The sequence below is a fragment of the Babylonia areolata genome, chromosome 1 (assembly GCF_041734735.1).
Source record: "Babylonia areolata isolate BAREFJ2019XMU chromosome 1, ASM4173473v1, whole genome shotgun sequence".
Classification (NCBI taxonomy): domain Eukaryota; kingdom Metazoa; phylum Mollusca; class Gastropoda; order Neogastropoda; family Buccinidae; genus Babylonia; species Babylonia areolata.
Window position 1 is genome coordinate 36,359,271 of NC_134876.1, and position 144,179 is coordinate 36,503,449.

Here is a 144,179-nt window from a genome sequence, read left to right on the forward strand (position 1 = left end):
ATCCAATGAGGGTTTGCACATATGCTGCAATATCTCTCTTTGCGTGTGCCTCTGCATGTCTGCTCTGTCTGTCTGCCTCTGTGTGTGTGTGTGTTTGTCTCTGTCTGTGTGTCTGTTTTTTTGTTTAATGCCAGCATGTATCCTTCAATATGCCAGTGTGTATATAACCAGTCGTGTGTTGTACCTCGAGTTTCTGCTTATGAATACCATATGTCTTTTTACATTTAGGCATGCACGCGTGTTCGTGTTCGTGTGCGTGTTTGTGTATGTATGTGTGTGCGCGCGCGTGTGCCGGCGGCGTGTCAATGTGTTCATCTGTGTGTGTGTGTGCCAGTGCGCGCGCGCGCGTGCCAGTGCGTGCGTGTGTTTGTAAGGGGGCCGGTACGGGGGCGGGGTAGGGGGTCGTGCGAGTGGGTGCCTGCATATGCACGCACGTGTAGGTATATAGAAACACAATTGAGGCCGGCAGATAGCTGGAGAATAAACAGATAAAACTGATAGTTCGTTTTATTGAAGGTCAGTGAACGATCGAGTATGCAGCTCAGTGTTGATGTCAGCGGAATCTGACAGCTCAACTACTTTACATTTTGTGCAGTATCGCCTGGAAACCTGAAACTGATTTTTTTTTTAATTTTTTTTTTTTAAACTATCTGTCTTTTTAATAGGGGGTTGTCCTAGGTCCCGTTATTTGATTTCGCGCCACATGCAGCTCCTGTGTCGGATGTCATCATGCGATGTCGGATGAGAGCTTTGCTGGTGACACTCAACTTAACACAAGACTAGTGCAGAAGAAAGGAAAGAAGATCACACGACTGAAATCGTGAATATAATGGGGAAATGCCAAGTGGATAAAAGAGAACTGACAAACCCAATCAGGTTGGGAAAACACGGGGGGAACAGACCTAGAATGTTCAGTGAAAGTGACTGTGACCACAGAAAGTAGAAAAAGAGAAATCATGAAAAAGCAACAATGACAAATCAGGGAATCGGTGACCCTAGGAAAAGGGTGTACATAAACAATGACATGACGCCAACAGAAAGACAAAAATTCAAGGATCTATTGACAGAAGAAAAAGAAAGATTGGCCTAAGAGAAGGATTTAATTATCAGAAACGGCCAGATAGTCAAAAAAGACCAAAGTTGGGGACCAGACATTGTCTGACAAGGTGAAGGAAAAACAGACTAAGACAGACGATGAGTGACTGCAACCCAACAATGCAAAAACAGACTAAATAATTTTAAAGACTAAGTTTTCCTGTGATTGTATTCTCTTATATACGAATGTAGACAGCCTCTCCAATAAAATAGTGGAACTTAGGAGTGGGTGAAATAAAACCACATGTTATTGGATTCACAGAAACAATCAAAAAAACAAAACAAAACAGAACAACAGATTCAATATTAAAGAGCACTATAATATTCCAAATTATGATATATTTACTAATACCAATGAAAAGAGAGGTGTGGCCCTGTATGTACACAAATCCTTAAAGCCCAAGAATGTCCTACATTAACAAATTTTACTTTAGAAGAAAATGTATGGTGCAAATTTGAAAGTGTGAATGATGAGAGGGTTTTTAATTGGGTGTATATACAAAAGTCCACATTCATCAGAACAAAACACAGAAAGATTATCTGAACTCTTAAAGTCAAAAGAAATAACAAAATTTAACAAAGTATGTATTATGGGAGATTTTAATTATCCAGCTATACAGTGGGATGGTACTTGGACAGGCCCTTCAGACAATAAATTTATTGAATGTTTACGTGATGCATTCCTGATACAAAAGGTGTCAAAACCAATAAGAACTAAACCAGGTCAAAAACCCAGTATTGTGGATCTGGTAATAGTAAATGAAAACATTTTAGTAACTGATAACAAGCACCTAAATCCCCTGGGAAAGAGTGACCATATGTAGGTTTTTCAGTTCCACATTTCATTGGTGAAGGAAAAAGCACAAAAAAGTATAAATTTGATTTAAAAAAACGGAAACTATAATGGAATGAGAGAATGGTAAATAAAATGGACTGGGCATCAATGGATTGGGATGGAAAAAACGTGAACCAGAGTTGGAATGACTTAAAGACTATACTACACAAAACTATGAATATATATATACCAAAAGTGTCAAATAGACAGCAGAAAAAAATCAAACCCTCATGGATGAAAATAATGAGAATCATCAGAAAGACATATAAATTGTATAAGCGTCACTCCTATTTATGCTACATCAAAGAAAGGAATAAATGTGCAAAATCATTTAAAAAACAACAACAAAAAACCAAAAAAAAACAAACTAAGAACGATTGTGAAAGAAATTTAGCCAAAAAATGTACGCAAAGTCCCAAAATATTTTGGAAATATATGCAAGAAAAAACGAAACTTAGTACAGGAATAGGGGTACTGAAAAAAGAAGATGGTAGCTTAGCAGAAAACGATATAGAAAAAGTAGAAACACTTAATAAATTCTTTGCAAATGTGTATACTAAGGAGACCTTGACAAATTTACCCATCCTTGGAGAAATCTCCAGGTCGGCAAATGTTAATATCTGTGATTTAAGAGTCACTCATTCGCTGTAGAAAAGAAGCTGCATGCCTTAGACCCCTACACAGCTCAAGGACCAGACAAAATACCCTCAAGAATATTAAAAGAATTGAGCAGAGTCAGCTCTTCCTTTGAGTATGATTTATAATAAATCACTTGAATCTGACTGCCTATCTAAAGAATGGAAGATGGCTGAGGTAACAGCAATATATAAAAAAGGGTCAAAACATGAACCAGGAAACTACAGAGCAATGAGCTTGACTTGTATGTAAAATCTTGGAGTCTTTTATCAGGGATGCTATAGTATCACATATGACAACAAACAATCTGTATGCAGATTGTCAACATGGTTTTTGACAGAGGAGATCATGTACAACACAGCCCCTAGAAGTAACTGATGATCTCACAAAAATGATAGGTATGGGTAAACCTATAGACATAATTTATTTAGACTTTAGAAAAGCATTTGAGTCTGTACCACATCAAAGACTTTTATTAAAATTAGCTTCATATGGTATTACTGGAAGCATACTGAACTGGACAAAAAAACTTCTTGTCAGAAAGAACACAGGTAGTTAGAACTGGAGAAAAAATATCAACAAATGAAAATGTTGTTAGTGGTATACCACAAGGTAGCATACTTGGCCATGTGCTTTTTACAATATACATAAATGACCTCCCTGAAAGTATAGAAAGCAAATGCAAAATATTTGCAGATGATACCAAACTTTACGGCAATGCACAAAATAATACTACACTACAAAAGGACTTGTATAAGCTACAGGACTGGACAATAAACATATTTGACATACATATACAGAATATAATAAATAAAGCCAACCAGATGACAGGAATAATTAAGAGAACACTTATCTATTCAGATAAAGATATATATTTCTTAAACTGTATAAAGCATTGTTAGATCACAAGTAGAATATGGTAATATTGTGTGGCACCCATACCTCAAAAGGCAATCTATAGCTATAGAAAGGGTACAAAGAAGAGCAACTTAGTAAAAGAATGCAATCTATGAGCTATCAACAGAGACTAATATACTTAAATCTGCATTCATTAAAGGGTAGAAGGCTAAATTGCTATAATGAAGTCAATGTGAAAAATATTTTTAGAATGTCAGATTATGAAAATTTGTAAAGAGCACTGTAAGGAAAAATTCATTAGCAAATAGAATTGCACAAATATGGAATGCACTATTGAAACTAAACTTGCAGAAAATACTGTGTTCAAAAATCTCCTTGACATGAATATAAATTAAAAGAAAAATTTATTGACTTTGATGAGTTAATTACAGTACATATAAAAGAAAACATGTGTATCCCACAAATCAAAGGAGACAAATATTGAAGGGGACATAAAAAAAAGGCCATGAGGCCTAGGCAGTCAAATGACAGTCCCTACACTTCCTTCCTTCCGTAGAGTGATCACAGTCAATACCTGACTATTCTATCACTGACTAAAAGGGGGTCTACAGAAGATATATTTAGGTCTACATAGAGTGGATAGGTTTCCTAGCCAAAAAAATAACAAAAAGGAAATTTTCTATCTAAAATTACGTTTAAATAACATACTTACCGTGACCCAACTAGTGCAGACTCCGGCAGGGGTCTGACATTCCTGTCCTGTGCAAACTACAATCCGCCTATGTGGAGAAAATGAAAGCAACTACGGCCAATAACCTCCTGGAAGTAGGTAACCTCCCCTTTGTCCCGCTAGCTAGCGCCCTCTTTTGACGGCAATATGCCATCACCAGCGCAGCGAGCAGGGAGAACAGGAAGCGGGGAGGACGGGAGGGTCTTAAATTTGGGTCACGGTAAGTATGTTATTTAAACGTAATTTTAGATAGAAAATTTCCTTTTGATTACACATACTTAACCGTGACCCAACTAGTGCAGAATAGCGTGACAAGGTGGAGGGCTTGCCTGTTCTACTGTCTGTGTGATGCGATGGTCTGTTGTGCAACTACCACCGAAGCGATGCCTCTTGAGCCATCATCCCACAGGCGTGCAACATCTCTCAGGTAGAAGTCGATGAAGGCGGCAGGGTTTTTCCAGTAGGCAGCATCCATGATGTCTTGCAGCCGTGTTGAGTGCGCTAAGGCAAGAGAAGAGGACCATGCTCTGACTTCATGTGCTCTGGCTGAGGAGGCATCAAGTTTCAATCCTACGTTTGCATACGCGCCTTTAATCGCATTGACTATCCATCGAGACAGAGACGTCTTGCTAATGTCACGCGGATGGTCCAGATTCCAGCTAATGATGAGGTGTCGTTTGGACGATCGGAGGGGACGCGACCTTTTAAGGTATATGCGCAGGGCCCTGACTGGGCAGAGGAATCTGTCCTCGTCGTCATGGGCCAGTACAGAGGAGAGCGGTTTGATGAAAAGAATGGGAGAGGGTGTACTGGGGAACGTGAGTGAGGTGGAGAAGGTCGGGGAACCATGGCTGTGCTGGCCAGTGTGGCGTGATGAAAAACAAGGTGGCACTCTCCAGCCTTGCCTTTCTGAGGACTTTTCCCATGATGGGAAGTGGGGGGAAGGCGTACCCCGAAAGGTTGGACCAGCTGATCGATAGGGCGTCTATGGCCCAGGTCTGGGACTGGGGAGACGTATGTTGGGATGTGGAAGTTGAATCTTGTGGCGAAGAGATCCACCTGTAGTTTGTGCCAATGGTCCCAGATCAGCTGAAGAGTTGAGTGTGACAGGGTCCACTCCGTTTGGAGCACGGCGTGGGATCTGCTGAGGTAATCTGCCAGAATGTTGAGCTTGCCTGGGACATGTCGTGCTGTCAGGTGGATGCTGTGCTCCTGACACCAGAGGAGGGCTGTCTCCGCGCTGGTTCCTGACAAGGTTCAGGTGGTGCTGGAAGAGGGCCCTGCTCTCCGCAAGGATCAACTAGTCGTCTAGATAGACCCTCAGGCATATGCCCTTGCTCCTGAGAGCTAGGCATAGTTCCCTGACCACCCTGGTGAAGACCCAGGGGGCTGGCGCAAGGCCAAATGGAAGTGCTCTGAACTGGAAGGACTTGCCGTCCCATGAGAAGCAGAGCCATTTGCGGTCCCCTGGGTGAATCAAGATATGGAAGCATGCGTCTGTGAGGTCTATGGAGACTGCCCAGTCGCCTTGTCTGATGGAGTCCCTGATTGATGCGGGTGTTTCCATGCGGAATGGTTTGTACGTTTAGAAGGGAAAGGTCTAGGACCGGCCACCATCCGCCGGAGGCTTTGGGGACTATGAAGATGCGGCCGAAGAAGCCTGGTGACAGAGCAGGAGCTTCCTCTATGACTTCTTTGTGGAGAAGAGAAATGATTTTGTCCCGCAGGGCTGAGTGGGCTGAGTCGCCCTGTGTGTGTGTGGGGGGGGAGGGGGGGGGCCTGGGGGGGGGGGGGGAGGAGGAGAGAGGGTGAGAGGTGCCTTGGAGGAGAGCCAAGGTAGGCGAAACCCCGACCCTATCACCCGGAGGACTCACTCGCATGCTGTAAGGGACAGCCACGCTGGCATGTGCCTGGAAAGGCTGCCTGCCGGCTGCTGGTGCACGAGTCGGGGGCGAAGTGCGGGGGTGAGTCATTGGGGGTGGGCCGGTCTGGAGTTGGCTGTCGGCCTGTGTGGAGACAGAACTGCATACTGCTGACGCCTGTACGCCCTGGGTTGCCCCCTGGCGTTAGAGAGGGAAGGCTGATGTGAACGTGGCCTGAAGGCGGCCACATTGCTCCGCATGAAGGAATATGGCTGATGCCGCGGAGCGTGCCGCAAGTGTGCTGAAGTGCGGAGAGGGCTGGCGCCAAGAGCAAGGTCCCTACACAGGTCTGTGTGCCGTTTTATGGCCGCCGTGGGAAATCCATGACTGAAGAGGGAACCGTCGGTGGGGGTAAGTGCTCTGAGGGAAGCGTGTTCTGGTGGAGAGCGCACGCATGTGGACTGGTCAAGCACAGCATCCCTCCTGGCCAAAATTATATTCATGCAGGCCTGTGCTTGTATGCCCGCAGAACGTACGATAAGCTGGCTGATCTGCTGGATGAAAGGTGAGAGAACTGTAACGTCAAGGCCTGCTGGTTGTTCAGTGGGGGCTTCCATGAGGGCAGCAGCAAGGCCCGCAAGGAAGCTTTCCATGGCAGAGGTCGATTCCAAAGAAGATCTGAGGGCTTCCTCCAGGTCCATGAGGAATTTGTCATGTACTGTTACTCTGCGACTGTCACGCAAGTTTTGCGGGAGGAGTAGGAGGTCCTCATGAGAAAGAGGAAGTGGTTTTTGAGAGATAGGGCCCAGAGCTAAAAGTGGAGGTTTTGAAGTGGATCGGGGCAGAGTTTTCAGGAATTTCCCCCGGCCCATTGCAGCTGGGAAGTTTGGAACTGAGTCAGAGGGGACATCGGTGATGGGTTGGCCCCAGATGCATGCCAATGTGTTCTGCAGTGCCTCGACTACCATGGTCGATTGAGTAAGAGCATAGTGAGGGGCATGGGAGGATCTCTGGATGCCCATAATCTCCATAGCACCACATGTTATAGGCGAGTCCGGTGCGCGAATGGTCTGTACCCTATCTGGAGAGTAGGAAGCAAGGAGGGCAAGTGCTTCTTGAAAGGAAACCAGGTGATGATCTTCCCCAGGTGGTTCCTCTGTATCAGTGTCCCCTTCAGAAAATGTCTCTCCTGTGGCATAGGATGATGGGTCAGGCTGTGTGCTGGGCACGTGACCAGGCTGCTGGGAGGTGGTCGTGGAGGGTGGAAGCGGATTTGCTGCAGCAGAAGAGTGAGCAGTGGTAGATGGTGTGTCACCCGGAAGCAGAGTGGTGCATAACTGATGCAGCAAGTTGACAATGAGTTGCTGGTTGTTTGACTGAGCAGCTTGCTGATCCGCCTTTAGTGAGTGGCTGTATGGCAGATGGTGTCATCACCGCATAGCTTGAAGGTGAAGGGTGGTGTCAGAGCAAGGGAAGTAACTGCCGTGGTGACCGGAAAGGGCGCCGAAGCAGGAGTTGTCTCCCTTGGATCGGCTGCTCGAGACAAGGGGGAGGACGCACATGTATGGGCGAGCGTGTCCCCTAGTGGTCCACCTTCCTCCCTGCACATGGGGAGGGCATCCCTAAGCACCTTGGTCGCTATAGGATCCGAGACGGAAGAGGCATGCCGCGTGGGGGGCGCGTGAGCCGATGTCACGGCCACCGCCACGGACGCATTGCACATAGGGCCCTGTCTAGCGTGCAGATCCAAAGCCAGTGTGTGTTGATTTCCCAAAGGGATTGGGGCACATTCCATTGTTGATATAGCGGGAGTTGGCAAAGAGATAGAGGAGATCGACTCGGGCACTGCAACTGGCAGGACCGAGAAAACGCGGATCGCGTCGAGTCCGTTCACGGATGAAAAAGAATATTGTCAATGGCACCACTGACCCAAGTATGGGGTAACGAACCCCTAGAAGTCGGCGGAGGAGACGTCGGAGGCAGTGGGGGCCTGGAGTCGACCGGAGGTAGAGGAGGAAGTGGAGGCTGCGGGTTGGTGTTGTTGTTTAGGGAGCCCAAAGTAGAGGGCCCAGAGTGTCCGCGAATCGATTGCGATCGTGCCTTAATTTTAGCCCGATCGCCCAATTGAGCTACATAATCATGCGATCCGTTTGAAGGCATAAGTAGACAAACAACAAGGACGCCAAAGAATCGATAGACAGATAGAAAATACGAAAAAACTTAGCCGTATGCAGTGTACAGGAACAGGTGTCGCTACTACTATTCGCTTTTCGCCCAGCCACAAGCAACTGGACTAGCCGGCCCCCAGCTCCACCAAGTGTGGAAGCTGGAGAAGAAAAAAAAAAGGAAAAAAAGGATATCTTCTGGTATTTATAGCCTGGAAGACCATCGACACAAAGGTGTTGACTGAACTGACTTCTACGGCTCTCTGGGGCAAGGCGTTCCAATCCCGGATGGTGAGTCCATGCTTACATGATTATGCTTGATTTTATAAAGAATGGTCAGTCTGGCTGTTTGGCGGCGTTGTTGCAGGGAGGACCATCCAAGGTCTCAGTAGCACTGCTGATGCACTTGAGGTGTTTGGTAGCATCTCAGCTCAAATCGGGCTGCTCGTCTCTGGACTGCCTCGAGGAGATCAATGTCCTTTGTTGGAAGGGATCCCAAACTGATGATGAATACTCCAGGATGGGACGGACAAATGTCTTGTACGCTAGTTCCCTGATGGTCTGGGAACTAATTTTCAAGCCTAAGGTCTTGTTTGCCTTGGAGCAGATGTTCTCAATATGCTTTCTCCAGCTCAGGTCTTTCTTTATCGTCACTCCTAGATATTTAGTGGAGTCTACCTTCTGTAGTGTTTGTCCGTGGAGCATATATTCATGCTCTTTTGGGTTCCTGCTTTTGGTCACGATAAAGGTGTTGCATTTGCCAGGATGGAAAACCATGTCCCAGCTCTTCTCCCACTCGGCGAGTTTGTTGAGGTCTTGTTGTAGCTGGGCATGGTCCTGGGGTGCTGCTATTACTTTGTAAACTAAAGTGTCGTCCACAAACAGCCTTGCTTTCAATAATAAATTCTCAGGCAGGTCTTTAATATAAACTAGGAAGAGGCATGGTCCCAGTACTGATCCTTGGGGTACTCCAGAACGCACATCTGTGTAACTGGAGCCGACTCCATTCACTACCACTGCTTGCCTCTGGTTTCTGAGGAAAATCCGTGATCCACTCTTTGGTCTGTCCATGAACTCTGTAGTGATGGAGTTTATGCAGGAGTAGGCTGTGGTTGACTTTGTCAAACGCCTTAGCAAAGTCAATGATAAGGATGTTTGTCTGTCTTCCCTGCTCTGTGCATTCCAGGAGCTTGTCAATAAATTCCAGGAGCTGGGTCTCACAAGATTTTCTCTTCTGGAAGCCATGCTGTTCTTGTAGTATTCCATGTCGTTCTAGATGTTGCATTATTGCACTGGTGATAATGTGCTCCATGATCTTACAGGGTATGCTAGTTTGGGATACTGGGCGGTACTACTACTACCACTACTTTATCAGTTGGCTTCCATAGTTGAAATTGATGCACTGGTGACTCAAACATGGGAGTGCATTGCTGACCTAAAGGACTGGATGACTTTCAACAGGCTGCAACGAAACAATGTTAAGACTGAATTGCCTGTCCAAAATAGTTTCAACAACATCCTTTCCTGACTCTGTTCTGCTTGATCAAGAACACACGTTTCCCTTTCTCCTTCTGTTTGCATAATGCAGTCTTGGTGTAATCCTAGACCAGTCTCTTTCCTTCCAACAGCACATTTCGAATATCTGCTGGCAAACTTGCCTATCTGGAACTGCCAGCGAGGAGTTAGTTCTACCGATGATCCGCCACTATCTGTCAGCTGATGCAACCAAGACACTTGTATACACTTTGGCTCTCTCAAGATTTGATTATTGCAATTCTCTTTTGGCTGGCCTTCAAAAATATCTGTTAGACATGCTTCGATGAATTCATAATAATGCCAGTGCCAGGCTCATTTGCAGAGCTTCTAAATTTGACCATGTTTCTCCTCTCCTTAAGTCTCTCCACTGGTTGCCCATTTCTGATCAAATAAGACTATAAGCCATCCACACTGGCCCAACTATCGAATTTCTGAACTCCTCCATACCTATGCCATCTCGCCAGCTCCATCCTCCGCTTCTCCCCCTATCCTCAAATTATGTGAAAGTACAGCTTCATCACTGTCAGTCATGGTCACTCACTCGAAAATAATGTCTGACTGGATAGATGGAATGAAGCAAGTGTCAAATGTTCCATCACTTTCAAGTTCATATGAATCAAAAGGCAAGGTAAATCCAACTCTTACTGTTATACCCACAACCATCTACACAGCTTGCAAAGTTGAGTTAATCTGCTGACTGGGATCACGGTCTTCACCTGACAAAGTGTCTGACAACTTTTTTGCATGAGGCAAATCCTATTTCCATGTGTGCTCTGAATGGTCCAGTTAGCAAATTATTATTGAGAAGAAAGGGGTCTTCCATGGTGGTATGCTCATTTAAATAGTATGTTTATAATCCAGTCATATTAAACTAATCGTTAAGAGTCTTATTATGTTCACTGTAACTAACTCCGATGAAGGAAAAATTGAAACAGAAGGACGTCAGTGGATGCATTATAGGCACTATGCCAACACTTTGAGCACGATGTCAGCTGACATTAGCAATGAACGGGCTAAAGTTAGTCCTTCAGTTGACCAGGCAGTTAACTGGCTTTTTTTCTTTTTTTTTTTTTTTTAACTTGTAGATGATTTTCTCACTGTGTTTTACAGCAAGTATTTCATCATATGACATGCTAAAGTCTCTCTCTCTCTATATATATAAAGGGTTTAACATAGGTGTTGCTCTAAACCTGTTTGTCATTTTGGGAAAGAAAAAAGTTTGTGTGGGGAAGCACTGTCCTGTGGTGTGTGCTTCAGTAATAATAATTTGCAACTGCACTGCCATATCACACTTTCTGGTCAAAATTACATTACATGACCAGGACCGGTTTTACACGTAACTATTCGACATCAAAACATGCAATGTTTAAAAACAGAGACTGAGATAGCTTCAGCCATGTCTAAGAGTAACATAAAAGTAAAACTGTTTCAGTCATTTAAAAATGCAATTCTATTCCCAGGAATCTGAGTGTTGTTTTCATGATGAAGATGGAAGATGGATTCATTGAAGAGTCATAGCTCCCTACCTGTCTCACACAGATGTTTGAAATAAAATTTCAAACCCTGACATCTGATCAATCTTTCTGCTTAAAGGGAGACTGAAAATCAAACATTCATATAGAAAAATATCTTTATTTAACAATGCACATTTTCATTTTTCAAAATAAAAGAAAGGAAAACAACACATATTTATGTACAAGATCAGTCTACCCTTCTCAAAGACACAAACATGTATTACCGGGTACTTTATCTATACGAAAGTCAAAATGTGGAAAATTAAAATTCATATGCATGCAGCAAAACAGTCACTCTCCAAAACAACAACATAAAAAATCATTATGATGAACAACTAAAAAATAATACACATGGATTAAATATGTATATTGCATTGAATGAAAACCCTTGTTCGTTATATGATCCATAAATAAACACACAAACATTTAAAAGCAGCAAAAAAGTTTCAAGTTATATCATCTGTTGAAGTGATCATGTGTACACATTCAAAGTCCCAGTTCATTTGGGAACAATAACACAGCAGACTATACAGCCAAAAAGTAAAACTCAAATATCTGACCACAGAAGAGTCTATTTTCATTTCGTTATGGAGTACATTACCAGTTCTGGCAGTTGTTAGTTTTTCAGTCTGATAAATCTTACATGCACAGTTACTTAATGATGAAGTTAGCATGTAGTTGTCACATGGCATATTTTTTGGTCCATTCCTGTCCCTGCTTCTTATACTTTGCTTGGTCTGTCTTGTAAAGTCTGGCTATTTCCGGTACTAATGGATCATCTGGATTTGGTTCTGTCAAAAGCGACGAGATGGACAACAGAACTGAAAAAGAAGAAGAGAAAACAAGAAATTAAATACAAAATTATTCACGTACCATAGAAGTTAGAAGCATATCACTCAAGCAGAGTAAGGTTTGACATACAATCAAGTAGTATAAGGGATGGGGGTTCTATATGTAACGGATTTAAGCGCCCATAAGGCGCAACAACGCCTTAAACCATAAAAACGAAAAACCCGCGCGATCGGCTTAAAAATGTGTATGGAGAGCCAAATCACTAGATAAAAAAATGATGGTTAAATATGTGTATGGAGAGCCAAATGGTCATGGGGGTTCTGGTTCATAAGAGAGGAGGTATCAAGTGAGTCAACCGTTCACATATGAACGTTTGACCTAGTTAGCATTTTGGATGGTTTACCATCTTGAATATCAAATAGATTTTTCTTTCCGTTAAACAACTGAGTTTTGTGTTTCGATTTTATGTCTGTTTTCATTGCACTGAATTTTTCAACTTCAGCCAGAATGAGACTAAATTCTTTACAAGAGCGCAAAAAAAATCAGATCTACCTCAAAAGTAATCTACCCTTTCCTGCAAGCATTTTTCCAACTTCCATTTTATAAGTACCCCAAGATTTTTTTTTTTTTGGCTACCAAATTTCGGCAACTTTTTTTTTTGGGACGCGATCTTCGAATTTCCCCCAGATCTTTCTCTGTATATACTCTTCTTTCTATTTCTTTTTCTAGTGCTTTCTTCCACAGTCTAGAAGGAATACAAGGGAAAGCAGGATTCTGGAAAGAGAGTTTCCATGTCTGGGTTTCTTCTACTGGAATACCTAGAGCGCAAAAAAAAAAATCAGATCTACCTGAAAAATGAAATGAAATTATGGTGCTTAGAGCCTCGCCGACCACTAAGGCCATCTCAAGGCTATCGCCGCGTCAATTACTACTACAAGGCTAAAAAAAAACAACCAATTAAAACGAGTCACCACTTCAAACTTTCCACTCCAAAGTTAAAAAAAAACTTCCATAGTTTAAAACCTTCAAATCTGGTTAAAAAGGTTCACTTCTTTTAAGAAGTCCATCAGCGCCCACGGAGGGACATCACGAAACAAAGTCTTCAAAGAAACCGCCGTGTAATGTCTGCGTCTAACGTCATGCAGATCCCAACAGTCAAGGAGCACGTGTTTCACGGTGAGAGGCTCGTCACAGGGAACGCATCGAGGGGCCTCCTCCCCCTTCAACAAGTAAGAATGAGTAAAAAAAAGTGTGCCCCGTACGCAGTCTGCACAGCACAGATTCCTCCTTTCTGTTCTTCACCCCCGAAGGGAGGGTCTCCCCCAGGTCCGGACGGATCTGGAAGAGCTTGTTGTCCATCTGGGTGTTCCACTTCTCTTGCCAAAGATCCTTAACGTAAGTATTGACCTTCCGCTTCATGTCTGTATAGGGTACCAAGGATCTGGACAATTCTTTCTTTACAGCGTTCCTGGCCAGCAGGTCCGCCCTTTCGTTACCACGAATGCCAACATGTCCGGGAACCCAGGCCAACACAACCTCGTATCCTTTCTTCGTTGTGAGAGTAAAAGTTTCATAAAATTCCAGCAGTTTGGGATGAGTGATATTCCTGCAGGCGATCGCCTCCAGGGCTGATAAGGAGTCGGAAAAGATCATGAATCTCTTCTGTTTGGAAGAGAGAACCATTTTTAACCCCAGGACCAGTGCGGTCAGTTCCGCGGTGTATACCGAGCTGTCAGACAGGATGTGTTCCGTTGAGGGCCGGTCAGGAAAGGCGGGACAGAACGCAGATGCGGCGACTCCGTCCTCTGACTTGGAACCGTCAGTGAAGATGCCCTGAAAAGTGGGGAATTTGTGGCACAGTTCCGAAAAGTAGGTTCTGTAGGCCAGAGAACTGGTGGTGTCCTTACGGTACGAGGCCAGATCGAATCGGATCTCAGGTGTTGTAAAGGTCCACGGGGGGCTGTCAGGGAACTTAGAGAAATCTGAGATGCCACCGACATCCAGATCGGCATTTTCCAAGTGCGGCTGAATGCGGAGTCCGAGAGGAGGTATGCAGTTTGGGTTGTCTGTAAATTTCTTATCGAAAGGGTTGTTGAATACAGCGTCGTAAGCAGGGTTTGTAGGTTCCGAAAACAATTTCAAATAATAGTTCAGGGTCAGCTTCAGTCTGCGGTTGGAAAGAGGCGGTTCCCCCGCCTCTGCGTACAGGCTGTGCACAGGGGTGGTGCGGAAAGCACCTAAGCTGAGACAGAGCCCTTGGTGGTGTACAGGGTCCAACAGTTTCAGGTAGGACGGTCTGGCCGAGCCGTATACAACACTTCCATAATCCAGTTTGGACCGGACCAGGGCTCTGTAGAGGTGCAAGAGAGTCCTCTTATCAGCACCCCAGTTCGTGTGTGCCACAACTCGGATGATGTTCAGGGCTTTTAGGCAAGATATTTTCAGCTGTTTAATGTGGCTGAGAAAATTCAGCTTCTGATCGAAGACGACCCCTAGAAATCTGGCTTCCTTGACCGCCGGGATGGTGGATGTTCCCAGACGGATTTCAGGGTCCTGATAGAATTGGCGAAAATTATGAAAGTGGATGCATTCAGTTTTGGAGGACGAAAATGTGAAGCCATTCTCCTCTGCCCAACACTGGATTTTGTTGACGCAGAGCTGAAGCCGTCGCTGGATGCTGGCGTACGTGCTGCCGGTTGCATATAAAGCAAAATCATCCACGAACAGCGAGCTGTCCGATCCTTTCTGAACGGATTGAACGATGTCATTAATTTTGATGCTGAACAGAGCCGACGACAGGATGCTCCCCTGCGGGACACCCAGCTCCTGCTCGTGAATGTCGGACAGGGTGGTGCCGACTCTCACCTGGAATTGTCTGTCTTGTAAAAAATTGTGGATAAACTGAGGCAGGTGTCCTCGGAAGCCGAGCTTGTGCAAGTCGGAAAGAATACCAAATTTCCACGTGGTATCGTAAGCTTTCTCCAGGTCAAAAAATATGGCCACCACATGTTGTTTGTTGACGAAAGCATTTCTTATCGTGGTTTCCAGACGAACCAGATGGTCAACGGTAGAGCGATGCTTGCGGAAACCGCACTGTTCCTTTGCCAGAAGGCCGTCGGTCTCTAGTTTCCACATCAGTCTACCGTTGACCATCTTCTCCATCAGTTTGCAGACGCAGCTGGTCAGTGCAATTGGGCGGTAGTTGGAGGGGTTCGAGGGGTCTTTTCCCGGTTTCGGCAGTGGGATTATGAGGGCTTTCCGCCAGGAGGGTGGAAAGAAGCCTGTGACCCAGATGTGGTTATAAACTTTAAGCAGGGTGTCCAGACAGGTTTGGGGAAGGTGCTTTAGGAGTTTATAATGGACTTCGTCCATTCCTGGACAGGAATCCGTACAGGTCTGAAGGGCAGATTTAAGTTCGTTCATTGTGAAAGGAAGGTTGTAATTCTCTGTGTTGTCGGAAAAGAAGTTACATGGTGTTTTTTCTGACAGGTTTTTGGTTTTAAGAAAGCGAGCAGATTTGTTAGCAGATCTCGAGTTCTGTTCTATTGTGGAGGCAAGCAAATTGGCAACTGCTTTCTTCTCTGTGACCAGAGCGTCTGAAAGTTTAAGATGGTGGAAGGTCGGGCATGCGTTTTTGCCCTTAATTCTTTTTAAAACCCTCCACACTTTCTTCTTGGGTGTGTTGGAGGTTAAGGAAGAGCAGAAATCTCTCCAAGACTTCCTCTGGCTCTTTTTAAAAACATACCTGGCTTTCGCCCTCAGCTGTTGATGGGTTCGAACGCTATCGGACTCCGGTCTCCGAAAGACGCGTCGCTGCGCTCTCTTCCGAGACTTGCGGGCCTCCCGACATTGCGCGTTGAACCAGGGCGTTCTAGGGACCTGAGGCTTGGAGGTAGACGATGGGACTGCTGCTTTGGCGCAATCTAAAACGATCCGAGTCAGAGCGTCAGCAGGGTCCTTGCTTTTCAATACTGTTTCTTCCTGCAGCTCCGCTCTTATCTTGGTGGTAAAAAAACTCCAGTCTGCTTTGTCGTAGTGCAGGCGGTCAGGCAGAGAGTCACCTTCTCCATCTGTGGGGCGGAGGACGACAGGAAAGTGGTCACTCCCGTGCAGATCGTCGTGCACTTTCCACTCGTAGTCCAGGACCAACGATGGATCGCAGACCGACAGATCTAAACACGAGAGCTTTCCAGAGGGCAGATGAAGGTAAGTGGGAGACTTGTCGTTAAGACAGCACAAGTCCATGTCAGAGAGAAGGTTTTCTAAGAGAAGACCTCGGGCTGATGTCATCTCACTTCCCCAGAGCGGGGAGTGTCCGTTGAAGTCGCCCAACAGTAAAAACGGACGTGGGAGCTGGTCGACCAGGTTCATGAGGTCCTGCCTCAGAACACGGACGGAAGGGGGAAGGTAGAGAGAGCAGACAGTGATGGTTTTCTCGAGCGTGACTCTGACTGCCACCGCCTGTAAAGGGGTGCTTAAAAGAACTGTACTGTATAAAAGAGACTTTCGAATAAAAAGAGCGACACCTCCCGTCAACCCCTCTTGCTTCGGTTGAGCGGGTTTAAAAACGGAGTTAAAACCAGAGAGAGATAAAACCTTGCCATCTCTTTGCAGAGTCTCCTGCAGTGCCAGCACTGAAGGTTTCAAAGCACGACAAAGCAGCTGGAGTTCCTGGAAGTTGGCATAGAATCCCCGGATATTCCAGTGGATCACTGCCATTAAAAAGGTTTTTTTTAAAAAAAAATAAAGCAGCAGCCTATTCCATCGCTACCCCCTGCTCCTCCACTTGCGGTGGCTCAAGGTCCGCCAGGATGGAATATTTGTTCTTTGACATAAATTTTTCGGGTTCCGACCGGGTCGGAATATCCACCACCTCGGCCCCTCCCGATCCCGCCGTGGCCGCAGCCCTCCCCTCCTTGAGTTTTGGAGGTGCGGGGGGCTTCCGGCCACTTCCGCCAGCCCGAGGGCCAGGCAGACGAGAGGCGGGGCGAGGGGGGCCGGGGGGTGGGGTGGGGCGGGAGGCGGACAACGTGCCTCCGCCCGAGGCTTTTCTCTCCCGCCCAGCAGCCCCTGAGGACTGCCGCGCAGGATGGGAAGGGGTGGACACAGCGCCTCCACCCAAGGCCAACGGTTCCGACGAGGCGGTTAAGTCGTCCGTCTGCGTTCCTGTGGAACGTCTACCTCAAAGTAATCTACCTTTTCCCCCAAGCATTTTTCCAATCTCCAACTTCCATTTGAACATATGAAATCTACTACTGTATAGCATGGAGACAAACGTATCTACAACTTTCGAAAGAATTGGACTACGTGCCGAGAAGGCGATAGCAACACATATATTGCTAGAAAATACATACAACAGCAACTTGGTGCCAGATATATCCAAGGTAGACTATCTAGCCAACAACAATGGCAGAACACATATACAAAGTCTAGAAGGTCCTCCAACCTTTGTAGACGACCTATACGTATTCGGATATCTACAACAGAAAGATTGTGTAGTATCGAAAGGCAAAGTACTATGTACCACCGGAGACACTTCTTCGGCAAAAAATATAGTATCTAGAATATATTCCAACCTATCGGACCTAGTGGAATACAAACACGTACATATTGCCATTGTGCACACATTGTCTATATCTGCAAAGAACAGTACAATATCTAGAACTATAGATAGAATAGAAAGAGAAACGAATTCCAAGGCAAAAGAGAACTGGAAACAACAACATCCAAATACACCAATATATGCTCTATTTGTAGCAAAACTCGATGTATCCGAACTATCTATCGAACATCTACACAAAATTCTCCCAACATTCGAGGAGAGACTAGTAGCAAACGGATATGGTATCTATTCCATAGACTACACCAGAGATTTCTCCGGGACTCTAGACAGACAAGCACTAGTGGAATACCTAGCAGAAGAACACAACTTCTGAGAACAAGGCACATTTGTAGAAGCCATACAAGATTCCCAGCCTACAATACTCGACAACACACACTCTGTAGGAAACCACGTATGTACATGGATATCCGAACACAATGGCTATACAACGAGAACCAAACTATACAACAAAATAGTATCCAATTTCGAAGCAGGAGAAATACGAGAACAATTCGGCGGACATCTAGCAGACTACGTAGACTGTGCAAACGAACATCTTCGAAAAACCTTCCACCATCCAGATGTGCAATCTAGAGGCTGTACTAGAATAGAAGTATCGTTGTATGCATGCAGAGATAGAACACCAGAAACAGCAAACGAACTTGTAGACGATGTATTGGAATTCGTTTCTCCTGCAAACAATCCACTATTTGTAGTACAACCAGCAAAACAACAATGGAACAATCTTGCAAAAGAACTCGACAGATGCTTTGTTCTAGCCGATAGACCACAATCTGCAATATATGTCTGTTGGTATGCACATACAAGAACAAAAAGAATGGCAGGTGTGCGAATACGACCAACACAAAATACTGTAGACGACGACAAACTATGGAATACTGCAATTCTATGGGCTATGGGAGACTTTGGCTTTCGCAACTGTCCTATATTCTAAACCGAAATACTATGTGCAGACAAATACAGTGGAATACATCTTTCCAAACTACAATGCTATACAAAAGACAAAAACTCGAAAACAATACTTGTAGCGTGCAATAGACCTTGCCAACTACATCCAGACGTAGAACCTCCTACAATGCTTCTTCCACCTACAAACACAATAGAATGGGAGTGGAGACCAAAGAAAACACATACAATAGGAGTAGAACAACCTATCTACAAACTGCACAAAATAGAGAAAATTGCAGAACAGAAACAAATATCTCTACTATCTAGTATAGACCGAGAAAAGAAACTTGCACAGATTGGAGAAGAACAATGCGCAGAAGAATGGAGACAAAGTGCGATAGACAAACTGGAAAACTACCACAAAGAACATACCAATACAATAGAACAACGAGAAAGAGAAATAGAACAAATATACGAGGAAATGGAAAGAAACGAAAGAGACCAATACAACTCGTTGCAAATAGAAAAACTAGTAGAAAGAACTTTCTTGGGCAAAATAGAGCATATATCCAAAATTTCCAACAAAGGTATATGGAGCGTTCTAGGATATCGACAACAAGATGGGAAAGACCATTGTAGAGTCGTAGTTGCAAAAGACGATGGAGAACCAATTTCCATATGGGCAAATACTGGACTACGAAAAATTCTACATGCAACAAAGAAATTCGTAGAATGCAAGAAAGATAGATACAATAGAGAACTGTGTTGGTTTCCAAAAGAGCGTATATTCGAAGAAGACGATCTATACAAGCAAAAACGTATACAACTACTATTTCGAGTTCTACCTCCAAAGAAATTCGTACCAAATGGCAGCGACAAAGAAATAGAATGGTTTCCAGTGGAACCTACATCTGTACCAGACGGAATAGAACTCCCATCTCTTGTAGAAATAGCACTAGAAAAAGAACTGGAGAAGAAGGAAATAGAGACCAAATCGACCCTAGGTAGTACAAGTCTACCACTTTGTACAGAGTGGAAAAAAATACTAGAAATAGAACCAGGACAATATATTTGTAGAAAGTATGCTGTAGGCGAATATCGCAAAAAAGAGAAGTATATCTTGTACATTGTTCCAACAGACAACAATGGTATTCCATCTACAGACATAGAAATGCCAGTACACAGCTATTTTCTCGAAAAAGAGATAGAACGGTATGGCGGCAGAGAAATGCTGGAAAAGACGAAACAACCAATGTTGTGTAGAGTAGGAGGAGAGAAGACAAATCCACAAAAAAAGAAAGATAGACTATTCTATATAGTAGCATCTATCGAAGAAAACTAGAATATACGGCCACACTGGTAGCAGAGATATGGTTCGCCACAATAGGCAACAGCGAGAAGTTTCTTTCGAGGACATTCTCCCAATATACGAGGAACAGGATCTGTATGTGTTTTTGCTAGTTCTACTACCTTTCTATCCATATCGGCTGGAGAGAATTGTATACTGTCTGTATACTCTTTTTTTGCTTTCGAAAACTCTTCGAAGTCGAATCTTGGAGAACAAGGTAGATCGAATACTATTGGCATTGTCCTATATATACAATATACAAATAGAAAAATATACTACATCCACGAATTGCACACAATAGACTCTATGCTATCCTATTCCATTTCGAAAGGGTTTCTAGACTTTGTTGGAATTTGTTTTGGGATTGTTTCTTTGGCAATATCTCCAGATGTCTTCTTTGGGAGATGGACAAATTGTCGATCTTCTTCGGGTATGTTCCAAACACCATTTTTCTTTGTAGCTTTCCATGTTTTGTACAATATAGAACCAACTGCAAGTGCAATTGGTAGAATATAGCATGCAGTGTTGTATACACAAACGCTATTTTGTATCTGTTCCAACAAAGATTTGGACTCTTCTGCTACGTCTTCGTGTATCTGTTCTACAATGTTGTCTTCTTCGTCTACATCGAGAAGAGATAGAATATCCAACACTACATTGTTGTTGTCTTTTTGCTGGCTAGAGAGTTCTACAGTGCGTCTTTCCAACCTCTGTAGTGTTTGTAGTAGAGTACGTTGCAGTACAGCTATTTCGCTGTTTTGTTGTGTACTTTCTTCCACAGGTTGTGTACGATCTTCCAGCTGCTCTTTTTCGTCTATCGACGAATTCTTTGCCAGGGTCTCCCTTTGCAACAATCCCTCCTCTTCGCGTTTCCTCACATTTCTCCAAATTCTGTACACTCTACTAGTACCAATACCAAACTTTTCTGCTGCATCTACTGCAGAAAGTTGGCCTCTTGTGTTTTCTATTTCTCGAACTTCTACAGGAGACAAATATTTTTTTGGTGCCATATACAACAAAAAGTGGTATTTCTCTATATAGAAAAAATAGAAAATCCACAATTTCCACAAAAACAGCAAAGAGTGCTACAAAAAGTAGAAAATTGCAAAATATTGCTAAGCAATTCTCAGCAAATTCTCAGCAAATTCTTCTCAGCAATGCTCAGCAAATTCTCAGCAATGCTCAGCAAATTCTCAGCAATGCTCAGTAGCTTCTCAGCAATTCTAGCAAGGGGGAATCCCCCTTTGGGAACAAAGCCAAAGAGCTATAGCAATATTTAGATATCCTAGATATTGTACTGTTCTTTGCAGATATAGACAATGTGTGCACAATGGCAATATGTACGTGTTTGTATTCCACTAGGTCCGATAGGTTGGAATATATTCTAGATACTATATTTTTTGCCGAAGAAGTGTCTCCGGTGGTACATAGTACTTTGCCTTTCGATACTACACAATCTTTCTGTTGTAGATATCCGAATACGTATAGGTCGTCTACAAAGGTTGGAGGACCTTCTAGACTTTGTATATGTGTTCTGCCATTGTTGTTGGCTAGATAGTCTACCTTGGATATATCTGGCACCAAGTTGCTGTTGTATGTATTTTCTAGCAATATATGTGTTGCTATCGCCTTCTCGGCACGTAGTCCAATTCTTTCGAAAGTTGTAGATACGTTTGTCTCCATGCTATACAGTAGTAGATTTCATATGTTCAAATGGAAGTTGGAGATTGGAAAAATGCTTGGGGGAAAAGGTAGATTACTTTGAGGTAGATCTGATTTTTTTTTGCGCTCTAGGTATTCCAGTAGAAGAAACCCAGACATGGAAACTCTCTTTCCAGAATCCTGCTTTCCCTTGTATTCCTTCTAGACTGTGGAAGAAAGCACTAGAAAAAGAAATAGAAAGAAGAGTATATACAGAGAAAGATCTGGGGGAAATTCGAAGATCGCGTCCCCCCAAAAAAAGTTGCCGAAATTTGGTAGCCAAAAAAAAATAAAATCTTGGGGTACTTATAAAATGGAAGTTGGAAAAATGCTTGCGGGAAAAGGTAGATTACTTTTGAGGTAGATCTGATTTTTTTTGCGCTCTTGTAAGTAGTCTGTTAAAGTTCTTAATATAAGTATAATGTTGTCCACCATTTTCATTTTCTATAATAAGAAGTTTAATACGCTCCATGTTGGCGGGTTGTTTTGATATTCTTGCACGTTCAATCGTTTTATTTTTTAAATAGTATACATTAATAGCAATATTATTTTGAGTCTCAATCTTTGTAATTTGTTTTATAGGTGTAGGAAAGTCAATATTTTCAAAATTTAACCCATCATCAGAAGGATAGGCAGAAGTTAAATTAGAATTCGTTTTTGTTGGAAACTTGTGTGCACGTAAACAATGTCTTATACATTGATCATCTTATTTTTAATATTAATCACAGCTCTTTTATTTTTTAACCACTGTGGTGATTCAATAAAGGATCCTGGAGATGTAATAGAAACTCTATTCACCCATAAACTAAAGATTCTTTTAATGAACCATCCTGAACCTTCATTTGTAAAATTTTCTATTTTTAACAAAATATGTTTTATTTGTTTTTCAATATCTTGATCATCAACAACATCAATAATACTTTGATATTCCGATCGAAATACAGCTACAGTAGTATCATCATTTTTAATTTGAGCAAACTCCACCGTTAAAACAATATTTTGTTTGGTCAGTGGAATAGCTCTTTGGTTAATAGTGTCCACTTTACTCATCATAAACGAAAGCGGATCTATTTCATTTGGAAGAGCCGCAAGTTTATAATTTTTAATAATACTACCAAACTCCTCCGTGGATTCAGCTTTATGTTGTAGTTTACGTATATTTTTAATAAGTTCATCTTTTTTCATTCTACTAAAACCACGAATTTTGAACTTTCGTGCAATATCTTTAAGCGTAGCATTGGTCTCCCCCTCCAAAGCATCAAACCCCAGTGCTTTAATCAACTCAGTTTTATTCATAGATTCATGATCAGGAATCTCTTTTTTAGAAGCAAGATCACGGTAATACTTTTCAGAATATCGTTGCGCCATTTTTACTCTCAATATGTTCTATATATAATCTTTTCTCTAATAGGATTTCACAAGCTGATCAATCTCTGAATCCAATGATAACTCCACCAAAGGGTGGAATATACCCTCTAGAATAGGCTTCAAAAGGGTCAATTTCATCATCATCATCAGAAGCATAATCCTCATCCTCAGAGTCGCTTGAATGTTCTCCACAATCGGGTATAGGATCAATCTTTTTCTCCACGGGAGGAGGCTTCTCTTTTTTATACTTACATGTACAACAAATAGCATACTTCGTGCGTACATAAAGGTTGTATTTTAAACAAAGTACTGGAAGTGGCATTCCTTTTCTATGGCATTTAATATGATCTTTGCAATAGAGTCCCATGCAAGGTCGGCCGCATACTCCACTTGTTTTAACTTTGGGGTACTCGCAAATGTTATGCGGAAAAGGCATTTTTTCTATATTTACAATATAATGTATTTCTCTAAAAGGGTGATCACAAGCTGTGCGCGCGGGTGGGAAGATCTGCGAGGCAGGCTGGGCGGGACCACACTCTTAGCTATTGATCCCGTCCCACACACGCCGAGCGGTCGCTAGCTTGCCAGCACGCACACACACACACACGCGGGGAACGGGGCGACCGTTTCGCTCTCCATACACATATTTAAGGATCGCGCGTACTCAAACTAACTAGGTCAACCGTTCATATGTGAACGGTTGACCCACTTGATACCATCCAAAAAGCTAACTAGGTCAAACGTTCATATGTGAACGGTTGACCCACTTGATACCTCCTCTCTTTAAGGAGTCTTATGAACCAGAACCCCCATGACCATTTGGCTCTCCATACACATATTTAACCATCATTTTTCTTATCTACTGATTTGGCTCTCCATACACCTTTTTAAGCCGAAAAAAACGATCGCGCGGGTTTTTCGTTTTTATGGTTTAAGGCGTTGTTGCGCCTTATGGGCGCTTAAATCCGTTACATATAGAACCCCCATCCCTTATACTACTCAATCATGTATCATTTATCTGCACCAATTTGCCCGACAGTTTTACAACTGTTTTAGTAAAAGACAAGGGACAGCTCTGTGGCAATAATGATAAAAAAAAAAAAGATAAAAAAAAGAAAAGAAAAAACACACAAAAACTTGAGACCAGGTCTGAAGAAGTAACACTATATCAAACAATACAATTTCATGCATTACCAAACAAAAGTATACCAATCAATAATATTCAATACAAAACATGAGCAATACATTACTGTCTGTTCTGTAGTTTCATCCTTTTCCACTGATCCCCCCAGAACTGACAGTTCTAACAAAATATTTGTCTCTACCTGGAAAAAAGACAGATGCGAAAGGAATAAATTTTATCACTCACAGTAAAGATAAGAAGGAATCAATCATTATCACTGTAAAATGACCCAACAAAGATAAGAAATAAGTAATCATTACTTTAAAGTCAGTGACTTAGCAAAAGATAAAGAATCAACAATTATCACTTTGAAGTGACTCAGCAAAGCTAAGGAATCAATAATTGCCACTTTAACCTTCGCTGGCTATCATGGGTCGTACACGACCCAGAAGGGTACAAAAACGCAAATATCTCAGCTAATTCTTAATATTTTTCTATGAAATTTCAGAAATGCTTCTTTACCTAAAAGGCCAACTTTTGCCAAAAAATGAAAAAAAATCATGAATTAGTTAATGAGTAATTAAAGGTGGCATTTTAGCCTTCACTGGCTATCGTGGGTCATACACAACCCAGAAGGGTACAAAAACGCAAATGTCTCAGCCAATTCTTAGTATTTTTCTACGAAATTTCAGAAATGCTTCCTACACCTAAAAGGCCAACTTTTGCCAAAAAATGAAAAAAATTAATTAATTAGTTAATGAGTAATTAAAGGTGGCGTTTACTGTTATATTTATATTTTTTGTATTCTCTAAACTTGGCACTTTGACCTCTTATTCTGACACAACAACAAGAGGAGTCATTATTATCATTTTTTGTTCAAACAGGAACTTCTTTTTCTAAGCATGGAATTTTTTTGAATTTTTGTTTGCAAACGTTTTGGTGCAGATAGTAAACAAGGGAAATTACTCTGTAATTAATGCTAGGGGACTTAATTTATCACAAGAGATCTTGTTCTTTTTTAATTGCTATTCAATAGTATGTTTAAAGCAAATTGTCATACTCTGGCATACATTCTATAGATTCACACAGCTAACCATAAGTCACTATTGTTTAATTGTAAAACTGACAAGTTCTATCATTTGTTTACTAATGAAGTGTTTTGTTCTTAAGAGCAGAAATGTGTACTTTTTTTCTCCCTGTCAAGCCCATCATGATTTTTAAAAATCTAAGAATGCCCCTCAGTTCATCAGTCATCCAGGGAGCAGACAGTCAGTCAGTAACAAGGCAAGTGGAGAGAGGGGCATGCTTATCCAGTATCTGAATGAGGCCAGTGTTGTATGTTGTCAGAGGAGTTGAGCTTGAGTCAATTCCATCCATGAAGGATTTGATGTCAGCCTGGAATACCTCAAGGTTAATCATCTTTGTGTTCTGTGATGTAGCAAAACGTTTTGGTCGCTTCTGTCTCCTAAAAGGGATGTCATAAAAAATTGCCATGTGATCAGCAAGAGCCAAGTCTATGACCTTAAACTGAGGTGTGTGTGTGTGTGTGTGAATGTTCTCTTGAACCACAAGCCAGTCGAGAGTGTGACCATGTTTATGGGTTGGTTCACATATTAGCTGTTTTAACCCTTGGTCGTGAAGTAGAGTATGCAACCGTACGCAATCTCCCTGATGCTTTTAGTAATTATTTTAATGACAAAATTGTAAACATCCGACAAGAACTGGATGCTAGCCCACCAGAGGACTGATTTCATGATTTTAAAGGAAATTTAATGACATGTTTTAGACCTGTCTCTGAAAAAGCTGTAAGAGATTTTATTCTTAAATCTCCAAGTAAGAACTGTGACCTTGATCCATTGCCCACTAACCTTTTGAAATTATGTCTTGATGACCTTCTCCCCTTGTTCACCAGAATCATTAATCATTCTCTAGAGTCAGGCATTGTTGATTGTCTTAACCCTTTCACTGCCAGGAAAATAAAATTTAAGTGAAATCTATTTGCCAGGGGGTTTTTTTCCTCAAAAAACGGGTATAAATTTTCCAAAAATTCTGTGCTCTTTGTTATTGGAGAAAGATCCATAAAAGTATATATTTTCTGAAAGGTAAATGAATAAAGAATACAAAACACATGCTGTTTTCCCATTTTATATATTTTTAGTGACATGCTGTTGTTTTGAAATCAGTGTTTTGTTTTTTGTCACATGTTCAACTTGTTCATTACAAACATTAGTCATGTAATTTGCACAAAAAATATCATATTTTCTGGACAAATGGATATCTGGAAACACAAAATCATACTAGGACAACAACAATATATATATATACATATATATATACATATATACATATATATATATATATATATATATAATATATATATATATATTAAGAGATGATACACAATGCACTGTGACTTCTCCAAGTGACAATATGGATGTGAGGCCACGCCCCCTCAGTCTCCACCCCCCTCCTCTTCACCCCTCTCACACAGTCACTTGATCCAGTTCTCATCTGACCGCGTTGGCTGAGTGCCAAGAATATCGCTCACATTGTGTCCTGCTAATAATTTGGTCATGTTCTGTCATCTGCTAACATCTGTACAGCCAGCATCATTCACTGATAGTCACATCTTAGCCACTCTCTTGATTGCTCCCTTTATTTTCTATCAAATCATCCTATAAATATTCATCACTGTCTTCTTCGAATTTACGCTTCAATTCTTTCTGAGCATCAGCTAAAGAAAGCAATCTTGGTTGATTTAGTTCGTCACGATCGCATGTCTTGAGCACGGCGTCAGTTCGACATTTTGTTGAGCAAGCGAGGAGAGAAGTCAGGCAAACACTGGGACAGTGACCCAACCAAAACGTTCAAATAAAAGACTGCTTCATGACGTAGATGGGGTTTCTAGCTATGAATAGAATCTAGAAATATTCCCCAGGCTAAAGCTACCACTATTTTTGTCAACGAAGTGAATGCAAACCAGGGAAAAGTCAGAATATTTTGATGACGAGTTATCTCGTCATTGTGGCAGCGAAGCATACATGCTTGCCATGACGAGTTATCTCGTTATATAGGCAGCCTAAGGGTTAAATTGGCCATTGTCACCCCTCTTTTGAAAAAACACAATTTGGACACAAATCAGCTAAAGAACTATAGACCTGTCTCTAATCTTTCTTTCTTTTCTAAAATCATTGAAAAAGTTGTGTTACATCAGCTCCAGGAACATCTTGATAAAAACGGCCTGCTTGAAACTTGTCAGTCTATTGGAAAAACCATAGCACAGAAACAGCCCTTCTTTCGGTCACAGATAGTCTCCTCTCAAACACAGACAAAAGACATACATCTGTAGTGGCATTTTTAGATCTGTCAGCGGCATTTGATACAACTGACCACCAAATTCTTATCAATCGTCTTAGCACTACCTTTGGCATTAAATCTACGGTTTTCTTCATATCTTCAAATCGTCAACTCAAGGTTAAAGTAAAACATAGCACATCTAAAGTTATTCCTCTTGTGTTTGGTGTCCCTCAGGGATCAGTCTTAGGGCCTATCTTGTTCACTTTGTACACTCAACCTTTGTCTGACATCTTCAAAAGGCACTCATTTGGTTACCATAAATATGCAGATGACACAGAATTACAAAAAGCCGCTCCACCATCTGATTTTAAAACAGTCATTACTGAATTGGAAGTTTGTGTAGCTGATATAAAAACATGGATGGACAAAAACAAGCTAAAGCTCAATAAAGACAAAACTGAACTCTTAACCGTTGGAGACCTAACTTGTCTTAAGGCAGCAGAAAAGGACCCAGTTACGTTTGGCCCTGCTCTAGTAGCATTTCAAACATAAGCCAAATACCTGGGTGTATATCTCGATCAAACCTCGACTATGAACGACCAAATTTCATTCTTGTGTCGCTCATGTAATTTTCATCTCTGAAGGCTAGCCTCAGTCAGACCCTACATAAAAGAGAAAAATATGGCCCAGTTGGTTTCCTCTTTTGTCCTGTCCAGACTGGATTACTGCAGTTCCACTCTTGCAGATTACAGAAAATTCAGAATAATGCTGCATGACTGGTTCTCGCCAAAAAGAAATCTGATCAAGTTACACTTCTGCTGAATTGGTTACAGTGGCTTCCAACTGAGTCCCGCATTCACTATAAGTTAGCAACACTCGCCTTCAAACATTTCGACAAGTCTCTTCCATTGTATCTCTCCTCTGTATTGGAAACATATGAACCACACAGAACATTAAGATCCAGTTCTGAAAAGCTGCTTAAAGTTCCAAGGACTATCTGAAATGTGCTGGAAATAGGTCTTTCAGAGCCCAGGTTCCCCAAGTGTGGAACTCTGTACCTTAATCTCTTAGGAATTCCTTTGATCTACATTCCTTTAAGTCAGATCTGAAAAAATACCTTTTCTGTAAGCATTTTTGTTCTGGGCAGAACGGTTAAACCAAGGTATGCTTGTTGGCAAGTATCTTTGTGCTAGTATTTTTGTAGTCCTGTTTTAATGCATTGTGTATTTTATGTTAGTTTCGGTCTTAGATGTGATGTCATTTTTTCTATCTGGTTATTTTTAGTGTGTGTGTGTGTGTGTGTGTGTGTGTGTGTGTGTGCGCGTGTGCGCGCGTGCGTGCGCGCGCGCGCATGTGTTTGTGCGGTTACAGTGCTCTGGTACGCGTGTGTAAGTGTGTAGGCATGTTAGTATGTCCGAACAGAATTCTATGTTAGAAAATAAGAAATATTTTAATGCTTATGCAATTTTGTTTTTAGTGCAGTTGATATTTAATGTCAGTGCGTGTGTGTGTGTGTCTGTAAGGGAGGGACATACATATATATATATATATATATATATATATATACACACACATGTGTGTGTGTGTGTGTGTGTGCGTGTGTGTGTTCTATGAAATGTATTTTGTTTTAATCTAAGCCTTATGTACTTCATAGCTTTTATAATCTTTAGTGTGCTTTTGCATTCATATGAACACACTGGATGTTTCCCATTGTCAGATAGCGGCTGATATGTTTTTGTTTTTTTAACCCTTTGAGCCCTGACCACTGGTTTACCGGTGGTGGGGAGGGGTGTCATAATGCCTGGCCACCGGCTGAGCAGTGTCGTGTTTTGCTATTGGTTGACTTATATTGAAGAGCCAATAAAAAAAACTGCAATATTCCGATGCCAGCGAACACAGTACCAACATTGCCGTGCCCCCTCACTGTGTTTTGTGCACGTGCTTTGGATAAAAAAGACCACCACTCAAGGTCTAGTGGAGGGGAAGAAAATATCGGTGGCTGAGCTGTCATTCAAACCAGTGTGCTCAGATTCTCTCACTTCCTAGGCAGACGCGTGACCTCTAGGCCATCACTCCACCATAATAGGCCTAGTATGTACAAGCTGAAAATGATATAGTATTTGACACCAATCTGACCAGTTTTAAACTTTCCCTGTCTTCATTATGACTTTCTGACTTCAATAAATCATTACAAAAACTCTTATCAAATAAGAAATACTATACTATACTATACTAAAATCCAGTTAGTATCTACTTTTGATTCATTTTTTGTTTGTTATGAGCATGCTTGATCCTATTACAGGAATGTTTGAGATAGTTATATCTCTGCCACGTTTCCTCTTCCCATTGCCCCTCCAGCCCCCACGCACACATACGCACACGCACAGATCTCAATATCTGTACAGTTCTTGCTTTTGCCTTTGTCACAAGTTCTGAAACAGCCTGTGTTCGAGACAGTTTGGTCGTAAAGTTAAATCTCAAGTACTTATAGCTGTTGACTACCTCTGTTCTGTTGTTTCCATACCAACATTGTTCAGCTTCCCCAAGAAACCCTCCTTTTCTGAAAACAATTATCTCGGTCTTACTCAAGTTCACAGTCACTGAGGATCTCTCTGCAAATTCTCTGAGTATGTTGATTTGGGACTGGAGCCCATGCACACAGTTTGAAGTCGACACATCATCAGCAAAAAGCAAACTTAGAATTTATATAATACTGGAAGGAGAATGAGAGAGAGAGAGAGAGAGAGAGAGAGAGAGACAGAGAGACAGAGAGAGAGACAGAGACAGAGAGATTATCAAATAAGAAATAAGCAGTTTCTCTTGATAAGACAAAGACATACAATTCATCTCATACACTATTATAAGTGGTCAGATATCATCTGTGATAACGTATTTTTTGTCTTACCTTTAGAAATGGTGAGTGCTGGTGACCACTGAGACCGGAGTATGTCAAGACAGATGTTGCCATTGCTGTTTATGTTTGGATGATAGATTTTTGTTGTGAAGGCCACCTGTGAGCAACAAACTGTAAGCTCATTGCTCCAAAACATACAAAACAAAAAAAACAACAGCAACAAAATATTGTATGAAATGGAACTTTTTCATTTCTACAAATGTAGGATGCATATTGCTACACAGTATATACCCAGTGCTCAATGTGTTGGTGGTTTTTGCAAATGTCATGATCACATCTACAGGCACCACAAAATCTGGTTCAACGTTTCTCTAAAAATACATCCTTCACATGCACGGGCATGCATGTAGCTCGAAACATGCACAGAAAATGCTGCTTCTGAAATGCATACAATATTTTGCATGCCTTTTTTTGTTTGTTTGTTTTTGTTTTTGCATGCATATGTATAGTTCAGGTTTGGTTCAAGACACTAGGGGTCATTTGAAGTAACTGAACTGTTCACTTAAAAAATAACAGGTCATTTTCAAAATTAATGGAACAGGAAAAACAACCCCATATTCCCGCCCCCAGCACCCACATTGGGCCACCCTACACCACCAAAATATGGAATTGATTTTGCACTTTGTCCATTGCAATTGCCGATTTGTCAAATGGTTTATACAGTGTGTCTGTGGCAGTATGTAGAGACTATGGACAAATGTCTGCTGTGTAGTGATGAACATAGAAAATACAACAGTCATTGCTAAACTTTATTTTGCAATGCTGAAACACTAATTTATGCTGATTGCTCTGGATAAAAAATGTTCACAATATGGTCCAGTTAATGCAAAGGAAATAGTAGAAACTAGAGCAAAGCAGTAAAGCTGGAAAACACCAGATCTACAGTGTAACTGTCACTTGCATTAGTCTAATACCATTGTTTTCGGCAAGCGCTGGTGTCACACTCAATACGACTGACGGTGGAGGTGTGGCTCAAAAGGATTAAAAGATTAATGAGTGATGCATCGTTTTGTTGAATGACTGCGCATGTGAAAATGATGCAAAGGTGTTTTCAAAATGACATTTCAAAATCTTTTGTGATGAACTTGTGTTTTATTTACAATTGTGGTGAAGTTACCAAACACAAAGGCCTGTTTCCGCACACTGACCAGTGCCGGGAGTTGATCCAAACTTGATCATAGTAACATCCCATAAGGACTTAAGCTTTATTAATCATTCATTTAGATCAATTGTTGTTTGGCACAGTCAGTCAGAATTGTAACAGCAAACAGTGGTAACTGTAAGGAGTCTGTCTGCAGTAAGCAAGTATTAATTACTGATGTTAATCGATGGTTCTTCTCTCAGCAGGTAAACAGATCAATGCAGGCAGGGACTCATGTGTTTGTTTCGTGCTCATTTATTTTGTTTTGTGCAGGTTTGACGTGTCAAAGCGATACGATCCCGAGCACCAGCCCATGCTGTATTATTTATAAACAAGAGCATGCAGGATACAGTAGATTTAGTGCAACTGTAAATGCAAGTATGCATGAGAGTGTAGACATTATTTTCAATGCATGAGAGTGTAGACATTATTTTCAATGGGTATCCCGATTGTCAGACACCCCAGCATAATGTGTTTCAGGCTCAATATATTCTTTTAACGTCACAGGGGAAACAACATCATCATTTCCAACAATTCTAACATCAAAATCAACCTTGCAATAAAAAAAACAACAACATCATTATCAAGCCTGAACCGGCATTGAACATGTGCGCCACCATGGACTTTTATCATTAATATCAAGTTTAACACTTCAAACAAATATGTGCTCCAGTTCACATCATTTTCTCCAAGTTAAAGTCTCGTTTTCTTCAGTAAGAAATGTCTGTGGAAACCTGTCTATGTTTCACTCTAGATGTTGACTTATTGTGCATCTTCTGTAAGATACAAAGGAAGAGCAACTTAACTGCAGGAACACTTTGTACGGTGAAGAACTGTGATCGAGTCTGTGTGGTCATGGGACCACAATCCAAAAAGATGTGTCATGTAATACATTCTAATTTTACACAGACAACATGCACACATACACATATTAATTAGAAAATTTTGTGAGTGGCCTGAGGGAATGTCTGGATACATTCAGATGATTTCCTATCTCTGCAGCTGCCTTCACCTCTACACTCCATCTTGCTCACTACGATCGGTGTGGATCCACTCGTTTACGCATACCCAGATTCAAACACTTGACTGTTGGCCGCCGTTCTTTCTCTGTCTCTGGACCTTGCAATTTGAATGAACTTCCTCTTTCGCTTCGTCAAGTCTCCACACTCAGCTCTTTCAAGTCTGGCCTTAAAGCCCACCTCTTCCCAAAAGTCTCCCTTCCCTACCTCTTCCTTGTCTTCAGTTTCTCCAGTTTTAGAGTTATGCATGTGTGTGAATGACTGGTGCGAAAAGCGCTTTGATTTGTCTCTGCACAAGATTCAGTGCTATATAAATACCATTATTATTATTATCATTATATTTGTAATTGAATGTATCTCACCGTCTCTTCACAATCACCCATCCTCATTTCACCATCTCACCATCATTCCTATCAATAAATATTTGTTTAAAAAAAATTGATCGGGTTCCGAGTATACCTCAGCCTGAAATGGAACTAGGGGAAGTGTATCATACACACATCCACCCCATACATCCCCCTAAGTGTGACATCTTGCCTCTGTGGAAATCCAAATCTTCAAAGTTGCAAAATGTCTGCAGGCATACTGTATGGGCCTGTTTAATTCCCTTACTGTGTTTACACAGAAAGAAAATCAAATGCACTTTAAATATGTTATCCATGTCAGTGCATGTAAGCTGGGTTATGGAAACACAGACATACCCAAGAAATGAAGTATGACTGTTAAAATGAAGAAATGAAAATAGTCATGTATGCAAAGTGCAATTGTAGGTGTCTTGATCAGATCCCAATTTTACTCAAAAGGGCCACACAAGGCATAACATCAACAAAGTAAACACATAAGATGCCTATAAATGCTAAAGAAATGTCCCAGATTCCGATTTCAGACGGTTGGTTTGTAGAATAGAAAAGATTGCAACTGTTAAACACTCACTTGACCTTTCTCCACAACGCAGCTTCTTTTAGCAGTATGTTCCATAATGCAGACGATGATTTCTTAAGTCAAAATGTTCTCCATGTATTGAAGCCATCCTCAATCGAAGAGACTGGCGGGAAAGTAAAAAAAAAAAGAGAGATAAACTGGCACTATATTCCACTACAGTTTACAATACACAGGCACCAATGCCTTTGTGCAGACGCAGCTCGTTTCATTTCTCAGCTCAGTACAAGTTTTGATTTTTTTTTTTTTTTTTTTTTTTTAACAATGTTCATCTGCTTGATGTCAAACTGCAGATGTTCAAAAGTAATAATCATTTTTTTTTTTTTTTTATAAAATAAATCGCGACTGGTTTGAAGGAGAATAAGGAAAATCTGCAAAAGCTCTTTCAGCATGACCAATTCTATGAAAAATTAATGAGTCAAGCGACTGACTGGCTGCCACACGGATAGGTCTTTTCAAAGCTGTACAAGTGTAATGACTGAAAACTGACATCATGTATATGAAGTATATAACAGAAAGAGAGTGAGAATCTGAAATGCAGACAAAGAAAGGGAAAAAAACAACAACCAAAAAACAGGCTGATCAGAAATACTGAGTTCACCCATACATGCTAAATTAATAAATCAAACCACTGCCACATCATCATTCCCAAGTTTTCTGTCAACATTATGCCCTACCTTTGGTGGTTTAAATGGGTAGTCTGTTGGAAAGTGAATGGTCAAGAAAAACACTCCTCCTTGGTATGGACTGTCAGGCTGCAAAAGTCAACAGATGAGAAACAGAAGAAGGGAAAGTAAGATGGAAAGGACATGGTTATAAACAAAAATGACTCAAAATATATTACATTTATTTGCTTTCGCCTTCTACTTTTCCCAAAACCCTTACTCCAAAACTGAAGTGTAAATAAGAACATTGATAATAATGGTGTAAAAATCTCAGGTCCATATCCAAAGCATCACATTACCATCCCCATCATCAAATTATTTTTTTCAAATTTTGAAATATGTGGCCTTTTATTCCTAACTCTTCACTTTATTTCTCACAAAGTGATACAGTACTACAAAGGGGACACTCAGTTTCAGTTTCAAGGAGGCATAACTAATCCATATATGCTACACCACATTTGCTTAGGAGATGCCTGACCAGCAACATAACTCAATGTGCTTAGTCAGGCCTTGAGGAAAAAACAGAACAAAAAAAAAAAGAAAAAAAAAAGAAGTAAGTATTAGGTATAATAAAAAAAAAAAAAAAAAAAAAAGAATAAATGACAGGTGGAAATCATACCTGGATCCTGGAATGTCTGGTGTTATGAATGTAAACCATCCCTTGCACGTGCGCCCACAGTCGTTCATGAACGGGCATGCAAGCGTGCTTACATGTGTGCGTGCGTGCGTGCATATGTGTGTGTGTGTGCATGTATGTGTGAGTGAGAAAGAGAGAGAGGGAAGGCGTGTTTGATTTATTGTGAACAGTTAACTGGAACACAACGTTTTCTGTAAGACTGTGCAGAAGAGATGAGAAGATGCATTTTTTTCAGTATATTCATGTGTTAAACATATTATTGAAATCTGAACACTTTCACTTTTTTTTCTCAGTTAAAATGCTATGTGATCACAACTTGGCTTGAGGGAGATCCGTATCATGCTTGTGCTCATCTGTTGCTGAGCTATTTTTGTTTGTTTGTTAACTTGATTTGTCTTTATATTGCATATTGCTGAAATTGTCCACTTTGTCTTCATTCTTACTAGATATTAAAAATAGCTTAATATGAATGCACTTTCTTACGATATCTTCTTCACCCTTAAGAGAGATTACACTCCAAATGAACACAATCCAATGCCCTGTTTTCCTGTTCTCCATTCTACAGAGTGTTGTCACCTAATGGCTGTTGACATCAGTGTCTACAGGGCCGGGGTTGGTTTCTTCTATTCCGTTGCTAGGGCCTCGAGTTGCATTGTACTCACCGATATACGAATAGTATTACCTTGTATTATTTTAGCATGTTTTAGGAGTAAAAATCGTGTAAGTTTAGCTATTTTTGTGCACTTTTTTGCTGATACATATACTTTAATCATTAACAGAGAAGCCTATATCAATGTATGATCAGAACCAGTGGTAAAGACTGTAACAGTTGTTGTGACATTGCCAGATACATAGTTTTCTTCTTCTTCATGTTTTTGATATTAGCAGGTGACATTGAACTTAACCCAGGACCAGCTGTAGGTGGAGAGCTCCGTGCCATACATATCAATGTTCAAAGTCTAAGAAATAAGATTGACATTCTAGACATGGAATTAAGCAATTGTGATGTGATTAATGTTTCCGAAACATGGCTTTCGGATGCCGTTTGTAACAACGACATACTACTGACTAATTTTCACCCACCTTTCAGATGTGACCGGCCAAATGACCCTCACGGTGGTGTTGCAATTTATGTAAAACAATCTCTATATTGTAAAGTACGCCACGACCTCTCAGTACCTGACTTAGAAGCTGTGTGGATAAAAACAAAACTTGATCAGACAAGTTTACTTATTGGGTCTTTTTATCGTCCTCCTAATTCACCAGTAAATTATTGGCAATTAATTTGTGATAGTATTAATAAAGCAAACAGTACATCAAGTAAGTTCGTAATATTTGGAGATTTTAATACTGACTTCTTGAACAGACCATCACAGCACTTCCTTGACATATTAAACCTATATGACTTGCATCAATTGACCAACCAACCTACACGGGTGACTGAAACTACCAGTACTTGTTTAGATTTGATAATAACCCAAAGTCCACAAATCATCCAATCTGTTGATGTCTTATCCCCCATCTGTAGTGACCACAGTGTTCTTGTGTTTCTATAAAGAATTCATTTACTGGAAAAACTTCATTTAAGAGGACTATCTATAACTACAAGAAGTTAGATGTGGAAAAATTACAACGTTTACTATTAGGGATTAATTGGAATATTGTATTGTCCAAGGAAACTCTAGATGAAAGTGCAGAACTGTTTAGTGAAATTTTACTTGATATAGCTACATCATGCATGCCTTTCAAGCAGGTTAAAATCTGCTCTGGTAATACACTATGGATGACCGATGAAATTCTATTCCTAACTGAACAACGTAAAGACCTCCACAAGAAAGCAAAAAGAAGCAATTTGCCAGGAGACTGGCAAAGTTTCCGTCAGTTTAGGAATTTTGTAGTATCAAAAGTTAGAAATAGGAAAATCGAATACTTAGAAGAATTGAATAAAAAGGCTTCTGATCCTTCACAATTTGGTAACAAAAATTGGTGGCACTTGGTTAAGTCGTTTATGAGTAAGAAGGGTGTCGATTCAGATGAAATACCACCGTTATTATTTAACGATAAGATGTACTACACAAATAAAGATAAAGCTAACATATTTAATGCATATTTTGTTAAACAGTCTATGACAGAATCTAGCTATAGTACTCTTCCAGTCATCCCTCAGTTAGAAACTGAAATATCTGAATTAAGTTTAACAGTCCCAGAAGTGATTGAGGTATTACAAACATTAAACAAAAACAAAGCAGCTGGGCCAGATCTTATACATAACAGATTACTCACTGCATCTGCCCACATTATATCTGAACCACTAACCAAACTATTTAATAAATGTTTGGATCAAGGCAGGTTTCCACTGCTTTGGAAAATAGCACATGTGACACCTTTACATAAAAAAGATGAAAGGGAGCTGTGCTCAAATTACTGTCCCATCTCATTATTAAGCTGTGTACTGTGTAGGTAAAGTACTAGAAAAATGTATTCACAGACACGTATATCACTATCTTACAATAAATAGTATCATTACACATGCACAATCTGGATTTATTCCTGGTGATTCAACTGTTAACCAATTAATAAATATTTATGATGATTTATGTGGTGCTTATGACCAAGGTATCCCGACTCAAGTTGTATATTTTGATATTTCAAAGGCTTTTGATCGGGTGTGGCACGCGGGTCTTTTATTAAAGTTAAACGCCATTGGTATACGTGGCAAATTACTAGACTTCTTTCAAGACTATCTGTCACAACGATTCCAGACTGTAGTGTTAAGGGGTGAAAAATCAGATTTACAGTTAGTACCGGCAGGTGTTCCACAGCGATCTGTACTGGGCCCTCTGCTTTTTCTAGTATATATAAATGACATAATTACAGATAATGAATCTGTTATAAAACTTTTTGCTGATGACACTAGTTTATATTTAGCATTTTCAGATCCACATATTAGAGCAGAAATAATTACCTCTGATTTGGAGAGAATTGTGGATTGGGCAAATAGATGGAAAGTAAAATTCAATGAAGGAAAAACAGATCTGCTAAATATAATCCGTGTTAACCAACAAGCCTTACCCTTGGTATTCAATGAGAACATCCTTCAAAATGTCAGTACGCATAAACACCTTGGCGTCATTTTACAAGATGATTGTAAATGGGGGGAACATATCAACATATTAACAGTATTGCCAATAAGGTAAGAATGTTGATTTCTTGCTTGAAATATTACAAATATAAATTAAACAGAAAAGCATTAGAGACCATGTATAAATCATTTATTTTACCTCATTTTGATTACGCAGATATACTGTGGGATAATTGCAGTGATGCTCAGTCAAACATGTTAGAATCACTTCATTTAGAAGCTATAAGAATCATAGGAGCAGTAAAAGGAACAAGTCATACAAAACTGCATGAAGAGTCAGGTTTATGTTCTTTAAAGGAACGTAGACAAAGACACAAACTAATACAATATCACAAAATGGTGGATGGTAACTGTCCAAACTACTTGTCTGACCTCACACACCCTCTAGTTTCAGCTAATAATCCTTACCACAGACGAAGACCACTTGAGAGAGCTGTGCCACATTGTAAAACCAACTTATACTCTGATTCATTTATTCCATCTACAACCAAACTATGGAACAGTGTCCCTGATAACATAAAATGTAGTGATTCTTTAAGCCTGTTAAAAAGATATCTTTCCTCTAGTGACACAGCCGTCCCCCCACATTATTACATTGGTAACAGAGAAGAACAAATTCATCATTGCAGACTTCGCTTAAATATGAGTAATCTTAACCAAGATTTGTTTGATTGTCATCTTCGACTGTATACAAATTGTTCTTGTGGATATCCTGCAGAGACAGTTGAACACTTTCTTTTACACTGCCCAAATTACAACAATATAAGAGAGAATACAACTGCTACTCTCCCTGCAAATAGTACAAACTTAAATACTTTATTACGAGGACCAAGTTATTAGTTCCCTTTAGAATGAACACATATTCTTGACTGTACAAGACTTTATTGGACAATCAAAAAGATTCAAGTCTTAAAAGATTCACAATGAAATATTCTCTGCAGTTATAGTGAACAGTTATTTTGACGAATGGCCCCGGATTCACTCTGTAATCTCTCTCTCTCTCCCATTACATTACTCCTTAGGTGATGTTCACTTTCCAGTGTGTTATTATTGTTGCTACTATGTTAGTATTAGTATTATCATTAATATTTTTTATTGTTGTTGTTGTCAGTGGTAGTTGCGGTAATAGTAGTTTGGTTTGGTTTTTTTTGTTTTTGTTGTTGTTGTTTTTCTTGTTTTGTCTTGCACTTCAACCTTCTTTTCATTGTCAAATAATGTATTTTCACCATTGCGTTTGTGTATTGCTTGTTGCATATGAACGAGCACGATTAAACTCATGCTTGTTGTTGCTCAAGTCTTCTTAATTGAACGCTGTATTGCACCTTGTTTCTTGATATTAAAAAATGTTTAAACCACAGGTTCGATGGTCAAATAATAGCAGGTTTCTGGAGTTCGACTGCCGTTGCACCTGGTGGGTTAAGGGTGGAGATTTTTCCAATCTCCCAGGTCAATATATGTGCAGATCTGCTAGTTCCTGACCCCCTTTGTGTGTATACGCATACAGAAGATCAAATGTGCTCGTTAAAGATCCTGTAATCCACTTGTTCGCTTGGTGGGTTATAAAGACAAGAACATACCCATCATGTACACCATCAAAAGTGAATGGCGGGGTAAAAAAACAAACAAACCCAAACTAAACGGTCTTACATGTAAAATGTATTATCTCTGTGTGAGTGTGTGTGTGCATGTATACGTGACTGGAACCTGGTTGAATGACACAAGAAAGAAATGAATTATTGATGAGCGCCCAATGGCAGCTGTCAGTCAATTCTACCCAGGTAGGCAGTCTGCTGTGCAACTGAATCTGTAAGGTGTTAAGAGCTTGGTCTCTGACTGAGGGAAGGTGCTCTATAAATATCCATACAATCATCATCATCAAAATAATGATAACAATAAAAAGTAAGTACACTAAAGTATAGGGCAGGGGAAGATAAGTAGAAGGCAAAAGACTGAAATGAAAATATGAAAGACAAGAGAGGCAAGGCCTTCAAGACTCACTTGTGATACACTTTAAAAAAAAAAATCTAATCGTTAAAATGTGTTCTGTATTTGTTATTATAAAGCTTCGCATTAAAAAAAAAAAAAAGAAGTCCTAACCAGATTCGAAATAAGTCCCCTAGCATTAATTACAGAGTAATTTCCCTTTTTCACTATCTGCACCAAAACATTTGCAAAATAAATAAAACTTCCATGCTTAGCAAAAGAAGTTCCTGTTTGAACAAAAAATGATAATAATGATTGCTCTTGTTGTTGGGTCAGAATATCAGATCAAAGTGCCAAGTTTAGAGAATACAAAAAATATAAATATAACAGCAAATGCAGTTTGCATATAATTAGGTTTCATTTTTTATTTTTTTGTGCCCATCCCAGAGGTGCAATATTGTTTTAAGCAAGATGACTGGAAAGAACTGAATTTTTCCTATTTTTATGCCTAATTTGGTGTCAACTGACAAAGTATTTGCAGAGAAAATGTCAATGTTAAAGTTTACCACGGACACACAGACCCACACACATACACAGACAACTGAACACCAGGTTAAAACATAGACTCACTTTGTTTACACAAGCGAGTCAAAAATGGGCCACGCTCAGTGAATCCATAGCGTGCACACCATCACATGTGCACACACCAACCCAAGCATGAAAATGCGATCTTACAAACATGCACACAAACACACAGAGGCGCAACAGATATTAGGGGACACTCACTCAGCCCAGCTTATCAGCTATGCGTATCATCCTGTGGATGTTGAACCTAGACACAACCGAACATCACAGGAGTGACTTAGTGCATGACCTCTGGTGGGTGGTCTTTGCAGTCTGTCATTTAATGGTGTTCCTGTGGAACAATGGCCTTGGGACTGAGTCTGAATCTGGCTTGATAAGATTCTGTGTCAGAAAGTTTAGTGATGAAATGAAAGGACAAAAACATCACCACAAATAATAATCCAACTATGTCTGAGCAACACTGTGAAGCAGAAAATGCATATCAGTGATTTTATTATTGTCTATACATTTTTTTTTCTCCTGGATTCTCCCGTCGTGTCCAATGGATGAGTAGGCAGGCAGGTCAACTGTTGATATGGGTCCTCATGTGGAAATGAAGAACAATTCTTGAGGCACAAGGTCGTTCACAGACGCTGCATGGAATGGAGTCTTGCAAGGATGGGCCCCGTTTTCTCCATTCCTCTTTTCCTGGATGACAGCTGCTCTGTTGCACTCAAATGTCTTTGTGCCCTGGGTAAACTGTTGCTTCCACTGTATTTTTACAAGGGCGACATCTTCCCAGGAAGCAAGGTTGATGTTGCAGCTTCTAAGGTTGGCCTTCAAGGTGTCTTTATAGGGGGTGCACGTAGAGGTAGTACCTCTAGAGGGGGGGCTTGTGGTTCATCCTCTATTGGTCCCCACCGGCACCCAGCTCTCTCCTATGGGTCCTAGAAGCTGCTAGCATGCGGCAGCACCCAAGCCCTGGGCAACAGCTTTGACAGGCTGGCTAAACTAGGTGAGGGTAGCCAACGGGTCTCAAACCCTCGTTGAGTTAGGGCTTGTCTACCCAAGCATGTGAAAACTGGATCCGGCGGACTCTGCGGAAGAAACCTTCATGGTTCAACGGAGAGGAAGGCAGTTGCAGCAGAGCACTGTGGAGTGCTGAGAGCAGGATGAGGCACATAGGACATCCTGGTCATCCACTGCATCCGTTTCCATCTCCAGTCGTCCTGACCTCGTCTTGCCACTAGATACAGACGGTCTCGGACAAGAGAGTGAAGTCGACGGTGTGCAACTCCTCCTCACTATAAACAAAGTCATCGCGCAAGTCATCAGTCATGCTTCATCCCATACAATCATTTTCCCCAAGCCCTGTGGCAACAGGCGAGCGACAAAGCGACAAGTGTGGGTACACTGGCAGTCGTAGCCGCGGACCTGCACACAGGCGACTCAGGCCATAGGGTCGTTTTTCACCGACTGGAGCAGTGGTGGAGATTGGCAGCCCCTTGAGCGACTGAGCAGCCCTCTTCAGGACAGCACTGCTCACCTCCATGGCATGAGGAAGGGGCTAGAAAAGGTGCCCTAAATATTGCTTGCTCCACACCACCCTAGTCAGCATACCGCAGCTGATGGGGACCCTACTCAAGCGGTCGACACACAAAGGAAAAAAAGAAGAAAACAAGGAGCACCCCATTGACCATTGCCACATGGAACGTGCATACGCTTCTGGACAAAGGTGACTCAGACAGACCACAGAGATGCACAGCACTCACTGCGAGTGAACTAGCCAGGTACAAAATCGACATCGCTGCCTTAAGTGAGACCAGACTGGCAGAAGGCGGCGAACTCTGTGAGCGAGGCGCAGGCTACACCTTCTTTTGGAGTGGTCGCGGACCTGAAGAGAGATGTGAGGCTGGAGCTGGCTTTGCAGTGAAGACAACCTTCGTTGGCAAGCTGGCTGGCCCCCTGGAAGGAGTGAACGATCGCCTGATGACGATGAAACTCCCTTTATGCAATGGGAAGAAGTTTACCACCATTGTCAGCACCTACGCGCCCACCATGACCAACCCGGATGAGATCAAGGACAAGTTCTACGAGGACCTGAACGCTGTCATTACCACTGTTCCCAACGCAGACAAGCTCATCATTCTTGGTGACTTTAACACGAGAGTTGGCTGTGACAGCACCTCCTGGGAAGGCATGATTGGGAAGCATGGGGTTGGCAACTGTAACAGCAATGGTCAACTACTTCTCCAGACATGTGCCGAGCAATACCTTCTTATCACAAATACTGTCTTCTGCCTTCCTACCCGTAACAGGATGTCATGGATGCATCCTTGCTCTGGGCATTGGCATCTCATCAACTTTGTCATCGTCAGGAAGAGGGACAGGCAGGACGCACGAGTCATGAGGGCCATGTGTGGCGCCGAGTGCTGGACAGACCACCGCCTTATCGTCTCCAAACTCAACCTCTGCATCCAGCCAAAGAGACGGCCTCAGGGCATGAAAGCACCCAAACGCCTGAATGTCAACAAGCTGGAGCTAGGAACATCAAGCAGAGCTTTGCTGACACCCTGGAGGAACGCCTTGAGTCCACCGTGCTGGACAACCAGAATGTGGAGGCAGCATGGGGTGCACTGCATGAGACGGTGTACAACACTGCCATGGAGTGCCTGGGGCCTTCTGCCAGGAAGCACAAAGACTGGTTTGATGAGAACTGCACTGAGATCAAGCAGCTGCTGGAAGACAAACGCCAAGCCTACAGAGCCCACATTGAAGATCCCAAGTCACAGTCAAAGAAAGAAATACTGAAGAGCGCACGCAGCACCATCCAGCTGAAGCTGCGGCAGATGCAGGATTCCTGGTTGAGCAACAAAGCTGATGAGATCCTGGGCTTTGCAGACAGGAACGACATGAAGAACTTCTATAATGGCCTGAAAGAAGTCTACGGTACCACCACCTCCGGATCTGCTCCACTCCTCAGTGCTGATGGTTCTACCCTAATCACTGACAAGGATGGGATCCTTGAGAGATGGGCTGAACACTTTGACAGCGTACTGAACCGCCCTTCCACCATCAATGATGAAGCCATCAACTGACTCCCCGAGGTGCCAGTCAGTGAGTCGTTGGATGTCATTCCAACTTTGGAGGAGACCCAGAATTTGAGAAAGCTATCCGTCTGCTATCCAATGGCTATCCCTGGCTCAGACTCCATTCCAGCTGAGGTCTACAAAGAAGGTGGTATGGCGCTGACTGAGAAGCTTCATCAGCTGTTCCAGCTCATCTGGCAGCATGAGGCAGTTCCACAGGACTTCAAAGACGCTTCCATCATACACCTGTACAAGCACAAAGGAAATCGTCAGGCCTGTGACAACCATCGTGGAATATCCCTGCTGTCCGTCGCAGGCAAGACTCTGGCCAGAGTGCTACTCAACCGTCTCATAGCGCACCTTGAGCAAGGTCTCCTAACAGAGAGCCAGTGTGGCTTCCGGAAAGAATGCAGGACTATCAACATGGTGTTTGCTGCCAGGCAGCTCCAGAAGTGTCAGGAACAGAACGCCGACCTTTACTCCACCTATGTTGATCTGACCAAGGCCTTTGATACTGTTAGCAGAGATGGCCTTTGGAGAATCCCGGCGAAGTACGGATGTCCCAGAAAGTTCATCACCATCATACGGCAACTACACGATGGGATGCTGGCCTGAGTCCAAGACAACAGAGAGGCTTCAGAACCATTCCCTGTCTCCAACGGAGTCAAGCAAGGGTGTGTTCTTGCCCCCACCCTGTTCAGTTTGTTTTCAGCCATGCTGACAGATGCCTTCAGAGACGCTGACGTAGGCATTGGCATCAGGTAACGCACAGATGGCTCACTCTTCAAACTCAGGAGGCTTAAGCAAAAACCAAGGTGAGGACAGACACTGTCAACGACTTCCTGTTTGCTAATGACTGCACTCTCAACGCTGCCTCCGAAGCTGACATGCAACACAGCGTCAACAAGTTCTCTGCTGCCTGTGACAACCTTGGCCTCACAATCAGCACAAAGAAGACTGAGGTGATGCACCAGCCAGCTCCAGGAAAGCCTTACGTTGAACCAAACATCTTCATCAACGGGCAACGACTGAACACAGTGGACAAGTTCACATACCTGGGCAGTACACTCTCTTGCACAGTTGTCATGGATGATGAGGTGAATGCCAGACTCGTCAAAGCCAGCGCTGCCTTCAGTAGACTCCATAAGAATGTTTGGAACAGGAGAGGCATCACCCTGGAGACGAAGCTCAAAGTATACAAGGCCATGGTTCTCACCATGGACGGTCTACAAACACCAAGCCACGCCAGAAAGCTGAACCACTTCCACACCACCAGCCTCAGAAAACTTCTCAGCATAAAGTGGCAAGAGAAGATCCCTGACACAGAGGTGCTCACTCATGCAAACTTGCCCAGCATCTACACCATCTTGATGCAGGCCCAGCTGCGCTGGGCAGGCCATGTAGTTCACATGCCAGAGCACCGGCTCCCCAAGAAACTGCTGTACGGCAAACTCCAACATGGCAAGCGCTCCCATGGAGGCCAAAAGAAGCGCTTCAAAGACACTCTGAAAGCTTCTCTGAAGGCCTTCAACATCAACCATGACACATGGGAGCTGAATGCAATGGACAGACCAAAGTGGCGTTCAGCTGTCCACAAAGGTGCCAAATCCTGTGAGGCCAACAGAATCACTGCAGCAGAGCAACACAGACAGACCAGGAAAAGCAGTGCCAGCAAGTCCCAGACAGCTGCTACCATCCCCTGTCCACACTGCGTCAGAACCTTCTGGGCGAGGATTGGCCTGACCAGTCATCTGCGCACCCACAGAGCCCAACCCACCCACCCCCAGGATGACTAAATGGTCCTCGTCGATCCCGACGGACGAACCACCACCATATCTCTTGAGAGGCCTTCCTTGGTTATGCTGTCCTTCCTTCAGTTATCCATAGAGCAGCACCTTCAGAATTCTGCTGTCCTCCATATGGACAACATGTCCTGTCCACTGGAGCTGGCTTGTGATGAAAATACACTCAATGCTGGGTAGGCCACATTTCTTCAGGACCTGTCAGTTGGACATTCTGTCTTGCCATTTGATGCTGCAGATCTTGCACAAGCATTGTTGATGGAAAGTGAGTTGTTGGATGTGTTGGCGGTATATGGTCCAAGTCTCACAACAGTATAGGAGAACATTGAAAGCCACAGCTCTATACATATTATAATGATAACAGTAAACACTGACATGAAATTGTGAACATCTTACTCAATAATGATAATTCAAATATGTTTCATTTCTTTTCAGAATAGTAACAATAAATAACAGCAAACACTACACTCACATAAAATGGAAATAAACAATTGTTAATATTACTTACAGGCCCCATGATTGTGGCTTGCCAATGAAACACTGAAACAGATCATTCAGCATGTACATAATCTAAAAGCATCAACTGTCAAAGAATATAATTATTCTTAAAAATCAAATGTAATAAAAAGTATTCACATCATAACTTAGTAACAATCAGTGTGGACCATCTTAAATACTAAAACATTTGGTGCTTCTGGCATGTCAATATTTCTTGTTCATGAGAAATGTGAAAACTCCACACACACAAACACATACACATACACACACAATCTGCATAAATGCCAACACTTGGTAACTTTCTCACTCTCTCCCAAAGAAGTCCCACGTTGCCACTGTCAAAAACAGAGAATGAGAGACTCACAGAAAAAATAAATCAACTGCTTTAGATAACAAAATAAAGTGGTCATATATCTCCAAGCATGAAAACAATCCTGTTACAATATGCACTTTAATTCAACACTGACATGGGAAAAAAGATATGCAACTTACTGTCCTCTCCAACTGGTCCTGCTGAACATGTTGGAGGTGGATCTCGACCTAGGTCTTGCAGTTCCTGCACACATAAAATGGTAAAGAGTAAACATGCCAAATTCATAATCACCATCTCTTCTGAAATTATATTGTTTGTCTACTGGCTCTATCTATCTTTTTTTCTTTTTTTGGGGTGGTGGTGGTGGTGGTGGTGGTGGTGTTTTTTTTGTTGTTGTTTTTTTGGGGGGTAGGGTGGGGTAGTGGGGGTCAAAGCCACTTATAACGAAGACAGATGTAATGAATGCCAGATACAATGTAGCAAAAGTTGATCCATGCAAAAATCCTTCTTTACATGACTAAAAATACGGAGTTGGATGTAATGAAATGCAGCTTATAAAAAAATTGTTTTCGGGGCCCCAGAGGGTGATCATGCTGTTTATAATGAAGACGCCATCATCAGTGAATCATATCTACAGCCCCATGAAGAGTTTAAGCCAGATATAGCGAAGTGGTTACTTTTGTGTTCAGGAACCATTTCTTTGAAATGTTTGGTTAGCTCACTGCATGTGCATATTGCTTCATACAATCACTGCCTATTCTAGGGAGATGAAGGAGTGTCCGCACAGGTTCATGAAATGCAGAGCTTTCTATGCATTGCTCTAAATAGAAATTACACATTTTTACATGTGTCTGACTATCTGCAAACCTCTGAGCTTGTTTCATTTTCTTACACAACTTCACATACATGAAGGTAGATTGAAAGTTCAAAGAACTTTATTTATTTATTTATTTATTTATTTTTTTTAACTGTATGTCTGTTGTATAGCAAACGTCAACTCTGTAATTCATAAGCAATAAAATCATATTCTAATATCCTGTAAAGCGAGTGCCTGTGATTGTAGAAACAGAGTGGTGGGCTCACGTGGGGTCAAAGGTTCAACAACTGCAGATACAGGCGGGATGCTACAGGGACAAGGGTGGGGTAAAGGGGAAGGAGGGTGTTAGGCTTTGATTTCATAGGCCATTTCATCATGGCATCTGTACTTCTAAAGTGAAAATTTTAAATCATTCAAGAAGTTGACAGAAAAGTTGATGGAGAAAAGTAAAAAAAAAAAAAAAAAAAAAAAATCATTTTCTTTTTCAAGACCTTTTTCAGACACTATTTAGATTTGGTTATTGTGATTTCTTTCCAAGCTGTGACAGGCACAAAATGCTCTCCAGTATGGCAGTTTTAAGTTTATATTTCCATACCAGTGCACACTCTGACAGTGTGAAACAGAAAACAAACAAAATCCCCTCCTTTCCCTCTCCCTACCTCAAATTGAGACGCTGTGCCATTCTAACAATCTTTTCTTCTGAAGTGAATTCATTCATGTGTTTTAAGCATCTAAGCCTTCAAATTGCAATACATGCCCATGTGATCTCTTTACATTAATTTACAGCCATATTTTGGAAGAATGTTTTAAAAATATTTTTATTTAAGTATATAACAGCATAGGAGAGAGGGAGAGAGAGAATGTGAATGCAAATATTTTAATTGCATATAGGCTACAGGCATCATTACAATTGCACTGAGTTTGGTGGGGATGAGGACAAAGTAGTGGTGACAATATCTTCATTGTACACTCCAATATACAGCATTTAGTTACATACAACAAATAGTCCCCGGGTAGATTATAAGTTGCAACATATTCACTGCTACCAGTAATCGAAGCTAATGCACTAATCAATCTTTAATGCTTTTTGCTGGATCTTAACTGAATGGAAGATATGTTTTGCTACTGATCGAGACATCTGTTTGTACATGTATACCATTCAAAAGAGTGTCCATACGAACATTAATAAATGAACCTAGGAATTTTCTTCTTAAATCAGCATGCAATGGGCAAGCATTGATAAGATGGTATTCATCCTTGTTAACATTTTTTCAAAGTGGACAAAATCTTGCCTCGGGCTTCTCACAAAACCTCTCAGTTATTGTTTTTAGGTGGCAACACACCAAGTCTTGTTTGTGTCAGAGCTACTCTGAGACAATAAATGTTTACATGCTTGAAATAATTCCCATGTCCGAAACCATCTTGTATGGCTCTATACAAATCATATCTTTCCTTTTCCATAACAGACGCTGTCCATTCTTGTAAATACATGTCAATCAGACGTTGCTTGAACTGGGACAGAAATAACTTGATATTGTCAGTTCCTTGTTTCAGCCACACTTCATAAAATCCTGTTTTAGCTAGAATTTCTCTGATCCCTGTAACCCAACATTTTTTACCCTTCGCATCCAGGTTTGATAACATAAGATATGCCTGCTTAGGTTTTCTGTTTTCATTCAGTTCTAGCAACCAAAACCAATATCTTACAGTTTTAAAATATGAATCAATGTAAAGGGGATATCATCTTAACTCTGAATATAGGTTCGTTGGGTGATCTGAGAGGTACACTTAAGTATCTTTTGTAGGCAACTAGATGTACTTTTCAATATTTTCTAAACTTTGTAAACCCTATATTTTGCTTGAGTACATTAAAATTGGTTGAATTTTTTAATCAAAGATTTTGAAAAATACTTCTAGAGTCATTTCTTTGCAGTTCCCAAACGCACAACGTATAAGATAAAGTGCTTTTTTGTTCTCGCTTTTGTCACCAAATGGCTAGTTCCAATATTTCCACTGATCATAGCTGTAAATGTAAATCCAAGATAGCAGTGGCTGTTCAAAACTTCTAATTGTTCTCCATCGTAAAACCTTTTTTCTTTTGATCCGAGATATCCGCCCTTACTAAATACCATTATTCTAGTTTCATCCTTATTTAGTTATTAACATTTAGTCTTAACCTATTACAACATATTTTAAGAGAATTTAGTTGGGCTTGTAGGCCACCTGGTGAAGTTGAAATAAGTGCTACATCATCAGCAAAAAGTAAAATGAATATTTCAATGCACATAGATAATAACTGCACACTGTGAATTCCAATGCTACTGATATGGCTGGCTAGCTGATTGATAAAAAGTGAATAGAGAGTGTGACTTAATCCACACCTTTGTCTTACACCTACAGGGCAGTCGAAAAATTCTGAATATCCTCCATCAGAGCTAACGCATGAAACAAGAGACTCATACATGGACTTCAGGCAACAAAAGAATTTTCCCTTTATCCCTTCATTATGTAGAACTTGTAACAGTTTGTTATGGTGAACCGAATCAAAATTTTTTTAATCAATAAAAGCCACATAAAGCTTATGGCCTTTACAACTTAAAGATTTCTGAACTACTGAATACAAGTTGAAGATCTGATCCACTGCAGAATAATTTTGTCGGAATCCCGTTTGGTTTTTAACAATAACATTGTTTTCCTCCAACCATAAGTATAATATCTGATTCAAAATTAATGTAAAACATTTACAGTAGTATTGATAAGTGAAACACCTCTATAATTATTGGGATCATCCGCATTACCTTTTTAAAGAACTGGAACCACAATAGCTTTGGACTACTCATTTGGATAAACACCACTGTCAAGTATTTTATTGAACAACAATGTAAGAAAGTTAACAACAATTTGTCCACCTGCTTTCAACATCTCCCTGACAATGCCATCTGTACCACTTGCTTTACAACGTTTGATTTTCTTTATTGCCTTTTCAACTTCTTGGTATGTAATTACTTGGTTTAAAATATGATCTTCATCTTCGTCGACACTACTATCTGGCTTTGTTTCACTATCTGAACACCTTTCATTATTACTAAAGAGCGTTAGGAAATGCTCAAACCATTTCTGCGTTGTTATGTTCTTGCTAGTCACTGATTTACTTTTTAATCCTAGCTTTTTCACATCATCCCACAATAAAGCTGATGTATTAATATTTTGACTTAACTTTTCTGCTGTTTGGCGCTGGAATTCTTGCTTTTTTCTTTTTAGTAGTTTCTTATACATTTTCCTACTTTCTACAAACTGCAATCGTCTCTCTTGACAAGTGCACTGTTCACAAACTTTATTACCACTACCTCGAACTTAAATGATCTTTTGTTCTGACACGAACCGTGTTCTACCCTTTTATGTCTCTGATAATCACACAATAATCTTCGACATTCTTTCTTAGCCTGCCTTCACTCTTCATCAAACCATTCAGACACCGTGGCCCACCTCTCTGGGAACACTCTTTTCTTCATACACTTACCAGCCCTAGTTAAAAACTGAGTAAACAATGTTAATGCTGTGTTAACATCTTTATCGATTTGTTCTGTTGCTTCCTTCAGTGCTGCCAGACCTTCTTCATCAAAAAGTTGGTCTTTATATGCAGATTCTTTTTCTTTATCCCAAACTGATTTTTCAGTTAGATAGCGGAATTTGATGCACTGGTGACTCGAACACAGGAGTGCATTGCTGGCCTAAAGGACTGGATGACTCTCAACAAACTGCAACTAAATGATAATAAGACTGAATTTATGATAACCTGTCAAAAGAAGTTTCGTTAACATCCTTCCTTTCCTGACTCTGTTCTGATCAACAGCACACCTGTTTCACTTTCTCCTTCTGTTCGCAGTCTTGGTGTAATCCTAGACCAGTCCTTCTGTTTGCAGTCTTGGTGTAATCCTAGACCAGTCTCTTTCCTTCCAACAGCACATTTCGAATATCTGTAAAGTTGCCTATTTGGAACTGCGTAGAATCAGCTCTATCCGCCACTACCTCTCAACTGATGCAACCACGACACTTGTATGCTCTCTGGTTCTCTCAAGATTGGATTACTGCAACTCTCTTTTGGCCGGCCTTCCCAAATATCTGTTAGACAGACTCCAACGAATTCAGAATAACGCTGCCAGACTCATTTGCAGAGGTTCTAAATTTGACCATGTTTCTCCTCTCCTTCAGTCTCTCCACTGGTTGCCTGTTTCTGATCGAATAGACTATAAGCTATCCACTCTGACCTTCTCTGCAGTCAACGGATCTGGCCCCAAGTATCTTTCTGAACTCCTCCATATCTATACCCCGTCTCGCCAGCTCCGTTCTTCCTCTGATACTCGACTTCTCAGGATACCTCACGTCAGAAGATCTATGGGCACAGATCGTTTTCTTTTCAATTGCCAAAGACGTGGAACAAGCTCCCTGATAACCTCCATCATTCTGATTCCCTTGCATCTTTTAAATCTCGTCTCAAAACTCACCTTTTCCCTCAGCAGTAAGTTCAATTGTGGCAGGTCCACTTCCTTTGTGTTAGCTGTGCTTGACTATGTGTGTATACATATGTATGTGTACATAACTACATGCATGTATATGAATGTGTATTGTGTGTGCGTGTGTTTATGTAAGTTTGTGCCTGCCTATGTGTGTGTATGTGTTAGAGTAGCTGTTAGATACACATGTATGTTAAAATGTGTGTGTGTGTGTGTGTGTGTGTGTGTGTGTGTGTGTGTGTGTGTGGTCACATTTTGGTGTGTGTATGTAACATAGATGTAATATTTTACGTTAACAAAGCGTTTTTGTAAAGCACCTAGAGCAGATTTCTGGATAGCGTGCTTTATAATTGTAAGTATCCATTATTATTATTATTAGATTTTGTTGACACTTAAAATCATTCTGTTGCCTTTCAGTGGTCCGTAACTTTGTATGCAATATCATTTGTACAGGTAAGTGATCCGAGTCTACTAATTCTTTTATTGTTAATTCTATATTTATAAAATGCGAGTATAAGCTACATGACATAAAAAAAAATAGTCAATAACACTTGAACCATTCTGAGATACATAAGTACACCTGGAGTCACAGTTCAAGTTTAACAGACCATTTACAATGAGAGAATCTGTGGTTTTACACAGTTCAATTAACTTATCTCCAAACAAGTTGGTTTCTAAGTTTTCAGACTTCCTTGCATATGTGTATGTATCAGCAGAAATGTGCACACTCATTTGCTCAAAATCATCATCAATGTCTTCATAATTTCTATTCGCAGTTCTAGCATTAAATCTCCAGTGAGCAAAATGAGAAAGTCACCATGGTTTTTATGCAAGGACATGATACATTCCTCAATCACCTCTATACCAAAACCATATTTTGTGTGTTTCCAAAAGGCAGAATCATATGGCTGCACATATGCTGAAATAAACATAACATCAATATTGCACCACAACATTTCTTTTGGCAATTTCAACACAACCACATCATCTTGTTCAGCTCCTGTATAAGAAATGAAGCTGGATATGTCTTCTTTAACATGAACTATAACCCCACCTGAATACCTTCCCTGTTTTGAAATCTTTTTCACTTTGAAAATAAAGTAATCATGATTTTTAAAGGCTGTCAAATCAAAATCATCATGAATAAAGGTTTCTGTCATTGTAATGAAGTCATGGTTCGCCACAAAACCAACAAAATGGTGATCAGATAGTTTGCCAGCCCATTATAATTCAAGAAAGATTTGCAAACATGTCTTGATCACAACATTTACACCCCTCAATATCCAATAAAACAGTCTCAGCATATTTTTCAGTACTCATGTTACTTGAAACACCCTCTTGAAAGCACTTTCTAACATCTGATGGTTCCCACAGAGAATTTGGGAGATGCTATTTGTCTCCCTCTGTCCCTATCTCTGCTATGGCATCTGCTCCCAACCATTGCCCTCTTGAACGCCTCCTTGATGCCAGCATGGCTACAGGAACGTTGTGTCGTAGACCCCTTATGTGTTGTCATCCCAGCTGTTCTCTGCTCCTTCCCTTTTGACTTTCCTTGGAATGTGAGCGCCTCTCTGACACCTCATCACTGACAGCATCCCCCCCCCCCACCCCCCCAAACACTCCCCCTTCATCTCGGCCTGTCCATCAACAGTGTCCAGTGGAGACTGTTCTCCAGCACAAACCTCACTTTGGATGATGCTCGCCACAGCCGTATCAGACTGCTTGGTGGGTATAGCAGCTCTGTCCACTGATCCTGCAGATGCTGTAGGTCTGTCTGATGCCTCCTTGCTGACCTCCACCTGAACTGCCGGTTCCTGTATTTTGTCTCCAGGAGGGATGTCTTCCTGCTGATGTAGCAATGTCTGCTGGTGTACTTCAGCAGTGTCAGCTGGAAAGAGTCTATGATCAGATCCTTCTGGTTTGATCTGATCTTCATCATCAGCGGCAGAAAGCGAGCCTGCCTCCAACTCAAGAGTTGAAATCTGAGAGTTGTTCTCCGTGAACTTGTTCCTCAGCTTCCTTCCCCACACTGACCTGGTCGCTGGACTTGCCACATACATGAGTCTTCTGTTCCCTGAGTGTACCACTAGTGCTGACTCATCCTTTGTCTCTGTGCCCTTCCTTTGTTCTACCACTCCTTGTCTCATGGTTTCTTCATCAGAGGATAAAGATTGTCTTGGTCGTGGCTGTTTTTGCTCCCCTGCTTTAATGATGAATCTTCTGTGTTCATCTCTTGGTAGAACACTATGGACAAAACTCATCCTGTTGTGCCTGTTCCAGCCTGAAGTGTTGGGTGCAGAACGTTGTTCCCAGTGAGTTGGCTTTCTTGAAGAGTGGTAGCCACCATAAGAGGAACCGAGTTCAGGACGCCCATCTTGGACCGCCCAGCTGTAAGTCTTAAGTTCTGGCACAACACGGAACTCTTCAGTTCTTCTTCCATCCCCTCGCACATCCATGGTCTCCTGCTTCCAGCTCTTCCTGTTCCTGTCGTGATAGTTGTCTGTCTTACAGGAACTGGCTTCAGTCCAAACATCCTGATAGCGTTGCCCACTTCTTTCTTGGTTGTCAAAACGTCTCTGCTCAGAGCCCTGTACTGGAAATCAGCTGTGGCCAAATCTTTGCTGCTTCTCTTCCACTTGCAGTTTCCCCTTCCAGTAGTATGCCCTCTTTCCCTGCTTGCTGTGAAAATCCACCATCCCTCGCTGCCTGGTAGTGAGTTCTGTGGCGATCCTGATGTTGTCCACTCGTAGTACTTCCCTCATTCCCTGATCTTGTAGAATGTCCATTTTGTCGGACCACGTGTGCATCTGCACTACTATAGGTCATGGACTGTCTGCAGAATCACGCCACTCCCCAACACAGAACGCCCGGTTGATGTCTCTGTGACTCCAGTTCCTTTCATTGGTTTAGAATATTGAAAATGACACTGATTGTTGGAAAAGAGTTTGTACCTTCTGGAACTCCTAAAAACCTAAGTTGCAACATTTGAATTGAGGTTCACTTCGTTAAGGTCAACCAGTTGTTCCAGTTTGTCCAGCTGTTGGTTGATTATTTCACAGTTCTCGTTCAGATCTGCCACAGACCTTTTGATTTCATTTCTGTCCACCTCGGATGCCCTTTTTAAAGAGATGATGTTGTCATTTATTTTTACCACAGTAGCGTTTAACTGCTGGAGATTGTGACTGACTATATGCTCAGGTTGCGAGATTGTAAGGTCATCATTTGCATGATCTGACTGGATCTCCAGTCCATCACCTTAAGTATGTTCATTCCACCATCACTTGAAGCTGATGCCATTGCTCCTTATTACAGTAACACCTCAAGTGAGTGTTTCAGCACTCAGTTAAAACAGATCATGTGCCTATTTCACTATTATCACCATATGTTGAGATGAACAGAAAGAACAGCTACTTCAGGAGCCTGTGCATCTGTTTTTCACACATTCGTTGATGACATGAACACACAAATCACCGTTTCACTTCACTGGCGCACGATCATCACACACATAAACAAAGATTGTATTTCATGTGCAAACAGTTTCAAATATTCCTGCCGAGTCACGTGAGAATTTTGAGTTGTTTTCCATATTGGTTTTCCTTCACAAATCAATGTAAATAACTGATGATGAAATTATTATTATGACCTTTATCCATTACTAACTGAAATTATGTCCACGTTGATGCAGTCAACATACCTTCATGTACTTGCTTGCAAAAAATCACTATGATCAATACAGTTTTTGCAGGTAAAAATGGTCTTCCTTGTGAAGCATACCAAAACACGCCTGACCAGCGCATGTGAGCCAAGAGAGAGAGAGAGAGAGAGAGAGAGAGAGAGAGAGAGAGAGATGATAATTGCATATAATGAAGCAACCGGATAGAAATTCGTTATAACAGGCATGTCAGATGTAATGAAAGCCGGATATATTGAAACAATTTTTAATTTTTAATGTCCCCAGCTATTCGTTACAAGTGACTTCAACTGTATATTATATATATATATATATATATATATATATATATATATATCTTGGAAAACAGAAGAGCAAAAAATAACAACAACAAAGAAAAAAACAAAGCAAACAACAACCCAAAACACACAAAAAATCAGAATGTCTGTAAATATTAGAGATGGGACACAAACACAGGCTCATGTGCTGAAGAAAAAGTACATAATCATGAAAAGATTTTACCCAATTTACAAATGCCTCACACTAAGGTTCAGTACAACAACAGTACACCAGAGGTGTACACAAATGCAAGAAGTGAGCTGGCAAATAACTAATTGAATGAACAAACCAAAGTAGCATAAAATGTGTAGCTTACTGTGAAATGGGAAAAAAATAGTCCACAAGATTTAGACCTGTGTTTCATGTTTTATCAAAGATACATATGGAGACCACTTTGTTTTAAATTCAACTGAATAATTAAATCAACCACTGAATCAGTCTTTACATTTTGATCAGCACCAAAGAGTATTAGATTCTGTGTCAAAATAAAGTTGATGCATGTGATGAATTCTGGCTTGAGCAGTTCTTCAACTTTGTTCCAAAACAATTCTGAGTGAATGCATATAAAAACAAGAAAGGCAAGGCCTTCAAGACTCAATTGTGATACACACTTAAAGAAAAAAACAAACAAACAAAAAAAAACCTTATTAAAATTAGTTTGCTGAAATGTGGTCTCTATTCATTATTATAATCATAATTATTATAAATCTTCATGTCAGGGGAAAAAAAAAGACTTCAAAGCAGATTTGAACCATGGATGTTCAGGGCGATAATGAGTGGTTTTTTACATTGCGTTAATGTGGGTTCAACAATGACATTAACAAATTATTGTTTTTACATGTTCTTTTAGCGGAATAAATCAACAACAGTAAGTGAAGTGATACCACTGTTTAAATCATGCTATTTTGGTACATATCTCCAGCATTCAAGAATTTCTTTCAAGACCGAGGTAAAGATGACATTCCCATCACCTCAAACACACTGCAATATGTGTCCCTTATATATATAATATATATATATATATAGATATATATAGATAGATAGATAGAGAGAGAGAGAGAGAGAGAGATCTGCAGAGATCTGTGTTCTCTTTACACTCACTGAGAAACTATGACACTGTCCATTCAATTTCTCTTTTTTGTTTATTCTAGTTAATTCAGTTTCCACTTTCAAACATTCATATGCAGTAAACACGTCAATCATATTTCAGAAATTCTTTTAATTCGGTGGTAAAGGAGACATTGCCATCGCGTCAGGCTTTGCACCATGTTTTTCAAGATCTGCACAGACCAGAGTAGACAAGGCTGACCTTAACTCAGTGGAACCATTAATTCAGATTTTCTTTTATGTTCATTCTAGTTAATTCAGTGTCCACTTTAGAATATCCGTATGCAGAATTGAAAACACGAGTGGAGTGTTGGCCTTCAGGTACCGCATCCGCCAAGGAAGCGAGAGAATCTGAGCGTACTGGTTCAAATCACACCAGCAGCTGCCAGTATTTTCTCCCCTTCCTCTAGATCTTGAGTGGTGGTCAGGACGCTAGTCATTCAGACAAGAAAATAAACTGAGGTCCCATGTGCAGCATGCATTTAACGCACGTTAAAGAAACCACAGCAACAAAAGGGTTGTCCCTGGCAAATTTCTGTAGAGAAATCCACTTCGATAAGAAAACAAATAAAATTGCAGACAGAAAAAAATACAAAAAAATGGGTGGCGCTGTCAATGTAGCAACATGCTCTCCTGGGGGAGAACAGCCTGAATTTCACACAGAGAAATCTTTTGTGACAATACAAGAGTAATACAAATACATACTGAAGTAATACAAATAATGTAGTTAGTGTTGACCACTGTATGTGATCTGTCCAGAATTTGTATTTCTTTGCTTTTAATTACACACAAGAAAAACGAGGACATGGTGTCTTCTTACCAGACATTGCCTTTGTTCAGGCAGCTGCAAAAGGGTAACAGTGTTTTTGAATCCGGAATGAGTATCAACGAAACAAACCATTATTGATTCAGAAATAAAGCTAAATTTGGGAGACGTACAACCTATTACTGGTAAGACTGTGAAGATTTTTTCCTACTGTGTTTAAGCCAAATTTGGTATTGGCAAAGTATTTCCAGAGAAAACGGCAATGTTAAAGTTTACCAGGGACACAGACACAGACAACTGAACACCGGGTTACAACACAGATCACTCTGTTTACACAAGTGAGTCAAAAAAGATATCTTCAATATGCATTAAAAAAAAAAAAAAAAAATTGTTGAATTCAATTTCCTTTAATTCAAACCAAAAGTCACTATTTTGTGCAACACCCATTTCCTTTAAAATTATAATGGTTCTAATGATCTGATGAATTAGACAAGTCTGGAACCATTTCAGGTTACCTTGAATTCTGTTTTTTTAAAAAGAGAAGAACTTTATCCCATATATTTCCCCCAACTTTTTGTTACCACTCACTGCAACAATTTGGCACACTTTCATCTTGTGTCATGATGCTATTGTGTGCTTGAATACCTTTTTTACAAAATAAAGCGACTGGAGAGACCTAAGTGGGAAGTCTCTTGTTGAACTTTGTGGCAAAAGGGTCCACCATCGGCCAAAACCACCGTTCCCACACCCCCTGAAGGGTGTCCTTGTCCAGGGTCCACTCTGTGCGTATGACACTCTTGGACCTGCTGAGAGCATCTGCCAAGATGTTGGCTTTTCCTGCTAAGTGTCTCGCTGAAAATGCAATGTCTTTGCTGTGGCACCAACGGAGGAGAGCCTCGGTCCGCAGGGAGAGGTCTGCCGAGTGCGCTCCCCCCCCCCCCCCCCCTTTGTGCACATAACATGCGACCGTCGTCTTGTCCGTGAACAAGCGGATGGTCTTGCCAGTGGCCTCCCCCATGAAGTGCAGGAGAGCCCTGCGAACTGCCTCCAGTTCCAGAACATTGATGTGGCATAGACGCTCCTCCGGGGACCAAGTCCCTGCTGCATGGAGTGAGTCCATGTGGGCTCCCCAGCCCAGGGAGGAGGCGTCTGTGAAGAGTGCCACCTGAAGAGTAGGTGGGGCTATGGGCACCCCCTGTGTCCGAAGAGGGGTGATTAACCACTCTGATGTCACCTCGAGGAACCACTCGCCCAGACATATCTGGGTATCCCATGGCTGAGTGCTCTGGGACCAGCATAACCTCAGTGCCCTCTGGAGAGGGCGCTTGAGAACCCTGCCCAGGGGAATGGGAGGTGCCATGGACTCCATCATGCCCAGGAGGGAAGAAAGTGTCCGCGCTGTTGCTTGGGAGGAATGGCGCAAGTGGCTGAGGAGGCCTGCCAGACGGTCCCAGTGATCTGGCGTCGGAGAGACTATAATGGACCGCGTGTCGAATCTCATCCCTAAGAAGTCGAAGGACTGACTTGGGGACTGATCGCATTTCTCCTGGTTTGTGATGAAGCCCAGTTGGGAGCAAAGGTCTAGAAGTCTGGCCGTATGACTCTGGCACAGGGCCTGCGACTGGGCCAGGATAGGCCAGTCATCCAGGTACACACAGACGAATGGATTCCGAGCGGACGATGGACACCAATTCCCGCACCACCTTGGTAAACAGGAAAGGGGCAAGGGATAGACCAAATGGGAGGGCCGGGAACTGGAACACCTTGTCCCTCCACACGAACCTCAGGTACCGACGGGATGCCGAATGGATGAGGATATGAAAATAAGCATCTTTCAGATCGATAGAGGTAGCCCAATCGCCTTGTTGGATGGTCTCCCGAATCTGTGCCTGTGTGTCCATCTTGAATTTGATTTTGTGGAGGAATTTGTTGAAGGGGGACAAGTCCAAAACTGGTCTCCACCCTCCCGAGACCTTTGGAATCACGAACAACCAGCCGTAAAAACCGGGGCCCTGGTCCGAAAGTTGAGATATCGCCCCTATGAGGAGTAGGTGCGATATCTCTTCCTCTAAGACGCTCTCCTGCTCCGTTGAGCTGGGCACATAAGGAGGAGGAGTGGATCTTAGAGGGGGGCGGTCCTCCGCCCAAGGCAGCATGTACCCCGACTCTAGCACCGATACAATCCCGTCGTTGAGTCCCAGAGCACGCCACTGATGTGCATGCCGGGACAAGTTTCCTACTTGGAGGGGCTGAACGACTGGCAGTGCTGAATCGGGGCCCAGTCATTGGGGGTGCTGCCTTCTGGCCTTGGGCATGGCCGGTCGGCTTGGACGGTCATAAGGCGGTTTATTCCTCTGCCGCTGATTCTGCACACGCCGCTTTGACTTAGGCGGCGTGGTATATGGAGGGGCCCTGGTGGCCGGTCTCTTCAATGGCACAGAACCTTGGAGCCCCTGGGAGGTGTGGGCCAAATATGAGGCCACCTCCCTGTTTGTCTCTGCCCTGTGGCTGACAAAATGGGGCGCATACTGGCCGAAGAGGGAGTGCTGCTGTGCTGGGATGGACCGCAGGGCAGCCCTCTCCTCCACAGGAATGTTAGAGAGGCGGAGAATGGCATCACGCCACGCTAGCACAGTATTGAAGTGAAGGTTGGTAGCTGTGTCTGCAGCTGCCGTGAGACCAGATGCTACCCTATTGCCAAAAGCATTTAACCTCTGGTCGGTGAAGAGGCCAGGCGGGACAGAGGAAGCAGGCCCCGTGTCCTGATTAACCGGACGCTGTTCCCACAGCTCACTGGCCCTGTGGAGGAACGCATCGAAGAAGGTATAAGCCGTGGAAACCTCGAGGAGGCAGCGGCGGGCCAATTTGTCCCACTCTGCTAATGTTTTAAAGGATAGGGTAGCTGAAGTGGGGAAGGTGGTGCTCTGTGAGACCAACATCCTGTCCTGTGCAGAGGGCTCTGCTTCCCTGTAGGCAGGGTGGTCCTGTGTGTACCAGGACCACACCCCTCCCTTGGAGGAATCTTTAAGGAACTTTCCCGGGGCAAAAGCGCCCGGGGCAGAGAGGGACTCCCTGCCTGGAGGAGGGATGGAAGCAGCACCCCTGACAGTGCGGGCTGGCTTATTAAGCCATTCCTGCACCATTTCTGGCACTCTTGAGTCGCCTTGTGGTTCTGGAGTTAGAGTCACATGGCGTAAGGAGGGTCAAGGGTAACAAAGTAGCCTGAGGGACTGATTCGGCATACATGACCCTATTGGGGAGGGTCAGTTCGAACTCGGCAAAGTCCGAGTTTGGTTCAGGCTGGTCCCCAGGGAGGCGCGGGCTCAATCTGTCCCCCTGGGATGTGGGCGAAGAGTGCTCATCCGCTTGTTCGTCCTCATCCGAAGACAGGGGCTCCCACTCTTGTTCACAGTCCATCCCCTGCTGGGTGCCATCCCAAGTGGATGTACCCACTGAGGCATCCTGTGAGCTGTGGTCAGCCCAGCGGGATGAGCTGGGACGATCCCGAGCCGGGACCATGGCCGCCGCTGTTATGTCCTTGACACCTGAAGCGGGTGGGGAGCATGTGGACCGTAGGTCCAACCATGCTTGGGATGGTGGGTGCCACACCTTTTCAGAGAGGGCGTCCCTGGATGCAAGAGGGACCCACGAGTGCTGTGAGGGGACAAACACCCACTCATCTCACTGTAGGACCGAGGGCTGGGTAGGTGGGAACTGCAGGCTCCCCCGGGCTGAGTGGGACCGTGGAGGTCACCTGTGGGTTGACAGAGGCCCGATTTGTGGACAGAGTGGCAATATTGGTCGAGGAGCTCGACCTGACCGACAAGAAGTCGATCCCACTTGTCGGGGCTGTGTGTGTCACCCTGTGAGATGTGCTGGGTTGGGTCCGGTGGGGAGCGGACAAGGGGTTGGCCCTTGGTACTCCCGGCAACCCAGCGTGCACCATAGGTGCGCCCCAGTACGGGTAGAATGGGGGTAACCACCCGTGGGCACCAGCCATACTGTGACCTGAACCCCAAGGGTCACTGGCGCCTTGACCTCCATGAAGGGAAAAACCTGGCCAAGTTGGAGGGAGGTCAGGTCTGACTTGGGTGTCAGTCCCGCCCGAAGACGAGCGGGCTGACTGCCCGGAACCGCCTGACACGTGCGGGCCTCCCCCAGCAGGGGAGACCGGCCGGATAGCGGGAAAAGCCAGAGAATGAAACCAGGTGAAGGCGGATGCGACAGAATGGGCATCTGGTTGCAACTGCGTGGCAGCACATGCGCACTGTCACTGTACTGTCTACAGGAATTCAGCCCGAGATCGGAACTGCCATGTGCCAATCAGGAAGAGGTAGGTCTATGCACTTTATTTTTGCAGTGCATATAACATTCATTTCTTTTCAGACCACAACATTCATTTCTTTTCAGATCACACTTTATTTCATGTCAGTTTAGCAATAACATATTCACACATACACACACACATGCATGTGTGCATACACATATACTCAAAAGGATTGTGTGTGTGTGTGTGTGTGTGTGTGTGTGTGTGTGTGTGTGTGTGTGTGTGTGTGTGTGTGTGTTCTGCAGGACCCAGGATTGAGAAAGCCATCCCACAGCCAATCCTAACGGACAGCCACAACATGGGTGGCGTCGACTTGTTCGACCAGATGCGGGTATACTACAGTCTGGGATGGCAGTGTAGAAAATGGTGGAGGTATCTCTTCTGGTTTTTCATGGGAGCAGCATTTCAGAATGCCTTCATCATTTTCAAGAACAGCACACAGCCAAAACCACTGTATTTTCGTCTTGGCCTTTTTGACGGTTTGGTGAAGGGAAACGTGGTGATCAAGCGACAAGTTCAGCAGCCCATGTTTTTCACTGAAAGAGCCATTTCAATTCCAGCAGAGCATGCAGTGAACAGAATGATTTGCAGAAAAAAAAAACTGTGTCCACTGCCAAAAGGAAGGTAGACATACCCCCAGTAGAAGAGGTGGACAAACTGTGTATGGCTGTGTGTTGTGCAAAGTCCACCTGTGCAAAGGCCTTTGCTTTGCGCAGTTCCATGCTCAGCTCCTCCAGTGAACCACAAGTTCTTTTTTTCTTTTTCTTTTTTCTTGTTTTATTTTGATAATGAGATGAAACTTGAATTGTTTCATTCATCAGTTTTCTCCCTACCGCCTCTCCCCCCACACCCCCGCCCTCTTAAAAAAAAAAGAAAAAAAAAAAGAGAAGATTTTAGCTGCACATAATCTGCTGAATATCTTCTCTTTCCTGTAGATATTTGGCATAGACATTAGTGCATCAATACAAGACACTGCCATTCATATTCTGTGTTGTTTTATGTGAAAATGTGATGGCGACAAAAGCAAGCCTACAAAAATAACCAGCACAAAACAAAAACGGTTAGAGGAGGAGTTTGTATTATACTCCATGTTTGGTGTTACATATACTTACCATGTCAAACTGATGCAAACTAGGCCTATGGTTTGCTCTGTTTGGCCAAATTTCGCGCGGCTAACAGTGAAAAGACGCCCCTCTTAGTCTGGCCCGCTCTTAGCCAATCAAACGCCTCTAACAGCTATAAGCACTGAATCATTCCGTGGCCATGAACGAAAAAGCCCCATGAGAACCACGGCGGAGACGCGGGGACGGACGGGCGGGCATTCGAGTTTGACATGGTAAGTATATGTAACACCAAACATGGAGTATAATACAAACTCCTCCTTTTGGTGTCATATACTGTACCATGTCAAACTCATGCAGAATTTAAAGCAAATGGAGGAGGGCAACTCCTACTGGTTCAAATGGGGAGCCCTTGTAACTGAGACGGCAGTGTTAGCCACGACAAAGGAAATCCCCTTGGAACCGTCAGCCCTGGTCATACGGAAATCCCGGAGGTAGAAGTTGATGAAGGGATTCTCAGACCGCCAGAAGGCTGCTCCAAGACATGCTGCAGTGGCACCGAGTGCTGGAAAGCAGCCGAAGTAGCAATGGCCTGCACTTCGTGTGTTCTGGGATTAAGACAACTGATATCCTTGTGTGCATGAGAGTAGGCTGTACGAATGACTTGGGAAACCCAGCGGGAAATGGTGCCTGCAGCGATGTCTTTCTTGTAATTCTCATTGAGGGAGATGAGAAGGCGCCTCTGAGAAGAACGCCTATGGTGAGATCTATCCCAATAGTATTTGAGACACCGAACGGGGCAGAGATGCCTATCTTCATCATCTTGGGCAAGAATATCAGACAAAGGTCTGACTCTCAGAGAGGGGGAAGGGACCTCAGGGTCTTGGTTCTTAGCCAGAAACTCTGGAAGGAAACGAAGAGTGATGGAACCATCTCTGTGGAATGCTAGATCTTGTGGCATACCACTAAGACCATGAATCTCACTTCTACGACGGCCAGTGGCCAGCAACAGCAGGAAAGTGGTCTTGAGAGTGAGCAGGTCAAAAGGAATAGTCCCCAATGGCTCAAAGGTCTGTTTTCGAATGAAATCCAGCACCAGGAACAAGTCCCAGAGGGGCACTCTTCTGGGATTCCTAGCTTCCTTCAGAGAGGCGCCCCTAGCCACCTCTCTGAGCAGGAAATCAGCTTCAAAAGCGGGGCCACCTAGCTGTTTGATAGTGGTACAGATGGCAGACCTGTACCCTCTCACAGAACTGGCAGACAGGTTGAGAACCGAGGAGCAGTGAGCCAGAAAGTTGGCCAGCTGCATGCTCGTAGGGTTAGTAGGGGGAATGTTCTGAGCTGCACACCAACGCAGCCATTTCTTCCAGCGAAAGTCATACAAAGTCTCTGTTCCCTCCCTCCTGGCTTTGGAGACTATGGAGAGGAGGTCGGAGGAGGCACCCCCCTTGGTCAGCGCGGCCGACACAGAGGCTGACCGAGGGGTGGAAGACTTCAATGGTGATGCTGACAGTTCCGACCGCACAGCAGCCACGCGTGCAGGTGGCGCATTTGAGGATTGGAGTGAGGAATGCCCGAACGAGGCTGCCTCAGCAGATGAGGTTTGGTTTCCAGTTCCAGGGGTGGAACATGTGTCAGGGACTGAAGGACCGGAAACCAGGGCTGGGCTGGCCATTTCGGCGCAATGAGGATCAGCTGTGGGCGTTCCAACCTGGCTTTCCGTATCACCTTGGACAGGATTGGAAAGGGAGGAAATGCGTAGGCAATCAGACTGCTCCAGTCCAGAGAGAGAGCATCCACTGCCCATGCTTCTGGGTCGGCGACCGGAGAGACGTAAGTGGGAAGTCTCTTGCTGGGTGTGTATGTGCTTTTACTGCTTATAAAAAATATTTATTTTAACCTTCTTTATTAATTCATGTAATTATGATATGTTTACAACCTTGAAAATTGTGGTGAAATTATGACTGGTGTATGACTGGTGTATGAGTGTGTGTGTGTGTGTGTGTGTGTGTGTGTGTGTGTGTGTGTGTTTGGTTTTATGTGAATTATGGACCTCAGGATGTGGGGATGGGGTGGAGTGGGGGAAGAATGTGGTGCTAGGGGTTTTTTGATTTAGTATGAATGAGTAAAAATTGTTTTACTGTGTTGCCACTAAAATTTTAGTGATCTATGGAAGTGCAGTTTTTTTGTTTTTTTTTAGCCTGTGGATTGTGTGTGTGTTACATGTGTATATGTGTATATGCATGTGTATGGGATATGTGTATGTACGTGTATATGTGTATATATATATATGTGTGTGTATATGTACGTATGTACGTGTGTAGGTATATGTGTGTGTACATATGTGTAAATGTTTAAAAATTATATATTTATGTGTATGTATATGTGTGTGTGTATATATGTATGTATATGTATATATATATATATATATATATATATATATGTATATGTGTATATGTGTATATATATATAATATGTATGTGTGTATGTATATGTATATATATATATATATGTGTGTGTGTGTGTGTGTGTGTGTGTGTATGTATATGTATATATGTATGTGTGTGTGTATGTGTGTATGTATGTATATATATGTGTGTGTATATATGTTTATATGTGTGTGAATGTATATATGTGTATACATATATATGTGTATATATATGTGTATATATATATATATATATATATATATATATATATATGTATGTATGTAAGTATGTATGTATTTGTGTATGTATATATATGTATGCATGTGTGTGTATGTATGTGTATGTATGTGTGTGTGTATATATATATATGTATGTATGTGTACGTGTGTGTGCACATGGTGTGTGTGCATGGGGTGTGTGTGTGTGTGTGTGTGTGTGTGTGTGTGTGGGTAGATGTGCAATGCGGATTGGCTGTCTGAAATGGAGAGGCACGTAAACTTCAGTAATCTGTATATTTGTATATAGCTATTTCCATTTGGTGCCATTTAATTTTTAATTTATCTTTTTATTTTCTATTCATTTTATTCATTTTATTTGTTTGTCATTTTATTTGTTTGTTGTTTTCTTCTTATGTTGGACATGTGCTGCTGCCAAAAAGAAAATCTCTGTACCAAAGTATAGACAATAAAGTTTGTGTATTGTATTGTGTATTGTATAGAGGATGAGGGGTTCTACCCAGACCTTGTAGCAGCCAAGCATGCACCTTAGGTGCATCTGCATCAGGTTTGAAAAGAAGAAATCACCCTTGAAGGGCGACTAACCCCATGAAACCCTCCTCAAGGGTCCCTGGCACAGGGACCTCCAGTGGGGGAGGTGGTGGCCCCGTAGGAGTTAGGTCCCATCCAAATTGGGTGTTGGGACCATGGGCCAACTGAGACGTGGATAAGCCGGAGCCACCTGACGCACATGTGCATTGTCACCTGATGCTCAAGCAAGGGTCCCGCCTGGAGTATTCCCTCCCATGGTGGTACAGGCGCCCACAAGGGAGGTGCTGGCAGCTGTAGAGGTAGCCCCGACCCACAAGTGCTCGGTACTTCCACAATGGGATGCGATAGAGTCCTGGTGGAAAAAAAATACTGGGTGCAAAATGTGCTGGACTGAGACCAGGGAGGCAGGCCTGCAACTGAGCCCAGAACATAACACTAACAGGGATGAAAACACCCTGTCATCTCCTAAGGGGCAGCAGAAACTCTAGGCTTCCTTGATTAGATGAGGGTCTGGAGGTGCAAGGACCCAAAAGAGAGGTGATGGTGAGCGTGATGTTGTCATGACCGAGAAATACTCGGTCCCTCCACAGGGCTGGGCTGAAATCAGGGTAGGGAGAGGGCCTAGCCCTCCGCTGCACCCAATGTGGCTACAGGGCGAACCCCCATTGGGGAATCAACCCATGGGTGCCAGCCAGAAGGTGTCGGGAGAACGTCTTCTGCCACGCTTGAGAGTGAGGGAGCCAAGGTCCTCACATAACAACTCATGAAAAGAGGTTGGGACACATGCATGCTGGGAGGCAGTAAGGCCTACTGTTCTCCCGACTACCTATGACTGAGGTAGGGGAAAGTGCAAGCATTCCCCACCTGGGTAGGCTGACCCAGAGGTGCAATGTCCCAAGTGAGATGCAATGGTGACCAGATAGGTTACCCTGACTGACACTAGCTGGGCCAGTCCGGCCCACTCCAGGTGATGTGGTGGGCATCCACAGTAGAGCACCAAATGTGTATGGTAAGGGGTACTGGGCTGAATCCGTGGAGGACAGGACCTGGAGTCATCCCTGGCCCACCCGGCAGCCCAGAGTGAGCCGGTGGCGCACCCCCGTACGGGTAGAATGGGGGAATCTATCCGTGAGTGCCAACCATCCTGTGAGCCCATCCCCAGGGCTCACTGGAACATGGACTTTTAGGAAGGGGGAAAAAAAGAAAGAAAAAACTTGTCCAGGTCGGTGGGAAGTCCAGTAACCTGTCCTGACCTGGGTGTCCTGGGACCGCCTGACACGTGCGTGCCTCCCCCAGCAGGGGAGACCCACGGATAGCGGCTTCACCTGACAAGCAGGTGGGTGCCACGTGCCCTGCATCCCCTCCTGTAGGGATACTGGGGTGACTTGACCTTGGGAGAGCATGAGAGTGTGGCCCTCCTGAAGGCCATAGGAGTCTACCCCCACTGAGGGAGGTGGGGGAGGGGACTCGACATGGGAGGGATGGAGAGAGAGAGCAGTGCCACCTATGAGAGCCTGTCCATGAACAGAGAAGAGAGGGCTGAACCACGCCCAATTGTGACATCTTGTCTGGCCCATATAACATGAGGATAAGATTGGCTGTGAGAGAGAGAGAGAGAGAGAGAGAGAGAAATATATATATATGTATGAAAATATATGTATGTATATATATATATATATATGTGTGTGTATATATATATACATATGTTTTTTGTTTTTTGGGGTTTTTTTTTCAAGGCCATCTCCACAGGCACAGTACAGGAACATCCCTCAACAAAACCATCCTCCACCTGGGATAACTTGGGGTGTGGCCCGAACTCCAGTCCCCCCCAGTCTCCTTCCTGACTGTGTTTGGAGTTTGAGCTGTTCCATCTCAATGTGTCAACAAAGACACACTGGCCTGATCGCAAACAGGAGAACCTGTGCATCCCTGGACCTGAGATAGTCTCCTGTGAGAGCACTATCCCAACCTCATGGGTTCGGCGAACAAACAACAAACATGCATGAAAGTGAAAATAACATTTCTAATGCATAAAAGGTTGGCAAAGACAGAGCAAATTGATAATGTCACTTATCTGAAAAATGGCGGCCACTGAGAATGATTGTTTACCTCCTGCCGGAAATGGCATTTCATTGGCTAGCAGACGGCGATCGAATGGCGAGATGTCATATCACTGAGTTGCCACGATAAATTCTGGCCGAGAAGAGCAAACAGATAGGCCTGGTTTGCATCAGTTTGACATGGTACAGAAAATGACACCAAACGGTGGGTTATGGAAACAAAAAAATACCCAGCATGCACACCCCTGAAAGCAGAGTACGGCTACCTACATGGCAGGCAAAATAAACAAAACGGTCATACATGTAAAATGTCACATATCTGTGTGAGTGTGTATCACTGTATGTGTGCATGCCTGAAATCTGACTAAATGACACAGGAAACGACTGATGAGCGCCCAATGGCAGCCATCAGCTCTACCCAGACAGGCAACCTGTTGTGTAAATGACCCCATGTTTGTAAAGTGCAAGTTAGAGCTTGGTCTCTGACCAAGGATAGGTGCTATATAAGTATCCATATCAATCAATCAATCAAGAAAAGGTTGGCAAAGACAGATCAACTAGGTTATCTACTTATCTCAGAAGTGGCTATCGTCCATCCATACGCCCAGAAACCAACATGCCATGATTCTAACCAACTCAATGAACCTCATACAGAAAACTGAAAACGGAATGGGAAGCCCAGAGTGGCATAAGGCAATGCGCAACTTTCAGATTAAAAAACTCACATGGTCATACTGCCCGGGACATGCAGGTGTTAAGGGAAATGAGTGAGCTGACAGACTTGCTGGTAATGCAGCACCAACACGCGGCCTACATCTAGGAAAATCGGAAATCCTCAGAAAAGTCAAAGAATATCAAAAAGAACAGGTACAAGGCCATCACACCATTGATTGCCTCAAAGAAATAAAAGCAGAGAGAGAGAGAGAGAGCGGCTGTAAGTCTAACATGAAAGGTAGAGCACAATGCTTTGCAAATCAAACAAATATGGGCATCATTTCCAAACCAACATTGCGCAAATTTCTTCAAAACGGAACAGAGTCTCTGTGGGCTTTTCCAAATACAATAGACTGAGCAACACACTAGACGCCATGTTCTTGGCATCAGAGATCTTTTCCCATCCCTCTTGCGGCCAATCAGTGGCAGCCTCTGTGTGTGTGTGTGTGTGTGTATGTGTGTGTGTGTGTGTGTATGTGTGGGCCTGTGTGTTTGAGTGCGTTTGTGCATGCGCGAGGGTGTAAGTGTACACAAGTGTCAGGTGAGTTCTGTGCACATGCGTATGTGTGTGAGGGGCCGGGGGGGTGGGGGTGGGGGTGGGTCTGGGGGGGTAGAGGATGAGGTATGTCGGTGTATGCATGCCTACACTGTGGGAGCAACAGGATATTGGAACGTGCGGGTGTGTATATATATATATCTTTGTATATATGTGTGTGGGGTTGGGGGTGGGGGAAATGAGTGTGTGGAGGAGGGGTACCGGTAGAGGAGGTGCAGGGTAATGTGTTTGTGGTGTGTGTGTGTGTGTGTGTATTGGGGCTCATGTACATTTATGTGTATTTGACTGTGCTTTCATATCTGTGAAACTGCATGTTTGGTGCATATCTGTTATGCATGTGTGGGTGTATGTGTGAATATGTGTCTTCATGTTTTACATTTATTTGCTTATTTATCATCATTGTTGTCTTATTTATTTATTTATTATTATTATTATTACTACTTTTTTTTATATCATAATTATTATTTATTTATTTATTTACTTACTTATGTATGCTTATTGCTGACTTCATCAAGTTTTTGCGCCTTATACATATTATTAGTAGTGGTAGTAGTCCTTTTTTATGTATTTATCTACAAAAATGAAAGAAAAAACTAAACAGTTTGAAATCATTGCTCAAGAGGCCAAAAATGACAAGTGGAAACAGTTTTGCGAGGCACTCAGTTATGACTCAACATTGACAGAGTTCTGGCAATTTTATCGTCGCATGGAAGGGAAAACGTGCACAACAACCACCCCAGACATGGTAGACACTGACGGAACCAAGCTTAAGACAAACGAAGAAAAAGGATCCGCCCTGCTCAAACGTTTCATACAACAGAGCGATCAAAGAAACTTAGATGAGAAAAAGAAATATGTTGAGGAGTTAAACCAAACCCTTATGCAGACTGGACCTGATGATGACTTGACAATAGATGATCTAAACGAAGCAATAGCTAAATGCAAGAAAGAATCAGCTCCTGGCCCAGACAAAGTTCGCTACTCGGACATCAAGGAACTATTGGAAGAAGACAGAAGCAACCTTTTCAATCTATATCAAAACAGTTTCCACAATGGACATGTCCCGGAGGACTGGACACACAGCTTCTTAAAACCCATACCAAAACCAGGAAAGGACCATCATCAGGTAAGTGGCTACCGGATCCTAACCATGCAAAACATTGCCGGAAAGCTCATGGAACGCATGATAGCCAGGAAACTTGCAAGGGATCTTGAACACAGGCACATTCTCCCTTCAAATCAAGGTGGTTACAGAACAGGCAAGTCCACATGGGAAAACGCAGCTGCTTTTGCATATGAGGTGTATGAAGGATTTCAAAGAAAAGAAGAAACACTAGCAGTAGCAATCGATCTTGAAGATGCCTACAATAAGGTCCAGTTTGCGCACCTCATGGAGCTGCTACTAAGGTATGGAGTAAGTTTGACACTGACAAGATGGATAGCAGCAGCGCTTCAGGAAAGAACCGTCGTCCTACGCCTCGGAGATTGGATGTCTGCACCTTCTAAACTATCCATGGGACTGCCACAAGGGTCTCCGCTTTCTCCTGTCCTCTACAATGTCTACACGAAGGGCCTTGCAGACTTAAACAACAATGGAATAGCTCGGGTGCTTACTCTTGTGGATGATGGCCTGGTCTTCAAAACTTCGAAAGATGCTCAGGAAAGAACTAAAGCCGTCCAGAAACAACTAAACAATATTGCTCAATGGTGCAAAGACACAGGATCTTCCATCAATCCAGCGAAAGCCCAAACGTTGCTGTGCACCCTCAACAACAGCACCGCGAGCAAATCACCACCTTCTGTGTCACTCGATGGGATTCAGATCGAGAAAACTGAATGCCTACGCTACCTAGGAATACACTTCGACAGGATGCTGACCTTCAGAAAACATACGGAAAATACTGTTCTCAAATGCAAAAAGGGCCTTTCAGTCTTAAAAGCAATGGCAACCAAAGGTATTGAACAACGCCACCTCTTCCTGCTATACCAATCACTCGTCCTCAGTGTGATCGACTACGGACTTGGGCTAACAACACCGTCTCAAAGCAACCTCCTAAAATTAGAAAGAGTCCAAAATGAAGCTATGAGGCTGATCCTTGGAACAACAAAAGACACGCCCACAGAAACCATGCGATACCTGCTTGACCTTCCTTCAGTGCAGGCCAGAAACAAGTTATACAGGTCAAGACCTACTTCAAAGCATTAGAAAACCCTCAAAACCCACTGCATGACGCAGTCAAAGAACCAAAAGGCAGCCACCTAGGACGAGGAAGATCATGGATGGAGCAAGCAGAAGACACAATCCAGCTAGTATGCCGACTACAAGACCTGAAAGAAAAAAATGAATGGGAGAAAAACCCCGAAAACCTCAACCATCTATTCAACACAGCCACTTCACCCACTCTAGGAAGACATTGTCGGGAATGGCCAGAGGGCAAAACTGATGCGGAAGTGAAACTACTCATAGAAGAAAACAGTAAAGAAGAGGACATCATCATATACACAGATGGCTCAGTCACCAAAGGCCAATCCGGTTGGGGATTCACTGCGAAACAAAATGGAAAAACAGTTAGGGAAGAGAATGCTGCCTACAAAGTCACAACCTCCAGCCTAACGATGGAAGTTGAAGCTGTGACACATGCCCTCCAGTGGCTATCGTCCATCCATACGCCCGGAAACCAACATGCCATGATTCTAACCGACTCAATGAAAATTGAAAACGGAATGGGAAGCCCAGAGTGGCATAAGGCAATGCGCAACTTTCAGATTAAAAAACTCACATGGTCATACTGCCCGGGACATGCAGGTGTTAAGGGAAATGAGCGAGCTGACAGACTTGCTGGTAACGCAACACCAACGAGTGGCCTACATCTAGGAAAATCGGAAATCCTCAGAAAAGTCAAAGAATATCAAAAAGAACAGGTACAAGGCCATCACACCATCGATCGCCTCAAAGAAATAAAAGCAGAGAGAGGGAGTGGCCGTAAGTCTAACATGAAAGGTAGAGCACGATGCTTTGCTAATCAAACAAATATGGGCATCATTTCCAAACCAACATTGCGCAAATTTCTTCAAAACGGGACAGAGTCTCTGTGGGCTTTTCCAAATACAATAGACTGAGCAACACACTAGACACCACGTTCTTGGCATCAGAGATCTTTTCCCATCCCTCTTGCGGCCAATCAGTGGCAGCCTCTGTGCGTGTGTGTATGTGTGTGTTTGTGTGCATGTGTGGGTCTGTATTTTTGAGTGCGTTTGTGCATGCGCGAGAGTGTAAGTGTACACAAGTGTCAGTAGAGTTCTGTGCACGTGCGTGTGTGTGTGTGTGTGTGTGAGGGGGAGGTGGTGGTGCGGAGGGAGGTGGGGTAGAGGATGAGGTATGTGAGTGTATGCATGCCTACACTGTGGGAGCAACAGGATATTGGAACGTATATATATATATATATATCTTTGTACATATGTGTGTGGAGATATGGGCATATGTGTGTGCGCTTGTACAAGTAAGTGTTCATCTGTGTGTGTGTGTGTGTGTGTGTGTGTGTGTGTGTGTGTGTGTGTGTATGTGTGTGTGCCGTGGAAGCTGTGATACGTAGACTAGAAATGAGTGTGTGGAGGAGGGGGGTAGAGGAGGTGCAGGGTAATGTGTGTGGTGTGTGTGTGTGTGTGTGTGTGTGTGTGTGTGTGTTGGAGCTCATGTACGTTTATATGTATTTGACTGTGCTTTCATATCTGTGAAACTGCGTGTTCGGTGCATATCTGTTATGCATGTGTGGGTGTATATGTGAATGTGTGTCTTAATGTTTTACATCTATTTGTTTTTTTTTGTTTTTTGTTTTTTTTTACATTATAGTTATTATTTATTATTTATTTATTTGTGTAAGCTTATCTATCATTGATTCACCTTTTTTTTTTCTTTTTTTTTTTTCCCCTCAAGGCCTGACTAAGCGCGTTGGGTTACGCTGCTGGTCAGGCATCTGCTTGGCAGATGTGGTGTAGCGTATATGGATTTGTCCGAACGCAGTGACGCCTCCTTGAGCTACTGAAACTGAAACTATGTATTTATCTATTATTTATTCACTTTTTTTTCTCTTTCTTTTTTTTTTCTCAAGGCCTGACTAAGTGCGCTGGGTTACACTGCTGGGTCAGGCATCTGCTTGGCAGATGTGGTGTAGTGTATATGGATTTGCCCGAACGCAGTGACGCCTCCTTGAGCTACTGAAACTGAAACTGGTGGACTAAGAACAGGATGTCTTGTTCCCGAGTTAGCTGTGAATTTTGGCCAATCAAAGCAAACCAATAGGCCTAGTTTACATCAGTCTGACATGGTCTAGTACATGACACAAAAGGGACATTAGTATGCACAGCAAGTGACAGCTGTTTCAAACTGTCTAGTACTCTTTGGGGTTGCTACCCGCTCATGACTGAGCCACCTCAACCCAAGCACAAATCCATTCTAAAGGTAAAATTTAAGCCAAGACTACATTTTGATGCTTCTTCCATGTCATTATCTAAAACAAAGGCATCTAGACTTGGATTTATCAATCTCTCTCTCTCTCTCTATGTGTGTGTGTGTGTGTGTGTGTGTGTGTCCATGTATGCTGTATGTTTACATGTTTTAGTTTGTGTGCATGTTTGAGTGTGTCCTTTCTATAGTCTTCTGTATTGCAATGCCTACTTGAACACGTGTGTGTGTGTGCTACCCTCTCTCTGTGTGGGTGCGCACATGTGCGTGTGCATGTGTGGCTGCTTATGTGTATGTATAAGTTTGCCACACTGTTCGTGTTCTCACATCTAATATTTAGTGCAGTGAGTCCCTACCACATGAGTGTATGGGCAGCATTTTGACTGTGGATCTGTTTTGACTGGATTATTCATTTATTGCAATTAAATTTATTGAGATACATAAATATAGACTTATATGTGTGTGTGTGTGTGTGTGTGCGCACGCACGCGCGCGACAGGCACAGAGAGAGAGACAGAGAGAGCGCAAGTGAAAGTGAGAGAGAGAGAGAGAGAGCAGAGATAATGCAGTCTGTTCAGTGTCATTTTGAATGAAGGTCAAATGTCCTATTCTCTCTGATAAACCTAGAGCATTTGACCTACAAAAGTGCGTAGCATCAACTATAACAGTATAAGTAACTGTTTACCAGATCCTCTTAAGGGTTGTTCTACTTATGTTCTATGCCTCTTTTACTGGCAGGATCTTTTACACTGAACATGCAGCAGATTGCTCATTGTATTTACAGAAAATATACTGGCAATGTTTATAATCTTTACAACAATATACAAATCATATGATTTAGAAGTACTGTAAATTCTCTTTGAGTTTGAGTGTAAGTCACAATCACATAGATTTGTTTTAGTTTATTTTCAAATCGCACACACACACACACACACACACACACACAGACACACACACACACACTTTACAAATTTCTAAGTCTGGTCTCTATGTCAAATCTAATTTTTAACAAATGGTGAACAAGAACTGACACTCCTCTACTGTGTCAATCCTGAAAAGTTTGTTCTGGGATTTAAAATTTAGAAATCAGACTTGTAAAATTTATTTTCAGGGCGTGAATAAAAGCTGCTATTCCTAAACTGCCACTACTCTATGATAATCTATGATTTCCAAGTGAAATTTTCTAAAATCAAAGTGATGTCACCTTGTTCAATTTTCAGGAGTGGTGAACAAAAGCAGCCACTCCCATTTTATAGCACACTACAGTGAATTGTGGCCAGATTTTCTCAGAAGGTTTAATTTCCCAGAGTGGTTCTCACTGAAAAATTGACGTGGTTTTTCAGCTTGCTAATAAAATTCAACAAAACATCTATACTTATACATGCATTAAAAGTTAAAATTCAAGTTCAACTTATCTACACTGATAAGTAATAGATCTACTAAGGAAGTATCTTTGATTCTTTACTGTACAGCTAGAAGAAGAAATGGATTCACAGAAAGAGTACTGGAAACAGAAATATAAATATATAATACGAAAAATGTAATCCTTCAAATTCATCAAAATAAAAAGTTGCTTTGGGATAGAGTAAATATTGGAGGATAAGAGGTAAACCACAATATTTTGTCTGTTGCTGACCAAGTGATTGTTCTCTGACAGACTTCCCTGTGTTCTATCAGGTTGATGAGAGTACATTGTCATTTCCCTTTCTTTTCCTCTCATCTCATCCAATAGTTTTCTTCTCTCTTAAAATGTTTCAGCTCTTAGTGTTTAGATGACCCAATCTCAGACTCTGTCAAAAGTGTCATATTTATTGGTCCTACCCTTAATTCCTTACAGAGTTTGGGTTACTGAACATGAAATTGATGAATAGTGTGGATGCAAACTTTTGAGTTCAAGTCTACTGATAGCATTAGTTTGATGTGACTTTAACAGACCTGAGTATTCTGTTGCTTTTCTATTTATTCATTAAGATATAAGTTCTCCATGATAATGTCCAATTTTAGCATCCTAAGTTCCTGGAGCTAAATGCACATTTTTGGTTGTTTTTTTAAAGGAGAAATCAGTGGATGCATAATGCACGGTATATTTCATGTCTTTTGCAATGCAGGCATGAAGTATAACATAAACAATAATCATTCGACCTTTGTCATGCACTCTAAGTAAATTGTGGTGTAAATTGCCTGGAAAAACCACTGTCATAACCCCTTACTAACCTGATACTGACATCACACGCTTTCCTGCAATTGCAATTTTGGCAACTGTACAGGAAAGCATGTGATGTTATCAGGTGAGTAAGGGGATACGATGGTGGTTTTACAAGCATTTTCTCCACAATTTACTAACTTAAGAGTGGGTGACAAATGTCAAATGATTGTTATAAATTTATGTCATACTTCATGCCTGCATTGCAATATGTACACGAAATATACCATGCATATACCTCCAGGAATTTAGGATGCTAAAATTGGATATTACAGTTCTCCTATCTCATATGTGTGTGTTGTGTGTGTTTGCTGTGCAGGCACTATAATGACACCGACAGTATCATATTACTATTTTTATTACAATTACAAGCAATATCCACATTTCTTCCCCTCCACTCCTCTGACTGATGGAGTGAACGGCCACGCCTTGTGAACAATGCTCATTCTGTCTTGAAGGAAGAATTGTGGATATTGCCTCTGTGTGTGTGTGTGTGTGTGTGTGTGTTACTCTGTGTATGTGTGTGTGATCTTTGACTTGAGTGGGAGAGTGGAGAGAGAGAGAAAGAGAGTCTGTCAACTGTGGTGTGTGTCGCACTTTAGCATCCTAAATTCCTGGAGCTGAATTTTGGATTCTGAAGTGGGGCGGAGAGAAACCCACTTTGGCATCGAGCTGAATTTAGGATGCTATTGCTAAAGTGCGATTTTACCCTGCACTGTGTGTGTATGTTTGTGTGTGTGTGTGTGTGTGTTTGTGTGTGGTACTCAAAACACTGCTATTGACAACAGATTACCTGACAGCTTCAATTGTTCAAATGCCATTATGACATTGTACACGTAGTTAAAACAAATGGGTCAAGTCCTATTTTAGCAAACGTGCAGAAAATTCTGATAAAAAACTATTATTTAAAAATTAAAACCTGGTTGATTTTTTTTCTTTCTATCTTTTTTTTGGCCATCTCTCAATTTAGCACCACCTATTCTCAAATGGTTCACTTCCTGAAATTAACCAAGTCAGAATCCTGAAATGGTATTCTGACTGAGGATTCCAATTTCCGAACAGTAGTTGGCTCAAGAAATCTGGATTACGACAACAGCCATTGACTACTGTACATTGTCAAAATAATATATATACTCCTCATTTAGCACCACCATGTTACACTACCATGTACAACATTGTAACTGAAGTGGTGCTATTTCGGGAATATATGTATACCACGCCAAAGTTTAAACAAACTTGGACCACCTAGAAAAGAGTTCCCTTTCGGGGATATTCCACCAGAGGTAAGGGGCATGGAATGTTTGGGGGAGACAAACTTTAAATTGGGTGGTGCAATTTCGATAGCGCCATTTCCAAGGCATTTGTATAATCATTGTCATTTTGAATACACAGCATTGAAATTACATTATCTGTTATTTTACCACTGTGAAAGACTAATATATAACACCACAATGTTATGATACTATATACATGTCACTGACTGAAGTGGTGCTATTTCGGGAGTAATTATATATATATATATATATATATATATATATAATTACTCCCGAAATAGCACCACTTCAGTTCCATTTTGGGGGTATTCCACCAGAGGTAAGGGGCATAGAATGTAGGGGGGAGACAAACTTAAAATTGGGTGGTCCTATTTAATTAGCACCATGTTAACAGCAATTTCTGAAAGTAGAGGTGCTATTTAATATATACCACATGGAAAAAACAGTCACAGTGTTATTTTTTACTCATGACAATTTCACAGACAGTTTTCGAAATGATTTGTTAACGGAAGTGATTCACTGAGGCTATCGCTGTATCACTAGCCCCCCGGCACCCCTGCACACACACACACACAGAGCACACACACACACAAACACACTGCACACACACAAAGGCGCCAGAGAGAGACTGAATATGAGTTCTCGCCTGACTTCACTGTATATGGATGAGAAACAGTGAACTGTGCACGTGGAGAATGCGACACATAGCACTGCGCTGGAAATTTTTGTGTACCTGGTTTTCTGAGTAATATATATATATATATATATATATATATATATATATATATATATATATATATGATGGTTAGTTAGATTATGCTAAGTCAGCCTTACAATGCCTGTTTTTTCCGTGTAAATATACAGTAAATAACTTTAAACATAAAAAAATATGATGAAATAAAACACTTATGAAACCTGTGTGTGTTTTGACATAAAGAACGCATGTGATGAGACTGGTGAAACGCCTGTTTTTTCCGTTGAAATTTATATATATTCGTAATACAGTAAATAAATTTAAGCATATGATTAAATACCTACAACATATCGGAAGGAACGTATGTCAGTGATGAGACAAGTGTTACAGTAGAAAGGAAACATTGGTACGCCTGTTTTTTCCATTGAAATATACATACAGTAAATAAATTTAAGCATGTGATGAAATTCGTACAACACTTATGAAACTGTATGGGACTGTTTTAACGGAAAGAACGTATGTAATGAGACGAGTGAAACGGCAGAAAGGAAACACTGGTATGCCTGTTTTTTCCATCAAAATACACAGTAAACAACTTTAAGCATGTGATGAAATACAAAACAACACCTACCCAACATAAGAGTGTTTTAACGGAAAGAACGTATGTGATGAGACTGGTGAAATGGTAGAAAGAAAATTGGTACGCCTTGAAAGTAACGTTGACAATATGCACCATGAAAACGTGACGAACGATTAAATTACCGAAATACGGGCCTTACCGTTGAATGATGTCAATCCTTCCTTGTTTTCACTGTGGGAAACTTTCTGTCTCTGTTCGTCACAGTGGACTACTTAAGTTTGGCACCACATTTCTTGGAATTTCTATGAGTTCGGTTGATCACTTCGCTGACGATTTTTTTTTTTCTTAATTGAAAGAACACATTATCAACATTATTTACATGCCAAAAGACGGAAAGACCAATTGGAGTTTGTCTGCTGCAGGCATTCCCTTCCTTCTTTTCATGGGAGGGCGTCTGACTTTCGCCACTGAGTGGAACCCATGCAGGAGGGCATCTCATTCCATGGGGTTTACGCAATGTGGAACTGCAACGGCCCAGCAATAGCCGATGTGGGGCCATATCAAACATATCGAGTGGCATTTTCACTGAACACCTGAGTCCATGTACCGTAATTATATAGGCCATAATTATGCACTCACGGAATTGGGCACCTTGCACTTTTTTCTTTTTTTTGGGGGGCACAAAAGGAACAGCTCGACCCATGCACACTCCCCTGTACATGAACATACTTTACACGTATATATATATTGTAACACACACCCCATTCATTCGTGAAAATATAATCATGTCTTCATTCCGTCACGTACACACCCACGTTCATATCCATAATTCCTGTAAATGTATAATTTCACTCACCCATCACACAATCCACTCTTTCTGTTAAATATTACATAATATTTTGCGGAAATAGTATTTGTAAGAAAACAACAAACAAGGAAAAGATGCACTGAACAGTGAACCAATTGTCAATGTATGATATATGTATGTATATATATATATATATATATATATATATACATACGACATCCATGTCGGTACGAGAGAGTTCACAAGAATATAGTGTGCTATATAAGTATCCATTATTATTATTATTAATATATTGGAATGAGTCTGTCCTAAATCGGTATAAGCGGACTCCATTCTGGTTCAATGACCCTGTAGCGGAAACCGACCATTTGAGGACTGAGCCAAAGGTGTGGTGCTAAATCGAAAGATTGCCCTTTTTGTTAAACTACCACAGCAATGAAAGATGTTATCTACTAGAACCGAGAATCCCGAAACAAGAACAAAACAAAATGGTCTTCTAATTTTTCTAACTAACACTTACCTTGTTGAGTCTCTTCAGAGCCATTTGTCTTCCTTCGAAGCTGAAGCGACGTTTCAGAAGTTCGAGAAGAGTCCTTCACGATATTCTATTTACAACTGCGCATGCTTATTTATGGCTAAATCCGGTCACGTGATGTAGGTGTGGAATGACTCATTTGTGCCTCTTATTTCGAATGCTGACATAATGATCGTCAGCAGTGATGTTTGAGTCTAGGTGACGAAATTATCACGTCAACGGTCATTTCCAATCAGGCATTGTTAGGAAAGACCATTCAAATGCCTTTCTTTAAAACAAACCACGAAATTTTGTCTAAAATCACGGAAATTCATCTTTTGGCTCAAATACAAGTAACACATTGGGTAGGTATGCGAACGATCCAGTCGAAGCAACCAGCTCAATGTGTATTCTGTAAAGAAAACATATCGTACGATAGTCAAACGTAGTTCTTTTGTTTTTGAAGACTTTCTCCGAATGGATGCTCCAGGAAAATTTCGTCTGCTCATTCTTTTCAACCGTGTTTTGTCGACGTTTGAAATGGCAGGGGTACCTGAGGGTAAATGCGAACTGGCAAGTCTAATTGCGAACGATTGCTTTGGGTACATGTTACAATTAAAACAGAAGCAGGTCTTGAACTCATTAGACATATTACTGGAACATTGCACCAAACTGTGGTATCGTTGGTTTTGATCACACATGCACACAAACAGACATTTAAACACATACATCTCACACTGCACACAAACAGACTAAATATTTAAACACATACATCTCACACTGCACACAAACAGACATTTAAACACATACATCTCACACTGCACACAAACGTATCCTTTCGAGAGTGCTCAGTAGCTGTGCAGCATCGTTTGTTGGCAAATAGACTCGAGTCAAAATATCCTATGGTCTAATCGCAAACGACACTTTTAACTACACATACTTAACCGTGAGCCACAAGTGCACACTCCGGCAGGGGTCTGATTCCTGTCCTGTACAAACTACTGTACCCACATATGCGGAAAAAACGAAAGTAGCTAGGGCCGATAACCTCCCGAAGTAGGTTACCTCCCCTTTGCATCCCTGACTAGCACCCTCTTTTTCCGGCAGCCATCTTGACTCCTGCTCCTGTGCTCTGCATACAGCTAAGGTTGTTGATTTTGTGTGTGTGTGTGTGTTTGCTGTCTGTCTATCGATTCCTTGGCGCTCTCGTTTTGCGTCCAATGATGAATCACAACAGGTCACAGAACTACTTGGCCTGATTGTGTGATCGAGCTAAAATTAGGGCACGATCACAATTGACCGGCGGACACAGTGAACACTTTTAACTGAAATCATGTTGACACTTACTTTCAAAAATTAAGATACAAAACTCATTTAATTACTCTTTAATAAGCTTTCCACACATTTAGATTATAAAAATCTCTCTGTACATTTATGGGGGCTCTCACTTGCTCGGCCCCATTTCAAGCGGGCAAAAGGCCTTACAGGCTTAAAGGCCTTCATATTGATATGTTATGACACTCTGGGCCCTCTACCTCAGGCTCTGTCTACAACGCTAACCCTCCACCTCCTCCACTGCATCCGCTCCCTCCGGTCAACTCCATACCTCCACACCTCCTACGCCTCCTCTGGCAGCTTCTCAGGGTTTGTTTCATGATACTCAGGTCAGTGGTGGTGTCGTTTTTCTTAATTCAATCGATACTGTGATCAGTCTCAACACGCTCCGCACTTTTTCAGCCCTGCCAGTCAGCAGTGCACGAGTCGCCCTCCTCTATCCCTTTCCCCATGCCCACAATTTCAATGAACGAGTGTGCTCCCTTTCAGGGAAACCAACACGAACTTAAGCCCTCCACTTCGGACTCTTGTCCGCTCCTATATCTCATACGTTCGTGATGGCAGCCGTGGCCACAGATCACGCGCCCCTCACGTGGCATGCCCTGACCATCTCGAGTCTGACAGCGACCGTTTTTTGGGTAGAGAAACCCTCCCTCTAGGTAGGGAGGAAGGTGAACCACTAGGGGACACACACGCCCACACGTGTGCACTCTCCACCTCGCTCTGAATCTCAATTCAAGGGAGGCAACCCCCGCTTCGGCACCCCCGCCATTGAGCACCTCGGTTACCTCCCTTGCATCAGCATTGCCCCTCGCTCACACCGCGGGTGCATGCACAGTCCCTCCAACCTCGGCAGTGGCAGTTCCCTCTTCCACACCACTAGACTCTGCTTTTACCCAGCCAGTGGTGGCTCAGTCACAAGCCCCAACTGACAATCAGCATCTCATACTGTTTATGTTACATGACGTCCGCGGCTACAGATTACAGCTCCGTCATTTGGCATGTCCTCAACTGTCTCACGTCTAGTGGTGACTGATTCGGGCGGGGAGGCCCTCACTCTGCTCAGGGAGGAAGGCGGTCTGCTAGGTGGACATGCAACACAAAAATTGCACCTCTTCTCAGCATTGACCACAGCACCAAGGGACGTTATTATTACCTCCCTTGTGGCCCACTTCACCCATGTCGGTTATGGTGGCATCGAACCACGGACTCCCACACGCGACATGACATTCCTCCCTCTACAGCGTGGAAGCATCACAAAAGGGGATATGTGCTGAAGAGGCACCCTCCGTTTCGCCGATTTCGGCGCCAAGGGAGGCAACTCTGCTTTTGAAACCTGGGCAGTTGGCAACGCAGTTACTTCCCTTGCACTACACAGCAAGTCATTCCAGCCTCCTTTTATTGACCACTAGCGATGTTCTTTTGCATTCTCATAGGACCTTGCTGCCCACCTGAGGGATTTATGCTGCAGCTTCTATCAGCTACTGACAACCTCTGATTTCCTCCCTCTGTTTCTCAGGCTATGTGCCACTCAACTTTTTGGGCTCTTCACCCACCAGCACTTACAGACATATATTGCATATTGCACTGCAAGGAACTGATCCACTTACCATTCTTTTCTTGATATACATAATAACAATGAAATAAAACAGAATCAATAATACATTTGTAGCTGAGCGCTATAATAATACTGCTTCACGCACAGGTTGGATAGCAGACGCTTTTTTCACATCTGACATGCCAGTCTTCAACGGCTTTCGCAGAATGTGTGACGCCTTTCCCGGCATTCTAAACCTATTCTCTAAACATCTACTAGATTAAGTCTCTGTATCGTCACTGTAATATTATATTTGTTGTGCTTACACACACACTTTAATCAGTTAGAAGCATACTTGATTTTAGTTTAATGTTCGTCAGTGTAAAGTTTTCAACTGACGCTAAGCTTACGTCATTTTGTCCTCGCCACACAACCACTCCACAACTCAGTGTTGTGGTACGCGATTGGGTGAGCTGGAATCTGTGTTTGTGATGCAGCGTATTTAATTGATATCTCTATTGTCGGATCAGTAAACTACAAGTATTTTATACTGGCAGAATCGACTCAATTCCATCTTTAAATCTTTTCCATTTATGTTTGCCTACGTTAACTCTTTTTACATACGAACGGCGAAAGAGACGACGTTAACAGCGTTTCACCCCAATCACCATCATCAAAATATTGCAAGCGGAAGGCTCTTATACTGAAGACGTGAATGTTGACAAAGAATACCACAATTCTGACGACGGAAGCTAAAGGTTGGGTCATTCAGACACCCACTGGACATCCGAGGGGTATGTGTAGAGGAGAAGAGAGGACTGGCCGTACTGAGTGAGTCAAGTTAAATTGATTCAACGCAGTTTGTAATTTTCCGCGATGAGCTCGCTAAAACTGATCAGTTCAGGTGACTTAAATTAAGATTATAAATTCATTTTAAATAATCAACACTTCATTTTATACTCATTAGAAAGTAGGTGTTGAGCTCTTTCTTTTGTGTCCTGGTATCCGACGTAAATCAGTTCAGGAATCATTTAGAAATCTATCACTGAACACCTTGAAACAAACACAATTCTAATCAGATTTAGCCTGATGGGGACGTTTTGTTTCACGGTCTACGCGAGCATCTTTGCAGTCCGCTTAACTTGCATAAATGAGCGGAGTGGGTGATCATCTGGTCACTTTTCACCAGCTGGGCCCTGCTCTCTCTCTCTCTCTCTCTCTCTCTCTCTTGCTGTGTCGCAAGCAGTGTGTGTGTAGTGTGTGTTCCTACAATGGCTAGTGTCATCGTTACGTTCGCTAGCACTGCTTTCCTCTTCTCCTCATCCTTGTTTTCCTCTTCTTCTTATCTTCTCCTCACCCTTGTTTTTCCTCTTATCCTCATCCTTGTTTTCCTCTTCTTCTCATCTTTGTTTTCCCTTTTATCTTCTTATAAATATTGTAATAACACAATAGAAAAACCTCTGATTTTGTGACTGGCCTCTATATGTTCCTGGCCTGCACGGGGATTCTTGTCTATCCTTTCTATCCTTTTATCCTTTAAATCATCATTCAGTTAGTTCTTTTGTACCGTACCGTCCACTTCTATAATAATACCACTCGGGTTCATAATACAGCTACACATTTGTTACTATTAATGATGTATTATTAAAAAAAAAAAAAAATGATTTGTTTATTTATTTAAAAAGAAAAAAAGGGAACACGCACAAATCCATGCATGCACATTTCTCTCTATATATACACAGGTGCATGGATTTCGGTGATATATTCATATATTCTTCATATAAACAGGTACAGTTACACTTCTATCTCTATATATTGAGATTTTCTAACTAAGCAATATATGCACATATATTTTTGCACACTTCTGTACATGAGGCTCAGGACTGTGCGTCTACATACAGGCACAATATTCATATACATGTGTATGTACATATCTATTGGACATTTTTACATTACTTTTTCAGTACACATTCCCATTTACTTAAGCATATCCATGTATGGTACATATATGCTTGTGCATGTGTTCTTTTTCGTGCATTGATCTATAGGCATGGTCACATTCCCTGACATCTTCTCTTATTGAAGTCTATGTACATCCTATGTACATATTTGTATACATCTTAATATATAGTTTCCTCACTCTATTTTGGAGGACTACTACATACAGAGTCAACTGTCTGTCTCGTGCAAGCTTGCACATTTGCTCCTGGCCGCATCCACGTCTCTGCTGTAGCTGGCCCCAAGGAACCCACACACACTCCCTCCTCACCCACAGGGCTAGAGATGCCCTAACTTGGTACAAGGAGGGATGAGGCAGTCCAACGTAGGCGTGCCACTCTGGACACACATGCCCTTCATTCCTTCCAAGTTTGTAAGGCATCCCTTCTTCCCTTCCATGCCTACAACAACCCTTGGTTTGCACCACTGTGGTTGTGACAACAGCTCCACACGGGCCCTACATCCTAGCCGACCCTCCCATGAATGGGTGTATGTCTCTGCCTTCCAAGTTTTATCAGGCCCAAAAACTGCCCACTGGGCAGGAGACAATCAGGTCCCACGCTTGGCATGGGGTACACTTTTGACTTGTTCCACCCTGAGTCCATCCCTCCCACTCCTCACTAGTAGCAGAAGGCCTGGGTAATGATTCCTTTCCTCTATACTTGGGAGAAAAGGCATATTGATGAGGGCGGATGCGTCTCACAAAGCACAATGAATCGTTCGCTAGCCACAGGGGCACACTTTCCTGCCCACTCATACCAGCACGGTAGATGCCGCATTCAGGCCCATTACTTCGGCCCATCACCCTGCTTCAACAGAGATCCAGCATCGACTTCTCAAACAATTGGTGTTGGAAAGCACTTTCTGCACTTGGTCTTCCCTGCCTGACCCTTTCAGTCTCGACACACAACCACTGATGTGGTTACAGATGGGCATTCCTTCTCAAGCACTGTCTTTCCAATGAGACACTTCCAGGGGTTTCTAGCCTAGACAGGCTATCCCATCATGGAGCCCCAGTCTTCAGCCAAGGGCCTGTCAGAGGATGACTTTGTCGTCACTTTGGAAGCAAGCACCATGTCTTTCAGGCGCACAGTTGCCCCACAAGACCCCGTCACATCCATCCAGCTTCCTTACACTTCAGCAGAACCTGCTTGGTGGACACCATCCCTCAAGTACACAGCAGCTGTTTCCTGATTTACACATGCTGATTGGTGTCCTTCTAGGACCAGTATGTGATAATAAGTCGTGTATGACAATGACCATCAGAACAGCAGAGGAGGTAACTGCTGTCCCGACTATCCGGGCTGGAATTCAATTACAGTGGAGAGTGTTTTGACCAAGTTGCATCCCCACTCTCTCGACCAAGAGAGCCTTAGGACTGTCGCCATTGGGACGGATCCCAAAGGCTAGTTAGCCCCCAAGGCTGCAGCATTAAGTCCCAGTGCAATTTGCCTGCTTGTGTGAGAGACATAGTCCTTCAAGAAAGACTAAGCTGCAAACGATTTCCCATTGCAATTAAGAAACCACTGATAATACAGCTCTCGCTTTGCTGTTGCCCCTACTGTAAACGTATGTCAGATCATTGATGTAAATGGGCAGTACAACACATCTAAAGCCACTTTTCTCACTGCCCCGCCTGGCTTCTACCCAGGGCCAGATGCCTGTCATGGATCTGGTCCCCTTTCTCACTGAAGTACCTTCAGTGAAAATTTTCCCCATGGAGACCTTCTTCCATTAGAAACTCCACCACAGAAAGAGACTCGATGGCCTGGAGGCACATGAAGTGCACTCCCACAGCCTGATACAACCCAGCCATTGACTGCCGACAACATTCTGCAGGTTGCTCCAACATGCCACACTCAGGCAGAGAAGCCACCAAGCTTTCTGTCTGCCCCTTTCGTGATGGTACCTGCCTGTGAAATTACATAGCCTTGTCCCAGAGACACCAGGGACTTCAAGTCTCTTGTTGCCCAATGTCCGCCATTCTGTGCACAGGCAACATGCCAGTGCTGTTTTTGGCAGCAACAAAAATAACAACAAAAAAGGGGTGGGAGGGGGAGTGGAGTGGGGGGGGGCCGCCCATCACCTGTCAGCTCGCATAGAGGAGCTCTACAGATCTGGCTGTCACGCCTAAGGCAAGCCCAACATCCTGGTGGTCTACCTCTGTCTGATACCACAGTTTCCTTCAAACACATTTATCACTTTCCCAGTCGGCCCGCAACCGATATGGAATCATAAAATCAAGCCACATGTGCACCTCCTTGCATTGAGGCTCAACCGCGCTCAAGTGAGACAACCCCATAGGGTACGTGTTTCCTTCCCTTCCTTTGATTGGAAGGGCTCTCAACAAAAGTGTGGATTCAACACACTGACCTGATTCTCTTTACGCTACATTTATCAGCACAGCTGTGGTCCACAGACCTCTCCCACTATACAACTGCGGGCTTGAGTTTTCTTTGCCCGCACCAACATCATTAGGTGACACAGTACACACTATCTCCGAGCCCCATCGCCTCTGGCGAGTGGTGTCGCCAACTCAACCACTCAAACTCAGAACCCTTAGCGCATGCCCCCTCAGCCAGAGCTCACGAAGTCAGAGCATAGTCCTCTTCCCTTGCCTTTGCCCACTCAGCACGGCTACAAGATATCATTGAGGCTGCTCACTGGAAAAACCCTGCTACCTTCATTGAATTCTCGTTGAGGGACGTCTATCGCATAAGGGATTTTGGCTCAAGAGGCATCGCCTCTGCAGTGGTCGCACAACAGGCCATCGCAGTGCACAGACAATAGAACAGGTGAGCTCTCCACCTTGTCGTGCCATTCTGCACTAGTGGGTCATGGTTAAGTATGTGTAGTTAAAAGGATTTTTTTCTTCTAGAATTACGTTTATAGCATACTTACCGTGACCCACATTTAAGACCCTCCCGTTCCTCCCTGCTTTCTATTCTCCCTGCACGCTGCACTGGTTGCGGCGAATTCCCGTCAAAAGAGGGCGCTAGTCAGGGATGCAAAGAGGAGGTAACCTACTTCGGGAGGTTGTCGGCCATAGCTACTTTCGTTTTCTCCGCATAGGCGGGTAGTAGTTTGCACAGGACAGGAATCAGACCCCTGCAGAAGTCTGCACTAGTGGGTCACGGTAAGTATGTTACATGAACGTAATTTTAGGAAGAAAATTTCCTATTTTGCAGATGCCTGTCAAAACTTACATTCTGACCTGTCAGCAGTATATATATATATATATATATATATATATATATATATATATACTTTCTTAAATTCTCCCAGCACTGGCAATGCGTATTCGACATATACGATCAAAAATCAACTATTTTCAACTGTGTCAAAGCTCAAGTCCTACAACTCGATTGCTTCCCTTGATCTTAAGATTTTGAGAGCACGTTTGTCATCTTGATTGGCTGTGGTGCGCGAAGAGAAGAAAGAGCGCGGAAATAGCCAGAAATAGCTGATGTTTGACTGGTTCTTTGAAATGGATAATCATTAAAGTATTTTTTTTAAAAAAAAGGTCGAAGCAGACGTTAAATTGTAAAATGCAGCCATTAAAAACTCTTCGAAGCGGGGCGGTATACGAATCGTTCGCAATTACACGCTGTTCGCACTTACACATACCTACCCTAAGCACAATCACTTTTAGAACATTGACTTTCATTGATATGCAATACAATAACTTAAATTATAAAATGTTGACTAACTAGGTAACCACATGTCGTTGACAATGAAATATAATCTAACATTAATTTCATGATACACAAACTCGTGCATCCCACTCACATGCATGCACACCCAAGTACCCCCCCTCCTCACACACACGCATACACAGCCATGCTACATCATTATGGTGCCAGGTTAATATCTCACTGAAAACATAGAAAATAAAGAAGTTAGGTATACGTACAGCTTAATTTGAGGTATGTAAATCCATGTTCTAGAGTTGTCACATGTATTATTTTCAAACTCATTATCCTAACTCATGTGTTCAGCACAATCACTCGAAAACATTTATGAAGATAATCATGCATTGCAATAGCTTTTGAATAAAATCATTTAATCGACTCATACCACACAAGAAAACATATCCAATAACACAGAGAAAAGATAGATAAATAAGTAAATAGATAAATCAATACATTTAAATAGTAAAATAAGATAAACAACAATGACTTCAAAAAACCCTCTGCAGTCACCTACTCATGTACATACCCAGTTGTTGTTTTTTCTGTTTTGTTGTTGTTGTCAGGTTGTTGTTTTTACCCAATCTTCTGCGCACTGCATGCATCCCGGCTAAATCATTGTTTCAAAGCTGAGTGAATGTTCTGTACCACCAGTTCAAAATCTCAGTGCAGGCTTGATTTGCGGTTGACAGCATATTCATACAGATCACGGATAGGCAGCTGTTGAAGACCTACTATTTTTCCTACCAATCTCACTATACGTGATGGCTTTGCACTACTCCCTGCCTCCAGATAGTTTGCCAAGAATTAGATATATTAAATATGAGTATGTTTTCAATGAGGTTTTGGCCTTTAGCTTTCTGAGAAGTAACAATCTTTGCTTAGCTTGATCACTGTGAACAGGAAAAGCTTTTTCTTGTTATTGTCCAACGCCCGTATGTAGAGTTCTAAACCCCACACAGGTGATGTAACACACTGGCTCCCAAAGGAGTACAGACGCGACCCCAGCATAAAGAGTGTTAATTCATATATATATATATATATGACACATGGGATTGGTGGCACCTGTCAGTTATTGCAAGGCCTTTGAACAATGAAACGAAACAGAATTGGAGGCACGTAAAAGTCCCTGCCATGCCACTAAGGTGACTTTTTTTTTCATTTATTCATTGATTTATTAGTAATACCAATCTTAGTCTATTTCTTTTCATATTATTTATTTCATTTTTGTTTGTTTGGTGTGTGTGTGTGTGTGTGTGTGTTTGTGTAATCTGATGACCAAAACCTCTTGGTCATATTTGTGCCTATAGTTTGGTGACAGATGACTCAAGAATTCATGGAATGAAATCAAGGGCAGGGACTCCACATTAAGAATATAAATGTCAAAATCAAAGCTAATGGCAAAGAAATCAGAGTTCACTGAACGGACCCAGGGGCTGTTCATCATGAGAGTAAAAGTAATAATCCCAATATGATAAGGAAATCAGAGGTCACCAATAAAAGTCCCAGAATATTTTAAATGAGGCACTATCTTCACAGGGTCACCATCAGTCACAATTCATGTCTCGGGTTCATTTATATGTTGCGCTAATTCCTTCGTCTTCACCTCATTCCTCGGATTTTAGCGTTGTAGAAATATCATTTGTTTAGCAAATGAATCTTCATCTGAAAGCACACGAACCAATGCCATGTCATCAGTAAACTTAAGAAGGCTAGTTACAGCATCATTTACTCAAATTTGGTCACAGAGTAAAAAGAAAAAAAGCAAAGAAGACAGCAAATTTCCCTGTGGCGTTCCTGTATTCAGATCAAGTTCATTTGAAAAATTACCATCGATACAAACACCTTATGGCCTACTAATGATGCAATCTTCAAGCCATATTACAAGATATAAATTTATACGTATATTGACAAGTTGTTGCAAAAGTATACGTGACTGAATGGTATTGAAGGTACTTGGGAAGTCTATAATCAAAATTCCTACATACACTCCTGGCAGCTGCATGAAGATGTTTTGAAACTCAAACTTCTATTCTCAATGCCCTTCATATATGCAAACTGAAAGGGGCCTAGGTGAGAGGCAACGTCCTTGGCGAGATAACCACGCAACTGAATCAAAGCATTTTGCTGCAGCAACAGGCCTGTAATCATTCAGCTGCTTGGGGTTTGCTTTCTTTGGCACTGGAATGATGGTGGAGATCTTCGGCATGGCATGACACATGACAGTCCAATAAAAGTTGAAATATGAAGGTAAAATTGCAACCCAAGTGGGATGCACAAATTAAGATTTCAGGAAACGTCCCTCTAAACCATTAGGACCAGGAGCCTTGTGTGGGTTTATAGTACACTGGTTCATAGTACGGTGGGAAGTCCATCATTTTGTATTGTGTAATTTCAGTTCCAAACCTGTTTTCCTGTGGGTACGAGATCCTGTCGTCAGCACAAGCTTGACACCTGCTCCATATTGAAGACTCAAGAGAAGTCTGCAACATTCTGAAACTGATTGTTGGATAACTATTTGAAAAGTATTCTCTATTCTCTGTGCACCCTTTTTTTTTGCTGCTCTGTCGGCGATTTCATTTCCTTTTATACCAATATGAGAAGGTATATATCCAGCAAAATTCAGTGGTTGTGCCTTTGGCTGATAGAATGTGCAATGAATAATATATTTAAAAAAAAAAAATAAAAATCTGGTCGGGTTTTTATATGAAACGATTCTAATGCATGTAAGACTGATTTTGAGTCAACCAATAAAACTACTCTGAATATAGTTACTGGGAGATTTATCAGACATTCCAGCGCAAACATTACAGCCACCAGTTCAGCTGTGAATATAGATAGCTTACTTCCAAGATTTAAAAAAAAGAAAGAAAGACCTTTCAATTTTAAGTGCAGGAATTACGAAAGCTGCACCCGTGTTTTCATTTTCAAGCACTGAACCGTCTATAAACACATGAAGATGGTTCTGATACTTTTCATATAGACGGGTGTTTTGATTCACTTCAATATTATTAATATTTTCATCCTTTTTCGTGATCACAATAGTTTATATGAAAAGCTGGTCTCCCTGTCTCCCATAACGGTATAGGTGTGGAAATATACGGGGCTGCCACTTTATCATTATTATTATTACTGTTATTAATATATCTATTCCGGAACTTTCGATTAAGCCAGAAGTATATGTTGCTATTGTCATTTGAGATGATATAGAGCTGGCCCTTTTCGGAAAGTCTTTATCTGATCTAATTTTCAATTCCTCTCCAATGTAGTTATCACTTGCGCTATAGCTATTATTACAAAATTTGATGTTGCAAATTCTCGATATTCGTCAAGTAGTAGAATGCCATGGCAGCTTCTCTGTATGTTTCCAATTTTGATGCATCACTAGGGACACCTATTGCAAGTTTATATGCTTTACAATCAAAACTTTGTAACCTTTTTAGCAAATATTTCGGGGCACTAAAGTACACTTCTTGATCAAGTGTAAGCTTTGATCTGATGAGAGATGTAGACTGGTGAATTAAAGTTTTTACATCCATCCCACAGGGCTGATTTTTTCTTACTTTTGTTAGTATGTAGTCGAAATGAACATTCCACGTCTGTTTTCTTGCAAGGGAACCCCCCAAACATTTGACACATTGCTTGTGTTCTAAAGGTTCTCCAAGTAGTTTGAAAATAGGTAACTTAACTGGGTTGCTTCCGGGACTAAATAACATCATATTGGTTTTATCAGTGGACAATGATAATCCATTTTTAAAAATGTATTGGCCAAGGTTGTTAAGATCGGCCTGATATAATATCCTAATGTAATCTTGTGTTCTTTGTGGCATTGACTTCTTTAAGGTTACATTCATCCACATGTACATGTCATCAGCATATTGAACCACGGTCATGTGGGTTTTTTTTTTTTCTTTCAAATTTGCTTTAGGAAGATCCTGTACAAGGATATCAAAATGGATGGGTGCTATAATTGATCCTTGTGGAATTCTCATGTCTAGATTTATAGGCGTCAAGTATGCTGTTTCTATTCTAGCTTGCATAGTTCTATTTGATGAATAGCACTTAACATAATTGTACATATTTCCGCTTAGGCCTATGTTTTCAGCTTTAACAGTAACTGTTTATGCCACACTTAGTCATATGCCTTTTTGATATCAAAGAATCTTGCAAGAACACTTTTTCTACGAGTGAATTGTTGCTTCACTTGAGTAGATGATTAATCAAATGCTCAATTGCATATCTTCTTTTTTTTCTTTAAAAAAACCCAACTAAACCTTGCTTGGTTTACTGGTATGATTTCATTTTTTCTAACAGTAGTGTAGCTGTCTGTTTAAACGATTTTTTCAGTCATATTTCCGGCATTGGACGTTATTGCAATGGGTCGGTAGCTATTTCTATCACTTTCGGGTTTACCTTCCTTCCGGCAGAATTGAAATAATTATGGAGTCAGGCTTTCCATAACTGTTGTATAGTTCCATTATCCCAACATTTCTCAATGATTTTATGTAGAAAAAAACAATACATTTCTAGGGTAATCTTTTAAACATCTGGTTACTAACTGCGTCAAGACCAACTGAATATTTTCTTAATTGTTGATCACAGAGATTGTATTTTTCAGTTCTGTCATAGTTACTGGATAATTAATACAATGATCTTTTCTTTTTAAACTTGTTTTTTATTCAGTTCACAAGTACAAGGTGGTAAACAATTACATACATTTATCTTTTTCTTTTTAAAGAAAAAAACACACACAAACAAAACAGAACAAAACAAAAAAAACCAACACACAACACCCCGCCCCCCCTCCGCCTCCCCCCCCCTCCTCCGCAAACCCCCCCTCCCCCAAAAAAACCAGACAAATAATGAAAACATAAACCGAAAAAAAGGTTTAAACAGTTGGAGTATTTCCTGAATGAGTGGAACTCGATTACACAAAATAGGCTAACATGCGGAATGGAGTTGTAACACTTCGTTTTCAGTGGGAGATGGGGGGCCTCGAGGATATGTTATTGCAAGGAATTTTTTTAATCGATTTTTCTTTTTCTTTTTTTCCTTTTCCTTCCTTTCTTTTCCCTTTCTTCCTATACACAAATACTTTGTAAGGACTGTGTAATAAAGTTATGTATCAACCTCGCTAACATATAGATGCATATACACATACACACATATAGCAACAGCAACATATACATCAGCAACACAGATTCTTTGTCAGGCAGCCGATTAGAAGTAAGCGATTACTCCAAGAACATTGGTTTATATGGTATCCATGTGTTCTGAAAATCAGAATACCGTAAATTTATTTGTGCTATATATTCTTCTATTTTGTATTTATATTTAAGCTTACTTAGTTACTCAGAAATGCTCTCAAAAGTGGATTAGTTTTGATCATTTTACACTGATATACATACTGCTTTGCCAACAAAAGTATAAAGTAAAAAGTGGCATCAGTATGCATATGTCGGTCAACTCCAAGGATAACAAGGCTTTTTGTCAACTGCATATTGTGAACATTCATACATTTTTCATTCGCCATTGCGATAAAATCATGCCAGAATTTTTGGATTTCTGGGCAGTTCCAGAACATGTGATCAATGCTGTCTTTTGCAGAGCGGCAAAAATTACAGTTGTCATTACCTGATAATCCCATTTGCTTCAAAATCATATGTGTCCCTATACACCTATGGACAATTCTCATTTCAAACAATTTCATTTTTACATAAAAAAAGTTTGTGTATATATACAAAAAAGATTTTCCCCCATCATTTTCAACATCAAATTTTTTGTCCCATTTTGCACAGCATTTTGGTGCAATGTTATTCTCAATAAGTGAGTCATAATACATTCTCGATCCTTTGACAACAGACATTAAAGTTTTTAAAACAAAGTGACATAGTAATGGATTTATTATCATCTACTTTTATTTTAGTATTTCTTATATATTCCGATATTGCAGATTTGTCCATATTCATCAATATTATTAAGCAGAGGAAAGTTATATAATGCAATATGTTTCCATTTGTGTTTTGTTATATGGAGTTTTCTGACCCAGGCTAGCTTCAAAGCCACAGCAAAAGTTTTCAAATCTGGCAGTCCAAGTCCTCCATTTCTTATACTTTTTTGTGTACAGTTTTTCTACTAATTTTATCTCTTTTCCTGTCCCATACAAACTGATAGCATAAGTTCTGTAGACTTTGGAAGAAAATATCAGGGGGGTTCGGTAAAATATCCACAAATGTCTCAATTTTGAAAGAATGAGTTATTTTAATATTGCCACTCTTCCAATTGGGGTTATCTGTCTCTTTATCCAAATCTTGATTAGGTGTTTTATATCAGCAATTCTTTCTGAGTAGTTTATTTGAGTACAGTCTTTCAAATCATTAGTAAACCAAATACCTAATATTTTAAATTGTGCAGGGTTCCATTCCATCTGCAAATGATCCCTGTAACGGACTGGTGGGTTTTTACGACTGCCTAACCATATTGCACTTGTTTTTCTAGAGTTCATATATAATCCTGATTTTCGCCCAAAAATATCTAATATGTCTATGCAAGTTTGAAATGATTCTTATCACCTGCTAAGAGAAATTATGTATCGTCAGCATACTGAGATATTTTGTGTTCTATGTTATCTATAGTAATGCCACGAACATCTTTACATTCACGTACCATTATAGCCAATATTTCAACATACATTAAAAACAAATATGTCGATATAGGGTCACCTTGTCTACACCCTCGCTGCACATTAAACCAATTAGAAATCTGACCATTAACAATAGCACAAGATTTAATATTGTTATAGAATGTTTCTATTAGTCTGCATATGTCTTCTTGAAATCCAAAAGCCTTCAATACTTTGGACATAAGGTTCCAACTAACAGAATCAAAAGTTTTTTCGAAGTCTATATTCAAAAGTAATCCAGGCAAATTGTTTTCATCTAAATATGCTATTGTATCATAAATAAGTCTACTATTGTCCCTAACATATCTATGCCTCATGAAACCTGTCTGATCCTCGTGTAAAAGTTTTGGCAACACAGTCTTCAAGCGATTCGCTATGCAGAATGATCCAATTTTATATATAACATTTAGAAGTGATATAGGTCTCCACTGCTTTATAAAACGTCTATCTTTGTCTCTTTTGGTATGCATGTTATTATTCCTTGTTTTTGTACACAAGACATTTCCCCTTTTACAAAACAAACATTTAGTGCCCGAACTATAAACGGCCCTAGTTTCCCCCAAAAGCATTTAAAAAAAATCCATCTGTTCCTGGGCTTTTGTTGTTTTTCATATTTCTAAGTGCATGACCCGCCTCTTCTAATGTAATCTTGCCTTCTTGTTCATTTACTTCGTTAATGTTTAGTTTGGGTATATCCTTTGCCAAGTCATGTATCCCACAGTCCTCGACATTTGATTCCTGATGTAAAAATTCATAAAATCTTTTAACCTCCTGCAGCATATGTTCTTGATTGCTTAATACATTACCATCCTTCTCAATGAGCTGAGCCATATTCTTACTTACATAATGTCGCTTCTCTAAATTGCAAAAATATTTTGTTATTTTCTCACCCTCATCTATCCATCTGGCTCTTGACCTCAATAATACCCCCTCAATTCTGTTTTCTCTGATAATTCTTAATTGCTCCTTCTTTAATTTTATTTGTTCCAAATCGTCCTCTTCTGTATATCATTTGCTTCAAATATCTGAATATCTTTTTCTAATCTCTTCTCTTCATCATTTGTTTTCTTCTTTTTCATAGCTGCGTAAGATATTGTTTTTGATCTTATCTTCATTAACAAAAAATCTAAAAACAAATCGTCAGAGATAGAGAGCTGCAAATCAAACAAAGGAACAGTGTCAACAGTATCTCTAGCATAAGGACTTAATGCATACTCTTTTTTAACTTTTTTAATTTCTTCGTTTATTTCTTCAAAGTAAGTCTTGTCTTTTAATAACAACGTATTGAATTTCCAAAATGTATTTTGTTTCACTATTTCGCCTAACTGCAACTTATTGCTATGTATAAATGTGTTACGTCTTGCGTACGTATTGAAGATAAGTTAACTGAGTTTTTTGATTGTCCCGTTGGCTTAAGGCAAGGTTGTATGTTGAGCCCTATATTGTTTTCGTTATTTGTTAACGAAATTGCTTCAGCAGTTGAAATCAGTGGTATTCAAGGAATTCAGTTTTTGCCTAATTTATTAGAGTTGTTCATTCTTCTGTTCGCAGATGATATTGTACTGCTATCTAACACTGCGATTGGTCTGCAAAATCAAATTAATATTCTGAATAATGCATGTAAAACACTCTTCTTGAATGTAAATACTGACAAGACTAAAGTGATGGTTTTTCGAAAAGGTGGCTTTTGGGGAAGATATGAAAAGTGGAATCTCGATGGAAATGCTCTAGAAGTAGTGAATGAATATAATTATCTAGGGTTTGTTTTTACAACAAAAATGAGTATAAACAAAGGAGTAGGGATTTTAGCAGCAAAAGGCAAACATGCATGCATTGACTGTATAAAATATATAACGAAGCTGAATATTTCCAAAGGATGTTTTTTTCAAAATATTCGATGCTCAGATACAACCCATTCTTTTGTACGCTTCTGAGATGTGGGGTCTTAACAGACTTGATAATATTGAGAAAGTTCATTCCTTTGCATGTAAACGTTTTTTGAACATAACACTTAGAGTACCAAACAAATTTGCATACGGCGAATTAGGACGTTATCCACTATATATAAATAGTGCAACAAGGTGTATCAAGTACTGGTTAAGGTTGCTGAATATGAATGTGCACCGATTACCCAGACAGGCATATTTGATGTTGTTTAACTTAGACGAAAGGGGGAAAAAAATGCTGGGTGTCTTTAGTAAAAAATACTTTATTTAGACTTGGGTTTGGATATGTCTGGTTGCAACAAGGCGTTGGTTGTGAGCAAACATTTTTGTCATTATTTAAGCAAAGAATGAAAGATATATTTATGCAGGAGTGGGACGAGTCAGTAATGTCTAAAGATATATATCATAACTACAGACTGTTTAAAACTGGTTTTCAGTGTGAGCAATATTTTGAATATGTGGATAAAAAGTGTTTTCGGGACTGTTTAGTAAAATTACGGCTTGGTTTTCTCCCAATAAATGGATCATTTTTTAGAAGAACATTCAAATGTAATTCAAATTACGCATGTAAACGTTGTAATGTAATCGAAGATGAAAACCATTTTATAAACAATTGTGTCCTTTACAATGACCTGCGGCAAAAAACATCTGAACTCTGAAGGTCAATCGTATGTTCACTTGATGAAGAATGGTTCTGTTTACAGTATTCGTAAACTATGCATTTATATATTTAATGCCCTGAAGATACGACAGGAATTCTGTGACAACAATGATGAAAGTTAGAATTAATTTACTATGCACGAGAAGCACTTTTGTTCTACAGGTTAAGTTAGTACGTATTTTACATTTTGTTGTGGCTGAGTGATCACCATATTGTGTACTTTTGACCTCTTTCTAGGGGCCGGAGGCCTGGAGATTAAAGTTTTGTTCTTGTTCTTGTTCTAACTGCAACTTAATGAGAGCAAGAGAATGATCTGTTCTATAACCACATTCAATGTCTGCATTTCAATATAAGTAATAAGTGGATCCGAAATAAGAAATAACTCGAGTCTAGCTTGTTGAAACGGGTTACTTCTTCTCCATGTATACCTTGTTTGGGCCATACACATTAACTAAGAGAAAATCTATACTTCAGTTTCAATAAACACTATAATATAATTCCCATTATTTCCTTTTAAGACCCGTTTAACTTTGAACTAAAAATTATCATCGAAAAGAATAGCTACACCTCTAGAATTAGAAACATAACTTGAGAAATAACCCTGATAGCCCCATTCTGATATAATATAATGTTCCATTTTTTCCTCAAAGTGGGTATCCTGTAAAAAGTAGATAGAAAAGGCCTTGCTTTTCAAATAATGAAGAACACCTCTTCTTTTTTGTGTGTTATTGAGACCCTGACAGTTAACTGACGCTACTGTAAGTGAATTATTCATTCTGTTCAACTGAGAGGGCTTTTTTTCTTTCATAAATGAAAACCCACTGAATCCAACATGAAACCCATCATTAGGCAACAACCCCTCATCCAGATCAATAATATGTCTAATATTGAGAATAGTCTCCAGATTTTTTAAATATTCCAATACCATATAATACAAAAGTAATAAAAACATTAAAAAAACAAAAGTCACAACACATGACACTCAAACACGAAAAAAATAGGACAAAAAATATAAAACGATTTGTATGTAACCAGAGATTACAAGCCCTCAGTGATTACAGTGCTCTCATAATGATTACGAAACTAACATTATTTATTTATTCTTTCTTTTTTTTTTCAACAAATGCAACAGCATCGAAATGTTTCCATCAACTAAGTGACACGGTGATATAGACATTCATGTTGAAAATGAATGGAACAGATCGAATAAAGTACGAAACTTGACAAGAGCACAGAAAAAAATAATGCACTAAATGCAGTTCATATGTGTGTGTGTGTGCGCGCTTGCGTGCGCGTTCGTGCGTATGCGCATCCCTGGGTACATTGTGTTCAAGAGAAAAACGAGGGGACGGCAGCCAGATAAAACCCGGAAGAAGGAAACAGAAAAAGCACATTCGCACCATTCCTGCTGCAACAACATGACTGTTCAAAACACCGGCAATGCATCAGGATCTGAACAGATCTCAAGAAAAAAAGTGGGGTGAGAGAGGGGAGCATGACCCAGTTAACATGATTGAACACATGCTCACAAGGAAAATTGTGAATCTGAACAGCAAAACTTCAATGGTCCAAAAACACGTCCTTCATACATGTGTGTGTGTGTGTGTGCGTGTGTGTGTGTGTGTGTGCCCACGAGTGGGCGCGTGACCTCCCCCGTCCCCTCCCCGACCCCCCCCCCTCCGCCCCCACCCCCACAATGAAACACACGAAAGTCTCTCAAAAACCAAACTTGAGAAAAATCAGTACAAAATCGAACCATTGCAAAAAACACTTTGTACATACATACATGCAGACACACAATTCTCAAGCTGTACCCGTCAAGCGTTCAGTTGACATCATGAAAGCCAAAAGCACGACAACAACAGACACTGCATAATTGCGGAGGGAGTGACAAACTTGTATTGCCCAGTTTTGGCAACGAAAACGAAACAGAAGATGTGAAACATTCATTACAAACACTTGTCATCATCATAATCGTTAGGGGGGGGGGGGGGGGGGGGGGGGCGGGGGTTTGGGGGGGGGGGGGGGGGGGTAGTTTTTGTGTGGCACTGGTTCAGTCACATGCACACAAGCACAGAATATGATGCCTTTTCGAACGTTTCGTCAAATCCTCGCCAGATGAAGAAAAATCTTGAACACATTTCCGAAAACAATAAACAAACCAACAGAAACCCGTGAACGGGCAACTCACAAATCCAAAATGCAAAACGGCATGTAGTACGTGCTCAGAAATATGTATGAACGATCTTCAATAGACCGCCACGTGCAAGACATGTTCTGCCGCGCACGCACGCATGTGTGTGCGATGTGTGTGTTGATGTGTGCGTGAATGCATGCATGCGAACGTGTGTGTGTGTTTGTGTGTGTGTGTGTGTGTGTGTGTGTGTGTGTGTGTCCGCCCCTCCTCCGCCCTCCTTTTGCAATACATGAACCGCTCAGCATTTGGAAAAAAAAAAGTATGATAGATACATATTCCGTTTCAATTATACAAGTATAAATACATGTACCTCTATACATTTTTTCTGAAACTGTACTCATCAAGCATTCAGTTATCATCATAGAAGCCAAACGCACAAACTGGAAAGGTGGAAAATCGGTTCAGGCACATGTATAGTGCATAAAATAGAATTAAAAATAAATAAATAAATAAATAAAAGGAGGAGGGGGGCGTTAGGGGAGTAGGTTTTTTTCCCACCTTTTTTTTTTCTTTTTTCTTTCCCGTTTCCCTTCCCCGGCTCTGCTTGTCTTTCCTTTTTCCCTCTTTCCTTCTTCTCCCCTCTCCCTCCCCTTTCTTTTCCACTCCGTCAAATCTTCGCCAGACAACAACAACAAACAACCTGAAAACATTTCCGAAAACAATAAATAACAAACATGCAAAAAGCCGTCAACGGACAATTCACGATTCCCAGATGCAATGATCATGAAGTACGCGCTTAAAAAAAAAAACCCAACAAAACAAAACAAACAAAAAACAGCATATGTACCTTAAGACATGTCCTGAGCGCGCGTACTGACTGCAACTGATGTGTGGGTATGTGTGTGTGTGTGTGTGTGTGTGTCCGCCCCCGCCCCCCTCCGCCCGTCCTGTGCAATACAGGAACCGCTCTTAGCATTTATTGTGTCTCCGACGCTTACCATTCCGCCTTCCCTTCTCCCTTCCCCCTACCTCTTCTTTCCCTTCCTTTTTTTCCCTCTCTTTCTAAGCGACCCCCCTTCTCTCCCCCCCCCACCCCCCAAAAAAAGTTCCCAAAATTATAACCAACAGCCGTACAAAGAAGTATCAGTGGACAACTAAAACAATGAAATAAAGATAGAGGCAAAAAAATTCTTGCACAGGATTTCTGTATTTTAGAGATATTATTTATAACAGAGATCCTCCGACATCCTCTCTAGGATTACAAGGATACACAGATCATTGCAATCATGATTCGTCACTCGAAGGAGATTTGTTTTTATCATAATTTTGATTGGATAAACAGGTGGTTTAATTTCATTCTTCATGTCTATTACTCTTTTTTTTTAGAATCTTTATGGGCAATAACATCTTTTGGCACATAACGAGCTCAAGGTTTTTTTTGTTTTTGTTTTTTGTTTTTTGCTTCGGCTTAATTCTGTTACTGTGTGATTTTTGTTTTCTTTTATTTCTGAATGGTTTTCTTACGCTCTGTGTTTTATATAAATCTTATATTTTTTTCTTTTTATTTTCCACAGCTTCCTCACAGACGTCATTCCACCAAACATTATCAGAATGCTTCACTAATTTTATGGTTTTTAATTTTCGGATTGATAAGTCTGCTGCTTCTTTAAATGTAAGAAACTGAGATTGAGTCCGCATTTTCATTCATTGAGTGTTTAATGAAAATCTTGAGAATCGAGGATAACTTTGAATTTATCCCAGTCTGCACGCTTGTATTCATATTTTGGGATTTTGTCTTGCACAGCATTACTACTCTGAGTATTTTCTTTCGATATGTTTGTAATAATCGGGGGGATCACTGCCAAATGTATCTTGATGGATTTCTAACGAGCACGATGGCACTAACTCGGCCGTGATATCAATGCCAAGTCTGTAGCGGTTGTTTTATGTTTCAACACGTCTGGAATCCTCAGTGGTGATACTACCATCGTTCAGAAGATTAAACGCGCTATCAAATGGCAAGACGATTACTGATAACTGTATTGCAGTCGTTCTGGGGTGGAACGTAACCCATTCCGTGTTGTAATTTAACTGGACCCCTGGGTAGATAAACTGATATAACGTTCAAAATCATGGAGTTAATAATCGTAACTACACATCCATGAATATCAGTGATATTTTTTTGCAAATGGCGGTGTACAAATATATTCCAATCCTTCCCGAATGTATATTGCAGTATATGTCTTTCCGTTTGTATCCCCTTGTTCATACTACACTGGGGGATAACAATAGTTCATCAGACTGGGCAGTTTGGCTGGTGTGATATTTTGAGACTGCAGTATCAAGACTTCACACTGTTGTGAGGCAAGATGATGTTTTAAGTACGGAATATTTGTTGCTAAAGAGATGTACAATTCCATTGAAATAGTTAAAACTCTGAGTATTTTCGTTTGTTTATGCATTTTAGTTACTATTATGTCAGTTAGTTTGAATGGTCTTTGTTTTAAGATTACATGCTATTATCTCTGCGTTAAGTTTTAAGTGAGACAAAGAGAATGACTATCACAAATGGAGAATGAAAAATGGTCTTTGCTTACAGATTACACACTATTGTCTCTGCGTTAAGATTTAAGTGGGACAAAGAGAATGACTGTCACAAATGGAGACTGAAGTGAACAAGTAGAGCTGCTGAATAATTACTTACATGTGATTGTTACTGTATGATGGTTGCCGAAAAGAAATATCAAATGAAAGGAAACAGAGAAACAAAAACAACTATAAATGTTGTCAACGAAAAATGCACTTGCGAACGGCAGGAAGAAAGGTCACTCAGCAAAACAAGATTATCAGCACAAAGGTTAATCAGTGTCAGGCAGAAGTTGACGCAAATGTCAATAGAACACTGGCCAGTCCATCCGATATTGATTTTTTTTGTATTTCATATTCATGTTTGTATTGTTAATTACTGTTACACAGATGTTTATGAATTGTTGATTCCATTGTTCTAGTGTATCCTTTTTCTGTATATCCCCCTTTTACCACTATCCCCAACCCCATATGACACAGACACAGACACAGACAGACACACACACATGACATCTAATATCACTCAAAGTGAAAAGACCGTTAAAGTAAAGAAAGAATACACAGGCAACTGTACCCGCACTCCCTCTCTCTGTCTTCATGTACACACATCGCAATCAAGTAATCTGTGTTATGTCTTCAGTGCGAGGATCGTGAATACAATGCATTCAACAGCAACACAATAACTTGATTTTAAGTTTTGCGTCACATTTATTTTTAAGTTTTCGCCATTTTCGTCTCCAACCCTCCCTCGCAAGGGCCATCACTCCTTCTTGTACTGGCTACTCATGTGAACTAGTGGGGGTGCGTCTCGAAAAATCTGACGGGATTCACAAAAGCATCGTGCTCATCAATGCCTATGTTCACCCAGGAACCTGCACAACAAAAGAGGATTGGGCCTTTTTAGAGGAAATAGAGAACGAACTTGGAGACTCAGTCATTATCTGTGGAGACCTCAATGCAAGATCGAAGCTATGGGACCAGCGGAACACCACCCCAAAAAGGACTCGCACTTGAAGGAATGATAGGGGAAATTCTTCTTAGCCCATTAACAACCACATCCCCAACTCGCCTTGGAACAAGACAAGGGGACAGTGACAGTGTGATTGACATCGCTCTAACATCTCCAAAATTCAGAGCAGAAATGAATGCAGAGACGCTTCCACACCAAGGCAGTGACCACCTCCCGGTAGTGTTCAGTCTACAGAAACTGTCAGATAAACCCTATATGAAACCGCGTGATCCATTTCAGTATGAAAACAAAGAGACAACCATCATCGAAAAATTAAGACGCAGAAGAAACAAAAGAACGGCACTGAACAGGATGCAAACTATTCAGCCCCCATGGTGGAATACCGACACACAGAGAGCCTGGATAGAAAAACATGCGGCTGTCAAACTTTGGCAAAAAGAAAGAACAAAACCATCTCCGGACAAATATATTGAAACAAAAATGAAAGAAAAAACTAAACAGTTTGAAATCATTGCTCAAGAGGCCAAAAATGACAAGTGGAAACAGTTTTGCGAGACACTCAGTTATGACTCAACATTGACAGAGTTCTGGCAATTTTATCGTCGCATGGAAGGGAAAACGTGCACAACAACAACCCCAGACATGGTAGACACTGACGGAACCAAGCTTAAGACAAACGAAGAAAAAGGATCCGCCCTGCTCAAACGTTTCATACAACAGAGCGATCAAAGAAACTTAGATGAGAAAAAGAAATATGTTGAGGAGTTAAACCAAACCCTTATGCAGACTGGACCTGATGATGACTTGACAATAGATGATCTAAACGAAGCAATAGCTAAATGCAAGAAAGAATCAGCTCCTGGCCCAGACAAAGTTCGCTACTCGGACATCAAGGAACTATCGGAAGAAGACAGAAGCAACCTTTTCAATCTATATCAAAACAGTTTCCACAATGGACATGTGCCGGAGGACTGGACACACAGCTTCTTAAAACCCATACCAAAACCAGGAAAGGACCATCATCAGGTAAGCGGCTACCGGATCCTAACCATGCAAAACATTGCCGGAAAGCTCATGGAACACATGATAGCCAGGAAACTTGCAAGGGATCTTGAACACAGGCACATTCACCCTTCAAATCAAGGTGGTTACAGAAGAGGCAAGTCCACATGGGAAAACGCAGCTGCTTTTGCATATGAGGTGTATGAAGGATTTCAAAGAAAAGAAGAAACACTAGCAGTAGCAATCGATCTTGAAGATGCCTACAATAAGGTCCAGTTTGCGCACCTCATGGAGCTGCTACTAAGGTATGGAGTAAGTTTGACACTGACAAGATGGATAGCAGCAGCGCTTCAGGAAAGAACCGTCGTCCCACGCCTCGGAGATTGGATGTCTGCACCTTCTAAACTATCCATGGGACTGCCACAAGGGTCTCCGCTTTCTCCTGTCCTCTACAATGTCTACACGAAGGGCCTTGCAGACTTAAACAACAATGGAATAGCTCGGGTGCTTACTCTTGCGGATGATGGCCTGGTCTTCAAAACTTCGAAAGATGCTCAGGAAAGAACTAAAGCCGTCCAGAAACAACTAAACAATATTGCTCAATGGTGCAAAGACACAGGATCTTCCTTCAATCCAGCGAAAGCCCAAACGTTGCTGTGCACCCTCAACAACAGAACCGCGAGCAAATCACCACCTTCTGTGTCACTCGATGGGATTCAGATCGAGAAAACTGAATGCCTACGCTACCTAGGAATACACTTCGACAGGATGCTGACCTTCAGAAAACATACGGAAAATACTGTTCTCAAATGCAAAAAGGGCCTTTCAGTCTTAAAAGCAATGGCAACCAAAGGTATTGAACAACGCCACCTCTTCCTGCTATACGAATAACTCGTCCTCAGTGTGATCGACTACGGACTTGGGCTAACAACACCGTCTCAAAGCAACCTCCTAAAATTAGAAAGAGTCCAAAATGAAGCTATGAGGCTGATCCTTGGAACAACAAAAGACACGCCCACAGAAACCATGCGATACCTGCTTGACCTTCCTTCAGTGCAGGCCAGAAACAAGTTAGAACAGGTCAAGACCTACTTCAAAGCATTAGAAAACCCTCAAAACCCACTGCATGACGCAGTCAAAGAACGAAAAGGCAGCCGCCTAGGACGAGGAAGATCATGGATGGGGCAAGCAGAAGACACAATCCAGCTAGTATGCCGACTACAAGACCTGAAAGAAACAAAAGAATGGGAGAAAAACCCCGAAAGCCTCAACCATCTATTCAACACAGCCATTTCACCCACTCTAGGAAGCCATTGTCGGGAATGGCCAGAGGGCAAAACTGATGCGGAAGTGAAACTACTCATAGAAGAAAACAGTAAAGAAGAGGACATCATCATATACACAGATGGCTCAGTCACCAAAGACCAATCCGGTTGGGGATTCACTGCGAAACAAAATGGAAAAACAGGGAAGAGAATGCTGCCTACAAAGTCACAACCTCCAGCCTAACGATGGAAGTTGAAGCTGTGACACATGCCCTCCAGTGGCTATCGTCCATCCATACGCCCGGAAACCAACATGCCATGATTCTAACCGACTCAATGAACCTCATACAGAAAATTGAAAACGGAATGGGAAGCCCAGAGTGGCATAAGGCAATGCGCAACTCTCAGATTAAAAAACTCACATGGTCATACTGCCCGGGACATGCATGTGTTAAGGGAAATGAGCGAGCTGACAGACTTGCTGGTAACGCAACACCAACGAGCGGCCTACATCTAGGAAAATCGGAAATCCTCAGAAAAGTCAAAGAATATCAAAAAGAACAGGTACAAGGCCAACACACCATCGATCGCCTCAAAGAAATAAAAGCAGAGAGAGGGAGTGGCCGTAAGTCTAACATGAAAGGTAGAGCACGATGCTTTGCCAATCAAACAAATATCGGCATCATTTCCAAACCAACATTGCGCAAATTTCTTCAAAACGGGACAGAGTCTCTGTGGGCTTTTCCAAATACAATAGACTGAGCAACACACTAGACGCCACGTTCTTGGCATCAGAGATCTTTTCCCATCCCTCTTGCGGCCAATCAGTGGCAGCCTCTGTGCGTGTGTGTATGTGTGTGTTTGTGTGCATGTGTGGGTCTGTATTTTTGAGTGCGTTTGTGCATGCGCGAGAGTGTAAGTGTACACAAGTGTCAGTAGAGTTCTGTGCACGTGCGTGTGTGTGTGTGTACGTGTGTGTGAGAGGGGGAGGTGGGGGTGCGGGGGGAGGTGGGGTAGAGGATGAGGTATGTGAGTGTATGCATGCCTACACTGTGGGAGCAACAGGATATTGGAACGTATATATACATATATATATATATATATATATATATATATATATATATATATATATATATATACATCTTTGTACACGTGTGTGGAGATATGGGCATATGTGTGTGCGCTTGTACAAGTAAGTGTTCATCTGTGTGTGTGTGTGGGTGTGTGTGTATGTATGTGTGTGTGCGCCGTGGAAGCTGTGATACGTAGACTAGAAATGAGTGTGTGGAGGAGGGGGGTAGAGGAGGTGCAGGGTAATGTGTGTGGTGTGTGTGTGTGTGTTGGAGCTCATGTACGTTTATATGTATTCGACGGTGCTTTCATATCTGTGAAACTGTATGTTCGGTGCGTATCTGTTATGCATGTGTGGGTGTATATGTGAATGTGTGTCTTCATGTTTTACATCTTTTTTTTCTTTTCTTTTTTTACATTATAGTTATTATTTATTATTTATTTATTTACTTGTGTAAGCTTATCTATCATTTATTCACCCTTTTTTCTTTTTTTTTCCCAAGGCCTGACTAAGCGCGTTGGGTTGCGCTGCTGGTCGGGCATCTGCTTGGCGGGTGTGGTGTGGCGTGTGTGGATTTGTCCGGGCGCAGTGGCGCCTCCTTGAGCTACTGAAACTGAATTCTCCCGGCATAACCACTCAGCTTCACGACTTCAGTTTCCGTCAGGGAGGCGACACTGTGGTCGGGCGGATCCATGTGCTCTGCACCGCATCTGCTAGGCGGATGCCTGACGGCAGCATGGCCAAGCGCGCTTGTCAGGCCTTGAGTGCATGCTTTATATTTGTGTACCTATCCTCTGAGAATGATCTGAGAATTGTGTGGGTGTATGTATGAATGTGTCTTCATGTTTTACATTTATTTGCTTATTTATCATCATTGTTGTCTTATTTATTTATCTATTATTATTATTATTTTATTATTATCATTACTACTACCTTTTTTTTATATCATAATTATTATTTATTTATGTATGTAAGATTATCTATTATTTATTCACCTTTTTTTTTTCTCAAGGCCTGACTAAGCGCGTTGGGTTACGCTGCTGGTCAGGCATCTGCTTGGCAGATGTGGTGTAGCGTATATGGATTTGTCCGAACGCAGTGACGCCTCCTTGAGCTACTGAAACTGAAACTGATTGTACTGGGTTATTTCCCGTTAATTAAATATGTGTAATACCCTTTAAAAAATAAGATAAAATGAAATAAAATAAAATAAGTTAAAACTTTCAGTGTTCTTTAGTGTGACGCATGGAATCAACTCAGTTACTTTTTTTGCTTTTCTTTTCTTTTTCTTTTTGTTTTTTTTGTTTGAATAATGATAGTAATGAATAAGATTTTATTTTAATTTCTATAAACTGTAACCCACAACGTTCTGACCTCATCTGAGTGGGCTGTTTCAACATATATACCAATCTATAAACTATAGATGTTCTTTTCTGTAACTAAGGAACTTTGTTACAGATTTTTAATTTAAATTTCTAAATCCAAATATGGTTTTCTTCCAATACGACTTACAGATGTCCCATGTTTGCTGTAAACACATAAGTATAACATTATTTTAACACTCTAAATCAATCTTTTTTTTTCTTTTCTTTTTAAAAACAAAAACAAAACATTTACATTAAAACACAAAAACTGAATATTCACTGATACAGTGTAGTAGACTTTCTACAGCAAAAGCTTTAAGCCTTTGTATGTAAATGTAATTCTGCTTCACTCCATGCTCCATTAATTTCTCCTACTTTATTTCTCCCATGGGCTCAATCCAGAGAGAAAAAACCCCATCACATTCTCAAAGTTAGATTTCGACAGTCCCTGTTTATTTCACACACATCAATAGAAATTTCGCTGAAACCGGTTTTGTTTTTGTTTTTAGGTATATCCCAACACTTGTTTAACTCGTCGTCATATCTTCTTGGAGTTTTCACTGAACTCGTCCAGATCTTATTTTCACACTATTGTCACTGTTTACATGGTCCTTGGATTGTATTGGTGTTCCCCCTTTATCTATCACCATTTTCTCTTTCACTGTTTTCTTTTTTTTTTTCTTTCCTGTTTCTTTCACATTCTTGCTCCCGTCATTCACACTTTTTTCTGTCACTTCCTCCTCTCTTCTTTCTCTCTCTGGTACTTTTCTTTGGCATTTGTAATTTTCATGCTGTTTTCTCTCTTCATGTCACATCTATAATTGCAGTGTGACATTGGTTTGACATCTCTCTGAGTGCTAGTACCAAGAGTAGGTCTGAGCATTTTCCTATTTCAGTGGTACATCACATTTTGTTCATCCTTGACAACGTAAGATCTTGGTGTATCATGAGGGAAAACTATTTCTGCCCTTTTCTACGTATCAAACTGCAACACAACTGGGTAATCTGGTTAAAAAAACACAACAACAACAAACAAAAAAACAAAACAAAACCCACCTCGTAAATTTGTGCCTGCTTTCTTGTCAAAGTATTCCTTTTGCTTTTGTTGTTGCAAAAAGTTGGTTTTCAGAATTCTGCTCTTGTTGGGAGTGTTGATCTGAGTTTTCTACCCAAGAACATTATATTAATTTTCTGCAGGTGATTGTCCTGGGTCTAGTGCAGTTTTTCTGTACGTCAGGAGTGCTGTGAATGGGTCTTTGGATTTGGTCAGAAGATGTTTGACTGAACCATTATTTCAACCAGCCTGTGCATGGTACGGGGTTGTGATGTGTTTGATTTTTCCCATACTCTTTCATGAAAGCTGCAAATTCTGCTTTGAAAGCTGAGGTCCACTGTCTGTGATCAATTGATCAGGTATGCCATACCAAGTGATCAGACTTTTCATGTTGCCTATTACACTTTTTGTGCGAAGGTTGTCAAGCTTTCAAGCCATTTTGAATGGTAGTCGGCGACTGGTAAGTAGTGTGTTTTCTGGTGTTCAAAGATATCAGCTGAGATCTTTGCCCATGGTATATCTGGAATGTTCACTTGAATCATTGGTTCTTTGGGATTTGGGGTTATCTTTGGCTTCTTCTGCGATCTTCCTTTCAAGCTTTCTTTGTGCCTCTGATAGCTCTTCCTAGCCTGATTCCTGGCCTTTACATATACCAGATAATCTTGCCCTGATCTACTCTCTTGCCATTTCCTGAACAGTTGATGTTTCTTCCTCACTGCTTCAAGTGTTTCTCTGTCCATCCAATCTTTTCCCCTTCTTCCAGATGATGTCGTCAGTGGTGTTGATTTAGAGACAGCTCCTTTAATGTTGTCTTTGATAAATTTCCACACTTCGTCTACTGTGCTGTTCTTCAACTCTTCTTCCAGTTCTTCTCTCAAGACTTCAGTCTCCGTTTTCTGGTAGTTGTGTCGCAATGTACTAGGGATCCTTTTACATGAGCACGCCAAACTGATGCCGAGACACAGGTGATCACTCTTGCCTAGTCCTGCTTCCACTTTGATGTCTGCAATCAGTTCTTCCCTATTTGAATTGACCAAGTCAAGAGTGTTCGGTCTCTCTCCAGGTCGCTAACGCGTGGGACTTTTTTGATGCTGTATCAGAAATGTGTATTTTGTTGCCTTAAGAAACATACTGGCTTCGTGCTGTGGTCCTGCTTTGCAACTTTCGTTGACCAAGTCAATTTCAGGGAAATTGAAATCACCAATAAGCAGTATGTCCTCTGCTTTCCCCTCCACTGCCTTACCAAGCAGGTTTATCATTTTGTCTGTGTTGTCCTGTGTACTGCTAGGGTTCTGGTAAATCAGGCCTATTAGCAGAGTACTTCCGTCAGCTTGTTTCCACTCAACAAAAATGCGCTCCGAGAAATCGCTGTGGAGAGTTTCGCAGGGTGAGGGCTTTGGCTCCTTACGTATGTACAGTACCAGTCCCCTACCATCTTTATCCAAATTGTGGAATAGCTCTTAACCGTCCAATTCAAGTTCAGTCTTCAGTATCGTACCTTGCATTCTTGGCTTTGACTTCTGTAACTCCTATAATGTCTGGGTAGTAAATGCTTAACAGAGCCCGCATTTCACTCCTCTTGTTCATGAACTGACCCGCATTTGTGTACAGACAAGTGCAATTCTGAAACATTTGTACGCTTTGACTAGAATTATTTGAAGTTGTGTGTTTAAAACTATGTACATTGGGTCCTTGAAGTTGTGTGTTTAAAACTATGTACATTGGGTCCTTCCTTTCTGTCTACCTTTTCTCTTCTGCTTTGTCCTTGGGGTATTTGCCAATGTTGACTATTCGACCGTTCCTTTTCATCCAGTGTGCCTGGGTGTCCTCCGAGATTTTGGACTCCACGCCTTTGCTTGAGTTCCTTGTACAACAGCTCTTCTTCTCTTCTTTCAGCTGGTGTCATATCCCTTCTGACTGAAACCTTTGTGCTTAGTTTCCCTTCTTCCCCCTCGTTGTTCCTGTCTTCTATCCTTGCTTTTCTGAAAGCCCGTAGGACTTCGTCTCTACTTGACTGGGTATCGAATTTCACAATGGTAGGCTTAGATTTCTGCTCTCCTGCACCATCTTCCTTTCCATTTGGTTGAATATGTCCTCTGAGTCTTCGCACTTCTGTTGGTCTGTGTGATGTTCCAATTTCTTCCAGATTTTTCTCAATTTGTCTACTGTCCTCTTTTTTTCTTGGTTCACCATCTGTCGAATTGTTCTCAGGCAATCCGAATACCATAATGTTTGTCTGTCTTCTTGTTCTGTTTTCAGTTTCTACCTTCTGCTCCTTTGCTGTCTGATCGATGAGTTGCTTCATGTCTTCATACTTCCGTGTGCTTGCTTCAGAGTTCTGTCTTACTGTCCTGTCAACCAGGTCTTTCACACTTTCAATTTCTCCCCTCATGGCTTTTGACCCTGTCTCTGATTTTACAATATTACTGACTGCATCTAACATAGGTTTTGGGAGGTTCCCCGTTTCTATTCTTTCCACTCTATTCTTCACACCAGCAACCTCCTCAGAGATTTTGTCCATATCTTGTTGCAGTTTTGTCATTCCTCCCCAAAATTTGGTTGCCAAAATATTGCATGAACTGTTGCAGTACCAGTGTATGACAAGCTGCTTGGAGTTACTGTCTTTACAAATAACACGGTAGACATCGTCGTCCATTCCCTGACACCCTGCATGGAACCAAAGTTCACAAAGTTCACACATCAAAGCCTTATCACCTTTTCTGCATACAGCCTTGCAATGTCCGCACAATATTTTCTGCTCCTTATCATTTCACTTAGTTGCAGGTGCTGGGGTTGGGGAGTTCTGACTCTGGGAAGCAGATTCTCTTCTGGTTAGATTTTACATATTATGAGGAAATATCAAGATGTAAAGAATAATCAACGTACTCACCGACAATGTACCCCAAACCCCACACAGTCCGACGTATTAGAATGAAAGTTAAGTTAATCACCACTGGCAGCTTTGAACATAAAAGTCACCAAAAATCACTAATGTCTTCGGCATTATTCAGTGAGCGTCACCATCTTATGTCTCACAATTTGAAAAGAGAACCACTACCACAAACTGGAACAGTCAATGGGATGAGCCCTAATTTGGTCTTATCAACAAGGCGGCAGGCCAGAGCGTAGTCAAAATCACTAAAATCCTCAGTAGCGCTCAGAAACGTCGGCCATCTTGAACGATACAGTGAGCATCCAAAAACCTGAATACAGTCTGAGGCGAGCAGAAGTTGACAAAAAGAACAAGAATTACTTCACACCACTTTACCGTGCAAGTAGTCCGACGTGCTAAGTTAATCACCACTGGCAGCTTTTAGCCCCAAGTCACCAAAAGTCACGAATATCTTCGGCAGTGTTCAGTGGGAGTTGCCATCTTATGTCACACAATTTGGAAGGAGAACCACCACCACAAACTTGATATCGTGGAACAGTCACTGGGATGACCCTTAATTATAGTAATTCTTATCAACAAGGCCAATACGTGGTCAAATTCACTAAAATCATCAATAGCGCTCAGAAATGTCGGCCATTTTGAACCATTTTTGAACAGCCAAAAACTAATACAGTCCGAGGCAAGGAAAAGTTTGACAACGAGATCAAGAATTACTTCACACAACTTTACCGTACAAATAGTCAACTGATACGTAGCACTAGAATTATGTTTTGGCCAACAGATTGACTATTAGACCAAAACAATGCTATTAAGCCACAGATACAGACAGCATGGACAGAGAAGGCAGCAACACAGGAAGAGACAGGCAGCAGTACATGGACAGAGACAGGCAGCAGTGCACGGACAGACAGCAGTACATGGACAGAGACAGGCAGCAGTGCACGGACAGACAGCAGTACATGGACAGAGACAGGCAGCAGTGCACGGACAGACAGCAGTCATGGACAGAGACCAGCAGCAGTACATGGACAGAGACAGGCAGAAGTCATGGACAGAGGCCAGCAGCAGTACATGGACAGAGACAGGCAGAAGTCATGGACAGAGACCAGCAGCAGTACATGGACAGAGACAGGCAGCAGTGCATAGGCGACAGCACTGGAAAAAGAGACGGCAGGCAGCAGCACAGGAAAAAATTACAACTGTATATGGACAGATCTCAGAACTCAAAATGGTTTTTTTATTTAAGGATTAAGATTTTAGGCATGGCCCATTCTTTCAATGTGTCCTCGCTAACCTACATCAGTTACAATAACAATATATATATATATATATATATATATATATATATATATATATATATATATATATATATATATATATATATATATATAACGGAAAGGGGAGATTTAGAAGAAAAAACAAAACAGGAAGAAGTCCTGCAGAAGGAATATGATAAAGAACACACACACACACACACACACACACACACACACACACACACACACACAGATTGACAGACAGAGAGAGAGAGAGAGGGGAGAGGGGGGAAGGGATATGTCATCAGTATCTACAACCAGATGACAGACAGGCAACAATACATGGACAGAGACCAGAAGTAGTACATGGACAGGCATGCAGCAGTACATGGACAGACAGGCAGCAGCACATGGACAGAGACCGGCACCAGTGCATGGACAGAGACCAACAGTAGTACATGGACAGACATGCAACAGTACATGGACAGACAGGCAGCAGTACATGGATGGACAGACAGGCAGCAGTACATGGACAGACAGGCAGCAGTACATGGACAGAGACCGGCACCAGTGCATGGACATGACCAACAGGAGTACATGGACAGACAGGCAGCAGTGCATGGACATAGACCGGCAGCAGCACATGGACAGACGGGCAGCAGTATATGGACAGACATACAGCAGTACATGGACAAGACAGGCAGAAGTACATGGACAGAGACCGGCAGCAGTACATGGACAGAGACCGGCAGTAGTACATGGACAGACATGCAGCAGTACATGGACAGACAGGCAGCAGTACATGGATGAACAGACAGGCAGCAGTACATGGATGAACAGACAGGCAGCAGTACACGGAAAGACAGGCAGAAATACATGGACAGAGACATGCACCAGTGCATGGACAGAGACCAACAGTAGCACATGGACAGACAGCAGTACATGGACAGAGACCGGCAGCAGCACATGAACAGACAGGCAGCAGTACATGGACAGACGGGCAGCAGTATATGGACAGACATGCAGCAGTACATGGACAGAGACCGGCAGTAGTACATGGAAAGACAGGCGGCAGTACATGGACAGAGACCAGCAGAAGCACATGGACAGGCACCAGTACATGGACAAACGGGCAGCAGTGCATGGACAGAGACCAGCAAAAGTACATGGACAGACAGGCAACAGTGCATGGACAGACAGGCAGCAGTATATGGGCAGGCAGGCAGCAGTACACGGACAGAGACCAGCAGAAGTACATGGACAGAGACTGACAGCAGTTCATGGGCAGACAGGCAGTTATACATGGACAGACAGATAAGATAACTTTATTATCTCCAACTGGAGAAATTTGGCAGACAGGCAGCAGTACATGGATAGACAGGCAGCAGTACATGGACAGAGACCGGCGACAGTGCATGGACAGACAGAGCAGTACATGGACAGAGACATGCAGCAGTATACTGACAGAGACAGGTATAGAAAAAAGAAACAGGCAGTAGCACATGGACAGAGACAGGCAACAGAACATCGACAGAGACAGCTGGACATTGACAGAGACAGGCAGCAATAAATGGACAGAAGAACAGCAGCATAAGCAGACTGGTAGGTTGGGCGTACTGGTCTACATACAACCGAGAAGTCGCCATTGTTTTTAACAGATACAGTGAGTGAAGTGTATTACGCAAACTTTTATTTCGATCTGATTCTGTTGTAAGCAATGCGTGCAGACAGACAAACCGATTCAATGAGAATTGTAATAGAACCAAAACCAACAAAAAGAGAGAAATATCTAAAGATACAGTAAAGAAGAGAGAAAGAGAGAGGGAGAGAGAGAGAGAGAGAGAGAGAGAGGACAAGACAATACAAATTCTTTATTATCGAGGATAACAGAAAGCACTGGCGCGCTTTTCTTCATCCAGTCCCCGCCCTGAAACAGGGAAACAGGGTCCTACACAAAACAAAACTACATTATATATGTCACTGCATGCACTAAACAATGCTACTTAAAGTCATAGAATGTAAATACTATACTACATAAAGGCATAAGAATGGTAAAAATAACACACACACACACACACACACACACACACACACACACACACACACACAGAGGCACAAGCATGGTATTAATAATCGACATATAAAAAAAACGACAACAAAAAAACCCAAACACACACACACACACACAAAACACAACAGAACACACACATACACTCTCTCTCTCTCTCTCTCTCTCTCTCTCGCACACGCACACTTACACACACATAAGCATACATTGTGTATGTTAAAACATACTGGTGGTGGTGGTGTGTCCATCGAGATCGATGATGACCATCGTTGTCATCCAGATGGGGGATGGGGGATGGGGGGAGGGTGGTGGTGGGGTGGGGGGAAGGATGCTCATGAATCTATCTGTGAGTGCGCAGATGGCTGAATAGTCCAATCTGCGCACGAAATGTTCGCTGACAGTTGGGGCAGACAAAGACAGGCATATCATTGTCAGGGAGTTTGTTTGCCCGTGACTTTCTGGCCTGCCTCTTCTCAACAGCTGCAGCAGTCCTGTTGGCCTCGCACAACCTGGCGCCTTTGTGCACAGTAGCGCGCCATTTGTCACGGTCCACTGCAGATTCCTCCCAGGAGTCAGGGTTGATATCAAACGCTTTCAGAGAGACTTTCAGAGTATCTCTGAAGCGCTTCTTCTGACCTCCGTGTGATCTCTTCCCTTGTTGCAGCTCGCCATAGAAGAGCCTTTTGGGCAGCCGATGGTCTGGCATGCGCGCCACGTGTCCAGCCCAGCGAAGCTGGGACTGCATCAGGATGGTGAAGATGCTGGGAAGGGTGGCTTTTGCGAGCACCTCTGTGTCTGGGGTCTTGTCTTGCCACTTGATGTTCAGTAGCTTCCTGAGGCATGTTGTGTGGAAGTGGTTCAGCTTCTTGGCATGTCGTTGGTACACTGTCCAAGTTTCGCAGGCGTACAGTAGTGTGGGGAGAACTACTGCTCTGTAGACCTTTAGCTTGGTCTCAAGACTAATGCCTCTTCTGTTCCAGACATTTGCACTGAGTCTACCAAAAGTTGCGCTTGCTCTTGCAATCCTGACGTTCACTTCATCGTCGATGGTCGCATTTCGTGACAGTGTGCTGCCAAGGTATGTGAACCGCTCCACCGCACTGAGTCTCTGACCGTTGACTGTGATGTTGGGCTCAATGTAGGGTTTCCCTGGGGCTGGCTGATGGAGAACTTCAGTTTTCCTCGTGCTGATGGTAAGGCCGAAGTTCCTGCTGGCAGTGGCAAACTTGTCGACGCTGAGTTGCATGTCAGCTTCAGATCCAGCGTTGAGGGCACAATCATCAGCAAACAAAAAGTCTCTGATGATGTCTGTCATGACCTTCGTTTTTGCTTGAAGCCTTCTGAGGTTAAACAGCTTGCCATCTGTTCGGTACTTTAGGCCGATTCCAACATCACCATCTCTGAAGGCATCAGTAAGCATTGCAGAGAACATGAGGCTGAACAGCGTTGGAGCCAGGACGCAGCCTTGCTTGACACCATTTGTGACAGCAAAAGGAGCAGATGTTTCACCATTGTCCTGGACTCGAGCCTGCATGCCTTCATGGAATTGGCTGACCAAGGAAATAAATTTCCGAGGGCATCCGTACTTGGCCATGATCTTCCACAGTCCCTCTCTACTCACGGTGTCGAAGGCCTTAGTGAGGTCGACATAGGTGGAGAACAGATCAGCATTTTGCTCCTGACATTTCTCTTGCAGCTGCCTTGCAGCAAACACCATGTCAGTGGTTCCGCGCTCTTTCCGGAATCCACATTGGCTCTCAGGCAAATGACCTTGGTCAAGGTGTGCTGTGAGGCGGTTAAGTAGGATCCTGGCAAGTATCTTGCCTGCGATGGAGAGCAAGGAAATGCCCCGATGGTTATCACAGGCTTGCCGGTTCCCCTTTCGCTTGTACAAGTGAATGATAGATGCATCTTTGAAATCCTGGGGGATCGTCTCTTCTTTCCACATGAGTGAGTACAGCTGATGAAGCTTCTCAGTCAGCACAGTGCCTCCATCCTTGTAGACCTCTGCTGGTATGGAGTCTGAGCCAGGTGCTTTGCCACTGGATAGCAGACGGATTGCTTTCTGGGTCTCAAGAAGTGTTGGCGGATCGTCCAGTGCTTCGTTGGTGGGGACTTGTGGGAGACGGTCTATGGCTTCATCATTTATGGAGGAAGGGCGATTTAAGACACTGTTGAAGTGCTCAGCCCATCGTTCGAGAATGTTCTCCTTCTCGGTGATCAAGGTATTCCCATCTGCACTGAGGAGGGGGGATGATCCTGAGGATGTGGGGCCGTAGACTTCTTTTAAGGCATCATAGAACCTCTTCATATCATGCCTGTCAGCATATCCCTGGATCTCATCAGCTTTGTCACTCAGCCACTTATCCTGCATCTGGCGTAACTTTTGCTGAACAGTCCTGCGGATGGCATTGTATGCATCCTTTTTTGATGTGGACTTTGGGTTGCTCAGGTGGGCTTGACGCAGACGGCGTTTCTCATCCAGAAGCTGCTTGATTTCATCACAGTTTTCATCAAACCAGTCTTTGTGCTTTCTGGTCATGGGTCCCAGGGTCTCTGAAGCTGTACTATAGATCAGCTCACGCAGGGTCCTCCAGTCAGACTCCACATTCTGGTTGTCCAGAGAGGCGGATTCCAGACGATCTTCCAGCAGCTCCACAAAGGACTGTTTGATGGTGATGCTTTTCAGCTTAGCGATGTTGAGCCGTTTTGGAGCCTTCTGGCCTTGGGGGCGTCTCTTGGGTTGGATTCGAATATTCAGCTTCGAGACTACAAGGCGATGGTCTGTCCAACACTCGGCGCCGCACATGGTCTTTGTTACACGTACATCTTGCCTATCCCTTTTCCTGACGATGACATAATCGATGAGATGCCAATGCTTTGAGCGAGGGTGCATCCATGACGTCCTGTTACGGGTAGGGAGGCAGAAAACTGTGTTGGTTATCAGCAGTTCATGCTCTGCACAGGTCTGAAGCAAAAGCAATCCATTTGGGTTGCAGTGGCCCACACCGTGCTTTCCAATCACTCCATCCCAGGAGATGTAGTCAGAGCCAACTCTAGCATTGAAGTCCCCAAGAATGATGAGCTTGTCTGCTTTAGGGATAGCAGCAATGACAGAGTGAAGGTCCTCGTAGAACTTCGCCTTCACTTCATCCGGGTTGGTCATGGTTTGGGCGTAGGCACTGACAATGGTGAGGTGCTTCTGGCCAGATGCCAGTGGGAGTTTCATGGTCATAAGCCTATCGTTGACTCCCTTTGGGATTCCAGCTAGCTTGCTGACAAGTGCTGTTTTTACTGCAAAACCAACGCCAGCCTCACGTCGCTCTTCGCTTCCTCGTCCACTCCAGAAGAAGGTGTAACCAGATCCCCGTTCACAGAGCTCGCCTTCGCCTGCAAGCCGAGTCTCACTCAAGGCTGCGATGTCGATGTTGTATGCAACTAGTGCTGTTCTCCTTTGGGGTCTGTCCGCGTTATCTCTGTCCAGGAGAGTCCTTATGTTCCAAGCACCAATGGTGAGAGGAACGATCCTTGTTTTTTCTTTTCTTTCTCTTTGTTTCGACCGCTGATGTAGGGTCCCCGCCAGCCGCGGTATGCTGGCCAGGGTGATATGGAGCAGGCAATTTTTAGGGCACCTTTTCTAGCCCCTTCCTCATGCCAGGGAGGTGAGCAGTGCATTCCTAAAGAGGGCTGCTCAGACGCTCAGACGGCTGCCGAGCTCCATCGCTGCTCCTGTCGACGAAGAACGACCCTATGGCCTGAGCCGCCTGCGTGCAGGTCTGCGGCTGCGACTGCCAGTGTACCCACACCTGTCGTTTCGTCGCTCGCCTGTCGCCACAGGACTTGGGGGTGATGAAATGATGAAGGATGAAAGGTCATTTTGGATGACTGATGACTTGCGCGATGAGTTTGTTTAAAGTGAAGAGGAGTTGCGCAACGTCGACCTCACTCTCTCGTCCGGGTCCACCAATTTCCAGTGGCAAGACTAAGTCGAGACGACTGGAGGATGAGCACGGATGCAGTGGATGACCAAGATATCCTTTCGGTGTCTCATCTTGCTCTCTGCACTCCACAGTGCGTTGCTGTAACCGCCTTCATCTCCGTTGAACCGATAGGTTTCTTCCGCAGATTCTGCCGGATCCAGACTTCGCATGCATGGGTAGACACACCCCGGGGGCCAACTGCGTGTGGCATGCACACAGCACAGTGGAGCTAGATGGCCGTCGGTGGCTCTCCTGAGCCGACGCCCTTTTATGGATCTCCATAATGGTGTCTAGCCACCCGCCTCACCAGTCCCAGAAGGGAGCGGTGGAAGTGCCGGTTTAGTCGTCGGCAACCCGACCCTGAACAGGTTGTACTGGATTACAGGTTACCAGTAGCAGATCTAATGACCTGACCTGACATACTAATGTGAATGTAAAACAGTGTCTAATAAAAATACACATAGCAATAACAGGGGGTGGAGAGAGAGAGAGAGGCATGCCCAAACGCATTGATTTCAGATATTGTCATGTGCGCCATGGACGCATTGTGAACAAATTTATTATCTGGTACAGATATCTACTTTCTGTTACAAATATCTTTGTGTATGACGCATTTCTCTCTCTCTCTCTCTCTCTCTCTCTCTCTCTCTCTCTCTCTCTATATATATATATATATATATATATAAAGTTTTTAAAATGAGGCAAAACAGTGTGTTCAAACTGCCAGTGAAGGGAATAACGTCAAATAAGCCGACGACAACCAACGCTGATATATTGCCGATCTGCTGATTTATCGCCAACCAGAGAACATTTACACGTTGATTTGCCGTTGGTCCGTTGATTTGTCACCGACGACAATTCAGCGGCGACAATTTGGAAGAGGCGACAATTCAGTGGTTAACACCACCACCACCCTCGCTCCATCTGAGGAAAAGACAAAGAGAAAGAGAATGCATGGGCGCTAACTGCATTGCCTCGAGTAAAAGGCTGTTCGACAGGCGTGCATCCGTAGTGCTGCATCAGCGAATGAATGTAGTGATGATAAAGTGTCTAGACGGTTGAAAAAACAACAACAAAAAACGTGTTGCTTACACGCACCGCTTTTGACATGATGATATAGAACTGCAGGGTGGATTTAAAAAAAAGTGCTCTCGACTCGTAGCACTACTGACACGTAACTCCACTGAAACGAAGCGATAAAACTGAAATCAATAAGCCAAGTGCTATCGACACGTAGTACTACCGAACGTAGTGATAATCACACGTAGCGCTCTGACACGTTGCGCTATCGGGAGGTACAGCGCTATTCTTATCAAGCCAAAGTCGAAGAACATAGTCTAGAGCTTACTGTTCCATGTCTTACTTTTATGGACAGAAGATGATGATCTTCAATATACAATTATGCTACAGCTATCAGAAAAAAATGATGTAGTCAATGACTATTGACAAGTCTGGAATTTCAGTGCATGACTATAGAAAAAATTCTGCAACCACAAAAAAGAAGAAAAAAGGATGCTTTCTTAGTGACAAACCAACAGGGACACAGAGACAGATAAAGAAACGAAAAGAAGCAAAGACAGATAAAAGACACACACATTAAAAAGAGCATAATGTAGAGTTTATTTTCGTTAATCCATTCGTTACAAACAAGCTGGTGAACAAAGACAACTGATCAAAAGAGAAATTATACAATTAACGAAAATTAGATCCATTACAATACGACCAGTCTAGAATTACTAAAAGTAAAAAGACGAATAATTTAAGAAAACAAGCAAGCATGAAAGAAAAAGGCAACCGAGACATTGAATATCAACCAAATTCTAAAAATACAATGAAATTCAGATTATTGACCCATGGAGTGGGGTGTTGAAACGCGTCTGCCTAGGAAGCGAGAGAATCTGAGCGTCCTGGTTCGAATCCCACACGACAGTATTCCCCCACCCACCCCCCACCCCCCGCCTCCACTGGACTTTAGGTGGTAGTCTGGATGCTGATTATTCGGATGCGACAATAAACTGAGGTCCCCTTTGCAGTATGCACGTAGCGAACATAACAGTAAAAAGAAAAGAAAAACAACAACAACAAACAAACAAAATAAACACGTCCAACTGATGACCACAACACACAAGAACGCGCAGACAAACACATACTTTGTCTCAAACGTGATCTCGATCGTGTGACTCGTTCACACCCTTTGAAACATGGTTTTGGCAGATCTGAAAAAAGTCTTGTTCGGTTCTTATTTATGGTCGATTTAAAACGGTTACGTTGAATTCGAATAAGTGTTTTCACATTCCATCATTATCATTGTTGCTTATAGTCCAGCCGACCGCACAGGGCCATATCAGGACTGCCCAAGCACACAAATGTCCAACCGTGTTGAACACAAAACTGTCACATATGAAAAGAAAAAAAAAATCAGTAAAATAAACCTACCAAACACAGTTCATGACACATTATCTTAACCATTTAGCTCCTTAGGACAAATAAGATCAGGCTGTGACGAGGAAGTCAGTCCTTCCGCTCAATTTACCATCCCCAGATTACAAAAATCGTAAAAAAACAACAAAACCATCAACAACCAAAAACAACAACAACCCCCCCCCCCTCCCCCCAATTCTTTCAAGCCAAACCAAAAAAATACATAAAAAGGCCATTTTGGCAAATAATATTGCAGAATGGGCAGCTGGTGCCCGTCCCAGTGTTTACAATTTAACAACCTATCGCCTGAGCAAAATCGCACAGATAATACACCATAGACTGCGGAAAAAAGTGATCGAAAAAAAGAAAGGGGAATGAACTGGGAAGGCAGAAAAAGGAGACAACAGTAAAGAAAGAAATAAAGGTATATATATATATATATATATATATATATATATATATATATATATATATATATATATATGTATATATCCACTCACTGCAATGTACAGATTACTGCACAACTGCGAATGTTAAATCAGAAGAAATACTTAACGGCAGTGCAGATTCTCCACCGTTGGGACGTCATCCGTTGTAGCATACATGTGAACTGCTGACGATTTGACTGTGTATATGCCTAATGGAATAATCCTGGAGAAAAAAGGAGGGTGGGAAGGAGAGGGATGGGGCAAACTATATAAACTGTGATTAGTTTTGTGCGTTTGATTCCCGACATAGTGGAGTTTTAACACTTGCAGAAGTCTTATCAAGAGACGGTAATCATCACACACTCAAGGCATTCAACAAGGAGCACTGTTCAAAGTATACCTGCGCTAAAACGGTGAAGTATTCTTAAGAATAAAAATAACAAAAACAACGAAGAACAGAGTTATTAAAACAAGGTTGTCAGTCGAAGTCAAACCGGTTCATGATCGCCTGACAGGCTCGAAGTGACCGCTCCGCAGGGTCCATACCGGTTTACATTCTCAAATTCCTTGAATTTTCATAAATTTCCATGACTCTAAATTCACTATTTTCATGACAAAATGTATATTCTTCTATTATCAAAACTACTTATTGAAGATGCTTTTGTATGGCTCAGCTTCTGGAGACGTTTTCCCTTGTAACACCTGTGGGAGGTGCTGCGCATCCAGAATCAGCCTCTTCTCCCATATGAGGACACACACTGACAGATAAGCTTGCCTGCCTACTCATCCGTCGGTCTGACGGGAGACTCCATCACTTTGTCAGTTGATACCAAATTTGGCACAAAAATAGCAAATGATCAGTTCTTTCCATATATTCTAATCATAATATTGCACAAGGGCACAAAATAGATTTAAACATTTTCACCAAAAATTTACTGTTACATTTTTCTTTCTTATGCACAAAACGTAGCATTTTTCTGCGACATACTGACACACGGAGTAATAGCAGTTAATTACATCTTTTGTTGCTGAAAATGGAACTTCTTTTGCTCAGAATGGAAGTTACATTAACACACACACAACTCTATATGTGCCTGTTAATGGGACGTTATATTTGAAGGCAGAAAACCAATTTTTTGCATGGGAGATAATTTTCTAGTAAGAGATTTCACTCGTCTAAAACAGTTCAAAATTAAAACAGGACTCTGGGCACACAAAGGCTTTAGCGTTTTATACTCAGAGGGAAGGTCTTACACTAGCTACATTTGAGAATGGTGCTAACTACATTTTCATTCCATACGAATATGTTACAGATGTTACTGCATTAACTGGAACAAACGTAACATAAATTGTAATCGACAGACCCCACACGAATTGACGGAGGCGGACATCTTGGAATACAAAAGCAAAAGTGTGCGGCATACAATCAATAATTCGCGATAACATATAATTGACAGAAGGCAGCTTTTTTTTCAGAGAGATTTGTGCACAGGCCGAAAAAAGACTTGGTACTGCATAAATGTCCTTAACAAGCACATAAATAAACAAAATCGAATTTCCAAGCACAATTAGTCTGTTGCATCACGTCGCATTGCGCGTGTGGGAAGGGTAAATTCTGACCAACGCCAAATTGTACGTCTATGTATTGTGGTCCAAGCGTGGAAGTCTAAAACACGCAATACCTAGCTTTGAAAGATGTATTAAGTTTTTAAACAGTTTTATAACCATCAATATGTCTCTATTTCATATCGTTCGGAAGCCTAGTACAAATATGCTTAGCAACTCCTAACAGACAGCGATGTTTCGAGGTACCGACGGGTCTTTTGGTTGCGCGCCGCCTGTCTAAAAATAACTGTCGCAGTATAGTCCATTCAGTTGAGACGAAGGGGCAACAGGCTGGTGTTAATACTGCAAGTGGTCTTGCCATGGCTGACTGGCGTCACAAAGTAACCTATGCAAAATGAAATGGAACAGTTCCGGAAATGCAGAATATCCCACACTTTTGGTTTGGGGATTGCCATTTTTCCCCCCCACAGTTCTGAAAGAACAAGTATGTAACAACTCCGCTATTTATCTGGTCTCATAAGACGGTAGAGATAATTTGCTAGTATTGTGGGCTTTTGAGGCAAAGTGTAGCTTCGGCAGTTAGTCAGACAAAGCATCTGCTTTACTCAGGTCAGTAAAATCCTCGATGTTAAACTTCAAACACCTCATCCACTCTGACTGAAGTTTGGGTGAATAAAGCGAGCTCTTGTTTAGCGTTACCAGTGGACCTATTAGCATATATATATCGATCCAAATAATATTTTCTGCTTTTCGTCAGAAATGAATATTCGTAGAACTGAAAGTTGCATGCTCAAAACGGAACAATTCCATCTGAAGCAGCCCACGTTCCCAGTATTTCACTTTTTCAAACATACGAGGGTCATTCAATAAATAAGGTGAATTTTTCGGTATAAGGACTTCTAATACAGATAGAAGGTTACTTTTTTTTCTTTTTTTTTTCAACGTAGTCTCCCAGCACTGTCACACACTTTTCCCATCTGTGCACAAGCTTCCGTATTCCCTCAGCGTAAAAATCTTTGGACTGATGTCTCAGCCAGTCGCTCACAACACTTTTGACTTCATCGTCACTTTCAAACTTCGTGCCTCTCGTGAACGCTTCAAGGGACCAAACAGGTGAAAGTCTGAAGGGGCAAGGTCTGGGCTGTAAGGGGGATGAGGGAGCAGTTCCCAGCCCAGCTCGTTGATGGTCTGCACCGTTCGGGCTGCTGTGTGAGGCCTTGCATCTTTGGCACCCACCGGCAGCTGACCTTCGAGTAGCCAAGGTCATCATGGACAGTTTTGTGTGCTGTCCCAACAGATAAGCTCAAAGTCCTTGCAATGTCATCCACTGTCACCCTTCTGTCAGACTGAATGAGGTCACTGACTGATTCGATCACCTCAGGAGACCTCACTTCTGTAGGCCTTCCAGGCCTGTCTTCATCCTCAACACTGCTCCGTCCTTCTTTAAACAATTTAGCCCACTTGTAGACATTTTTTCGGCTGAAACATGTGGCACCATACACAGTTGACATTCTCCTATGAATTTCAACTGGTTTGCACCCTTCAGCAACCCAAAACTTGATAACTGACCGCTGTTCAATCCTGGAGCATGCTTCTTGGTCGGCCATCTTTGTTAATCGCCAAAACTCTCAAAGTTTTTTTTAATCTGCAAAACAAATTAAATCCATGTGAAAAAGAAGTAAAACAAAAAAAAAAGAAAAAAAAGTAAGCTTCTATCTGTATTAGAAGTCCTTATACCGAAAAATTCACCTTACTTATTGAATGACCCTCGTATATAGATCTAGATCAAAGTGTGTGTTTGTGTTTTCTTCAGTTTAACGTCTATTCACTATAAGTGTTTTTAGATGGAAAGGAGTAAAGTAGCGTATAAAGGAAAGGGAATGCACGTGAATATTAGTGTAAAAAATTTTTTTTTAAAGTTCATGTTATGTATCAGAGGAAAAGTATATTATAAGTGTGTGTGTGTGTGTGTGTGTGTGTGTGTGTGTGTGTCTTTTTGCCAGATTATCCATTCCTTTCTTTTTTCCTTTTTCTTAATTCCTTTGTTGGCTTAAATGCATATTAGTGTTGAAGGCATGCATTGCCTCTTGTTCACTTTGTGTTTAAATGTGTTTTACTCGTCGGGTTTTACACAGAACAGTGCAACTGATCATTTTTTGCATGTGGATTGGATTATCATTGGTGTTTTACCTTTGAGGCAATGTCTTGTTTTAACTTATATGTTTGTTTCTTCGTTGGATCAACCTGCATATTCTCAATGGATTATGAATGTTAAAAAAAAGTAACTATTGTAATCGTAAAGAGCTCAGAGCAAAATTATTTGATTAGGCGCCATTTAAATAAATTCATCATGGATGTCTGGCATGACAATTTCCGTCTAAATCTACAAAGGGATGCAACTCTCCATTGCTGAAGAAAGAAATGAACAACTGAATACAGTGTAAAAGCTTTGACATTTGCTTTTAAACTGCTGTATCACGGGAAAAAAATAAGACTGACATCACGCAAAGTAAATAGGATATATACCCCAAACCACTTGCAAAAAAAGCCATTACACTACAAAGCGAAACGCCACACACGTCACACACAAAAATCAGAAATAGTTCTTGTAAAAATAACAAATTAGCGTTAGAAAGAGTTTCCACACACACACACACACACACACACACACACACATTTCTGACAGGACAACTGCGTAATCCACAATGGGAGGACGCTGCAGGCATGGGTCAGTACAACCAGTCGGCAACAGTGAGGTCCTCCATGTGTGCCAGACCAACCACTGGATTACACGTACAGCGTACTGGACAGCCACTGGAAACACACACACACACACACTTTAGGACTGAAACTGGTGTAAATAACACCACCCGACAAAATCTAACGTCTTTTGAATATTAATTTCGTTTTTTTGTTAGTGTGAGTTCCTTCACCGTCTCTCTCTACTCCTTCATTTCAAGTTTGACAAATGCAATTGCCAAAGATATGCAGAATTAATTTTTGAAACATATATTTTTAGTCCAAAATGTAATGAACCCGGGTGTTTGCTTATATGACCCCAATGTTAAAGTTTCTCACTATTCCTTTAAAAAAAAAAAAATCATAATTTGTGCTCTGTTGAATTCACAGTCCTTGTAGCATCCCGAACAGCCAACATCTGTGGATTGGGTACGACACCTGTTCACTCCTAATCCCCAATCTGTCCGTAAACACCTACATGTGTCCACGATCCGTGACCGCCTTTCACCGGTCACCACTCTCCCCCCCCCCCCCACCCCCCCCTCAACAATGACTGAGGGTCCACAACTGACCATCGATCAAAATATTTTTTGTTTTTGCGGCGCTCCGTGAACACTGAACTAACACCCTTGCTCATCGAAAGAGGCGTATGTTAGCTCCCGATTTCTCGCAATCACACGATCTATCTCACTTTAGAGAAATCGTGGCACTGCGACAAAATGTGGTCGTTCCCCTCTTAATGTGTGAGAAAGCGTGAAGTCCCCCTTATTTTGTTTTATCAAAAACATTTCTTTTGTCATCGGGGTTAGTTTCTAGTCTTCTACCAACACAAATATCAGAGGAAACTGAGAAAAAGAGAAAAAGGGGGATGACGACAAGCATGATAATGATCGTGACGTTAATTAAGACAGTGAAGGTGATGGCACAGTACTGGTCTAAAAATGTGTGCATGTATGTGTATGCGAGTGATTGAGTGGGTGAGCGCGCGCGCGCGCGCGCGTGTGTGTGTGTGTGTGTGTGTGTGTGTTTCCTTTAGTCTGTTTAGCTGGCTGGTTGATGTGTTCTTCTTTCACTCTTTTTTTAAAATGATATTTTCATGTCCTGAGTATCTTCTATGAAACTGAGAATCTATTTTTAGTGCAACATTGCATGCGAAAGGATGCAAACACAAACAGATGAACATAAAAATTATGAACAAGCATTCAATGAAGAACATTCTAAATAAATGTGACAGAAAAGATTGCATCAGAACAAACATCAAAACTATTTGGTCGCGATTTCACGCTCCCTACGCGAGGGTAAACTATCGTGAAACACCTTTTTTCCTGTCACAATCATGAAGAACGTTGAATCATTTTGATACTATTCCCAACATCGCTTGGGAAAGATTCGATTCATGTCTTGGTAAATAATATTTCTGTTTATCGCCATAATTTCGTTGTTTGCTATTGATTCCGATGTTGAATTTTGGGTCGATGCATTGCAATGATCTATCTTATGTGCAATACAATAAACAGATGTCAGTTTCAATGTTATTACTAACAGCACTGTCACTACCATGATCGTCGTCCCACTCTTTATCGTTTCTTTTTCTCTCTCTCGTTTTCTCGATGCGGAAAGTAGAATCGTCGAGCAGCGGCGCCACCAATACGTGCGCTAACCCCTCATTTCGGGCACACCGAGATGCCGCCCCCTCTGTGTCCAGCTCTTGGACACCCTGAGGTTAGGGAAGTAGACGGGGCAGGACCCCTCCTTCATAGACATGTACAACTCCATGTTTTCTGTCTCCCAGTCTGCGATGGACCCAGCGCCGGACATTTCTCATCAATAGTAGTAATGATAATGTACATTTATATAGCGCCCTTTCTCTGTAAGAGCTCAGGGCGCTTTACATGAAAGGAAAAGTTACAAATTACATGAATCATTCATGACCACTCTTTCTCAAAATCCTTCACTCCTCCGTATCCCCACTCTCCCTCTCTCATTCGCCATGCATCAAAAGTGAGCTGACATGGACGGTGTTTGAAAAGAAGGAAGCTAAGAGTGCTCATAGCTAGGTTTAAAAAAGATGAGTATTTAGTGAAGAGCGAAAGGCAAGAGACAGAATCAAATGCACAGGTATGATGAGGAAGGTTGTTCAGATATGAGGAGCAGCAAAGAAGAAAGAACGTTCACCACAGCTTCTTGTACTGACACGAGGGAGTTTCAGAAGGTAACAGTCAGGAGAAGAGCGGAGAGTTCTTGGGGGAGGGAAAGCAATGATAAGGTCAGAAAGATAGGTCACGCGGAGTGGAAAGCAGAATAGCAGAGACACGCAACTTTGTATTAATTCTCGCTTCAATGGGGAGCCAGTGTAGAATATGGAGGTGGAGAGAAATGTGATCAGTACGTGGGACTCAGAGTCAGACGGGCAGCATTGCTTTGAATTTTTTTGTTTTGCTGAAGAAGATGGTGTGGACAGCCTGTGAGAAGATAATTACAGTAGTCGATTCATGACAGCACTAAAGCAGAAACAAGAGTTTTTGTAATTTCAACAGAAAGGTACTGACAAAGTTAATCCGATGAAGTTCACAACAGACTTGTGTATCAGATTGACTACCTGAGCGTGCATACTAAGGTTTAAGTCAAGAATGACTCCAAGGTACCTTGCTGATTTAGAAAACTGAACTGTGGCATCACCAACCACACTAGAGGCAGGGAAAGAAACAGATGTGGGCATTCCTATAGCGGAAGAAATAATCAAGCTTCAGTATTGTCATTATTTAACTTTAGTTTGTTGAATGTCATCCTGGATTTAACATCAAGAATGCAGTCTTGTATTAAATGGATCAAACTTTTCATTTGGTTTGGTTCTGCACTTTTGAAGCTGAGTATCATCATCATTTTTTTTAAAGCTGGGTATCATCAGCAAAGGGGGGTTAGGGGGTGCACGGGAGGGGTAGTACCTCTAGAGGGGGGCTTGTCACGCTCTTCCGGGAGTGGTTCGTCCTCTGTTGGTCCCCACCGGCACCCAGCTCTCACTTATGGGTCTTAGAAGTTGCTAGCATGCGGCAGCGCCCGACCCCCGGGCAACGGCTTTGACAGGCTGGCTAAACTGGGTGAGGGTAGCCAACGGGTCTCAAACCCTCGGTGAGTTAGGGCTTGTCTATCCAAGCATGTGAAGATTGGATCCGGCGGACTCTGTGGAAGAAACCTTCATGGTTCAATGGAGAGGAAGGCGGTTGCAGCAGAGCACTCTGGAGTGCTGAGGGCAGGATGAGGCACATAGGACATCCTGGTCATCCACTACATCCGTTTCCATCTCCAGTCGTCTTGACCTCGTCTTGCCACTGGATACAGACGGTCTCGGACAAGAGAGTGAGGTCGACGGCGCGCAACTCCTCCTCACTATAAACATAGTCATCGCACAAGTCATGAGTCATCCTTCATCCCATACCATCATTTGCCCCAAGCCCTGTGGCGACAGGCGAGCGACGAAGCGACAGGTATGGGTACACTGGCAGTCGTAGCCGCGGACCTGCACACAGGCGGCTCAGGCCATAGGGTCGTTTTTCACCGACTGGAGCAGCCCCCTGAGCGACTGAGCAGCCTTCTTCAGGACAGCACTGCTCACCTCCATGGCATGAGGAAGGGGCTAGAAAAGGTGCCCTAAACATTGTCTGCTCCACACCACCCTAATCAGCATACCGCGCCTGACGGGGACCCTACTCAAGCGGTCGACACACAAAGGAAAGAAAGAAGAAAACAAGGAGCACCCCATTGACCATTGCCACATGGAACGTGCATACGCTTCTGGACAGAGGCGACTCAGACAGACCACAGAGACGCACAGCACTCATTGCGAGTGAACTAGCCAGGTACAACATCGACATCGCTGCCTTAAGTGAGACCAGACTGGCAGAAGAAGGCGAACTCTGTGAGCGAGACGCTGGCTACACCTTCTTTTGGAGTGGTCGCGGACCTGAAGAGAGACGTGAGGCTGGAGTTGGCTTTGCAGTGAAGACAACCCTCGTTGGCAAGCTGGCTGGCCCCCCAAGAGGAGTGAACGATCGCCTGATGACGATGAAACTCCCGTTATGCAACGAGAAAAAGTTTACCACCATTGTCAGCGCCTACGCGCCCACAATGACCAACCCGGATGAGATCAAGGAAAAGTTCTACGAGGACCTGAACGCTGTCATCACCACTGTTCCCAATGCAGACATGCTCATCATTCTTGGTGACTTTAACGCGAGAGTTGGCTGTGACAGCACCTCCTGGGAAGGCGTGATTGGGAAGCATGGGGTTGGCAACTGTAACAGCAATGGTCAACTACTTCTCCAGACATGTGCCGAGCACGACCTTCTTATCACAAGCACCGTCTTCTGCCTCCCTACCCGTAACAGGACGTCATGGATGCATCCTCGCTCTGGGCATTGGCATCTCATCAACTTTGTCATCGTCAGGAAGAGGGACAGGCAGGACGTACGAGTCACGAGGGCCATGTGCGGCGCCGAGTGCTGGACAGACCAACGCCTTATCGTCTCCAAACTCAACCTCCGCATCCAGCCCAAGAGACGGCCTCAGGGCATGAAAGCACCCAAACGCCTGAATGTCAACAAGCTGGGGCTAAGCAACATCAAGCAGAGCTTTGCTGACACCCTGGAGGAACGCCTTGAGTCAACCATGCTGGACAACCAGAATGTGGAGGCAGCATGGGGCGCACTGCATGAGACGGTGTACAACACTGCCATGGAGTGCCTGGGGCCTTCTGCCAGGAAGCACAAAGACTGGTTTGATGAGAACTGCACTGAGATCAAGCAGCTGCTGGAAGACAAACGCCAAGCCTACAGAGCCCACATTGAAGATCCCAAGTCACAGTCAAAGAAAGAAATACTTTAGAGCGCACGCAGCACCATCCAGCTGAAGCTGTGGCAGATGCAGGAGATTCCTGGTTGAGCAACAAAGCTGATGAGATCCAGGGCTTTGCAGACAGGAACAACATGAAGAACTTCTATAACGGCCTGAAAGAAGTATACGGTCCCACCACCTCCGGATCTGCTCCACTCCTCAGTGCTGATGGTTCTAACCTAATCACTGACAAGGACGGGATCCTTGAGAGATGGGCTGAACACTTTGACAGCGTACTGAACCGCCCTTCCACCATCAACGATGAAGCCATCGACCAACTCCCCCAGGTGCCAGTCAGTGAGTCGTTGGATGCCATTCCAACTTTAGAGGAGACCCAGAAAGCTATCCGTCTGCTATCCAATGGCAAAGCCCCTGGCTCAGACTCCATTCCAGCTGAGGTCTACAAAGAAGGTGGTATGGCGCTGACTGAGCTATTCCAGCTCATCTGGCAGCATGAGGCAGTTCCACAAGACTTCAAAGACGCTTCCATCATACACCTGTACAAGGGCAAAGGAAATCATCAGGCCTGTGACAACCATCGTGGAATATCCCTGCTGTCCGTCGCAGGCAAGACTCTGGCCAGAGTGCTACTCAACTGTCTCATAGCGCACCTTGAGCAAGGTCTCCTATCAGAGAGCCAGTGTGGCTTCCGGAAAGAACGCGGGACTGTCGACATGGTGTTTGCTGCCAGGCATCTCCAGGAGAAGTGTCAGGAACAGAACGCCGACCTTTACTCCACCTATGTCGATCTGAACCTCATACAGAAAATTGAAAACGGAATGGGAAGCCCAGAGTGGCATAATGCAATGCGCAACTTTCAGATTAAAAAACTCACATGGTCATACTGCCCGGGACATGCAGGTGTTAAGGGAAATGTGCGAGCTGACAGACTTGCTGGTAACGCAACACCAACGAGCGGCCTACATCTAGGAAAATCGGAAATCCTCAGAAAAGTCAAAGAATACCAAAAAGAACAGGTACAAGGCCATCACACCATCGATCGCCTCAAAGAAATAGAAGCAGAGAGAGGGAGCGGCCGCAAATCTAACATGAAAGGTAGAGCACGATGCTTTGCAAATCAAACAAATATCGGCATCATTTCCAAACCAACATTGCGCAAATTTCTTGAAAACGGAACAGAGTCTCTGTGGGCCTTTCCAAACACAATAGACCGAGCAACACACTAGACGCCACGTTCTTGGCATCAGAGATCTTTTCCCATCCCTCTTGCGGCCAGTCAGTGGCGGCTGTGTGTGTTTGTGTGTATGTGTGCTTTTGAGTGCGTTTGTGAATGCGCGAGAGTGAAACTGTACACAAGTGTCAGGAGAGATATGTGTACGTGTGTGTGTGTGTGTGTGTGTGTGTGTGTGTGTGTGTGTGTGTGTGTGTGTGTGTGTGTGTGAGGGGAGGTGGGAGTGCAGGGGGAGGTGGGGTAGAGGATGAGGTATGTGAGTGTATGCATGCCTACACTGTGGGAGCAACAGGATATTGGAACGTGTATATATATATATATATATATATATATATATATATATATATATATATATATATATATATCTTTGTATGTACGTGTGTGGAGTTGGGGGTGGGAGATATGGGCGTATGTGTGTGTGCTTGTACAAGTAAGTGTTCATCTCTGTGAGTGTGTGTTTGTGTGTGTGTGTGTGTGCCGTGGAAGCTGCGATACGTAGACTAGAAATGAGTGTGTGGAGGAGGGGGTAGAGGAGGTGCAAGGTAATGTGTGTGTGTGTGTGTGTGTGTTGGAGCTCATGTACGTTTATATGTATTTGACTGTGCTTTCATATGTGCTTGTACAAGTAAGTGTTCATCTCTGTGAGTGTGTGTTTGTGTTTGTGTGTGTGTGTGTGCCGTGGAAGCTGCGATACTTAGACTAGAAATGAGTGTGTGGAGGAGGGGGGTAGAGGAGGTGCACGGTAATGCGTGTGTGTGTGTGTGTGTTGGAGCTCATGTACGTTTATATGTATTTGACTGTGCTTTCATATATGTGAAACTGCATGTCTGGTGCATTTCTGTTATGCATGTGTGGGTGTATGTGTGAATGTGTGTCTTCATTTTTTACATTTATTTGCTTATTTATCACCATTGTTGTCTTATTTATTTATTTATTTATGTTTTATTATTATCATTTTATTAGTATTACTAATATTATTACTACTACCTTTTTCTATATTATAATTATTATTTATTTATTTATTTATTTATTTATTTATGCAAGCTTATCTATTATTTATTCCCCCGTTTTTTTTTGTTTTTTTTTGGTTTTTTTTTTTGTTTTTTTTTTGTGTGTGTGTGTGTGTGGTTGTGTGTGTGTTTTTTTTTTGTTTTTTTGTTTTTGTTTTTTGTTTTGTTTTGTTTTTTCCCAAGGCCTGACTAAGCGCGTTGGGTTACGCTGCTGGTCAGGCATCTGCTTGGCAGGTGTGGTGTAGCGTATATGGTTTTGTCCGAACGCAGTGACGCCTCCTTGAGCTACTGAAACTGAAACTGTCGATCTGACCAAGGCCTTCGATACTGTTAGCAGAGATGGCCTTTGGAGAATCATGGCGAAGTATGGATGTCCCAGAAAGTTCATCACCATCATACGGCAACTACACGATGGGATGCTGGCCCGAGTCCAAGACAACGGAGAGACTTCAGAACCATTCCCTGTCTCCAATGGAGTCAAGCAAGGGTGTGTTCTTGCCCCCACCCTGTTCAGTCTCATGTTTTCAGCCATGCTGACAGATGCCTTCAGAGACGCTGACGTAGGCATTTGCATCAGGTACCGCACAGATGGCTCACTCTTCAACCTCAGGAGGCTTCAAGCAAAAACCAAGGTGAGGACAGACACCGTCAACGACTTCCTGTTTGCTGATGACTGCGCTCTCAATGCTGCCTCCGAAGCTGACATGCAATACAGCGTCGACAAGTTCTCTGCTGCCTGTGACAACTTTGGCCTCACAATCAGCACAAAGAAGACTGAGGTGATGCACCAGCCAGCTCCAGGAAAGCCTTACGTTGAACCAAACATCTTCATCAACGGGCAACGACTGAATGCGGTGGTCAAGTTCACATACCTGGGCAGTACACTCTCTCGCACAGTTGTCATCGATGATGAAGTGAATGCCAGACTCGCCAAAGCCAGCGCTGCCTTCGGCAGACTCCATAAGAACGTTTGGAACAGGAGAGGCATCACCCTGGAGACGAAGCTCAAAGTATACAAAGCCACAGTTCTCACCACACTGCTCTATGGATGTGAATCATGGACGGTCTACAAACGCCACGCCAAAAAGCTGAACCACTTCCACACCACCAGCCTCAGAAAACTTCTCGGCATAAAGTGGCAAGAGAAGATCCCTGACACAGAGGTGCTCCCTCGTGCAAACTTGCCCAGCATCTACACCATCTTGATGCAGGCCCAGCTGCGCTGGGCAGGCCATGTAGTTCGCATGCCAGACCACCGGCTCCCCAAGAAACTGCTGTACGGCGAACTCCAACATGGCAAGCGCTCCCATGGAGGCCAAAAGAAGCGCTTCAAAGACACTCTGAAAGCTTCTCTGAAGGCCTTCAACATCAGCCACGACACATGGGAGCTAAATGCAATGGACAGACCAAAGTGGCGTTCAGCTGTCCACAAAGACGCCAAATCCTGTGAGGCCAACAGAATCGCTGCAGCAGAGCAATGCAGACAGGCCAGGAAAAGCAGTGCCAGCAAGTCCCTGACAGCCGCCACCATCCCCTGTCCACACTGCGTCAGAACATTCCGGGCGCGGATTGGCCTGACCAGTCATCTGCGCACCCACAGAGCCCAACCCACCTGTACTGCCCAGGTATGTGAAGAACAGAATGACCAGAAATGACATCAGTGTACAAAACAAACAGAACGGGGCCCAGGAAAGGGGGACTTGTGGCACACCATAGGAGATTAGGGTTGGATCAGACACAATCTGGATGCGGTTGGATGGGCATGAAGAAAACCAATTTAGAACTGTTGAATGAAACCCAAATACATGTTCAAGTCTGGAAAGGACTATACTGTGGTCTATCGTTTCAAACGCAGGCAACAGATCAAGCAAGGTTAACACAGACAGTCTGACTTCATCAACAGACAGTAAAAGGCCATTAACAACTTTCAATAAAGCAGTTTCAGTGCTACGGGTAGATCTATATGTTGACTGAAAAGAAGAAAGCAGGTTGTTTGATGCTAAATAGTCTTCTTCGTTCGTGGGCTGAAACTCCCACGTTCACTCATATGTACACGAGTGGGCTTTTGCGTGTATGGCAGTTTTTGCCCCATCATGCAGGCAGCCATACTCCGTTTTTGGGGGTGTGCATACTGGGTATGTTCTTGTTTCCACAACCCACCGAATGCTGACATGGATTACAGGATCTTTAACGTGCGTATTTGATCTTCTGCTTGCATATACACACGAAGGGAGTTCAGGCATTAGCAGGTCTGCACACATGTTGACCCGGGAGACCGGAAAAATCTCCACCCTTCACTCATCGTTACCGAGATTCGAACTCGGGACCATCAGATTTAAAGTCCAACGCTTTAACCACTCGGCTATTGCACCCGTCGCTAAATGGTCTGAAAGTTGGGGGAGAACAATTTTTCAATAATTTTGGACACAAAAGCAAGGCTGGATACAGGGCGAAAACTTCTGAGGTCATTGTGATCCACATTGGCTTTCTTTAGCAGGGGCTTGTAACAAGTGGTTTTGTATACATCAGAGAGGACACCAGAAATCAAAGAATCATTTATAATTTTTGTTAATGCATGCAAACAACATCCAAACACTCATACAGTAATGGTGTGGGAAGTGGGTCAAGGTCATATATTTTTGGACCATACTTATTTAAAACACTGAGTACACTTCTATCTGATACAGGTGTAAAACCAACAAAAGGAACACATGACCCACGCACGCACACACTCATGATAATGATTTGCAACAAAACAAGTCAAATTTAAACATATTGACAAGTATGTTTAAGATGTAACAAAAGTTACACACCTTTTACAAGTTTTATGAATTTACTTAAAGTTGTGTTTTCTTCCCAACACTGAATAAATTGCAAAAACCAAACATTGACATATGTGATTTATATTTATGTGGTATCAATTTATTTCGAATTATAGTATTTTGGAGACATTCTAAAACAAAATGAAACTCATCCCCAACAGTACCCACATTACATTCCTTGCAAATTCTGTTTTCTCTGTTTTCGCCTTCTCTTCTTCCAATTTCGATCTGCAGTTTATGATTACTGCAACGAAACTTTATCACAGTGTTTTCAGAAACTTCATTTGCAGTTTTTCTAACACATTAAGATTCTCGTATCGCCATATTTCACATCCATACAACAGAACCGGTACAACCATTTTCTGATACATATCTAAAACAACGTAGTAAGGATGGTTCCTGCTTTCTTGCAGTTTGTAACAACGGAAACATTGCCCTATGTGCATGGTTATATGCTCTCTTTTTAGCTAGAAAGAATGTTCCAGTCCTACTGAATTCTGTTCACAATGTACGTAAATTAATTGACAACGTCTATTGTTTCTAAACCGAATTTAAACAGATCTTGTGTGTTCTGTTGAGAACTGAAGTATACAATTTTGGTTTTTAAGACATTGACTTCAAGTCTCCATTCAACACAATACTGTAATAAGGCATCTAATGCTTTCTGCAAACCCTGCTGATAAAAGATAACTAATAAACGTATATATGCCGAAGACCTGTTTTCACCATCAAACGCGTTATTGTTTTGGGGGTAAATAGTAACAGGATGGCGACCGTATGTTAGCAAAAATGTCTCCAAATCATTTATATATAAAGAAAAAAAGCAATGGGGAGAGATTTTCTCATTGACGTACTCCTCTAAAACTTACGAAAAAATCGGATCTGTTATCACCATTGAACACACACGACTTAATGCGATCATACATTTTCATAACAACTTTCAAAATCTTACCATTGACATTCTCCCTCATTAGTTTTATCCATGGTCCATATCGCCACACAGAATCAAAGGCTTTCCTATAGTCAACAAAAGCGCAAAAAACTTATTCTTCTGCTGTCTGAAAATGTCAGTTATCACTTTCAAAACAAAATGACTGTCAACAGTAGAATGGTTCTTTCGAAATCCAGCTTGATCATTCAGTAATATCTCGTTACTTTCAATTAATGCAGTACGTCTGCTATTTAATATACTGGTAAATAATTTGCCAAGACAACTTAGAAGTGTGATACCTCTGTAATTATCACTATAGTTTTTGTTTTCTTTTCCTATGTTGTTGGCGTCCGTCTGTCTTGGGAGACAATAAAACTCTGCGCCTAGTTCGGTCAAGTTGTTGAGCTGCAGCACCTACTGTGGCTTACAGTCCGATTCTGGATCGGCAGGCTCTGTTGCAGTTGCCGCAGGTGAAAATCGCGCCTGGCTCAAAGGTACGGATTCTTCCCTCTGCTCTCTGCGTTCTCTCCCCTGTTCCCAGTGCTGTTCTCTCTTCTCTTCGCTCATCTGGACGCATGCCTTTTCGGTCCTTCTCCAGCTGTTACGGTCTTCAGCAACCACTTCCCAACCTGCTGGGTCGATGTTGCCTGCCCTCATGTCTCGTTTGTAGACGTCCCTGTAGCGTGGGACAGGTGTTCCTGCAGGTCTGGAACCAGTGGCGAACTTGCCATAAAGGATGTCCTTGGGGATTCGCCCGTCATCCATTCGTCTGACATGGCCGAGCCACCGCAGACGGCGCCGGGTCAGGAGTGCAAACATGCTGGAGATGCCTGCTTGGTCAAGGACTTTCTTCTTTGGTACATGGTCTTGCCACATGATGCCCAGAATTCGAGGTTGCGCAGGTGAAAAGAGTTGAGTCTGTGTTCCTGGTGAGAGTAGAGTCCATGTCTCGCTGCCATAAAGCAGAGTGCTGAGCACACAGGCTTGGTACACCTGCATCTTGGTGTTGATGGTCAGCAGGGGATTGTCCCATACCCTCTTTGCCAGGCGGTCCATGGCTTTGCCAATCCGCTGGTTGAGTTCGGCATCCAGGGAGAGGTTACTGGAGATGGTGGAGCCGAGGTAAGTGAAGTCCTCGACGACCTCGAGTGTGAAGTCACCAATGGAGATGCTTGGGGTGCTGCTCACGTCCTGGCCCATGATGGTTGTCTTCTTTAGGCTGATAGTCAAGACCAACCTCTCTGCATGCTTGGGCGAAGCGGTTGAGGAGTCACTGGAGTACCTCCTCAGAGTGAGTTGTCAGAGCTGTGTCGTCTGCGAAAAGCATCTCGCGTACGAGAACCTGTCGCACTTTGGTTTTAGTGCGAAGGCGGGCCAGGTTGAAGAGACTGCCATCGCTTCTGGTGTGGAGATACACTTCGTCCTCCGACTGGCTGAAGGCATAGGACAGCAGCAGCGAGAAGAAGATACCGAAGAGTGTTGGGGCAAGCACACAGCCTTGCTTCACCCCGCTCTTGATTGGGAATGGGTCCGAGGAAGACCCATCGTGCTGAACGGTGCTCTGTATGTCTTCATAAAAAGACGTGATCATCCTCAGGAGCTTGGGGGACATCCAATCTTCTGTAGCAGCGTGAAAAGGCCTTCTCTGCTGACCAGGTCGAAGGTCTTGGTGAGGTCAATGAATGAGATGTATAGTGTTCTCTGTTCCCGGCATTTCTCCTGCAGCTGTCACAAGGAGAAGACCATGTCGATTGTAGATCTTCTAGCTGTGAATCCGCGCTGTGTCTCAGGGTATACGCGTTCAGCGAGTAACTGCAGTCTGCTCAGGACTACACTGGCAAAGGCTTTCCCAACGATACTGAGGAGGGAGATTCCACGGTAGTTGTTGAAGTCGCTGCGATCACCCTTGTTCTTGTACAGAGTGATGATGTTGGCGTCACGCATCTCCTGGGGCACAGTCCCTTCTTCCCAGCACTGCAGTAGCAACTGGTGCAGGTGGTGGAGCAGCACGGTCTTTTTTCCAACCTTGATGACTTCAAGCTGGATGCTATCTTTTCCTGGAGCTTTGCCACAGATGAGGGAGTCGATGGCCTTGCCGAGTTCCTCTTCAGAGGGCGGGATGTCGAGTTCTTCCATGACAGGGAGGTTGGCGGTGCTCTCCACTGCTGCATCTGCGACAATGTTTTCTCTTGTATAGAGCTCCTAGTAGTGTTCCGCCCATCTATCTACCTGCTTGCTCTGGTCTGTTATCATGTTGCCGGAAGCTGATTTCAGAGGCGCGATCTCGTTTACGCATCGGCCGAAGGCATTTTTCACACCATCGTACATGCCACGGATGTTGCCGCGGTCAGCGGAAAGTTGGATGTTCTGACAGATGTTCAGCCAGTAGTCGTTGGCGCAGCGTCTGCCGATCCGTTTAGTGTCGTTTCTGGCCTTCTTGAGTGCGGCGAGTGTCTTTTTAGAAGGCTCTCCTTTGTGGTTGATGAGCGCCACTCTTTTGGTCTCTATTGCTGGTTCCAAATGCTGGCCTCGAATCGATCTGGATTCTGCCTCTCTCTTTTGCCGAAGGTATCCGTGGCTAACTTGTAGATGGCGTCACGGATGTGATTCCACCTCTCCTCAGTATTGCCGGCAGGGCAGTCTTTGAGGGCATCCTCGATGTAAATTGGCTTAGTCATACCAGTTACCCATTCTTCTGAAAGAACAAGTGTGTAACAACACACACACACACACACACACACACACACACACACACACACACACACACACACACATTGCAGATATTGAAATAAGTTTTGAATAAGCTAACAAATACTTACCATGATGTGTGTCTGATTTTCAATAGTGAACTTTAATGCACGATCATCTGACTTTCAAGTTAATGTGAACTTTCTCCAGGACAACGGAATTGAAATGAGTACTCTTCACCAAGAATTCCTGAGTGAACCATGTCGAAGATCTCAGGACAAGCAAGTAAACAGTTTTAGAAGTCAACTCCTTGAAGTCTGAATTTGCTACGGAATTATCCTATTAAAATTGTTCTGTTCAAGGTGACTGGGTGGAAAAATTCACGTATCTGCCTGACCTTGGTCATAGAGCATTTCTTGACTAATGCTGATTTTTTCCTGTATGTTTGATAGTATAATTGTGGGTTTTCAATGGAATCAGAACACATGCCAGTTGAGATGTACTGTAAATACTAAAATCAGTTCTGACCAAAACGGTACAAGACCGACACACAAAAAAAAACTTAAAGGCTTGTGTGGCAAACTGTTAAAATAGATTTGTTTAAAGACGCAGTTGCACTACAAACATTTGGAAGCGGAATTTGGAATGCAAAAAGCCTTATATATACTGATCCGGAATATTCTCTAAACCTGTACAACAGATACCTCTTGTGTGCTGCTGACTGTATGAATTGTTTTCTTCCTAATAATGCCAAAGAAAGAAATAATATTTTGAAATGGTATGACAATGAATGTTCCTTAAAGAAAAAAAGGGGTAAGATTGCATTTGAGACGTTTCAATAAATCAAAGAAAAAAAAGGACTACATCGAATACCCACAACGACGAAACATTTACAAAACTGTAATTGAAAAAAAAAGAAAAAAAAGATGAGAAGACAAAAAATTAGCAGTAGCAACACTTATCCACTCCGTAAGTGACCCGAACGAATTTTGGAAGGAAGTCAAGAAACATATGAAAAGTAGAACGATCTCCAACAGCATTAGTAATAGTCAACGGGTCTCCGACTTTGATAAGGTGTTTAATAGTTTCGATGCACTGGATAGTGAGATAAGCAAAGCAAAGAAAAGAAAATCAATCAGACAGGAGAAAAAAAAAGAAAGGCAGCACGGCCTGAAAGTTTAACAGCAAAAATGTTGAAAGTAGCAGAACCAGAACTTACACATTATTTGAAAGTTTACTTCAATAAGCTCTTTATTGAAGGGATCTTCCCAGAAGAATGTATACGCAGTCGTGTATACATGCAAGCAGAAGATCAAATACGCAATCCTGTAATCCATGTAAGCGTTCGGTGGGTTATGGAAACAACAACATACCCAGCATGCACCCCCCCCGAAAATGGAGTGTGGTTGCCTACATGGCGGGGTGAAAATACAAAATGTTCATACACATAAAATGTTAAATGTCTGCCTGAGTGTGTATGTGTACGTGCCTGAAATCTGATACATAGACACAGGAAACGAATGATGACCGCCCAATGGCAGCCGTCAGTTGGCTCTACCCACCTAGGTAGGCAGCCTGTTGTGCAAATGACCATGTGTTTGTAAAACGCTTAGAGCTTGGTCTCCGATTCAGGACAGGTGCTATGACAGTACCCATGTTATTCATTCATTCATTCAGCAATGGACTGGAGCAATAATTATACCGTTACAAAAAAGTTATTTCAACAGTCCAGACAACAACCGAGACATATCATTAAGTATCGTGAGTAAGATGTTCACGAAACTTATGAATGATAGGTTGTACCTCTGGACTGAAAACAGTTCTCTGTTAAAACGAAGCACAGGCGGGTTTTCGAAGGGACGTCCAGCAACACATAACATTTTTACACCTCATGCTGGCACTGAAAAACATTTCTCCAAAAACAGAAATGTGTATGTTGCCTTTATTGCCTTTCTTCTGGCACTGAAAAACATTTCTCCAAAAACAGAAATGTGTATGTTGCCTTCATTGTCTTAAGAAAGGCATACGACTCTGTAAATAGATACCTTTTTAGTACCAGTGTTTATGAAATCAGGAATAAGTGGGAGAATGTTACGAGTAATCCTAGCAATGTACAAAATAGTGCAGTTATGTGTGATGAGAGGGAATTTTTGGTTGTTTTTTTTTGTTTTTTGTTTTTTACTTTTTTTTTAATGCGACGGCTGACACAAGGTTGCATTACGAGTCCGACACTATTCAACCTTATGATAAAGGAACTAGCAAATTAAATCACTGCTAAAGGTATACATTGAACATCCCTTAGTTCAGTAGAAATTAGCTTATCTTTATTACTTTTCGCCGATGATCTTACACTCATATACACAACAGTAGCTGGCTAGCAGAACCAGTTAAATAATCTTTCAAGTATCTGCACATAGATTAGGATGGACAAATCTAAGGTTTTAGTGTTGAGGAAGGGGGGTGGGGTTCTAGGACTAGAGGGGAAATGGCATTTAGATGGTAAACGATTGAAAATTGTTAATTCGTGCAAATACTTCGGTTTAACCTTTTCAACACGACACAGTTGGACAGCAGCATTAGAAGATTTCACAGTCAGAGCCAAGAGAATTACAGTAGAAACTCTATGAACCTTTAATGGAATTGACTGTAATTCAGCTGATGTATTTTTCATACTGTTTGACACACAGGTCGTTCCTGTTTTGTTGTACGGAGCAGAAAATTGGGGATTCGATAGATATGAACAGACAGAACGGATTCAGCTTCATGCTCGCAAACGTCTGCTGCACGTCACAAATAAGACTCCATAGGACATGGTTTACGGGGAACTGTGCCGGTATCCTTTATATACTGATGCAGTCGTTAAATGTTTATATACTGGTTTCAATTACTAAAGCAGCCTGAACATCATTTTATAAAAAGAACGCATATAAAAGGTTAAAAATGCATGAAAATGGAACTGTTACTTGGGCAACAAAAGTTCAAACTGTTCTGTGTAAGAATGTGTTTGAGCAAGTGTGTTTATTTGGGTGTAGACAGGAGAAACTATTTTCAAAGAACTTAGTAAGACTGCACAGCTCCCTTTCTTATCGTTGGCATGGCCACTTTGTGTGAGATAAAAAGTACAAGGCCTGATTTGGACGAGAGTAATACGTAAAATGTTTTAAGGATAAACACTTATCGCAACACACTCGCTCAGTTTAGGATGGGATTGTGACAAATTAATGTTCACAAATAAACGATATTCAAGAAAACCAGAAGGTTGGAAATGTCTATATTAGAGTGACACACTTGAAACCGAAATTCATTTTATTTTTGCGTGTCCAGTGTATGAAGATTTGAAATATGATTACTTACAGAATACTGTCAGTTTGGAAAATTATAATCTGGAATTGTGAGAGGTTCAGAGGAGAGTATTCTTGGTTTTTCTATGTTTCTATTTTTTGCCTTTAGCTCAGATATCAAATTTCGAATGCAGACCAAAATATACAAAATAGAGGTGTAGCAGACAAAATCTGTTAACTATGACGAAACATAATTCTTTCTGTGAGTTTGCTATCATTTATGCATGTTGTTTTTCTTTCTTTTCCATTATGTAATAAGCAGTAATCTGTCGAATGTGAACCCCTATTGAAAGGGACTGTAAGCCCACGATTTCTCTTTTTTTTCTGTCGCATTTTTGAAGAGGGTTGAATCATTTTGATATTATTCCCAACATCCCTCGGGACAGATTCGGTTTAAATTATATTATATTATATTATATTATATTATATTATATTATATTATATTAACAGAGTGAAAGAAAAGGACAAAACCACACCCAAGTAAACACGCAAATGGAAACAAACACACACACACACACACACACACATTCACTGACATACACATACATTCACACTTTTTTTAAAACGAGTTCTGTGCATCACCGTCTATTGTTCATGTCTTCACGTCATTATATCAGTCATGGTCGTCGTTGTCGTCGCCCCCCATTTCTCTTTTCTTTTTGTCTCTCGTTTTTCTCTTAGATTTGCATTGGGAAAGGCAAGAACTCAACTCCGATGAAAAAGGAAATATTTTTGACAAAAATATGGGGAACTTCCCACGCTTTCTTACACATCATGTTCAGCAACTTAACAATCCGAAAACAATGTTAACAAAACGTGTGTGAAAGAACTGTGGTTTCTATTTTGATATAAAACCACGACAGAGAAAACATGGTATGCTACTGGAGGGAGGGAACACGAACAACACAAAACGATGCAAGGATTGTAACTCGAGTTTCCACCCTGAGTCTTCTACAGGGAAACCAAAAAAACATACA

General features: G+C 42.3%; 2 protein-coding genes across 5 annotated transcripts in view; both read right to left on the reverse strand.

Moving 5' to 3' along the window:
• Positions 1 to 11,329: 11,329 nt before the first annotated feature.
• LOC143282403 (ubiquitin-conjugating enzyme E2-17 kDa-like) lies at positions 11,330 to 79,801 on the reverse strand. 4 transcript variants are annotated; one of them, XM_076588051.1, is made up of 7 exons: positions 79,686 to 79,801; positions 46,197 to 46,260; positions 45,715 to 45,746; positions 34,062 to 34,139; positions 30,277 to 30,382; positions 24,202 to 24,276; positions 12,016 to 12,052 (listed from the first exon to the last, which is right to left on the reverse strand). In XM_076588051.1, the coding sequence occupies exons 1-6, from the start codon at positions 79,707 to 79,709 to the stop codon at positions 24,218 to 24,220; spliced, it is 363 nt and encodes a 120-aa protein (XP_076444166.1). In that variant the 5' UTR covers positions 79,710 to 79,801; the 3' UTR covers positions 12,016 to 12,052; positions 24,202 to 24,217. The 4 variants fall into 4 exon arrangements, with proteins under 4 accessions (XP_076444151.1, XP_076444158.1, XP_076444166.1 ...); XM_076588060.1 differs by having other exon boundaries at positions 24,197 to 24,276; XM_076588036.1 differs by lacking the exon at positions 24,202 to 24,276 and having other exon boundaries at positions 11,330 to 12,052.
• Positions 79,802 to 120,785: 40,984 nt separating this feature from the next.
• Positions 120,786 to 144,179, reverse strand: part of LOC143282428 (calpain-9-like) — a 233,811-nt gene continuing 210,417 nt past the window's right edge. Inside the window, exon 20 of the mRNA XM_076588071.1 lies at positions 120,786 to 126,403. Within this exon, the coding sequence (XP_076444186.1) occupies positions 126,377 to 126,403 (27 nt within the window). The 3' untranslated portion in view covers positions 120,786 to 126,376. The remainder of the gene's footprint in view (positions 126,404 to 144,179) is intronic.

Coding starts and splice junctions, on each gene's coding strand:
- LOC143282403 (XM_076588036.1), bottom strand. CDS start 79,709: ATGGCTCTGAAGAGACTCAACAAG. Junction 34,140..45,714: donor AAGCCACAATCATGGGGCCT/GTAAGTAATATT, acceptor TGACTTTTGCAG/CCTGACAGTCCATACCAAGG. Junction 12,053..30,276: donor AGCACTCACCATTTCTAAAG/GTAAGACAAAAA, acceptor CTTCTTTTTCAG/TTCTGTTGTCCATCTCGTCG.